The sequence below is a fragment of the Syngnathus leptorhynchus genome, chromosome 7 (genome assembly GCF_054491065.1).
Source record: "Syngnathus leptorhynchus isolate UIUO chromosome 7, UIUO_Slep, whole genome shotgun sequence".
In the NCBI taxonomy this organism is placed as follows: Eukaryota; Metazoa; Chordata; class Actinopteri; order Syngnathiformes; family Syngnathidae; genus Syngnathus; species Syngnathus leptorhynchus.
This window is the reverse complement of record NC_141201.1, coordinates 15,569,572-15,713,750: the sequence shown is the minus strand read 5'-3', so window position 1 is coordinate 15,713,750 and position 144,179 is coordinate 15,569,572. Positions and strand designations below refer to the sequence as shown.

The window sequence follows — 144,179 nt, the reverse complement described above, 5'->3', positions numbered from 1 at the left end:
ATCTATCGTCACCCCTAAACATTTTATCTCATTCACTCTTTCAGTACTAACCCTATCCAGCTGTATCTCTAGTTTCAAATAAGTTCTGTGATTACCGAAAAGTACTACTCTTGTTTTGTTCAGGTTTAAGAATAATTTATTGCTGTCCAACTATAACTTTAATTTGCTTAATTCATGATTTATTAGTCTTATTAAGGTGTTTAAATCACTGCCAGAACAAAAAATATTTGTGTCATCTGCAAACAAAACCATCTTCAAAATATGTGACACTTTGCATATATCATCGATATATAATATGAAAAGTTTAGGGCCCAACATTGACCCCTGAGGGACACCACAGGTAATGTCCAAAGACGCTGAACAACTGTCACCCAACTTCACAAACTGCTTCCTTTTTGTGAAATAGCTCTTCAGCCACTCTAATGGTTTCCCCCTGATGCCATACCGGTCTAGTTTATTGAATAATGATTTATTGTGTCAAATGCTTTTCTTAGATCTGTGAATATCCCAACTGTATATTGTTTTAGGTCTATTGTGTTAGTAATTTCCTCCACTGAGTCAATTAGTGCCAGTGATGTTGCTCTGTTGGATCTAAATCCATATTGACTTTCAGTGAGTAATTTATGTTTATCTATGAATTTGTCCAGTCGGTTGTTTAAAAGGTTTTCCAGTATTTTAGAGAATTGCGATAGTAATGATACAAGTCTGTAGTTTGTGAAATGGTGTTTGTTCCCAGTTTTATATAAAGGTATGACTTTTGCTATTTTCATTTTATCTGGAAATATACCGGTCTGAAATGATAGGTTACAGATGTATGTTAATGGTTTAGAAATTCCCTCAATAACTTGTTTTACAACAGTCATATCAATGTCTTCACAGTCTTTAGAGGTCTTGTTTGTGCATTGGGAACCCGTCTTTATAATTTCTTGCTCATCCGCTGCTGTAAGGAACATTGAACTCAGATTCCTGTCTATCAAACTATTACACTGCTCCTCACATGTTACTGGATCTGGGATTTGTTTGGCCAGATAAGGTCCCACACTTACAAAGAATTTCTTAAAGTTGTTAGCCACTTCTTGCATTTCATGCTTCTCAGTGTTATTGATAATAAAATATTTAGGATAATTTATTTCTTTAGAGCCATTTTTATTACAGTATTAATTATATTCCATTTTTTATGTTATTTTTATTATCATTTAATCTTTTATTATAGTATTCTTTCCTAGCAGTTCTTTTAATATTAGTCGGTTTGTTCTTATATTGTTTGTGTTTATTTTCTGATTCTTTAGTTCTCTGTCTTATAAAGTCTCTGTAAAGTGTATTTTTCTTTTTACAGGCATTTTGTAAACCCTTTGTGATCCAGGGATGATCTACATAATTTAGTTTCTCATTACTTATTTTTACAGGACAGTATTTGTCATATACCCTTTTGAAAATCTTTAAGAATTCCTCGTATGCACAGTTAATGTTATTTTCATTGAATATAGTATCCCAGTTTTGTGACATTAAACTATTTTTAAATGCATTTATTGTTTCTTCTGTTTTAATTCTTCTGTATTCCTGTTTTTTGGCCGGTTGAGTAATTTTATAGTATATGGTATAGTTTATAGTCATCAAAAACCATAAAAACTGGCAAATGGTCACTGATGTCACTGACTAATAACCCACTTATTGTGCTATTTATAATGTCATTGGTGAATATATTATCAATAAGAGTGGCGCAGTGAGAAGTTATTTTGGTTGGTCGAGTTATTTTTGGATACAAGTTCATGCTATATATTGTGTTAACAAACTCTTCAGTTAGTTTGTGGTTGTTTGATTGAGTAAATTAATATTGAAGTCTCCACAGATGAAAATCGTTTTGTAACTGATTTTTGAAAACACCTCCTTCATCCATTCTGTGAACAGTTCAATACTAGAACCTGGTGTCCGATATGTGCAGCTAATGATTACACTTTTACATTTTTCTTTGAGTATTTCAATTGTTATGCATTCCAATATGTTGTTAACATATCCTTTATCACCCTGACGTTTAATGTCTTTTCCACAAAGATCACAACTCCTCCTCCACCTTTGTTTTGTCGATCTAAGTGTATATAGTTCTATCCCTCCAGCTCAAAGTCCGCCATTTTAATGCGTTGATCCATGTTTCCGTTATTGCAATAATGTTGAATGGGCGAGTAAACTGATACAGATAATCCTTAATGTTTGTGAAGTTGGCATACAGACTCCTACTGTTAATATGTAGAATGGACAGTTTGCCATCTTTCTTGATTCGATTAAATTCTTCATCACTATAGTAACTGCAGTTATTGTTGATTGAGTTGAAGAAGTTATTATCCAGGTGTATATCATGTTCGATATACTGTGAACTGTGGCCAGTATATTTAAATGATTGGAGTTCTGGATTGTCATGTTCACTAATCCTCTGAGTTATGTTGCTATTGTCTTCAAATGTAGACGCGTGACTTCTTTCGGTGTGTGCCATGGTTGTGAGTAGAGTTTACCTTACAGTCCTGCATGATGATCATTGTTATCTGTTCAGCTCCTCGGTACTTCTTAACATCAGCACCTTTGCTTCCTCCGGTGTTCCATTGAGTTTGATAAATATTTTACAGTTTGTAGTACAGGTATGTTGATTTTTTTCTGCTTCTTCAGGTGGCGTGCTTTTTTGGGATATCAGCATTCCGCTTAGTCAGGTGCTCAATTAGTGATATGTATTACAGTTCTTTTAGGTGAACTGGATCTTTAGAATCAGTTCACTCAAAAAGATTCGTTCCAACGAATCGTTCAACGAATCCCCCCCCCCCCCCCCCCCCCCCGCACACACACAGACACGCACACACACACATACACACACACACACACCGATCCGTTTTTATTATTATTATTTTATTTTTTTACAGCATCCCGTGGAAACAACCCATACACATCAAACAATACAACTACACAACCACCACCACCCCTCCCAAATTATTTGATATATAATAATAATTGGCTCGGGTAATTAACACATTTATTTTCATAATACAACACTTACACAATGATCCGTTGGCAAGGGTCTCTCACCGACATTTGTTAATTTTGGGGACACCAACTCATATAACAACGTAAAACACACACATATTGTCATATAAAGCAGTTAACCAAATGTTTGATTTTTATGTTTTGATTGGCGAATATAAAAACAAGGGATAAAACACCAGACAAGTTATAACATCAATGTTTCTTGAAATAACAATAATAATAATAATAATAATAATAACAACAAAAATACATCTCAAACCAGCAATCTAATGTGAAACTGCAGTCGATATATTGGATAACAATATTTAGGCATATAGATGCAAACACGTTATTTAAAACCTACTATAAGTAAATCGTAAATCTACATTCTGGCTTACATAGTTCACGCCAGGAGACGCAACATATTCACTGACTGATCGTTGATGCACGGGAAGGCAGTTCACTCATTGACTCGTTTGCGAACGGGAAAGCCAGGATTCGTTCCCTCACTGATCCGTTCTCGCGGTGAACTGTAAATGGAACTCACTGAGTGATTCGTTCACTCACAGATTCGTTCGTTGGTGAACGGGAAATGCAAGTCACGACTCGTTCGTGAACGGGAAGTTACGTCATTGTCTTACGGGGATGTGGCACCAGTTTCAATGGGCATTACCGACACCTACTGTTTGAAGTTATATGAACGGAAAAAAAGAACGAATTACTTTAGGAGGTGATTTGTTACTCTCGTTCACTGAAAAGATTTGTTCTTTTTGAATGAATCGTTCACCCACGACCCAACATTACTGGTCAAGTTGGCCGGTTTTGAATGTGAAATAAATGTGCGTCAAAAAGTCCAATAACGGCCGTCTTTTCTCTTCCGCCGTAGCGGCCTTCCTCCTGTGGTATATTTTGCCGACATATGTCTCTGTATGAGGCCCAAGGACATCTGAGCCGACAGCGTGAGGAGGACCAGGGTTATTTGCGTTGAGCAATTGTGCTTGGTTTCAATAAGGTATGAATGACTAGATGAATGGGTTGACAGGTGTTTTGGGCCACAAAAACAACCAAGTTGAGGGCCTTGTATGGGCAGAGAGCCAGGATGCACGAGGGTCTCAAAGAGTAGTTACTATTCAAAGCGATGAGCTCATGAGTCTCGCCAGGTATAAGAAAGGCGTTGCCTGGCAGACGGGGGGCTTCCGGACATCGTGTCTGTGGGACGTGAGAGAACATCGGCTGAATAAAATCTTTCTCCAACCAGCCGTGTGTCCCTGAAGCATTTCCTTTTTTAAAGCCAGCATTTTTCATCAAGTGTTTTGAGAAGACCAGCGAAGCCACGAAGACAATTCACCACACTCCTCCAGCCTTTGCTCCCACATGCTCGTCCGTCCCTCGGACTGTGTCCATAATGAATAAAATTTAAACCATGTCACAATCTGGGCTACAAAAACTACATTGAACTGTAGAAATAGTTTTGTTAGACAGCTGTTGACTGATGGTGCCGGGGTCAGGGGTAACAAACTCACTGTGAAAAAGTTCAATGTAGAGCATGAAGATATTTCTTGGGTGTGCATAAAAATGCTTCTAAACTTGCTCTGTATTGAGACATGAGCTGGGAACCATTGGTATGAGTTATGCTTGAATAGGAATAGTTTAATTAATATGTTAGACACTAGAGTAAGTAAATGCATATATTTTGGGATCGAATAAATACATATATTAATACAAAATGAAGCAAAAAAATCCCCCAATTGTTTCACATACCCGTGTAGTTTTTCCCAAGTGAAAACACAGTAGTTTGCATTGAGAGTGTCGGTTATTTTGATGGTGTCAGGATACACTTGACTGACTTGTATGCAGGCAGAATAAGATTTGTTCCCACTCAGTTTTGGATAAAAACTATCGTTCAAGGTGTAGTCCGCCATTCGCCCATAGTAAGCTAGGATCGGTGACAGCACCTCCTGAACAGGATAAACTACATCTATCACGGCTGCTGTGCTCTGATGTTTATCCATCACCACCCGGCTGGTTGGTCTAGTTTGTCAATCTGGATCTTGGTCTGCTTGTTCTCAACCAAAAGTGAAGTATTAAAAATGAATGTCGGATACATTTCTGTATTGTGCTGTTCAATCAAGATTCCAAACAAGTGAAGGTGTGAGTTAATACACAGTGCCACAATAATTGACAATATATTTACAAATGTAATTGAAAATAAAGTAAAAACTGGAATGATAATAAACGATTAGAGCGACCACCTGCCAGTGTTTGCAGTGATCCAGAACTGCACAAAGAAAAAAAAAGGATGCGATAACTTTTAAAATGTGTAGAATGAACTCTGGTAATTCAGTTAACTCATTTAAAAATGATCTTTTAAAACAAGACTGGAAAAAGGTATATGTGGGTGATGTAAATGAAGCTTCTAACACATTCATGGCCATTGTATCCAAACTTTATGATAAAAACTGTCCTCTTGTAAAGAAAGTGTTAAACAAAATTCTGTGGAAAAACCATGGTTGACAAAGGGAATCTTAAATGCGTGCAAGAAGAAAAATCTATTATCCAAAGATTTATTAAAGATAAGAACAAAGGAAGCTGAATTAAAATATAAGACCTACAAAAATAAATTGATTAAAATAATGAGAAACAGTAAAAGTAACTATTATAGCAAAATACTGGAGGAAAACAAGAAAACACAATAATTACATGGAAAGTGTTAAATGAGATTATTAAAAACAGAATATCCTACTTATTTTCTAAAAAGTAATAACATAACTATAAACGACCTTACTATGATTGCAGAAGAGTTTAATGACTACTATGTTGGTATTGGGCCTACTTTGGCAGAAGAAGTATAGCAAAAAAAGGTAGTACAAGTAAGCTAATTAAGGATGTACCCATAGCCGAAAGTATGGTTCTAAGGGGAACAAATGAGAAGGAAATAATAGAAATTGTTAGAGAATTTAAAGGTAAAAAGTCAACTGACTGTAATGGGATAGATATGTCACTTGTTAAAGATATTATTGTATGTGTGGTGAAACCCCTAATACATATCCATCCATCCATTTTCCGAACCGCTTTGTCACCACTGGGGTCGCGGGCGTGCTGGAGCCTAATCCCAGCCGTCATCGGGCAGTAGGCGGGGGACACCCTGAACCGGTTGCCAGCCAATCGCAGGGCACACAGAGACGAACAACCATCCGCACTCGCACTCATACCTAGGGACAATTTAGAGACTTCAATGGGCCTACCAAGCATGTTTTTGGGATGTGGGAGGAAACCGGAGTGCCCGGAGAAAACCCACGCGGACACGGGGAGAACATGCAAACTCCACACAGGGAGGGCCGGAGGTGGACTCGAACCGCACCCTTCTAACTGTGAGGCGGACGTTCTACCCAGCGCACCACCGAGCTGCCCCCCCCCCTAATACATATCTGCAACCAATCTTTGACAAGTGGTGTTTTTCCGAGTGAAATGAAAACTGCTAAAATTATTCCAATATATAAAGCTGGGGACAAACACACAAATTACAGACCAATATCTCAACCCACACAATTCTCCAAAATATTAGAAAAAATATTTTATAAAAGGCTTGATGATTTTATTACAAAACAAAATATTCTATATGACCAACAGTATGGATTTAAAAAAAACAGGAACACCACACTAGCTGTGTTAGATTTTGTAGCTGAAATAACAACAGCTATTGAAAATAAACAATTTGTTGTCGATGTTTTTTTGGATATTAAGAAAGCTTTTGATACTGTAAATTATGAAATATTATTAACAAAACTTGAAAGATATGGGATACGAGGTATTTCACTCACTTGGTTAAACAGTTATTTATCCAACAGGAACCAATATGTGCAACGTATGGACTGTAAATCAAAACTAAAGCAGATAAAATGTGGGGTCCCTCAGGTCTCAATATTAGGCCCCTTGTTATTTATTTTGTATGTCAATGAAATGTGCAAGGTCTCCAGGTTACTCAAGGCCATAGTTTTTGCAGATGACACTAACCTGCTTTGCAGAGGGAATGACTTGGATCAACTACTGGATACTGTGGGTATTAAAATGAAAAAAAAATTACAGAGTTGGTTTGACACAATTAAACTTACACAAAATTTAAGTAAAACAAAGTATATTATATTTGGAAACCGTCCAACTTACATAGATAAAATTCTTACAATAAATAATATAGAAATAGAAAGAGTAAATGAAATTAAATTTCTTGGATTGCTTATAGATAATAAATTAAGTTGGAAACCACATATAATGTATATCAAATCAAAAATTTCAAAATCATTAGCAGTATTATATAAAGTAAAAGACCTTATAAATCAGTAATCATTATATACCTTGTACTGCTCCTTCATACTCCCATACATTATTTACTATGTGGAGGTGTGGGGCAATACATATAAAACAAATACAGATCCAATCTTTATTCTTAAAAAAAAAGCAATACGACTTGTAAATAATGCTGATTATAGAGAACCAACTAACCCTCTCTTTATTAAACTGAACTCACTGAAATACAACGGCCTGGTCGACTTTAAAACCATCCAACTCATGTACAAAATAAAAAAATGATCAATTGCTAAATTGCCCCTAGGTGTGAGTGCGAGTGGGAATGGTTGTTCGTCTCTGTATGCCCTGCGATTGACTGGCAACCAGTTCAGGGTGTCCCCCACCTGCTGCCCGATGACAGCTGGGATAGGCTCCAGCACGCCCGCGACGCCCGTGGGGACAAAACGGTTCAGAAAATGGATGGATGGATGAATTGCTAAACAGTATCCAGAGGTTGTTTGAGTGGAGGGAAGGTACCTATTATTTAAGAGGAACACTTAAGTATAAAAGAGTTTTGGTAAGAACAAACTTAAAGTTACATTGTATAACAGTTAAAGGTGTGGAATTATGGAACACCAGCAGTGAAGAACTGAAGAACTGTAGTACCTTACCTAAGTTTGACAAAATGTATAAGGACAAAATATTGACGGGATATCGTAATGTGCTGTGAAGTTGTTTAAGTTGCTTTTGTATTTATTTATTTATTTATTTATTTATTTATTTATATATATTTGACTCTGGTCAAATTTTGAAAGAATTAAAGAGAAACATATGTAGTTACATGGGGTAAAGTCAGATAAGCTTAGGCTTCCTTCTACTCCCTTTCGAACAGATATGAATGTATTATAAAGGGAAAATTATAATGCGATATCATTCTTATTTATGTTCTATTGTACTATGGAGTTATCATTTTCTGTATTTTTACTTTTATCTTGTATTTCTTTTAAAATGTTCAAAATAAACAAACAAACAAACAAACAAACAAACAAACAAATATCAATTACAAAATGGTACAATTTAAAAAGGCATTGACATTTTTTCCTTTGTTAGCACTCTTCAGAACCTTTTACGCGAGGGATTCAATTCCAAAGGATATTAGGAGAAAAACAGGTTGCCATCGGTTTTAACAACTTGCTGTAAAGATGCAGTTGTACATAGCGAAATAAAGATTTTTGCTCGCTAATAATTTACTGTAAGAGACTTCTTATGGAAGACACCCATCATTATAAAACTCCTCTGCCAAGAGAAGTTAAACCTGTTAGACTGTACTCCTCCAATCAATGTTGATAACATGGAATCTCCCGTCAGTCCGACGGATGAGTAGACTAGCAATTATTTCTGCAAGTCTTACTAGCACAAAGACTGTTTTAGGTGTCAAGTGGCCGTGCCATCCCATTGTCACCCTCTCACCTTCAGAGGATCGTTTTCCCAGCAGGTGCAGGTACTGCCACATGCAGGGCGGCCCAAGAAAGCGCAGCTTTACAGCATCCCCAATCCCCCCCAAAAATATATAAATAGCTTTTGTTGTTACTTTGTGAATTATTGTTTGGTAACTCCCTCGCAGTTATTAATGTCATATTTCCATCTCATTTTACTGTTTTGAGGGATTCTGTAGTCATAGTTCATTGTATCCAATTTTACATTTGAGCCTCTTAGCCCATATAAGATTCTTTTTTTTTTGTTATTTGTACAACTTGAATGAGATTCCTGGAAACATCTGAGTGACACAGGTCTTTTATCCTATACCATTTGAAAAGTAGGCGGAATGTCTCTTTGCTTTAGCCAACGGGCAACCATGTGCTTACACTCAGAGAAGATCAATTAAAGTGTTTGTTCTTGTTGCCCTATTGGCTGTGTTCTTATCACGCTCTGGCATGCAGTATGATTTACAATGTTTTTATGTAACTGTAGCTCAGGTATGAATGGTATGAATCTGTCTCTGTGTCAGCCCCATGCTTGACTTATGATCAGCCCTGGGTGTCCCTTCAATAGTATACCTTCAAGTGGATAGACTCAATAAAGGCATGTCGCTGTCACTGGATTGCAGTGTGCTCTTTTACAATTTTACAGCATTGTTGGAGTCACTTCTCTGCATTGGGTCTTTGTGGCAGATTTATGCTTTAAACCTTTGAAAGCTGACCAACACAGATAGCAGTTGTAAAGGTCTAAAATAATTCAGCAGATACAATTTGACGTGCACTACGGCCTACATCATAACTAGCTCTTTATTGGTGACTCGGTTTACAATGGAAGAAACTTAAGTACCGTAATTTTTGGACTATAAGTCACATTTCTTTTCATAGTTTGGTGGGGGAGTGACTTATAGTCAGGAGCGACTTATATGTGATTTTTTTCACTAATTTTCAAAGTTCAAAAATCCGCGATGTAGGGAAACCGCGATAAACGAACCGCGATGTAGCAAGGGATCACTGTCATTTGAACTGCAAGTGACGTCACCGGTTGTTGACATAAAGAACGAGGAATTTGATCGATGGATTTAATGATTTGGAGTGACACAGATGGTTTGATAATGTTGTTGTAATATGATAGTTATTTGAAATATACTTTATATATCGTTATATGGGTTTGTGGAATAATTAGAAATGCAATTTACAACGGGTCCGACGTCGGTATATGCGGCGCATACATGCGGATGATCAGTGGATTTAATGAATTGGAGTGACACAGATGGTTTGATAAACGTGTTATTTATGTAATACTTATCTGAATAACTCTGAATGTTACTCAGGCTCGTTCTTAACTCCTCGTTTGTGTATTTGTCACGTTAGCATACCGTATCCTTTACCCTGTTGTTGCTGGTTCATGTCTGTTTTTGGTGTTGGATTTTGACAAATAAATTTGCCCCAAAAGTGCGACTTATACTCCGGTGCGACTTATGTTTTTTTTTTTTCACTTTATTGTGCATTTTAGGGTGGTACAATTTATACTCCGGAGCGATTTATAGTCCGAAAATTACGGGAATTCACACAAGCAAGTGAAAAGAGTTTATGTTTCTTCATTATACTTTTACTCAAACATAGCATTAAACCTCCAAACCATATGAGATGGGGTAGAGAATCATCAATGGGCAACAGCCACTCAGAGCCAGAGAAGTTTAACCAGTAACTCAGTTAAAAAGTTACTGGAATTGCGTGCCGAATCTATTTATATACTCTCTACTATCTATATATCTACTCTTGCGCTATATTCTGACTGTCTGCTGTATGCACACTTGCTCCATTTTTGCTCCTCTTATTTATTTATTTATTTATTTATTTATTTATTTATTTATTTATTTATTTATTTATTTATTATTCATCACTTTTGTTTATTCATTGTATGTGGCTTCTTGTTTTTACTTTTTGTGTTGTATTCTTGGATGTTTTGTAATATATCTTGTCACCGTGGGATAGTGGGAAACGCAATTTCGATTTCTTTGTGTGTCTTGGCATTTGAAGAAATTGACAATAAAGCAGACTTATATTGCAAGAGAACTGACTGGATGTCACGTTTTTCATGAGAGTCTATCGGCAATGTTCTGCACAGCCAAATCTGTATCTGTATACTATCCATCCTAGGTATCTACATACTAATCTACAAGAATTGCAGGCATGCTAGAGCATATCCCGCAGTTGACTTTGTCTGAGATGTGGAGTACAGTGGTTGTCATCCAATTGCAGATTTCTTGATTTCTAAAATCTTTGTTTTAACTTGATTTGAACCATCAATGAGGTAGAGCCACTTTAATTGTATCAATTTGATATTGATACCTTTATTTGATTTAAAAAAAAAAAGAGAGAAAGGACAATTTAGAGGCCCTTTTTTCTGTAATGCCTTGTCAAGGTATTGGATCGAGACTTAATCGATCGAGGCTGATACTTAAAACAAATGGACACACATGTGTGCTATTAAATGTGATCGGGACAGCTTTCCTGCATGCCCTTTTGCAAATTGCAGTTGTGTTAGTTTCAAATTTTTGACCAGTGTGTTTTTTTTTCCTTTATATTCAACAGAAGGGTATCAATATTTTTTTCCTGCCATACTGTATGTAAGAGCTATATCAAAAGTAGTCTACAAAGAAGTTTGTAATGGACACATATAGAATGGTGTTAATTTAATGTAACCATTCACACCTTTGGACAATAAACAATTGGACTGACACAATTAGAGTCTTTAACCACCGAAAGAGCTTGTTTTTGGAATGCGGAAGGAAAATGTTGTTCTTCCAAAATGTCTTACCCATGTGAAACGCCCTACTGGAGGCTAATTTGACAGCCAAAGTACTGCAGTGCGCTTTCAGATTGTTTTGTTTAAATGCATACAGGTAGAACATTCTTTAATATCACATGTGAATGCAAACAGGTAGGACATCCTGACAATTGAAATAACCTATGAGTATAGCCATTGTATTCCTTTGTTCAGACAAATCGAAGGAATACAATGGCTATCATCAATGGTGACATAATAAACACAATTATACCTATGAATATACTTGTGCATAAATGTAAGTGTTGGGAGCATGCCTCCGCAAGCGCACTGGGCATAGGTACGACGTCTTCACAGTTAGGAAGGAATTTCAGAACACCGGACTATAAAGAGAAAAACAACATAAGTACAGGGAGGACATGAGAACTCCACACAGCATTGGTGTTCATTCATACGTTTGTTCGCGTCCCCGGAGCCTCCTACCAGTGGGACATGCCGGAACTACCACATCAAGGAGGCGTCCAGGAGAGATCCTAATCAGATGCCCAAGCCACTTCATCTGGCTCATCTAAATGCGGAAGAGCAGCAGCTCGTCTCCAAGACCTTCCTGTTCGGCTGAGCTTCTCACTCTATCTCTAAGGGAAAGCCCGGACACCCAGCGGAAAAACTCATTTGGGCCACTTGTATCTGGGATCTTGTTCGTTTGGTCACAACTCCCAGCTCAAGACCACCAGCATAAGAATGTAGATCGACTGGTAAATTGAGAGCATTGCCTTTCAACTCAGCTCTTTCTTTACCACGGCAGAACAGTACAGAGTCCACAGTATGTATGTATGTATGTATGTATGTATGTATGTATGTATGTATGTATGTATGTATGTATGTATGTACTGTATGTACTGTATGTACTGTATGTAGGCACATCTAGATGTATCTATTTATTTATTTATTTATTTATTTATTTGTTTGTTTGTTTGTTTGTTTGTTTGTTTGTTTGTTTGTTTGTTTGTTTGTTTTGCTGTAGTCTACTATATACTGTAAATGTGGAAGGAATTTGATAGTCTGGTTAATGTGTGGTGTTTAAATAACATTTTAATTAAGTGATTTTGTGTGTCTGCATGTCGCTATAGCTCTGTAGATAGTTTTTTTTAAATTGTATTTTTTAATTTAAACAATGAGTATGAATTTCAATCTAATCATTGTTCAGATTATGTAAACGAATGCGCAATGGTGGAGGGCGTGATTAGTGTCAGGTTACCAGGGAGGTTGGTCTGCTTGTCAACAAACTGTCAAGCCGAGCTGGAATGCCAGGTTTGGGGACTCAAGTCAATTGCGTCTAGTCGCACGGAGTTTGTGTTGGTATTTAGCGGAAAGTTTAATTTCTCCCAGTTTGTTATTGATAGTATTGAAGTGTTCGGTTTTAATAGTTGCGCAAGATGAGAGGACGTTATAAAAGACTGGAGGGCAAGGCGCGAGTGCACGGAAGACTCTACAGCGGCGCTCATCCAATGTCTGAGGCGCAGGGAGCTGAGGCACACACAGCCCCATCGGATGCACCTTGCTTCGGGGAGCGTGTTCACGAGGGGGGCGACTGTGAAACAGGTACAATGACTTGAAACCTTTAATGAACCCGAAGGAGTTGTCAAATTCAGTATTTTACAATTCCAAGATACTATTTCATCAATATTGGTATACACCAGTCAGAAGTGAATGAGATTTCACTTCAGTTTTTCACAAGTAAACCATCTGCCTGGCATAAATTCCCTCCTTTCACACAAGACCTTCTGTTAACCTAATTGTACGTGTGTGTTGTCATTGTATTATGATACCACATCTTGCTTAATCTTCTAGCTCCAAAGCACTGCAATGACGATGGCAAGAAGGTCTACCTTGGAGTACGTGTTAAGATGCCTGTCAAGGATATGCTTCGGAACATCCGTATAGCACAGGGCAGAGACCCCCAAGATCTTCAGGTAACCTTTTACCTTTTCTGCTAAAGCTTATTTCTGTCTTTTTATATGACAGGGTTCTCCCCAACGTGTATTTCACAACCCCAAATCACTGTATATTTAAATATCAACACTCTTAAAACTACTATTGTTAAAAATCACCCAATCTGGGGTCACTTAAGCAAGCAGAGTAACAACAAAGCCCACCTCATTATGACAACATCTGTTTATCTGGGTTCTATTACACTCAGTTGTTCGATGGTGTTGCTATATAGTATCTGTCTGTTTTTAATCTTTCTATCACTCTACCTTTTCATCTGTCTGACAGTCATTGTGTCTGTCAGATGCAATGTATCTGTCTGTATCTTGAAAAGTTATGTCAAGGGTTATCCAAAGAACACATATAACGTGGCGATATGTAGTTTCATCTAAGGACAACTTGTTTAACATTAAGTTATCCACCCCACAATATTCAGTTTGTACCCTGAGTAGCTGTATTTACTTTTACAAGATCTTTAATATTAAGTTCTGGTAGAGAAGGCATATTGTTTTAGTTGTCATTGTATGCTGGAAAGAAAAAGGAATAATCAAATGGAGCAAAATACAAATTATACAAAAAAATTGAAAATTATTTTCCACACCGAATGTGCAGGAACATTTTTGACTTTCTTATCAAAATTGATCTAATATATTTATTAGTACTTTGGCATAAAGCAAATCTCATGTTACTTTTTTTTACTTTTGCCAAGCAGAGCCCGAACAGCAAAAGAGCCAAAGGTAAAAACACATTTTGATAAACGTTTTTGTTGACAATTCCTAAATCCGGCTTTATGTCAACATGAAAGGTCATACTTGTCTTTTTTTCAGGGGAAAAGAAGCTATCTAAAAGTCGCACAGGAAATAGAACAAGCAAGGTCGGTGAACGAGATCACGCCTCATATGCAATAATGTTAAGAATTAGGAAACATTCAAAGGACCGCAAATACCTGGGCTGTCTTTCACTCACAGAGAAAAAGCCCCGCCAATAGCCTAGAGGAGCTGGCAATCATTGTTGAGGTGCTGGAGGAAGATCTGAGAACAGGCACCACAAACAGTTTTCCTATCCAAATGTGCTCTCCCACCTCACCAGTTTCACCTGAGTACAATTTTGACCCAAATGGTAATTTACTAGCAGCACTCGCATTACCAACATTTACTAAAACAAATTATCAATTGCATCAACTAAATTTCTACCTAAAAATTATTTTAAGGTACAGGTTACAACAGCGATGAGTCTGATGAAATCATCCCCAGCCCATCTTCCCATACGACCTACTCCCCCGGGACTGAAGAGTACCGCCAAAGTTCATCTCCTCCCGGCATTATGAGTACATGCTTTCAGCCCACGTGGACAGGAGACAGTTGGTTTGCTAACTGCGTGATGAGCGGCTCCGAGTTCTTTTTGGCACAGATGCAGAAGGAGGAACTCCAGCTGTGGGACATCTCTGACGAAGCACTGCTGGCCACTGATAGACAAGGCCGAACGTAAGTTGAAAATTCTTTAAGGAGCCATACTAAATTAACTTTATGGATCTTTTTGCTGTGTTAAAATGCAAATCCCACACCAAAAACATCCAAGAGTGGTGTTTCAGTCGCTCATTTAGCAGCATTCCTGTTCATTTCCCCTCTCTAAGTACCAGCCCAGCCCGGTCCAAGAAAACGACAGTGTCACTGTGTGACATCACAATGTGAGGAGCCACTCCCATACTGCCCCACTGAGTTGACATGCAGCTGTTCTGATTTTGGTGCATCAAATAAATAAGATGTTTCCACGTACCCCCTGCAATGCGAACATGTACTAGTCATAGCTGTTTGAAGAATGACTTTTATTCTATGTAAGTATGTCCTGCTTTGTGAACGGACACCGAACGTATGTCGAGTCTGCTGACAAACGAGTGTGAGTACAGTGTAATTGGAGTTTGTGTTAACCAGGCGTCTAACTTCCGGGTTAGAAAAATAGCCACCAAAATATCTCACATTTCATAAGAAATTAGATCGCCATTATGCCAGAGATAACTTTCATATATAGACCTATCATTAACGTATTTTTCGGACAAAAAGTCGCTCCGGAATATACGTCACATTAGCCATAAAATGCACAATAAAGTGAAAAAAAAACATATAAGTCGCACCGGAGTATAAGTCGCATATTTGGGGAGATTTATTCGACAAAATCCAACACCGAGAACAGACATGAACAAGCAACAACAGACTAAACGATACAGTATGCTAACGTGACTTAAACACAAACGAAGAGCTGAGATCGTCCTTTATGTCAACAATTTATGTCCGCGCTGGTGACGTCGGCTGCAGTACAAATTATCGAATAACTATTATATAAGCAACAATATTATCAAACCTTCTGTGTCGCTCCAAATCATTAAATCCATCGATCGTCCTTTATGTCAACAATGCCGGGTGTGGGCCGCGCCGCTGACGTCGGCTGCAGTTCAACTTATTCCACAGGCCCATATAACGATATATAAATTATATAGATTAAAGTAATCCCTTGCTACATCGCGGTTCGTTTATTGCTGTTTCACTATGTCGCAGATTTTTAAATTTTGAAGATTTGTGAGTAATTTCACATAAAAGTCACTACTGAGTATAAGCCCCCCCACCGAAACTATGAAAAAAAATGCGACCTTTAGTCCGAAAAATACGGTAAATTTGGAAAGTTTTAAATAGCATGATACAGCTGCTTTAATTGTAATTCAAGTGTGAAAAGAAGTTCAATGATAACCTATATGAATACAGCTTTACCTCAATTTTACGCGCTTTGATTCTACGTGACTTTTTGTCTAACGCAGTTTGGTCATGGACCCCACTGATTTTGAAGTATTTTTTTAAATGGACATTATAAAAACCATATGAAGCTACATGACTAGCGCGTAAACTTTAGCGGTAGTGATTAATATCCGTGACTCATTTAAAGGTGTTTGATAAGAGGACTTTGTGCAACCACAGAGACAGCGAATAGGATAGAACGTCCCGACATGATTGCTTCCCCGATGGGTAATATAATAATCGTCTTAATTTTCACCCAGAACAATGATGTTATTTCCCAAATGCAAACATATTTATCTTGGTATGCATTCCCTTACTGCAATTTCCCGATACACTTGTATGCATGGCTCTGATTTTATTACACTTCCAAGACTTTCTAAATAATGCGCTTTCTGGGTTTTTATTATTCTTATAATGAACTTATTTTCAATGTAAATAGGTGACAATACAATTCAAATCCTTTAGAACATTAAACGCATGTTTTTTTTCTGTGTAGATGAGGGATTGCCAATCGGTGGTTGGTGTGACGGTGTTGCAGGTGGTCCGCAAAATTAGAAAATAATTGTTGAAAATAAAATGAATTTATTATTTATTTGGATTTATTTTATTGTTAATTTTCTGAATCGGTTCCCCATCCAAATTACGTCAAATGTTGCTGAGATTCCCAAAATAGACAGAATAGAATACAGATGCAATAGAATAGAATACATATGCAAATAAATAGCCTGTAGCCTATCCTCCTTCGGTGCAAAATGAAATAATATTCCACCAAAGCAGTGGTCCCTGAGTTGTTTCTTGGTTATGATGGTGGTCCCTAGGACAAAAACAGTTGAAAACCCCTGGTGTAAAACATCTTAATGGTTGTCTGTCTCTCTCTTCCTCTGTACATCCCCACCCCAGAGCTCTCCATAGTGTGGCATGTGATGGCAGGAGGGCACTGGCCTACGCAATTGCAAAAAGGATGGCTTCCCTCAACAGCTTAGACCTAAAAGACTCGGATGGAATGGTACAGTATGAATTTGAAATAGTGGGTACATATAAGTATATCACATTTACTGACGGCAAAAAGTTTTATACTTATCTTCCGCGAAAGGTGTTAAGGGTAGTTCAGATACCAAGAAGTCAAAAACCCTTAACATACAGTTGCTGTTTTAATCTGCAAGACCTACTACTATTGGCTTTTTTGCATCCAACATTTTTTAAAACAAAATAAGAAAATGTTCCATGTTGATTTGTTTGTGAGTTGTCTTTTGTGTTTTTAGACTGCTCTCCTTCTCGCAGCCAAGCGCAACCATCCTCTGATAGTGGAGGATCTGATCAATTTAGGTTCTTGTGTCAACGAAAGAAATAACTTGGGAAAATCCTGCCTTCACCTCAGCGCGGAGAAAGGTTTCATCCGAGTGCTTGAGGTTGAAACCTTGCTTTTAGTAAAATATCATTATAAATGTGTGGTTCGTCATCTGGCCATGTACATTTTTCCTTAAGAATTTGGGCAATCACTAATAACAGGAATGAGTGCAACATTTACTGATTATGGATAACCAAACAACAAGTATTCGGTTTATACATACAGTAAATTATTTTTATAATTTTATGTCAAAACAACATTGTTACAAAGGAGTGAGCAGAAGATGCTTTTAATACGCATATATAGTCTCACCTGGTACATTTGATTGGTTTCATTATAAATGTTATCACATTTGCCTTGCTCAGATGTTGTCCTCCCTTTCCCTTTTTTTAATATAATATAAAATAGCAGTAGTTGGTACAATAATTACCTGTAACATTTACGATTGATTGCATTGCTCTACATTTGGAAAGGACAAATTGCTTTGAAGTAAGTCATTGGGGAAATTGAATTGGAAATTGACACAACTAAGGACACGTTTGGAAATTCGATCTGACTTCGTAACTACTCTGAGAGAGTGAGTGTTCCATTACATTCCAACAACGCATTAGGTTTTCCGAATGGGCTGGGCATGCAGCACAGGTTAACATTGCATTTTCAAATGCACACTTAATCTACAAATCAAATGGTCAAATGTTGTGTAATACCATGTATTGAAACGTCCGTATATCTTCTTAATTATCATGCAACTGTCAAATTACTGTCAGTACTGTATGTACACTTTCATATTTCTAATAGTTACCAGTCTAGGGTGTGTACTTGATATTTTAAATTTAGTCTTGACTCAGTCATGACTCTACGATGAACTCAACCACCTTACAGTAGTTTTTGAAAGCGAGAAACACAGATAACAAACAGCTTTCTCATGTGTACGCTTTCTTTTAGGTTATGAAACATGTTATGATGCAAGGTGTGTACATTGATGTCGAAGCCACCGATAAGTATGGTAAGTAACAATAATAATTGTTATTGTTATAATAATAATAATAATGGATTTTATTTATAACACTCTTTACATTTGGGAAACACATCTCAAAGTAGACAATCAAACAATAAAATAAAGAAAAAAGGGGGGAACAAAACCAGTCAATAAATGCAATTGCAAAAAATCAACCAGAAAAAGCTTTTTTCAAATTAATATATATATATATATATATATATATATATATATATATATATATATATATATATATATATATATGCATAAAGATGCATATGAAATAGGATAATAAGACTTTTTACAACAAAAAGATAAACAAGATAACATGGACATATTGACAGACTTGCATCTGATTTGAAGAAAATTTGATTAGTTTATATTAGTGTCCAATTTGATTGTTGTACTGTGCTTGTATTTCTTTTGTGTTCTTTAAAATTATAATCTTTTTTACATGTCTAGTCAGTCAACAATATATTTTGTGTGTTCATAGGGATGAGTGTTCTTCAATGTGCTTCAGTGGCCCTCAAGGTGACATTGCAGCGGTTGGAATTGAGCAAGAGCCTCAATCAGACAAAGCTCCACGTGATCCGCAAGGAACGGCTCCTAGAAACCCTAGAATGTCTGCTGCAAATGGCCAGCTACTCTCATGTCATGGTTCGTACTATACTAAGCAATATAGGAAGGAAAGAAGATGGTCAGACGTACATTTATGCATGTCCATACACTTAGTCAAACTGTACTATGATTTTGGTGTGTGTGTACAGCTCTACCAAATATACAAGGTTATTTCCAAAAACGTGTTACAAACATTGCCTCTAAATGGAAAGGAAGTGCATCTCTGAATGTATTTTGAGCTTACGAAGTTCAAATCGACTATCACCCTTGTCAATATTAGCATGAGCTAAAATGACGCTCCAGGTGTCTTTGACTTGCCTGGGAGATCTGGCATAGCAACATAAGGCTCCCCATTTGCAGTACAAAAATGTCATAACTCTGATTCAGATAAGACAGCTGAAAATAAGTGCTGTGCTTCTCTATGTATTTGAGGTTTATTTGACATTTTCTATCATTTTGGTTATGCTGACTGACTTCACATTGCTAGCAGAAGCTAACTGCCTAACAGGCAAACAAGGTGTGTTTTTGCATGTGCTGGCAACCAACATGCAGCAATATATTTTATCACCAATCTATTACAATACTTTTTTTCGTAGGAGCAGCTGTTGGCTCACGCTATGCTCATGCTATCCTTGTGCGGTTCTGTGGATACTCAACCTCTACAAATATGCACCTTTGTTTTATTTTTCATTAAGAATATTTACCTCAAATGAAAAGTCTGCAATTTACAGACACCTGGAGAAGACACAATGACGTATATTTATATTTTGCCAAAACATGACAAATAATAAAAGTTAGGCTAGTCAGACAGTATACCAATGTCAACAAGCACTTGCGTTATTCAACAACTAAATCAGGTTTTTCATCTCTTTGTACTGCATGTGTTTAATCTCCAGTTCCTTTTCCTCCTTCTGTTCTTCCATAGGGGACTTGGGGTATGAACGCCTAAGCCGCAGCACCTCAGTTCAGGAGAGACCCGACAGTAATGTTCTGAGTATGAACAGGCTTGGTTTGTGATAGAGTCCATAAAGTGGCTTCTCTCATGAATCTCGTCCTGTTATGTAAAGCATCTAAGGTTGTGAAAAATATAAAAAGCCTGATTTGTAATCAGGTTTTTTTTTTTAAATCTTCACAAAGTTTAGGTGCCCATTAGCTGGTTTCTGTGAAACTTCATTGTTTGTTACATCCAAGTAACAACTTGCCTTCAGTGTGGTCCAGTTGTATTCCAATAGAAAGGTACTTTTTCTATGCCATCGAGCATGATGGCACCGTATGTGTTGGTGGTGTATCAGGTCACAAATCCATGATTTGGATCTCTAAGCTCGACGAAAGGATTTGTTTGCTTATATAAACACCAATGTTAATCCATGCATATATCAAACAAACAAACAAACAAACAAACAAACAAACAAACAAACAAACAAACAAACAAACTCCTACATAAATGGTTGAGCTACATCACATTCAACAATTTGTCATCAGCAGACAATTAACTTACGTGAGTAAATAATTATAATTGAAGCTAGGACAGTTTGGACATTTTACATTAGTATCAAACAGTCCAACGTCATTGTCTGTTTGTGTATATTTCCAAGATTTGCATCTTGATACACAGTAACACTACTAGGTTTACAACAATAATACAAGATCAAAATCATACTTGTGTATGACAAGGCATTATATTCGTGTGTTGAAAAGTATGTTATTTTAGTTGTTTTTAAAAAGTGTGTTTACTTAGTGCCATATTCTCTTGTGTCTGTGGAGTCTGAAAATGTGCACAGCTGTGCACTTTCCGGCTGCGCGCATTCTTCTATCTTCTCAAATGTTTCATTTACTATTGCCATATACACACTTTGGAGAGGCAACCCTAAAATGTGGGCAATCCCTGTCAAATCTGGCCCTGTGCATATGTTGCATGAATTCCATGGACGTAAGCACTTTTCCTCTTCGCACTTCTGAGGCCATAGGAAGTCCAGCGCCTCTTCAAGGTGAAAACATGATCTTGGCGCCATGGAATGCTCCTGGAGCTTTTCCGCTTCTAACTTGCTGCTGGTAGCTTAGAGGTTCTATTTGGTTTTTTTTTTTTTGGTTTTTTGCATGGTTCCCAACATTATAACAATTACAGATATTATAATGACGTAATGGTGAGTTAAATCATTAATTCAAATATGCCCCCTCCCGGTCAAATACGGCCACGTGACTTGCCCGGCCATAACACCCACCTTCTTAGTGATGGACCTCAAAACATGCATTCAGTCATGAGCATGAATTTTGATTACAATACTGTGTTGAATTCGTTTCATACAGAATAAAAAATACAGTCTCTCCTTCAACGTGTTGTTAGACGGAGCAGTGAACATCTCCCACTCGCTGCTATGCGAGGTACAGCATATTTTCAAATATTGAGTCTCCGATATTTTTTTTTCAAATACCGTATTTTCCACACCATAAGGCACTTCGGGTTAAAAGGCGCAGACAAAATTTCGGAGGCTCGTCTGTACTTAATCCACTCATAGAGTACACCGCTTTATAGGGCGCATGCATGCCATGATTTACGGTAAGCAAAGACAAAAGGAAACGAGCAAGACAGTGAGTTCGGTTGCACTTTATTCTACGATTAAACCATGTACTGTACTGTAGTCACATTATTGTTCATCGATATTCATATGCAAAACTACCAAAGTCCTCATTGTCTGTATCCAAATTAAACAGGTGGGCAAGTTTGCCATTAATTATGACCAGTTTCCTCTCTGCATTTTCTCATCGTTACGTTGCTCTTCGGCAATGATCCCAGAAAGCTGTAATTGTGCCTTGTAAGCATGCCTCTTTGTTGATACCATTTTCGAGGGTCCTAATGTTGTTTGCTTTGCATAAACTGAATCGCGGTGGAGGTACGTGCTCTACATATTATGTATAGATCTCTGATTGGTTTACTGCCCCGGTCTACATATTCTACATACAAAGTGATATCCTCTGGTTGGTTCTTCAGGTCTACATGTTATGTCTACATGTTACATCCCTGTCACCACACACCATTTACAGATTTTGGAATTCGGTCCACACATAGCCGCATCTTCGGTTTTTGAGAAAATTAAAGGCTTTTAAGTGCAAAATACGAAAATACGGTACATTTGAATGACATTCACAAGTCTCAGGAAAACTCCATGCTACATAATTTCCTGACAATCTTAGACTTAAGGAACACCTCTTTGGTGGTAGCGCAACAATTTTTCAGGTCATGCACAGTGGATTAGTCAGAAGTCTGTATGGAAGAATGCGCAAGCCAGGCACGATAAAAATTAGTCTTGCGAGTGAATGGGAAAATATGGCAGATAGTAAATTGATCTCAATTGATGTCACTTTTTACCATTTAATCGGGAAGTGTTATTTGCTTATTTACAACTGTCAAACAGTTCAAGACTCACTTATGAATTATGAGCAAAACTTTTTTTTGTTCAACTACTTGTAAAGGGATCTTACATTGCAATTACTGTATCTAATCAAATATTTCATTACCCCTGTCCTATTAAGTCTGTCTCTTTTGTGGTATCGTTGTATTATTTCTTAGATTTTTTACCAAGTCAAATAATTGAGGAAATACTTTATGTATGTTTTGTGATTGCTCAGATGTTTCAAAGCAACATTTTGATAAAATGGAATTTAGAAATTAACTGTTGATGGTGTTTTTGTTATTAAATGGTAGAGCCAAGTTGGCAAGGCTCGTATATAGGTTTTATTGCGGTAGGTGTTAAAAACAGCATTGGGTCTTACATACACTATAATGTGCTTCCTGACTCTGTGTGGAGATGTGTAAATAAAACTGGATTGTCATTTCTGACAACTAAATAAAGACTACATATTATACAAGTCAGGAAATACTTTATGTATGTTTTGTGATTGATAAGATGTTTTAAAGCAACACTTTGATAAAATGGAGTTTAGAAATTAACTGTTGATGGTGTTATTAAATGGTAGAGCCAGGTTGGCAAGGCTAGTATATAGGTTTTATTGTAGTAGGTGTTAAAAACAGCATTGTGTCTTGCATGCACTATAATGTGATTCCTGACTCTGTGTGGTGATATGTAAATAAAACTGTGGATTGTCATTGCTGACAACTAAATAAAGACAACATATTATACAAAACGTATTATGGAAACGCCCCTTTTTTGCTTTTATATTCATGTTATTGTGTGCTTGGAGGCGGCTCGGTGGTGCACTGGTTAGCACGTCCGCCTCACAGTTCGGAGGGTGCGGGTTTGATTCCACCTCCGGCCCTCCCTGTGTGGAGTTTGCATGTTCTCCCCGAGCCCGCGTGGGTTTCCTCCCACATCCCAAAAAACATGCTTGCTAGGCCGATTGAAGACTCTAAATTGTCCCTAGGTATGAGTGCGAGTGCGGATGGTTGTTCGTCTCTGTGTGCCCTGCCATTGGCTGGCAACCGGTTCAGGGTGTCCCCCGCCTACTGCCCGATGACCACTGGGATAGGTTCCAGCACGCCCGCGACCCCCGTGGGGACAAAGCGGTACAGAAAATGGATGGATGAATGTTTGCTTAGAGTCTCCAAGTTTGTAGAGAAGTGTAATCTATCCCTCCAGGTGCTGCAGAGATATTTTTATGATCTGTATAGGGGTTATTTTTCACTCCGTTCAGTTTTCTCCGTTTTCTATAACGTATTTCTATCCATTACATCACATCTGTTGGGGCGGGACTACCAAACAAGGTAATGGGTGTGGCCAAACGGTAGTAGTCCAAACAACTCAAGGATGCCGAGGTGGAGAGATCAAATTCTTCCGTTGTTGGATGCATCAATCCACACAACTCATTGCACTGTCCCCCAGCATCACAACCTCAAAGAAGTGCCTGGTCAAATTTCATTTTTCAAGCAGTGTTCTCACATCTGTGGGCAAAGTCCTGCTTCAGTTCTCTCGGACAACAGAAAGACAGACAGGCAGGCGGGCGGGCGAGCGGACGGATAGATGGATAGATGGATAGATAATTATATTAGATAATTAATTAGTTCAGTACAGGCGGGGGATTACTGACTAGCACGTCCGCCTCACAGTTAGAAGGATGCGGATTCCACTCCACCTCCAGCCCTCCCTGTGCGGAGTTTGCATGTTCACCACGTGCCCGCCTGGGTTTTCTCCTGGCACTCCAGTTTCCTCCCACATCGCAAGAACATGCTTGGTACGCAGACTGAGCACTCCAAATTGCCCCAAGGTGTGAGTGTGAGTGCGAGTGCGGATGGTTGTTCGTCTCTGTGTGCCCTGCGATTGGCCGGCAACCGATTCAGGGTGTTCCTCATCTACAGCCCGATGACTGCTGGGATAGGCTCCAGCATGCCCGCGATCCCCGTGGGGACGAGCGGTGTAGAAAATGGATGGGTGGATGGATGCATGGATGGATAGTTGGGTACACAGTCTTAGCAATTCAAAATTTGTGCTAAGATCACTACTCCAAAAATGAACTTGTCCACCCCCGGAAAAAAAAACAACTTAAATCTGTTATACTAAATGTCAGATTTTCCGTCCTTCTAAATAAATTGTGGTTTCCTTATAAAATTCTTGAAAATTCTAGGAGGATTGAGGTTCCAAACTGCCACAAAATGGTGGCATTTGCCCCTCAAGTTTTAGACACCGACTACATTGACATGCTGTCAGTAACCCTTTTCAAGCCTGAATATTTGAAGAATATGCACACAAAAAAATCTGACATTTTTTTATAAAAGCCCGAGTAAGAGGCCCGGGTTACCGATTTTCTGAAGCAAACATTTGGTCGTATTAAAGGGTTACCTAAAAACAAACAATATATTGGATTATGTTCTGTACATGCTCTCGCTTTAGCCGCAAGAAATGTTGGTGACCGTCACACAGTTCTACCCGAACTGACATTTTTCTAGATTTCCTGATGGGCATCACACCCCTCCCAACACATATTTTTCGTCAATCCAAAAACTACCCCTCGTCAGGATTGGAAAAAGCACATTGGGACTTAGGGGGACATTTTAGTAGTTTAATTTATTTAATTTCACAAGACAATCGTTTATGTTGCTTTTTGTCTCATGTCCCTCAGGTGATGAAGACTCGTTGCTGAAGACATTTTGCCCTAATTTTCATTGACGAAAGCAATACTTCATCTGCTATTCCACGTTCAGCCACCATCGCAGCCCACTGATGATCAGGTCATGAAGTGATTGCATTCAGGACACTCACTCAAAAGATGTGTTATTTTGAATGAGCCGCTCTGACTCCTACTGCCCTGGAAAATAAAAGTGCAAAGTTCTTTGGTACACAAATAAGCAGTGATAAACATGTTAACAACTGATCATGTTATAATGCAAACGTCAGTCATAATTTTGGTTTGGGGTGACTCATGCTCTGTGCCAAAATTAAAACCCTGTTGAAAGTCTTAACCTTTAATTAGTGAAACTGTGGAGCCAAGAAAAAATACAGACAATAGACAAATGTTGTAGAGTATTCTAGTTACAATGACAATCAGGAATCATAGGGGAAGTGTGTTTTTATTGTGTAGCCCTTAATCATGATAGATATGCCAATTGAGAGCTAAACACCCCGTCCAGGCAAGAAAGAATTCCAGAAAACCAGTTTGATAAATGAGAAAGTAGTCCTTGAGATATGTTCACAGATGGAGGGATCCTCCTCAATCCATGCATTCATTGCAGCTTAAATTCAGATCAAGAAAATGCAGTCATTGAGACATGCTCCATAAATGTATTTATTTTTAGTACAAACTACAATCAAGTTAAACTGCATAGTTTATGTCTGAAGTGGGCAGTCTCAGACATTTTTTTGGACTTGTTCTACCGGTGTAGGCAGTGGATACACGTGTTTTTTGCTGGATCGCACATCACCAAGAAGACAGGAAGCTACAAAGAAGAGGGAAAGGTTGCAACAAATTCACAACAACTTGTGACCAACTTAACTGTAGCAGATACAGTGAAATAGCTACATCAAGAACAAACACAACAGTCAAATTAAAATTGGATATAAAGATCTGATCACCACACACCTTTATGAGTATCTAAAGAGGAACGGAAATTTGGCTTGATGCCGCATGGCTTCTACGAGTCGTCTAAAAAGGAAGAAGAGCAGCAAAGGGTACACGTAAGCTCTCGACTGATGACAACTACTTTAAAATCACGTTGGAAAGAACAATGAGGTAGGAGGCCGCTTGGCTTCCCTTGGACGCAGCTTGTTTCACCGCAATCATCGAATCATAATAATGGAGGAGCAGCACGGGGTACACACATTCTCTCAGTGTTATTTTGACCAACTGATGACAAGTACTTTGTAGCTTGTCCCTCTGAAAGTAGTAAATCCCATTGTCAGTTGCCTCTTTTCTGACATTTTACACGTCCTTCTATAACTGCCTTGAACTAAAAAGTCAAGTTAAAGTCCCAATGATCATCGTTTCACACACATCTGGGTGTGGTGAAGTTTGTCCTCTGCATTTAACCCATCCCTAAGTGATTTTGATTTATCCCCTGGGGGAGAGGGGAGCAGTGAGCAGCAGTGGTGCTGCGCTCGGGAATCATTTGGTGATCTAACCCCCCAATTCCAACCTCTTAATGCTGAGTGCCAAGCAGGGAGGCATTGGGTTCCATTTTGATAGTCTTTGGTATGACCCGGCCGGGGTTTGAACCCACAACCTTTCAGTCTCAGGGCGGACACTCTACCACTAGGCCACTGAGCTGAACTAGACCAATTACTTCCTGCAATGTGGATTTATTACAGTATACGGAGTTGATTGCATGCTCTGATCCAAATCACTGTAGACATCTGCTGGCATTTGCACCTCATTACAATCCTTCCCAAGCTTGATACTCTGTGACAAACTGCATTTATATTCTATAATTCCAATGCACTAAAAAACACAATTTCCGAGAGAACTCGTGGATGGCGCTCAACAATTAAATAATAGGAAACGATTTACCTCAAGTTTTGGCAATAAAAATGTGAAGGTCGATTATATCAAAGTCAAGGTCAAAGTCCGCTTTATTGTCAATTTCTTCACGTCAAGACACACAAAGAGATCGAAATTACGTTACCCACCGTCCCACGGTGACTAGACACAGTACACAACACTTACAATCAAATAGCACAAAGAGTAAAAACGAACAGACAAGAGCAATGCATAAGTAGTAAGCAAATAACCCAAATAAATAAACAATAAATAAATAAATAAACAAATAGAAGCAGCAAAATGAAGCAAGCGTGCTAATAGCAGACAGCCAGACCATAGCGCAAAAGAACAGGACGTTATGCAGCCGAGGGTGGAGGTAGGAGGGAATTCAGGATCCTGACAGCTTGGAGTATGAAGCTGTTTTTGAGTCTGGTGGTGCGGGAGCGCAGGCATCTGTACCTCTTCCCAGAAGGCAGAAGAGTGAGCGGGGTGACTCACATTGCACACAATCGCGGCCGCCTTGCGGGTGAGACGGGAGGCGTAAACGTCCTTCAGGGATAAGAGTGGAGCCCCAATAATCTTACTAGCAGTGTTCACTATGCGCTGCAGGGCTTTCATGTTGTACTCAGAGCAGCCACCGTTCTCAACGGTGCCACGGTAGAATGTGGTCATGATGGCGGGAGGAGCACTTGCTCGCCTGAGTTTCCGCAGAAAGTACAGGTGGCGCTGAGCTTTCTTCGCCAGCGACGCAGCGTTGGTGGTCCAGGAGAGGTCCTCACTGATGTGCACCCCCAGGAATCTGGTGCTGCTCACTCTCTCCACCACAGCACCGGCGACGGTCAGCGGCAGGTGGTGGGTGTGACCCTTCCGGAAGTCAATGATAATTTCCTTGGTCTTGTTGACGTTCAGCAGAAGGTTGTTGTCCCTGCACCATGCGGCCAAAAGGTCGACCTCCAATCTGTAGTGAGTCTCGTCGCCACCGGTGATCAGACCCACCACAGTCGTGTCGTCGGCATATTTCAGCACGCGGTTGTGCTGTAGGTCGCAGTGCAGTCATGCGTCAGCAGGGTGAAGAGCAGCGGACTGAGCACGCAGCCTTGAGGGGCCCCCGTGCTCAGCGTGATGCTGTTGGAGACAGACAGCGCCCAGACGCACTACTTGAGGCCTCTGACAGAGAAGATATATATATTCTTATATATTCTCATAAATAAAGAAATACTCCTATGAATGAATACTTTGCGTTGCCACTCTCGATGGTAAAAAAGGCTTTTATTTAAAGGCACACAAAAGCGATGATGGTCCATTTTTCATTAACTAGCCTAATTTATGAATTCTTTGATCAGGAAATTGAGAAAAGTAAGTAACTCGTCATCAATAAGAAAATGGATCAGTATATAGTATATAGTGGTGCACTATGTGAGGGTGTATTTCTCCAATCTACACAAAAAGCTATGTATTTTAAGAATTGAGCCTAGCCCTAGTTAGCTTTAGAGACTCCATACTTGGCCTGCTCTAGTATGAACTGTGCATTTATTTCCTCCTTATTGAATTGTAATTGGATGTCGAAGCAAGCCTTTTGCAGACTTTGGAAGACCTACACTAAATAGCTTCAAGTTTACTAAATAAGTAAACAAGGAACATTTTTAACTAAAAATTGTAATTCATGTTCAGTCTAATAGATGGTTTCGATTGCATCCCGTCACAATGGAAATGTCACATGTGCCCTTTATTTCTTATCTCATGATACACAGACTCATTTGTTTTATTTAATCCTCCAATATCAACAACCATTCACCCACCGTATACCACCCCCATCCATACAGCTGCTCATAATGAAACAAACCCCTTCTCGCTGGAGCAAACATAGCCTTCAAGCGCTGGAGGCCATTGTATACTCATCCACTGTCTGTTATGCTCCCCAGCACCACTGGATGTGTTTTGTAAATCCTCCCCAACCCACATAAACCCCCTTGTTTTCATTTCTTGCATCACATCCCAGTGCAATGCGCCTCCATCGTACTTTTGTTTTATATATATGTATGTGTGTGTGTGTGTGTGTGTGTGTGTGTGTGTGTGTGTGTGTGTGTGTGTGTGTGTGTGTATATATATATATATATATATATATATATATATATATATATATATATATATATATATATATATATATATATATATATATATATATATATATATATATATATAAAAATTACATATGTGGTGAATTAATTTGACTACACATAATGCGTGTGGTTTTAATAAGTTTTAGCCGGTGAACGCAGCTTCTCGTAACAACCTAACGGTTGCAAATTAGTGGCTTAGAGGGACACCTGGTGGTGGAGGATCCGCTTGGTCTTCTCGGAACGTCTTATCTTCTCAATGATGTTTTCTTCCATTGCAGTATCCTTGCAGTACAATGGCACGTGCCAATCAGGGGTCGTCGTAAAGATTTGGATCCCGGGAATAAACTGCTGTAAAGTGAAAATGCAGTATTTTAGCAGCCCCCTGAGAAAGGTCATCACTTTCCTCCCGTTCGAAATGTTGCTTTCTCAAACTGACACATTTTGCATCCCTCCATTATTAATTTCATACTCATGTGATAATCATTTGAATAGTATAACTATTGTAGTTTTTTTAATTTTCAAATTCATGTGATAATCATTTGAACAGTATTTGTATATTGTAGTTTTTAAAACTATTCATTCAATGACAATTATCCAATTCCAATCTTGATTTCATCTTAATTGATTTCTAAAATTAAATACGTTAAGTACTTCAATTGGGGACTTTATGACCACGTACAAAATTACACTCTTTAAAAATAAAATATTCTGCTGAATTACAAGAACCCGAGTGTGAATCAACACAGTGAATGTCATTGGATGTCAGCCCAGTTTTTTATTCTGATGGTTCAACTTGTATTTCTCGCCCCTTTATGAAAGTATTGTGTGATATTGCCTCATACACTTGAAAGGCCTTGAACTGCTGCAAGAGATACCAAGAGACTTCACACACACGCACACGCGCACACACACAAACATATACACGCACACACACACACACACACGCAGACACTCGGGCGCGCGTGCAGACACACACACACACACACACACACACACACACACACACACACAGACACTCGCGCGCGCGCGCACGCGCACACACACACACACACACACACACACACACACACACACACACACACACACACACACACAGCTGGCAGATGAGATAGTCAACGTCTGCAGTTTAAAAAAAAAAAAAAATGACGTTTTGTTGCACAATGAAAAGGCCATCAGTTGCCTTCCACACTGCCCCTAGTGACAAAGTGGAAATTAGTCCTACAATGCAGCCGCCAAGAGCAAGGCATGGTCATGCTACAAAAAGGTAGAACAACTTTGGATTCCATCTGTCCCAATGTTAGCGTACATTTTTTACAGGATTTTTATCCGATGCTGTTACATCCCTGTTTACCCTCACTAAGGTTGCAGTTGAACTGGAGCCTGTCCCAGCTGACTTTAGGCAATCACAGGGCACTAACAAGAATTTACGCTCGCATTCACACTTAGACAAGTAGAGGGGAAAAAAAATAAGAGTCAGAAATGAATGACACATGACTGCTTTATTTGGCTGCAATTCACCTGATGCATAATTTCCTGACATTGGCAATGATCAATAAAAGGCCCTGAATTCTCCAAAACATTAAATTGGTCAGTCAATAACAATTCCATAGAGTCAATGTTTATTGTTGTGATTGTTTTTTCGCAAAAATACAGTCAAAAAATATAAGACAGAGGAATAAGTTAAGGAATTTTGTTGGGACAATGAATTATTCAGCATCTCACTCTCAGTCAAAAATCAAAACCTAGGTATGACAAAGAAACACAAACCTTGACCAGATGAGGTGTAGAGCTGGAAATCATGCAGTAAACAGAATAATGCCTTCATATAACACTCACACATGCTTTTCTGAAAATCAAACATGCATGGGTTATTTCAGTCATAAATACACAATTGAGAAATACAAATCCTCTTCATGATTCTGATTATGAATAATTGTAGAGCATGTTTACACACCTTTTTAGCAATCCCTTTATTCATCTTGACGCAAATGGTAAATGAACATTATTAAGTAAAAATAAAATACAAAATAAATATATATGTGTGTGTATGTATATATATATATATATATATATATATATATATATTTATATATATATATATATATATATATATATATATATATATATATATATATAATTATTAATTAATTTTGTGTGGCTCTTCCTTGATGCCACCACTGTGTGTGTGTGTGTGTGTGTGTTACAAAAAACACACGTAATTCAATCACTAATTCAAGGACCTTTCTTTTCCAGCCGCAAACTCAAAAACTCAAAGCATTCACAAATGCTTGTGAGTTTAGTTGGGATCACAGTGGTCACGGACAAGTTCAGCATCTCCTCTGCAAGCCACCTCACTAAGGCTTTGTAGAGTTCCATACCCTTTTTAGGAAACCTCTTTGTTTTTCTTGATGAAATTGATTTTTCCACTCTCCTCTTGGAAGATTAGTAAATATATTTTTATATAAAATGACTAGCAAAACCATGCAACTACCAATCATTTTGACAAGATTTGAAACCTGTCTGTGCTCTCGATTCGTTGGGGGTGGGGGGGTGTTGGGAGTTCAGCGTGGGCGCTTTTTAGGCACTGCCATCTTGTTTGAGTCGCTGACTGCGGGCCTTGTAGACCTCGATAAGTAAATCTTTCACATACTGAATCTCTCGTTCCACCGATTCCGCCTTGTCACGAAGTTCCCTGTTCTGCCCTTCCAGTCCATGAAGCTCCTCTTCCAGAGAGTCCAACTCTGCCCTTTTCCGCAGCCTGTACCTGCAGAGGAAACGTTTGTTGGAGTTAATTTTGGTTGTCTAGAATCTTGAATCTTGATGAAATGAGTGTGGAACCTTTTGGGATGTCTGCTGAGATTTAACAGTGAGGACTGCAGACTCAACATCAATTTATCTGACATAGCGGCGAAAATGAGGCTACTTTGCTTATGCACCAAAGAAAGTCCATGACAACATTTGACATAGAATAGCCCAACTTTAACATTCAAAATTGACTCCGAAGGACTACACCACCATGATGAGAGTTGAAAAGCGAGGGAGAAAAATGTTTACCTGTGAGCAGCAGTTTTATTCTGGTCTCTCTTCTTCTGCTTTCTCTCCCCAGTGTTCAAATCCAAAGAAGCGGACCCAACCACAAGTGTCGATTTAATGGAACACGGCTCATCCTTTAGCCTCTGAGTCGGACGGTGGATGGGGGCGCCCAGCAGCGTCCCCTCGCTCTCACCTCTGGACAGACATTCGTAACTTTGGTCCGCAAGGCATTCTGGATAGAGGTAATGGCCGTGTTGGGGCTCTACGGCTTGCGACGGTTGGTCCAGTTCACCGATAAAGCTATGGTATGGTTCCGTGCTGGCCATGGATTGGTGGAAGTAGCTGTCGGCAGCCATCATTGTCTCTTGGGGAATACTTCCAGACAGTCCTCCATCTTTGCTGCAATGCAGGACCTCAAGCCCGGAGCTGTCGTAACTTACATTAACCTTCACATTGTGCATCAGCTGTCCCTCTCGCTTATGGTGGCCGTCGTAGGAGCTACCGAGGCAAAAACTTCGCGCAATCTCTTCGCTGCAAAACATTCCTTCGGAAAAACAATAGCTCTCCTCTTCCTTCAACGATAAAGCACATTCTCTCACCTTCTTGATGCCACCGAGGCTGTTCTTGCTCACCGTCTTCAGCGTGGAGTAGTGATTCACAGAAAACTCTGTGCTCCCTGAGTAACTTCCCCTGGAGCCCCATGTATCGAATCCGACGTCCTCCCCGACTTTCACTGCCTCACTGATGATTCTTCGCCCACTGTTGTGGTGATAACGGTGGTGGTAGTTGTATGGTGCAGGCCGTGCGATTTTGGATCTACCCATGGGACTGCCACAGAAGCTGGCCAGGTCCAGTTCCCCTGTTGCCAAGGTAACAACCACAGGGCTGGTGTCTGATTGGCTGGTCCCATACGAGCCGTAGGGTAACTGGTAATAAGACTGCGAGCCCATAGCTTGGGCACCTTTGTCACATTTCGAGGATTTCTCCGACTTGCTTGCCGTGGCTGTGGACTCAGAGCGGAAGTAGTCCTCCAGCTGAGCTAGCTCCTCCTGCAATAGAGAGGTCATGACCTCCAGGTCTGAGGGCACCTTGACATCTTGTTCTAACGGTGAGGGTGGAAGGGATGAGCTGGGAGACGACTCTGTAGTTGACACGAATGAAGACAAATCAACTTTTTCCGTCATCCAATCTGAGTGACCATCACCTAAAAGAAAAACATGAAAATGAATGAGTTCTTTTGTTTGTATTTAAAAGAATGTTGAAAAAAAACTCATATGCTGATTTAAAAAAAAAACACAAAATGTTGAAATAAACAATGTAAGAAACAAACGATGTTGTTAAAATCAACAAAAAACCTCTCAATAAAATTCAACAACTAACCGATCATCTGAAAATGATTGAACAGCATCGTCTGCATTCGATAAAAATCCACTTAGCTGTACTCACTGAACGACATTAGTCCCGTGCTGCACTGCGGCTCCGACCTCGGGATGTGGAAAAATAAAAAGCATCTTGGAAAAACTCACCAATAAAGCGCTGCTTTTTCTCAAGCTCCGCCCCCACCGTGGGCCGCGATTGGCTGGGGCTAGCCTGTCGGAGAGGGAGAATGTGGAGCCCGCCTGTGGAAATGAGGTGAATTTTCCTGCGAAGGATCGATGCCGCCATTGTATCGTCTGCTGCGATTAAATTGTGAAATGGCACAAATAGTGCAATTGATGGACGAAAGGGTCACATAAATACTTGAAGATCTGAAAAAAGAAAAATAAATCCTTAGTAATATATTTTTGGGTTTTTCTTTCAAAGCCTACAAAGAAGAGAAACAGAATTGCAGAAAAACGAATTATTGAGATTAGGCGTTTGTAAAGTTGCAATTTATTACATTTGAAAATACGACATAAAAAAATGACATTAACACAGAAACAATGAAACATTCTAGAAAAATGTTTTTACATTCCATAACTGCAAAAAATTTAAATAACTTAAAAAAACAAAAAATAACTGCAAAACTGATGTAAACGTTGTTTAACGTGATGTTGCACAAATAAATTTTAATCATGGAAAATAAACTTTAAAATGTCATTCTAGAACCTCAACAATCTCAAATAAATAACTTAACAGTCAAGTTTGAGTGTAGATTTGGGGTTAAAGAGCAAAGAGTAGACAATCATTGCTACTAAGTCAGTCCCAAAAAGTTGTACTCACCCCATAATTCTGTGTGATGTCAAGTGCGTTGCGAAAGCAAAGCACACGAAGCTTAAAAAAGGACGACGGAGACGAAGCCACGCTTTTAAAAAGCCATATCCTTCCTTTTAGGAAGTCAGCAATGAAGCGATATTGGCGGCAAGAACACTTGAAGACACAAAGTTTTTAAATCGGTTACTTCTCCAACTCCAGACGCCCCGACCGGATTACATTTCATGAAATCACTCCGCACTTTCCAGAGTTGAGCACCCTGTTACGTCATCAACTAGACGGGACTTTCCCGCTACCAAGAGACTTCGACTTTGCCATATTTGTTTCTTTTGCCTTTCGGTCTTTACGTTTACATTACATTACACCCGGTAATTAATAAATAGTGGCCAAGAAAAATGACTTCACAGCGGGAGAGCGTACCACCCCCACACACAGACGCACACACAAAATAAAGGAGTAAACTCACTGATTTCTTAAAGGAACAAATATCCAACGTACGTAATTGTTTGTCTTAAATGTTTATTTTAAAGTTAGACTCAAAGGTAAATTGAAATTAAGAGCATGTTGAAGTTAAATGTATGTGGCTCAGACAGCGGCACTAGTTTTCAGTGCGCCTCGGCGGAAGGACACAGAATTGCATCGTGAAGGTGTAACTTTAGTTGCAGCCCTGTTGCATCAGATGCGCAGAGGGACTCAACACCGTGGTCTTCACCATTGGCTTACACTGGGAACTTGTTTTTTTTTTTTTTTTTTTCCTATTGGCTTCCCATCATTCTTACACTGATTGCTAATCATTTCACATTAGCACCAACCAGGGAGAAGCGTGTCACTGAGCTCCAGAAATGGTATTACACATTAGATCAGATTCATAACATAGTTAAACTGCTATTGCACTTAAGATCATTAAAAGACTATTAATCTTTATGGGCTCATTTCTAATTAATGATCAGAGTACAATTATTAAGCAAGCAGCAACTGCGAATCGGATACTATAATAATTTCATCTATGCATCCATTATCTGCGCCGCTTGTCCCCAAATGATTTCAATTAATGTTTTCAATGATTTTAAATTTCAATTCAGTTAAATTGATTTATTCCTGATTATTGTGCTTTCTTCACAGGTTTTCTTGGTTCATCAATGTGACATTATTGCATATAGCAGAATATAGCCCAAAAACGAAAAGGTAGAAAAAAGATAAAAAGATAAAAAAAAGATTACTAGCAAGAGTACCCTTATATCAAGCATTTAAATGTTAACTACATTGTAAATAATAATATCAGGAAACACTTGTAATGCATTATTAAACAGTTAGAGTTTTCACCATCAAGTACATACCTCACTGCTTAGGCCTGTTTAGGCAATTGCCAAACTTAAACGCATACAGTACATAGAAACACTTATTTGTGCACATTAAGGGGGTTACACAATTTGCTTCTTATAGCATTTTCAAATAGTCTGCAATTTTACAAAATGTACATTAAAAATTCAATCCATCTCATGTGAAGCTTTAAACTTTTGAATCATCAACAAGTACTCAAATTCCCTTTGATGGCTGTCGTAACTGTGTGACTGGCTAGATGTAACTAAAGAAGGCATTGATACAGTATCACACAGTCGTAAGGTCTACTATACATTTTTGTTCTTAACTGTTTTTTATTTTCCTAATTTGTCACAGAGTAATGGATTTTAGTTTTATTTCCATATATTCTCTGTGTGAATATTTAATTTTTCAGCCACAGTCTGAAAAAAAGTATATAATCAATAAAATTTGCATCAAAGGGCAAATTTGACTCCAAACAGCACTGTAAGCTATGTACAATCATAAGCTGCAATGACAAGTAATGGTGCCCCTGATTCACACGAGTGCTGTATTTTGTATTTTGTTGTCCATTGAGTAATGATTGATTGAAGATGCTCACTCATGTCAAAGTTGAGTTGTTTGAAGGCAAAATTTGCTTCTGTTCTATATTTTAACTGTTTTGGCACAGGCAGAATCTTTTTGCAAACAAATGTGTCATTTTGACCACTGTGGCACTGTTCAGGCCTCTGCGTTAATTGTTTTGAAAATGTGGATTTTCAGTTGACGGCTACGTCAAAACAATCAATGAAAACTTCAGTAGGAAGCGCGATTTCTTAGTAGGAAGCATGTTTTCACCTCAAATGCCCTTTAATCCACAGGCTGGTCTGTAACTGTCAGAGGACGAGCGCTAGCAACAATACGACAGTTCCGGTGAATCACATCATCTCATTAAATGCAATATTTCAGTAATTATCTGCCACGTTTCACAAAGTACCAAGCATGATTGTAATTAGAGGGACCGTAACAACGATGAGAGAAAAGAGCAGTCCACCCTCATTTGGTTTACCAACTCTACAAAGGAGTAAATGCACTTACAGACACAGGGAGTCAGGAGAAATTTTAATGAGAATCACAGTACTTTAAGAACCTGACAAATGTTTAAGGTTTGACAAAGGGGGTGTTTGATTTCAAAAAAGGGTTTAAGCCACAAGAATGTGTTTAATAGAATTGGGTGTCGTGCCAAAAACTGTAAGCAAAGTACTTATCATGTCGGAATCTGAAAAACCTAATGTTTTACCATTGTGATTCCAACACCAACTCTGTCAATCACAAATTTAACAGTGCCAGTTTCCAGAATTTGAGAAATGTCTGAAGCCCTCCAAAACCTTATCACATGAGATTATTGTGAATAATTCCCCAATATAGAGTTTTCATAATCAGAACATGTGTTTGTGAATATTGGAATATAAACATTCAAATTAATCAACATAACAATAACAATAAACATTTTGAAATACAGTATGAACATATGAACATCATATCCGACCATTTACTTACTCACCAAACATATTTCAAACTTGAATTTAGTATATTGCAATCAAAGCTTTGTGATTACTAGACAGGAAATGTGTGCACAAGTGCTTATTGTAATGTAGTGTAAAAGGTCCCCCCCAAAAAAGTGTCCAGTCTGATGATGAAATATATTAAAATATGCAACATATGTTTGTGTGACAGTTCCACAAACTTTTCACTCCAACACTTCATTGCAATCAAATTATTTCTTTTCATGTCATCATATTGAACACGCTACATTGTAGAGATTAAGCATATTGTTTGTCAAGCAGCTGATGAATACTGTCCCCAAAAAGTCACTACAGCTGCGACAACTGCTTCTACCAAAACATGTTCATGAACCTGATTGGCTGTGTAGCCCAACTGACAATGTGGTGTTGCACAAAATACAACTGGCCAATCTTTTTTTAAATATGAACCAGAAAACACAAATGGAAGTCAAGTTATGAGGCAGTTTTTTTCATTTCATCAAATAACGTTTTGATATATAATAAAGCCAGGCAGGCAGGCCGACAGCTAGACGGCCAGCCAGCCAGATGGATGAACGGATGGATGGACGGACAGACATAAGGTTTCGAAGAACTTAACAAAGTTTGACTCCATCTTTTAAACGAGGTGGAAAATGATCCATCCATCTATTTTCTGAACCACTTAGTACTCACGGGGGTCGCGGGTGTGCCGGAACCTATCCCAGCCGTCATTGGGCAGTTGGCGGAGGACACCCTGAACCGGTTGCCTGCCAATCGCAGGGCACACAGAGACAAACAACCATTTGCACTCACACTCACGCCTAGGGACAATTTGGAGTACTCAATCGGCCTACCAAGCATGTTCTTGGGATGTGGGAGGAAACCGGAGTGCCCACACGGGCCCGGGGAGAACATGCAAACTCCACACAGCTTCAGTCAATTTACATTGACACTCAATTTTAACAATGTATCAGTGTTGGACTACACAAGCTATTTTTACTGAGGAGTGCTAATGCAAATGTTTTTAACACTGTACATGCACTTTTAACACTGGCCAATTTTCAGTGGACCAGGTTGATGCAATAAGTAAATTACAATAACAGAAATTTAAGCCTCCATTTATTAACAATTATGGTTATCAAATAATGATTATGTCTTATCTTTTTTGGTGACTGCAATATTATTGTCTCTTGGTAATATTTTTTCTAGTCTTCAAAAAATTGAAATGTATGGAAGGTGTGTGAATTTCTATAGGTTGGCAGCTCTGGAACTGTTACTCCTATGCATCCAGACTGCAAGTGAATCGCACTTGTGTGGCGCTGCCATTTGTCAGACAGAAATTGTCCACACGCCCGCACACAATTACATGCATGGCTGGCGAAAACCAGTCAGATTTTTTTTTTTCTTTAACATTCATCGTTACCCATTTGTAAAATCATAAAAGAACAGATTGGAAGATTTTGTTTTGGTCCAAGAAAACAAAGACTGAGATTTTGGGCTACAATTCCAGGCGTTTGTTTCTTATCTTATACAACCACACCATACCTAGAGTCAACCATGTTGGTGGCAAATTATGCTTTGGGGCTTTTATTCCTCTGGTGGAATTGGCCCCTTCAAAATGGAGGCAGTTATGATCAGTTCCAATCTTCAGGCCTGCTAGTAAGCAACAACAAATACATTTAAAAGGTCATGATCACAACATCTCAGATTTATTTGGGGCTAATCAGAAGCAATTTAATGGTGAAGTTTTGTCTGCTGACTCCTGTTTTTACATTTGATGTCAAAATTCAGTTTTTAGGATATTTTTACACAATAAAAATATTCAAATAGAGTCATCCCATTTGTAAGTGACCATGATGACAAATGTTTTGATATATCTCTGACTATTTAAAGCACACTTAAAAACTGGTATTCGAACACAGGTTTGTAGACTAAATTTTATTGTGTAAAGCTATTGCTAGTGTTAGTAAAGATATGTTTCAAAGCTTGGAGATTCAAGATTCAAGAAGAATTTATTTGCCATGTTTGAGCGTGCCAAACAAGGAATTTGACTTCGTTACATCACAGTCTCTGTTCAACATTTAGGTGACTAACAACACTCAGGACATGTGACAAATGACAATATTCTCAGCCATCCCCTGATTTTAAACTCCCATGAGGGCAAGGAATAACTCTAATCTCCGACTAGGGGAAGTGGGAAACCTTGAGAAGAGACCACAGATGGGAGGGTCCTGCTTCCAGGATGACTAGGCTGCAATGGATGCAGAGAAGACACATAGTGCAAACAGTGTAGACAATCCAAAAAGGTGTGGAGAGATGTTATAGCACAGCAATGACTCTGAGACTCTAAGAATGGTGTGAGTTCATCAGAGCAACAGCCTGGGGGAAGAAGCTGTCTCTGTGTCTGCTGGTTTTGGCGTACAGAGCTCTATCGCCATTCGGAGGGGAGTAGTTCAAACAGACTGTAACCTGGGTGAGAAGGGTCTGTAGAGATGTTGTTTGCGCGTTTCCTGGTCCTGGACGGGTACAAGTCTTGGATAGATGGGAGGTTGATTCCAATGATCTTTTCTGCAGTCCTGATTGTCCGTTGCAGTCTGTGCTTGTCTTGTTTGGAGGCTGATGCAAACCAGACAGTGATGGAGGTGCAGAGGACAGACTGGATGATGGCAGTGTAGAAGGTCTTCAGCAGCTCCCGCGGCAGGTTGAACTTCTTGAGCAGTCTCAGGAAGTACAGCCTCTGCTGGGCCTTCTTCTGGACAGAGTCTATGTGGCCGGTCCATTTCAGGTCCCGTGAGATTGTGGTACCCAGCAACTTGAAGATGTCTGAGGAGAGTATGGTATTACTGCGGATAGTGAGGGGTGAAAGTGGTGAAGGATCTCGCCTGAAATCCACTGTCATCTCCACGGTCTTGAGCGGGTTCAGCTCCAGGTGATTTTGGCTGCACCAGTGGACCAGCCCGCTCCACCTCCTGTCTGTACGCAGTCTCATCACCGTCCCGAATCAGTCTGATGAGTCGTGTCGTCTGCATACTTCAGGAGCTTCACAGGAGAGTCACCTGAGGAGAAATCGTTGGTTTAGAGAGAGAAGAGCAGTGGGGAGAGGATGATAGAAATGCGGAAATAAGAATTGCTCACTTCACTCTCATCTTGGTTATTTTCTTTAAACTTTAAACAGCTTTAATGGTTCAAACACTTCTTAACCTAACTGTGTATGGTGTTCATTGTGAGCAACGGTTACAATTAAAATGACACACACACACACATACTTACAAGCACAAAATAAATAAAATGCATATAAAAGTGAAACCAAGCTAATAGAAATGCATGTGTACTCTTCCCACCCCCTAAAGAGCTGCTAGTTGTCAGCTCTGTCTCCGCGTCTTGTGACCCTCGGGCGGCTCAAGGGCATTGGGAGCAGTGTGACAGGAAGGACAGGTTGACGTCGTACAGAAAGGCTGAGGCCAAACAAGTCTCACTCCGCTCATTAGTAAAACCGGGATAGCACAGCATGCTCCCTGGTTCCATTTTCACTGCCTATCCTCCGATTCCCCCACAAACCAAAAGCCGATTGAAGCAGCCTAGTCTTCCTGTTGCTATAGTAATAGGCAACACTGGTTCACCCCTCTCAAAAACATGTTTTTGGCATTGGCTTTCGCGGCGTCCCCCTCCGAGCTCTTACACCCCCATTGTTTACAATGTGTGTCTTGCTATTTTTGCAGACAGTGCACTTTTTTTTTATTATGCATGATGCGCCTCTTTAGTCTCGCATTAATTCGTAATCATACCGGGTCTCGGAGAAAAAGAACTGGGTGCTATGAGCAATACCCCTGCAAGAAATTTGCATCCCATCTGCTCAAGAAACTTTAACACAATCTTTATGATGCTAAAGAATGAAACCAACCACAGAGAAATGTATAATTATAATAAATAAATAAATAAATAAATATATATATATATATATATATATATATATATATATATATATATATATATATATATATATATATATATATATATATATATATATATATGTGCGCGTGTCTGTGTGTTCGTGCGTATGTGTGTGTATATTCAAAATTAAATGTTTATTACTAAAAATTAAGTATATGAGTCAAGTTGAAACATGATTCAGGGAAGTCTTAATAATCTAAAAATTACCTGTTCTTCAAAGTCAACACTTTTTCCCAAAAAATTTTAACTCCAAGTTCTATTTTATTTTCAGAACGATTGCCCGCATTTTGTGCAATATTGCCTCCTTCTGTTAGGTTGTACTGTACAAGTGTACAGGAGCCCTCTCCAGCGGTGCATCGTGGGAAGGAAAAAGCCTCCTTCAAAGCCGCAGATGGCCATGCACTAGCTCCTCTACTCTGGCACATTGGCATCAGTTACACCATAATTTCATCACCAGCTGCTCCTTGTGAATCCTGCTTTACATTAACTTTTTACAAGGATTGGCAACACAAAGGCAGGGGTGCACAGCGGTGCCAGCCCTCCAACCCATTTTGCCTCCAATATACAAGAGTTTGTTTCAACATTTTTGTTGCTTAAGCGCTGTGTATGTTGAATGAAATGAGTTGAACAGAATCCCTCAATAAGAGCAGGATGAAAAGGGTGAGAGAAAAAGATAGAGAAAAAACAATAAGGCTTATAAAAAAACAAGTGCAAGGGGAATAATGAAATTGTTTAAATGTGCAAGGCTGTGTTTGAATGATGCCTGGCTTATTGTTTTGATAAGTGTTCCCTGAGGAGATTGAGTCACTTTATCCTTGTGTCTTTGTGATGGGAAACTTGTCAAAACAAGTCATCATAATAATTCAAGCGTTCATTCTGAAAAGCTGCAGAACGGCAAGCTGGCTCACACTCACGCAGGAGTGCTCACACACAAACACACACACACTAAATTCAAATTAATTAAACATGAAGCCAAATGAGCATGTTAGATACTGAGATGGTGATAATTACGTTGGCACTTAGGGAGTGTGGAAGAATATCAAATATAGAGTCTGATCCCGTTGACAGACATTTCACATCTTCTCCCCGTGATATTATCATTGACTGCCTGTGATAGTTGAGCGAGACAAAATGTTAAATACAGTGTAAATTTACATATTTGTTATTAAAGTGGAAGAGTAATTAACATAAATTTTAATTGCAAAAAAACATGAATCAATTAATCAATTTAAGTATGACTTGAAGATCTCTAGCCTGATTGAATATTTGTACAGTATCAAGAAACAATCTCTTTTATTGTAATAGTTTTACTTAAACTAAATTTTGCATGCAGAATCTCTAAAATGTATTATCACATAGACATTCAGCCTTTGCATTCACTGGGCTTCTACAGCTTTAGTTAATTTGATAAAGTGAGTAGTTGATATTTTAATTGTATGCATTTTCATTTTTGGCATTTAGGCTTGTATTGTATATCTTAATACAATATAAAAAAAAAAAACGCACCTCACAGATGGCATCGCAAATATATTTCAAAATGATTTTCACCGTAAAATTAAACCCTAACAAACAAAAATCCCTGCAATGTTCTTTGACCACACTTATCACAATCCGGATCACTGATTTGCCACCACCATTTTTTTAAACAAATCAATACTGTATATATGCACTGTAGTGCCCACCAGAAACACATCTACTGTATTTATGATTTATTGTATTGTTGCGTGTTGTTTGAGATGTCCGTTGTTGAGCAAAGAAAACAAATATGTGGCGTAACAGTTGGTTCTGTATTGGTAAGATCTTGGGTTGTTTAATGGCGGCCAGTTCACGAGGCAGGGCAGCAGATGAAACAACAACCCCCATTTCCAGGTCAGAAGGTTTTATACTGTCCGGAAAAGGCGGGAGAGCGTCACCTGACCATTTAGTACCTATGTATGAGTGTGTGTGCGTTTGTCTGTTGTGTGTGTGTGTGTGTGTGTGTGTGTGTGTGTGTGTGTGTGTGTGTGTGTGTGTGTGTGTGTGTGTGTGTTGTGTCCGCCATCTGTACCCATGTGTATTGGGAGGCCACAAAGCTCTGGGTGTTGTATCCTTGTTATGATTGAGCAGTTATGTTTATAGAAAAAAATAAGAGGATTTACACATATATGAACATGAAAAGGTATGTGAGTTTGTCTAACCTAACAGAATATGTACACATTGCTATTTCTCCCACTTCAGTATCTAGGTAAGGCACTGAAATTATTACACTGTACTTGCCACTAAAAACAATTCCACAACAATGTGAAGTAATTGTAAGGAAGTAGATGTGCAGTATGAAATTAGTTGGGTATGTGAGAAAAGTAACCTTAATAGCGCAAGAGTATTTGTAAATAAAAAAAGAAAGAAAGAAAAACTGTTCAAATTGCTTACATTTATGTGTGGTGCCAACAAATTGTGAATAAATAAACATAAACAGGCACTGTGTCTGCAGGGAACGAAAACTTCGTCCTATCCTATTTTCCTGGAGTGGTTTCATTTGACGCTATATTCAAACATTGTTGCAGAAAAAAAATATGAAGTGTGATTGCTCGTGTGACACAAATCTTAGTTGTCCTTCAATGAACATGACTGATATTCATGAGATTCACGCTGACTGAAAGGCTGCCTGTGATATGTGAGAATTCAACCAGGATTGCCTAGAGAAACCTAAAGAGTCAACGAGTTTTTCAGCTGGAGAAACCCATATTACTCGATTACTGTTGTCTTTCCACCACAGTCTTTCATAATAACATTGCAATTTCAGGGAACCAAGCTGTCCCAGCATTGGTCTCATTACAGCCGATTGTTGGTAATTGAGTTCCTTTGATCTTGGAGCTGATGGGAACTGTGTTTTGCTGTAGTTCAAACATTGTTCTCTCTGCTCCCTCAGCACCTTCTGAGAGCCCCATGGTATACAGTAGATGGAGCTAGTGCATGCCATTGCCTGTTTGAGAGAGAGAGAGAGAGAGGAAGAGAGAGAGAGAGAGAGAGAGAGAGAGAGAGAGAGAGAGAGAGAGAGAGAGAGAGAGAGAGGAGGGAGGGAGAGAGAGAGAGAGAGAGAAGAGAGAGAGAGAGAAAGAGGAGAGAGAGAGGAGAGAGAGAGGAGAGAGAGAGAGAGAGAGAGGGAGAGAGAGAGGAGAGAGAGAGAGAGAGAGAGAGAGAGAGAGGAGAGAGAGAGAGAGGAGAGAGGCATTTCAGTTCATGCATTGCTTCACGGTAGACGTCCTCTAAAAAGAAACACACTAAAGATCATAACAACACAAAATGTCATGATATACACTAATTTACCCATGTTTTGTCGATGAAAACCAAACAGCTCTATTTATGCTATCTGATGAGCATATGACCGATGGACAAGGTTTAAATGCTTTGAAACAAAGCCATAGAAAAATATAAAACTAACAGCAACAGAAACTTGTAATACCCTTGATTCCTTTAGAAATAACCACAAAGGTATATAGGAAACCACGGGCACTCAATCTCTAATCTAATTCGCTACCCTAAACACAACATATCCCTGCTTTTGCACTGTGGACATCCCTCCCCCACACACACAAAATCCAAGGATTGTTTCTACAAGTGAGGGATCAGAGGCAGGTAGTAAGCTACATTCATGACATTACATTTACATACAAGTAAAATTTGGGTGTAATTGTACTTTATATTTTTAACACAACTTTTTTATCGTACCATATTTTTCGGACTAAAAGTCGCTCCGGAGTATAAGTCGCACCAGCCATAAAACGCACAATAAAGTGAAAAAAACCCATATATGAGTCGCACCGGAGGATAAGTCGCATTTTTCAGGCAAATTTATGTGTCAAAATCCTAGATATATTAAGTATATATCAAATAACTATCATATAAACAACAATATTATCAAACCATCTGTGTCACTCCAAATCATTCCATCCATCGATCAAATGCCTCGTCCTTTATGTCAACAACGCTGCGCGTCCGCCGCACAGATCTAGTATATAACTATATTGCAGCGTAAACAAAGTACCAGGAAAGACGTGGGTTTGGTAAACAAGAGTTTAACGAGCCAACAACTACTTAACTGTAACGATAAAAACATATACAAGGTGCTACACAAAATAAAATATCTCAAATAACTATAACATAAATAACAAGTTTTTCAAACCTTGTGTCACTCCAAATCATTAAATCCTTCAAACATGGGGCCCTTCATCATCTTCGTCTTCCTGTGATCGAATCCTTTGTCCTTTATGTAAACAACTGCCGCGCCGCTGACGTCACTTGCAGTTCAAATTACAAAAATCCCTTGCTACATCCCGGTTCGTTTATCGCGGTTTCACTACATCGCGGATTTTTGAATTTTGAAAATTTGTGAAAAAATTCACATATATATGTCGCTTCTGAGTATAAGTCGCCCTCCCCACCCAAACAATGAAATAAAACGCGACTTATAGTCCGAAAAATACGGTACTTATTTCATTAAACCTACCTTTAAACCTACCTACATACTTTTTGCCCAAAACCTTTTGTTTGCATATATTTACTGTTGATTTCAATCTATATTCTATTTAGAAAGACTTGACACATGACTCTCTTTCACCAATCCAGCGTACCTATTCGTGACATTTGGTGACTAGTGTAAGCAAATTAATGTTATTCAAAAGCATTTTATCTGGCTTTATTTGCTGAAGTTTTTACTTGACAAAAAATAAATATTTTAAACAATAATGTTGGGCAATATTTTTCATTGGAATACTCTTGTTTTTTATTTGTATTTTATTTTTCATACACTATTTAACGAGTAAAAGAAATCACTTGGTGCTTACTACGTACTCCGTAGTTGAGGTGATTTTTTGTGTAAATACTAACTTATGTAATTATCTGGATGGCTACTTTTAACATTTCCTTGAGTCATATTATTTGAGTGCAGGTCCACCGTCAGGACCAGGGGCCGAATGCCAAAGGTTCAAATTTCCACTGGCCCTTAGTCTCTGCAATAAAATGGTTAATGTGTTGACCACAGTATAAAAGGTACCTATTTAAAAGAATATATATTTCACTAGAGGATGGAGCAGACATGTAGTTGTGATTTTGGGCGCTTTTGGGCGATTTCGGAAATTTGCTCTGAGCACACTCTGACTCTCTGAACACACGACTCTCAAAGTCATGTTAGGTGCCAGACTGATCCCTTCACTGTATTGCACTTGTGTGGCCCTATCCAACTCTTTTAAAAATGGAGACTGTAACAAAGAAAAGGAAAGTTGACAAGTGGAAATTTGCATATTTCTTCATTGAAATACAAAACAACTGTCTGTCAAGTTCAGACTATTAAGAGACTGCTTTCTAGGGGTTCTATGTGTGTGTGTGTGTGTGTGTGTGTGTGGGGGGGGGGGGTCTGGCACTACCAGAAAAACCCTCTTCAGTTTTTAAAATAAAACTTACTTTACCCCCCTCCGTGAGTCGTCACCTTATCGTGGCGGAGGGGTTTGCGTGCCCCTATGATCCTAGGAGCCATGTTGTCTGGGACTTCATGCCCCTGGTCACCCATGGCAAAAGGGTCCTAGGTGAGGGGCCAGACAAAGCACGGCTCAGAAGACCCCTCATGATGAAAAAGACAAATAGACCTAGTTTTCCCTCGCCCGGACGCGGATCACCGGGGCCCCCCTCTGGAGCCAGGCCTGGAGGTGGGGCTCGAAGGCGAGCGCCTGGTGGCCGGGCCTTCGCCCATGGGGCCCGGCCGGGCATAGCCCAAATAGAAAACGTGGGTCCCCCTTCCCATGGGCTCACCACCTGTAGGAGGGGCCAAAGGGGTTGGGTGCAAAGTGAGCTGGGCGGCGGCCAAAAGCGAGGAGAACCTTGGCGGTCCGATCTTCAGCTGCAGAGGCTGGTTCTAGGGACGTGGAATGTCACCTCTCTGGCTGGAAAGGAGCCCGAGCGGGTGTGTGAGGCAGAAAAGTTCCGACTAGACATAGTCGGACTTGCCTCTACACATAATTTGGGCTCTGGTACAAGCCCTCTCAAGAGGGGCTGGACTCTCTTCCACTCTGGAGTTGCCTACGGTGAGAGGGGTCAGGCAGGTGTGGGCATACTTATTGCCCCCCGGCTGGGCGCCTGGGTACGTTGGGGTTCACCCCAATGAACAAGAGGGTAGCCTCCCTCCGCCTTCGGGTGGGGGGACGGGTCCTGACTGTTGTTTGTGTCTATGCACCAAATGGCAGCTCAGAGTACCCACCCTTCTTGGAGTCCCTGGAGGAAGTGCCGGAGAGCGCTCCTTCTGGGCTCCATCGTTTTACTGGGTGACTTCAATGCTCACGTGAGCAATGACAGTGAGACCTGGAGGGGCGTGATTGGTAGGAACGGCCCTCCTGATCTGAACCCAAGCAGTGTTCTATTGTTGGACTTCTGTGCTCAACACAGATTTTCTATAATGAACACCATGTTCAAGCACAAGGGTGTCCTTGTGTGCACTTGGCACCAGGACACCCTAGGCCGCGGTTCGATGATTGACTTTGTAGTCGTGTCATCGGATTTGCGGCCGCATGTTTTGGACACTCGGGTGAAGAGAGGGGCGGAACTGTCAACTGATCACCACCTGGTGGTGGGTTGGCTCCGATGGTTTGGGAAGCTGCCGGTCCGACCTGGCAGACCCAAACGCTCTGCGAGGGTCTGCTGGGAACGTCTGGCAGAATCCCCTATCAGAAAGAGCTTCAACTCCCACCTCCGGCAGAGTTTTTCCCACGTCCCGGGGGAGGCGGGGGACATTGAGTCCGAGTGGACCATGTTTTGCACCTCCATTGTTGAGGCAGCCGACCGGAGCTGTGGCCATAAGGTCATTGGGGCCTGTCGTGGCGGCAATCCCGAACCCGGTGGTGGGGGGATGCCGTCAAGCTGAAGAAGAAGTCCTATCGGGCCGTTTTGGCCTGCGGGACTCCGGAGGCAGCTGACAGGTACCGGATGGCCAAGCGGAACGCGGCTTCAGCGGTTGCTGAGGCAAAAACTCGGGCGTGGGAGGAGTTTGGCGAGGCCATGGAGACTGACTTCCGGACGGCTTCGAGGAAATTCTGGTCCACTATCCGGCGTCTCAGGAGGGGGAAGCAGTGCACGGTCAACACTGTTTACAGTGGAGATGGTGTGCTGCTGACCTCGACTCGGGATGTTGTGAGTCGGTGGGGGGAATACTTTGAAGACCTCTTCAATTCCACCGACACGCCTTCCATTGTGGAAGCAGGGCCTGAGGACTCTGAGGCGGACTCTCCAATCTCGGAGGTCGAAGTCACTGAGGTAGTTAAAAAACTCATTGGTGGCAAGGCCCCGGGGGTGGATGAGATCCGCCCGGAGTTCTTAAAGGCTGTGGATGTTGTGGGGCTGTCATGGCTGACACGCCTCTACAGCATTGCGTGGACATCGGGGACGGTGCCTCTGGATTGGCAGACTGGGGTGGCGGTTCCCCTCTTTAAGAATGGGGACCGGAGGGTGTGTCCCAATTACAGGGGAATCACACTCCTCAGCACTCAGGGGTGCTGGAGATGAGGGTCCGTCGGGGGGTCGAACCTCGGATTCAGAAGGAGCAGTGTGGCTTTCGTCCTGGCCGTGGAACAGTGGACCAGCTCTACACCCTCGGCAGGATCCTCGAGGGTGCATGGGAGTTCGCCCAACCTGTCCACATGTGTTTTGTGGACTTGGAGAAGGCGTTCGACCGTGTCCCTCGGGAGATTCTGTGGAGGGTGCTTCGGGGGTACGGGGTGCCAAGCCAACTTATAAACCGATGCCAGAGTTTGGTCCGCATTTCCGGCGGTAAATTGGATTCGTTCCCAGCCAGGGTTGGACTCCGCCAAAGCTGCCTTTTGTCACAGATTCTGTTCATAATTTTTATGGACAGAATTTCTAGGCGCAGCCGAGGCGTTGAAGGGGTCCGGTTTGGGGACCTCAGCATCGTGATGACGCGGTGCTGTTGGCTTCTTCAGGCCGCGATCTCCAGCTCTCACTGGAGCGGTTCGCAGCCGAGTGTGAAGCGGTCGGGATGAGGGTCAGCATCTCCAAATCCGAGTCCATGGTCCTCGGTCGGAAAAGGGTGGAATGCCCTCTCGGAATCGGGGATGAGATCCTGCCCCAAGTGGAAGAGTTCAAGTATCTTGGGGTCTTGTTCACGAGTGAAGGCAGGATCGAGCGCAAGATCGACAGGCGGATCGGTGCAGCGTCGGGAGTAATGCGGACTCTGTACCGGTCCGTCGTGGTGAAGAGAGAGCTGAGCCAAAAGGCAAAGCTCTCAATTTACCGGTCGATCTATGCTTCTACCCTAACCTATGGTCACGAGCTATGGGTCGTGACCGAAAGAACGAGATCCAGGATACAAGCGGCCGAAATGAGTTTCCTCCGCAGGGTGTCCGGGCTCTCCCTTAGAGACAGGGTGAGGAGCTCGGTCATCCAGGAGAGACTCGGAGTAGAGCCGCTGCTCCTCCACGTGGAGAGGAGCCAGATGAGGTGGCTCGGGAATCTCATCAGGATGCCTCCTGGACGCTTCCCTGGGCAGGTGTTCCGGGCATGTCCCACCGGTGGTAGAACCCGGGGACGACCCAGAATGCAGTCTCTCGGCTGGCCTGGGAACGCCTTGGGATCCCCCGGGATGAGATGGATGAAGTGGCTGGGGAGAGGGAAGTCTGCGAGTCCCTCCTAAAGCTGCTGCCCCCGCGACCCGATCCCGGATAAGCGGAAAAAAATGGATGGACTTACTTTACCCTCCAGGATTCCGCGCCATACCCTGGCCAGTGGTAGAGCCCAGGACGTTGTTTTCCAATTGGTCCCATTAAAACACATTACCATTGTTTTTTAATAGCTTTATCCAAGTTAGCGCGATTCTAATTCACCTCTCAAATGCGTCCAGCGACCACGTTTGAAAACTTTGTTGCAAGGATGGTGTGAGAGGCCAACAGCGGGGTGTTAAACAGCCAAATGTTTCCTTTGCTAGGGCGAAGTTAACAGGCCAAATATTCCCATCTAAACAAACAACCTTTTCCGGGTTTTCATGTATGTAGCTTCTGCGCATAATTCAGATTGATGAGTGCTAGTTTTTAATGACCAAATTTGCTACTTGATTCCAGTGAGCACCGTTTTGTCCAAAGTCACTCACCCATTGTCATTTGGGGTGTTCCAAGTAAGTCAGCAGGTCACACAAGCTTGTCTCATAGATGACACTGCCAGAATGGGCGGAGGAAATAAAAAAATTAATTGTGCTGTAGCTGAAGTGGGAGTCAGATCAACCCTACGAAAATATCAGCTGTTTCAGTCGTCTTTTCCTGACATAATGAAGTGTCTTTAAATGGTGGCAGGTTTGTGATAATTCCCATTTCACATAACATTGAATGTAATTGGATCATTTTGAAAACAGCCACATCTATTGTGCAACTTTTTTTTCTCCATTGTTGTCCTGCAGCCTCACCTCATCACCTCCACGCCCTCCCACTCTCCAATAATGACCTAAAGTCCCGCACCAAGTCACAAGTCTACTGGCCACCCTCCTCTGGTCCAACACTCCATCCTGCAACACCATCCAGCATCAGCCGGAGAACAGGCCTGCGACACCCTGAGCTTAGAGAGCTCTGACAGTATTGACACCAGCGTGTCCACAGGAAACAACTCCACCTGCTCACCTTATAAATTGTCCAGGTACCCACGACACCCTCACCAAGTCATAATAGACTGTTGCTTGTACTAATAACTGATGGCAGAAAATGGAAAGATTTTTGTAATAGACTGCGCATTTAAGGCATTTGAGAAAGTGCACAAAACAGCAATTAGGGGAGGGTTTCAGCAAGCACTGTAACAGTGCATAGGTTTAAAAAAAAAAAATGGAATTGGTGAATATTTGAGTAGTAAACCATTAATGCCATCAATATACAGTAACTCCCTCATGGGCAGTGCTATGTCAACACATTCATGAATAATGAGAGCGAAGCCTAGGATTCGGAATAATTCCATTTAACCATTTTATGACAAATTCTGTCAGGCACACAGACAAAAGCACCCACAGGCACCATTTCCCAGACTGCTCCCCACCATTTAAAGACATTATCTGTATGTTTTAATTTGGGGACCATCTGTTGGAAGCACATTTTGTACTGTGTCACTAAAGTGTTCACTGCAGGATGCTCCCAAATGAAACTCACAAGACAAAACCGTACTGGTAAAATATTTTAAATAACTTTAGGAGCATTTGTGCACTAATTAAAAGTGCAAATTGGAGAACAAATGTCAAAGTCAAGTCAGCCCTTATTCTAAGCTAGTTTTTGACACACCCACCGTTTCATACACCATATGATGCATTAACAAGTCCAGTTCATCACGTTCCAAGTAATTCCAATTTTTCTTATGTTAAAGGTTTTCCTACTGTATGTAGGGCAGCTAAAATGTTCATATTTCCAACCTCAGGCTGCATCACTGAAAATGTGACCTGCCCAAGTGAACTTACAAATTCTTGTGTACAAACCTGAATGTATTGAAATCAGACACTCAAATAACCCCAAATATCTTCAAACCAATTTGAATGCAGATGCTGTGTTTTTGTTTCCACCTTTAGTGTTGCAGGAACGGAGGCTCAGAAGATTGAAGAGATGGAGAAAGCCAGACTTATTGAGTTTCGGGTAAGTGCCATTACAACACGGGCATTATGCGATTGTGCATGTGATTGTTTGGATCAGATGTTGGTGATTGATGACATTTTGTAGTGATGCTATCAATAAGGCAGAATGATTCATAATTGCAATTTAGTTCTTTCATTCATTTTTATTGGCCTTTTTATCGATTTTGTCACTGTGCCTTGAATATGCTGATACAGTGTTGAAATACCTGTCAAAATGAATAGCTATTATGCAAATAGTGTTTTGACAAGTACAAGGGCAACAGACTCGAGAAGTATATATTGAATTATTTTCAAAGTGTAGTCTAGTCAAGAGTATTGAATGAAATAGCTCTCTTTCAGGAACAGGAGAGCTTCGCTCGCCATCAGATGGGGAAGCAGAGGAAAATCTGCAAGATGAACTCTCCACCCACCGCAGCTGGGGGAGAAGGAACTTACGTTTGAGGACCAACAACTTCTCTCAGGTCAGTAAAAGGAGATGTAATTGGAATTAAGTGGTGTGAAATGGCCTGGCCTCCAAACTGATAGCTGAGCTTTACAGACATGGACTTCTGACGGAGTCTGGAATGAAATCTCTGCTGCTTGATGTCTTGCACACTTAAAAAAAAAAAAAATACATCTGGTGTTTTTCAAATTTAATGTGTGTTTGTAAGGGTTTTAAGACAATATCATCGGTAATTGAAACCCATATTGGTAGTATAGGAGTATATGTATATATATATCCATCCATCCATTTTCTGAACCGCTTAGTCCCCACGGGGGTCGCGGGCGTGCTGGAGTCTATCCCAGCCGTCATCGGGCAGTAGGCGGGGGACACCCTGAACTGGTTGCCAACCAATCGCAGGGCACACAGAGACGAACAACCATTCGCACTCGCACTCATAGCTAGGGACAATTTGGAGTGCTCAATCGGCCTATCAAGCATGTTTTTGGGATGTGGGAGGAAACCGGAGTGCCCGGAGAAAACCCACGCGGGTTCGGGGAGAACATGCAAACTCCACACAGGGAGGGCCGGAGGTGGAATCGAACCCGTACCCTCCTAACTGTGAGGCGGACGTGCTACCCAGTGCGCCACCGAGCCGCATATATATATATATATATATATATATATATATATATATATATATATATATATATATATATATATATATATATATATATATATATATATATATATATATATATATATATATATATAGCCCCACTTTAGAGAAGGGTCAATACATTTCTTCTGCGGCTTTTTACCATATACAGGAAGATGTTTATGATATTCATCATAGCTAAAAACAGTCTGATAAGAATGATGATGACAAATAGCCTGCCTGCCTGCCTGCCTGCCTGCCCGCCCGCCCGCCCGCCCGCCCATGTTTTTGGTATGTGGGAGGAAACCGGAGTGCCCGGAGAATACCCATGCAGGCATGGGGAGAATATGCAAACTCCACACAGGGAGGGCCGGAGGTGGAATCGAACCCGTAACATCTGAACTGAGAGGCGGACGTACTAACTAGTGCGACACCGTGCTACCCGGCCGTCAGCTTTGTGTGATACTAGTAAATAGGATAAAGGGGACGACATTTTTTGGACTAAATTGGTGGTACACTTGTGTTAAAGACTTAAAAAAACGTCAAGCTTGAGCACTATAATTATTTTTGTAAATGTATCATTTTGGGTCTAACAGATTCGTGTTTCCCAATTTTATCGTCACCTTCCCCAGAAATGTTACAGGTATATGATATTAGATCTTAAATATTAGATATATTGTATATTAGATTCCACATTTTCTTGACAGAGCTTAGTCATACAGTTACATGTTTTTACAAGTAATTATTACAATGTATATAGAGCGGACTGTGATTGTACCAGAGGACATAATGTAGCCGATTGGTGTGGTATATGGAATTTCCAGTGTTTTCCCTGAACAAGAATATGTGAAATAATTTAAACTTTGTATGATTATGTTCCCCCAGTACTGAATCTAACTGTGAACTAAAGGCCAGAAGAAATGAATTAATATAATATTGCACACTGGATGCAGGAGAATTGCAACATAAAACAGAGATGAGCATTTATACAGCATATTGCTTTCCATCACATCTTCTGGGAAGGACAGGGTGTAAAAGGCCTTCAAATATAAATGATAAACTTAAAAAGGTGTGTCAGACTCAGACATGTACGTGGCAGTCAGTTTTCTCCAAAATGATGAACATGTATGCTCAATCCAAACCGTCAGCTTGTGGCGCAGTGACTGATGTGCCAACGTGAGCTTTGGGACACTTGTTCACTTTCAGCCCTTTGAAGTCTTCTGAAGGTTCTGCTTAAAGCCTCTTAAAGTGCACCTAGTTTCAAGTGAGGAGACGTGTTGAGATGACTCGCGCTGTCATTAAAATGCGCGAGGCGGTGTCGCTCTAGGAGGAGGCTGATTGAGATGCAACACTTGCCCTTGTCTCTTGACCTTGAACAATAAGTAACGGGAAGTGACACGCCCACATTATGAAGGCTGTTAATTCCTGCTGATCTTCCCTTACCGCAACGTAGCATTTCGGTCTCAATCAAATGAGATGCAGACGAAAGGCTATTTGAATGCTAAACAGGTCATTAGCAGATAATAGCGGTATATTAAAGTATTCCTCGAAATGAATTAGTGCATCTCTACGTACTACTCTTTAAGTTGGCTTGTGGAGTGTTTGTGCCTGGAGGTAGAACTGGGGTGTTGAGTTCCCCACCGGTTCCTTACTGCACTTCTGCAGTGGCTGATGAAACAAAGTGCAATCGTGTACCAGTGTAGCGCAAGAAGCCAGTCAAAACCAAACATACAATAAGAGCAGATTTTGCTTAGAAAAGAGAGGGCCAGAAGTGCTGTGCTTGTCATTTTTTATCCATCAACGCAAACACGCTCGTCATCAAACTTGGAAAAGATGTGGAGCGAGTCATGATATAGTCAAGGTGTGACTGACTCCAACTGAAAACTCAATTGTGTTGGTTTGTTTTTTTAGCTTTTGCTCCTTTAGACAAGCACAAGACCAAACTGAAGGGTGTAATATACATCTTAAGCTATCAAAGAGGTCTATTACAATCACCACCGCAACGCCACTGTCATGCCATTGTCTTGGTTTTTGTTGCTTGGGTTTTGATTAGATTTTATTTTGTCATGTTTTTCATGCCTGTTGGTTTTTCTGTCCACCTGTGCTCATCTCCTCAACCAATCGGCTTTCTCTGCCTCGTTTAGGTGTCTTTTCATTTTTCTTATATTTAATTACCTGGGGCCTCATATAGAGGCCTGGCTTTCATACAAAATACAATACACTCAATACATACAAAAACAGCTCACTCAAGAAAATGCCAAACACACCAAAAAATGGCATGAATCTGTGCGTACACATGAAAGTGAGCACATTCCTTTCCTCCTCAATCAATGCAGACATTTTGGCGTACCTGACTCCTCCCTCACCACACCCCTGTAGAAACACAAAGTAGTATAAACAGTGGCTTCCACTGGGACTAATCGCTCTCCCCTGGTTCCTCTCAATCCTAGTCGGTTCATTGTTTGTTTGCTGAGTCAAGTCTGATAAATCCTGTCTTGTTTGCTGTCGCTGGAAATGTATCCCCGATTTTGCTTTGTTACGTTTATATTTTTGTTGGACTATTCCACAGTGCTTTGTTTTCCTTTTTTGTTTCTTTAATTACATATTTTTGAGAGGACACAAGCTTTGCTGCCCTGCATTTGGGTCCTCATTGATACATACCGTGACAAGCACAAAGCTATGTGCTGTTATTTGCAATCCAACTTCATTCCCTCATGTTTCTTTGCAGTTGTTCTTTCAGTTTGACTTGTTCTCTCACACACCATTCTTCGCTTTTTTTCCTTCTATTTTGGCACGTTTGATTCGGCCGGCAACTCTCACATCTGAGGGACTTTTTTCAACTTGAATCCGACAAGTGCATTTATCCACCACGCTGCCCGTTCACCTGTCTAGTTGTACGCATACCCGTAGTTGGAAAGCTGCCAGTGAATGAGAATGACTGAAACCTGAAATCGTCAAGTTGGATTTACGTGCCAGTGTGTTTTGTTTGATCTGCTAATTGTACTTGTTCCCTCTGCCCTCCCCCTTTTTTTCCGGACCCCAGCTGAATGTCGTGTAGAATACGGTTTATCTTTTATATAAAACACAGGATTGACCCTTATATTTATGAAAGGAGATATTTGTCTAGTTTTACTTTTCTAGGGAAAGTTACAGTACTGTTCAAAAGTCTAAAGCATCATTCTATTTGATTTGATCATAATTGTATTCTGTATGATTACAATAAACACTGCCCTTCAAAATAATTTTTTTGTCACAGAGTATTAAAAATGTGTTCAACATAAGATGAATATGAAACAATTTTTTTCAGGTAATTGTTTGTGTATTTGATCAAGGATGGTGTTTTTTATTTTACTCATTTTTTATTTATCAGTATAGAACATGTGACTGATGGAGGTTTTGATGCATCTTGTGACATCCATTATTCAAATAATTACTTTTCGTCGTTTTTGGGGTAGATGTTACACTTTGTTATGAATAAAAGATAGCTGTTTTGTAAAGCTAAAAGAAGTAACAAGAGGCGAGCAAAGGGGAAAAAACAGCAGTTGGTGAGATGAGAGAAACAAGCTCCACATGGCAAGATGAAGGCATGACGGAAAACAACATATGGATTAACATTACAGCCCACAGTCATAGACATTTACGTATATGAAAGGACTAACAATTGGCCCCTCACAGCTGAAGCCAGAGGGCAGCCATTTTACGTTGCCACTGTGACTGCAAACGTCTGTTATTTTTAGGTGTGTATTTCAGGCTAGTATCTCCGTATGGGACCCTCTCAAAGAACAAAGTTTGCAATTTACATCAAACATTCTGAAGAAACCATCTCTGAATCCTGACTTTCAGAGGTTAGGTTTACCGTTTGCACCATTTTTTTTTCCTGGTGGTCTTATTTTTATTTAAATAGGAATAATGTTTTCAAGTTAGGGGTGGGTTCAGTTCTCGCTACAGTGAGTAAGTAGTCATAGGGTGCCCAGTAGAATCATGAGGAGTAAAGCAAAACAGCTGTGTAGTATCATAATGTTGACATTATGTGAATACAAAACACGCACCCCTCACACGCACTCACGCACGCACTCACGCACGCACGCACGTACGCACGCACGCACGCACGCACGCACGCACGCACGCACGCACGCACGCACGCACGCACGCACGCACGCACGCACGCACGATCATTAGCTCTAACCACATGTTAAAGACAGGCAGGTCCCTTGCCATATTACTGTTCACCTTTCACGGCCTTGCGGCTTCACAGATTTTTTTCACAATGCATTGCGTTATGGATACAGAAGAAAAAGACACTACAGATTGGAGTCAGGCCGCAGCGGCACAGTCAGAGGTGCAGTGAAATAAGCGTGAGTCACAATTTGTCCTACCGTATTGGCCCGAATATAAGACGATGTTTTTTTGCATTAAAATAAGACTGAAAAAGTGGGGGTCGTCATACATTCTGGGTCCCGACATTTTACCCATTCACAACGCTAGAGGGCGCCAGATATCTTTAAAGCAAACGCTGAACTTAACTCCCCAGGTCAAAACGAACCCGTCACGAAGATTCTTCGTCGAAGAAGAAAGCCAGCGGAGCCAGAGGATGGGAGTGAGGACAGTGACACTGAGCACAACGAGGCAGAGGATGCTTGTGTTTTGACATGACAGATCTCAGCGACTCTCAAGTTTAAACCAGTTTGCATTATTTTATTGCAATGTTTTTCCTTATTTAGATTTGTTTCAAGACTACAGTTACACTTTATTTTGATGGTTAATGCAGTTATTGCAATTTTGTTGTTTTATCACAGTAGATTGGTTTATTTACATTTCAAAAACCAGAAGCCATTCATTTCCAAATGTGATTGCACTTTAGTTTACATCTTTAAATGTTCCGATATGAAGGTGTGATATACAGTTTTTGCATGATTTGAATGAGGCAAAATAACATGCTTTTTCTCTTGAATATATTGTTATAATCCTGAACTCTCTCCCCCCTCCACCCTCGGCTGCATAACGTCCTGGCCTTGCACTGCTCCTGTACTTTTGCGCTATATTCTGACTGTCTGCTGTATGCATGCTTGCTTCATTTTTGCTCCTCTAATTAATTAATTATGGAATTAATTAATTATTATTAATTATAATACTAATTATTATTATTAATTAATTATATTTATTAATTATATAATTATTATATGTCTTGTCACCGTGGGATAGTAGGAAACAAAATTTCGATCTCATGTGAATAAATTGACAATAAAGCAGACTTTGACTTTAGAATCATTTGTTTCAAATGTACTGTAATTATTTTCTGTATAAAAATTAAATTGGTGGTGTTTTTTTTCAAACTTCCATCTATCCATCTTAGTGAATTAGAATCGCGCTAACTTGGATAAGGCTATTAAAAAACAATGGTAATGTGTTTTAATGGGACCAATGGGAAAACAACGTCCTGGGCTCTACCACTGGCCAGGGTACAGCGCGGAATCCTGGAGGGGAAAGTAAGTCCATCCATCCATCTTTTTCCGCTTATCCGGGGTTGGGTCGCGGGGACAGCAGCTTTAGGAGGGACTCCCAGACTTCCCTCTCCCCAGCCGCTTCATCCAGCTCATCCTGAAGGATCCCAAGGCGTTCCCAGGCCAGCCTAGAGACATAGTCTCTCCAGCGCGTCCTGGGTCGTCCCCGGGGTCTCCTACCAGTGGGACATGCCCGGAACACCTCCCCAGGGAGGCTTCCAGGAGGCATCCAGATGAGGTGTCCGAGCCACCTCATCTGGCTCCTCTCAACGTGGAGGGACAGCGGCTCTACTCCGAGTCTCTCCCAGATGACCGAGCTTCTCACCCTATCTCTAAGGGGGAGCCCAGACACCCTGCGGAGGAAACTCATTTCGGCCGTTTGTATCCCGGATCTCACTCTTTCGGTCATGACCCATAGCTCGTGACCGTAGGTGAGGGTAGGAGCGTAGATCGACGGGTAAATCAAGAGCTTTGCCATTTGGCTCAGCTCTCTCTTCACCACGACGGACCGGTACAGAGTCCGCATTACTGCCGACGCTGCACGATCCGCCTGTCGATCTCGCGCTCCGTCCTGCCCTCACTCGTGAACAAGACCCCAAGATACTTGAACTCCTCCACTTGGGGCAGGATCTCATCCCCGATCCGGAGAGAGCATTCCACCCTTTTCTGACCGAGGACCATGGACTCGGATTTGGAGGTGCTGACCCTCATCCCGACCGCTTCACACTCGGCTGCGAACCGCTCCAGTGAGAGTTGGAGATCACGGCCTGAAGAAGCCAACAGCACCACGTCATCTGCAAAAAGCAGAGACACGATGCTGAGGTCCCCAAACCGGACCCCCTCAACGCCTCGGCTGCACCTAGAAATTCTGTCCATAAAAATTATGAACAGAATCGGTGACAAAGGGCAGCCTTGGCGGAGTCCAACCCTCACTGGGAACGAATCCGACTTACTGCCGGAAATGCGGACCAAACTCTGGCATCGGTGATACAGGGACCGAACCGCCCTTATCAGTTGGCTCGGCACCCCGTACTCCCGAAGCACCCTCCAGAGAACCTCCCGAGGGACACGGTCGAACGCCTTCTCCAAGTCCACAAAGCACATGTGGACTGGTTGGGCGAACTCCCATGCACCCTCGAGGATCCTGCCGAGGGTGTAGAGCTGGTCCACTGTTCCATGGCCAGGACGAAAGCCACACTGCTCCTCCTGAATCCGAGGTTCGACCTCCCGACGGATCCTCCTCTCCAGCACCCCTGAATAGACCTTACCAGGGAGGCTGAGGAGTGTGATTCCCTGTAATTGGAACACACCCTCCGGTCCCCATTCTTAAAGAGGGGAACCGCCACCCCAGTCTGCCAATCCAGAGGCACCGTCCCCGATGTCCACGCAATGCTGTAGAGGTGTGTCAGCCATGACAGCCCCACAACATCCAGAGGCTTTAAAAACTCCGGGCGGATCTCATCCACCCCCGTAGCCTTGCCACCGAGGTGTTTTTTAACTACCTCAGTGACTTCGACCCCAGAGATTGGAGAGTCCGCCTCAGAGTCTCCAGGCCCTGCTTCCACAATGGAAGGCGTGTCGGTGGAATTGAGGAGGTCTTCGAAGTATTCTCCCCACCGACTCACGACGTCCCGAGTCGAGGTCAGCAGCACGCCATCTCCACTGTAAACAGTGTTGACTGTGCACTGCTTCCTCCTGCTGAGACACCGGATGGTGGACCAGAATTTCCTCGAAGCCGTCCAGAAGTCATTCTCCATGGCCTCACCAAACTCCTCCCATGCCCGGAATTTTGCCTCAGCAACCGCCGTAGCCACGTTCCGCTTGGCCATCCGGTACCTGTCAGCTGCCTCCAGAGTCCCGCAGGCCAAAACGGCTCGATAGGACTCCTTCTTCAGTTTGACAGCATCCCTTACCGCCGGTGTCCACCAGCGGGTCCGGGGATTGCCGCCACAACAGGCACCAACGACCTTATGGCCACAGCTCCGATCGGCTGCCTCAACAATGGAGGCGCAGAACATGGTCCTCTCGGACTCAATGTCCCCCGCCTCCCCCTGGACGTGGGAAAAACTCTGCCGGAGGTGGGAGTTGAAGCTCTTCCTGACACGAGATTCTGCCAGACTATTTGCATTGCGGCTTCTGTAGCACAAAATGTGTTCCTTAGACAAGAGGGCAAATGCTTGCAGAGCCGCATCATTGAAGGACACGGCAGCCTCTATATCGCCCACCTCCAGGGCAGCCCAAGGGGTTGCTGACATGACCAGCATGTTCACCAGCAGGACTGTGTAGGAAGGTCGTTAATCACCAGACATTGATGATGAGGTCACCACGGAGTGCAAGGTGCCTGAATGGAAGTATGCTCCCAAACAAAACAAATGCCATTGTTTATTTTATTGTCCATTTTATTTCATGACTGTTATAGTTGTGTATGGTACTGTATTGATGAATGTAATCTACTTTAAAAATGAAAGGTACAGAAATATTAAAACACCCATACATCCACGAACACATAACGCTGTTTTTTTGTTTTGTATTGTCTACTGATTGTTTTTCTTTTTATACAGTTGTTGGTACCTTGTATGTATCATCCTCCACTTTGAGTTAAAAACTGAAATTTGTCAATCCTATTGAAAGTGTTACAGAGCACGGTCTGATTTTCATGGTTCCAGTAGGTTAAAAGAGTTTAAAAAAAAAAAGATTTCCAGTGTTGAGGTGCGGCAGCAAGATCTAATAAGTGAATTCAGATTTTTAAATTAAAGGAACACAGAGAGGCAAAGAACATTGTTTGCAATCGCAAGGTTCCCATTAAAATCAAAACATCAATGTAAGTAAAAGTAAGTAAAGACATCTCCCAAGTTTGAGGAACATCTTATCTTCCAGATATTGATCTGAGTTGTCTCCTCTGTTCATTTAAAGGTTGTTGATAACGTCACCTGGAACGCAAAAATAATTTCCATTATTCTTTGTTCCTATGTATGGTCAGGCAGTATATGTTGCAGAGCGTAATCAAAATGAATGATCATCTTTTAATAATTATTACCATTTAATTTGAGTGAAATTCAATTTTAAGCATGGAAGCTTGACATCAAACATTTTTTATAGATCCCATCCATCCATCCATCCATCCCTCCCTCCCTCCCTCCCTCCCTCCCTCCCTCCCTCCCTCCCTCCCTCCCTCCCTCCCTCCCTCCCTCCATCCATCCATCCATCCATCCATCCATCCATCCATCCATCCATGAAAAAGCAGGAGTTGTAGTGACAAAATTACAAATTTTACATTAAATCCATGTGATGCGAGTCTGTATCGGAATCAGCTCATTACAGTCATGAGTAGACTCGGCAGCTTAACCCCTTACCATTCCTGTTTCATGTGTTTGCACTGTCTGATTTAAGTGCTCGCTGAGCGTGCGGATATGATTGTATTTTAAAACGGTGGACATTATTCAAATCTCCAGGAACTGACAGCCTGAGGTTATTCTGAATGAAATGCATTTGCTGCGGCCTAGAACATTTTTTTCTAGTTGTTTGACTTTGGGGTTTCAATTTCTACTACAGTATACGATAAACAAGATCCATGTGACTTACTCTCTGCACAGGGGGATGTGTACTCTGTCACAGCTACATCACCTGCAAAAAATGTTAAGACAATCATAAGTGATCCAGAGAGAGGCAATTCAAGTTTTATCGCAGAACAAGGCAAGGCAGCACACACACATAAGGATAAATGTTATAAAACTATGCCCTATAAAATTACATTAAGAAATAGGACAGACAATGTAACAGAAGAGGCTCTTACTTGTCTGGTAGTAGTCGTACACCTTCACCACAGCTGCTTTTAAGTTCCTGACCGGCACGTCCTGCTCCAGTGTCATGGTGTAAACCACCGTCTCACCTTTCTTTAGCTGCAAACAAAACCACACTCCACTGAAGGGGTTTGCGCTTCTATTATGGTGCTATGTGGCTATTGTAGTGACAGAAATAGACTCAATGGGGTCCATGCATGACATTGACCGATAAACTGCTTAATGTAGTGCATGTGACGTGGGTAGTTAGAGACCACCTTTTCCTCCAGAGTGTGTGCCCGTGTATGCCCCCCCGTCAAAATGACGGGAGTGCTATTAAGATATTTTTAAGATGAAAATGATTCTCCACGCCATCCAACCATCCATTTTATGAATCGGTTTATGCTCACAAGGGTTGCAGGCGTGCTGGAGCCTATCTTAGTTGTCTTTTGAGCAGTAGGTGGGATAAGCCCTTAACTGGTTGCCAGCCAACTGCAGGCCACATAGAGACGACCAATAATTCTCACGCTACGCCACACCCATGGGCAATTGGGAGCCCTTTATCAGCCTCCCATGCATGTCTTTGGAATGTGGGAGTAAACTACAACACGAAGGAAACTCACGCATACACAGGGAGAACATGCAAACGCCACACAGGAGGGCCGGATCCAGAGTCGAACCCACAACCTCATTCCATAAATGTATTTCTATACAACCATTCAGAAGGATTGTCCCAGGCTGGTGCTTCACAACACCCGTGCCATAAACAAATTTTCAGAAGAGCCAGGGAGCACGGCAGGAACATGCAATAAGGCATAGTGTCTACCAAATACACTACCTCGCAGTAGACAATTGCCCCACCATGAAAATGTGCCCATCTTTACGCTGACCCCAGTTTACGTTCTACGTTACCGACTTGTCAGATGAGTCACAGGCGAGGCAACTCCATGCGTCAGAATGCACAGAGGGCCGCGATACGACTCTACTCTTTACAGGTGAACTTAATTTGACTTTTATTCTAAACTCTTTAATGCACTTTCCAATTTTCAATTCTTTTTGCACAGCTTGCTCTTCTCTACCAAGGGTTTGAACCGCAAAATGTATGACACATAAATGGATCAATACATCTGCTGGTTCCAATAAAATTAATATTTAAAAAACAAAATTTATATGATACATAAATAGACAGGGCGGCTCGGTGGGGCAGTGGGTAGCACGTCCGCCTCACAGTTAGGAGGGTGCGGGTTCGATTCCACCTCCGGCCCTCCCTGTGTGGAGTTTGCATGTTCTCCCCGAGCCCGCGTGGGTTTTCTCCGGGTGCTCCGGTTTCCTCCCACATCCCAAAAACATGCTTGGTAGGCTGATTGAAGACTCTAAATTGTCCCTAGGTATGAGTGCGAGTGCGGATGGTTGTTCGTCTCTGTGTGCCCTGCGATTGGCTGGCAACCGGTTCAGGGTGTCCCCCGCCTACTGCCCGATGACGGCTGGGATAGGCTCCAGCACGCCCGCGACCCCCGTGGGGACAAAGCGGTTCAGAAAATGAATGAATGAATGAATAAATAGACTAATAGTTTTCCATGTTCAATTATTATTAATAAACAATTGAGACGGTGATCGACTGGTTAGCGCGTCCACCTCACAATGCAGAGGTTCCAGGTTTGATTCCAACTCCCGCCTTCCTGTGTGTTTACATGTTCTCCCTGTGCATGGGTGGGTTTCCTCTGGGTACTCCAATTTCCTCCCATATCCCCAAAACATGCATGGTAGGACAATTTCGGAGTCTAAATTTCCTCCCACATCCCAAAAACGTTTGGTAGGCTGATTGAGCATTCCAAATTGCCCCGAGGTGTGAGTGCGAGTGCAGATGGTTGTTTGTCTACATGTGCCCTGCGATTTTGACTGGCAACCACTTAAGGGTGTCCCCCGTCTACTGCCCTAAGTCAGCTGGCACGAGCATGCCTGTGACCCTTGTGAGGATAGGCATTTCAGAAAATCGATTGATGGACGGACAACAATTTTTCAGAAGTACTATTCCATTGCAAACAGGCTTCAAACAGGATATTTTTACAGGGGAGTGACCACCGAGCGTAGTGTGTCACAGAGCGTCATCAGCAGGTTGTAATAGAAATGCCATCATTCGAAATTGTCATGGATCACATGCCTGTTGTAAACTTTGGTGCCCACATCCGACTTTGGCAGAGAGCAAGGGCTTTGCTGCAATGATTACACATTATCGTGTGTTTCAGTTTGAAATGGTTTTTGACATTTTCTCTATTTTTTCCCCTCACATTTTCCTTCTCTATTCACCGTCTCCCTATTTCCGCGCCATTAACTAAATAGCTTTGCTTTTGCGTCCAACTTGCCGCGTGCAAATTGTGACGAAAGTGTGTTGTGGCACGTAACAGGCTCCAGTTGCAGTTTTAATTTTCAATGTGTTTGTATGCGGTGCAAAATGTGAACGTTGACCCACAAATTGGGATGCAATTTATTTATTTCAAGCATTGGTAGTGCAGAGGTACTTAAGTTATGAAGTTCCACTTTGCTTTCAGATGAGTACATTTAATAGATGAAAAAAACAACAACGTTCTTACCCCGTCCAAGTAGATGTTGATGTAACCTTCCTCCAGGTCTACACGCTTCACTGAGCGGTCACTCTTTAACTAGAGCATCACACAGGAGACTGCTCTCAGTGTAATTCAAATAATAACAGGTGATACAGATATTTGATTGTTGAAGGAAACAAAAAAGAACTCACTGACTCCACAGAGCTTTTTTCCAAAATGTGTCCAGACAGGAGTTTGATGTTAACGATGACCATGTTCGTCTCCTCTCTCCTGCCTTGGTAACTGCAAACACATTTTTTACTCTTCAGATCTTGATTTTATGGTTGATTTTATAATGTGTCTTAAAGGACACAGCATACACTAATTACAGACAATTCGGCGCAAAATGCTTTCAAGGGCTTTTGTATGCATATGATTATTGAACAAAATGTTAAATGACTAATCTGTTGAAACAGAAGACATGCAGACACTTACCTGGCATGGACAAAGAGGATGAGCTGCGGCTTGCTAGAGTTGCACTTTGACATGGTGTTAGCGGAGATGTTGAACGCGGAAAAGTCGGGAGGAGGGGGGATGTTGTAATGCATGGAAATCTGGAAGGTGACAGGATCAATATGCTCTTAAAAAACACCATTATCTCATAAATGCACAAAGTTGAAAAAAGACTATCAAAAATCAGGGGTGTAGTAGGAATCAAATCACTACATGGACTTCAATGTTCAATCTGTTCTAAATAAGCCTAATTATTTAGCTTTAATAAGGGTTAATTAATAAACCCTAAGAAAGTCATTTGTTCAGTGCTTTTTGCAGGGCCTTTCTAAGCAAACCCTTTTTTTGTATGTACTTACATATTTACTATACGGTACTGTATATGCAACTAACAATTCATTTAATGATAAATTAATGCCCATTTCCAATTAAAAAAGGGCCAATATTTCAAATTGACAGTACACAAACAGTAAATTATTATGATTCAGTTCCTGGTTTGGTCCATAATATGAGAAAATAGGGATCAACCGATCGTTGTTTTCCATAGGCAAAGCATTTTTTTTCAATTCAACGCAATTTAGTCCTATTTCGAGTACTGAAGAAATTGGATAATATTTACTGTTGAGTATGTATAGTGCGCTATAATTTTGTTTTTTAATGGTATCATTACTACATAGTAATGAAGTAATCAAGAGATGGTCTCTTATGTCAGTCCTTGAGTATCCGGGCTTAATTTTGGAACCACGATCAGGCATGGCTAACATTAGGTAACGAACACATAGTTCTTGAGTATTAACCTAATATTCAACTGCTGGGATATGTACAATTACAGATGCAAAGCAACTGGTAATTATTTGTGAACAGAAGAGGTGATGTAATACCTGTGCCAGAACACAGCTCCGTCCCTCGGCTTTAATGGTATATTCCCCGGGAACATCGCTCAACTTCTCCTCCTGGTACAGGAGCCGATTGCTCTGGTCCACTATGAACTCCTTGTTCAGACCTCCTAATGACGTCACCGTCACTACAGTCCTGCCCTCAACGCTGTAAATTGCAGCACCGTATTTCGCCAGCGCCTGGAGGGCCACCACAGTGTCCTGAGGTGTACAGGAAGACAGAGTCAAGAGGTCTGCCCAGATGGTAGAAAACTCTCCCCATCCTGCTCGCAGCTTTGCCAACCTGTGTGGAAGAGAAGCCCCCGTATGGATTTTGCTGCTTTGTGAGCCAGCGCACAATTCCAGCGCTATAGTCCAAACCAAAATCTGGCAGTGTAGGCCCGGAGAGGAGTGCCAGCAGGACATAGGAGGTGATCTCCACTTCCAGAGAATCCAGTCCTGTCCCAGAGGCCCCTGCTCGCTTCCAGTGGCGGGTTCCCCCTGTCACAAGAACATTAGTACCGTAATTTTCAGACTATAAGTCGCTCCGGAGTATAAGTCGCACCAGCGATAAAATGCACAATAAAGTGACAAAAACCATATATAAGTCGCACCGGAGTATAAGTCGCACTTTTGGGGCAAATTTATTTGTCAAAATCCAACACCAAAAACAGACATGAACGAGCAACAACAGGCTAAACGATACGGTATGCTAACGTGATATACACAAACGAGGAGCTGAGAACGGGCCTGACGTAACATGCAGAGTTATTCAAGTAAGTATTACATAAATAACACGTTTATCAAACCAACTGTGTCACTCCAATTCATTAAATCCATCGATCGTGCTTTATGTAAACAATGCCGCGTATGCGCCGCATATGTTGACGTTGGACCCGTTGTAAGTTGCATTTCTAATTATTCTACAGACCCATATAACGATATATAAAGTATATTTCAAATAACTATCATATTACAACAATATTATCAAACCATCTGTGTCACTCCAAATCATTACATCCATCGATCAAATTCCTCGTTCTTTATGTCAACAACGCCGCGCGTGCGCTGCAGAGATCTAGTATCTAACTATATTGTAGCGTTGACAAAGTACCAGGAAAGACATGGGTTTGGTAAACGGCTCTTTATTTAACAAAACAAGAGTTCAACGAGCCAACAACTACTGGACTTCCAGCCACGAAGGTGGAAGAGAGCTCCATAAAATAGGACTGGGCGTGCATAAAAGCCATGTCCGAGCCCCATCCACCGTCCCCAGACAGCCACCCGGCCGAGCGCCGGCCCCAGACCTCCATCCACAGAGGTGAAAGAGAGCTCCCATCAAGAAGGACCGGGCGTGCGTAAAAGCCATAATAGTTTTTTAAACCTTGTGTGTCACTCCAAATAATTAAATCCTTCAAACTCTTCGTCCTCCGTGTCACTTACAAACAAAGCCGCTAATGATGCCGGTAGTACGTGGGGCCCTTCGTCATCTTCGTCATCCCGTTATCGAATCCTTTGCACTTTATGTAAACAACCGCCGCGCGGCACGAGTGACGTCACTTGCAGTCCAAATGACAGTAATCCCTTGCTACATCGCGGTTCGTTTATCGCTGTTTCACGATATCGCAGATTTTGGGATTTTGAAAATTTGTGAAAAAAATAACATATAAGTCACTCCTGAGTACAAGTCGCCCCCCCCCAAACTATGACAAAAACCGCGACTTATCGTCCGAAAATTACGGTAATCAAAATGTATCACATGGGGTAGCCAACAAACAATTCAATAATGAAGCCAACTGCAATAGAAACTATAGAATAGGGCGGTGTAAAAATTGCAATACTAGCCAACTAGGCTTTGAATGATATTTTTGGAGCTACACTTGTGTTAATAGCTGTAAATTTAGCCATGTACATACGTATAGCTGTTTCCATGCAACAAAAATTAAACGAGATTTGAAAGTGATCCTCTGAGTAATGACGTTAGGTACCCATTGTACTGGACTGCTGGTGCAAGTAAGTGATGAGTTTCTTCCTCATCTCTTCTTCCCGAGCCAGGGTGAAGGTGTAGGACATCAGCGCTGTGGTGTACAAGTTGTCCAGTTGGTCGGTTGCCTCTTTCAGACAGCCCAGACAATTCTCGATCACAGGGTCCTGTCACAAAACAAACAGAAAGCTAGGGTCTCAACGGTGGACTCACAAAATGATGGCTAGATGGATCTTTTTGAGTGAGACCACCTGAATCTGAACGGCTTGTCTGCAAATAGTTTGGGCAACTTACAAAAACAGAATACTTGTATATAAAGATTATAGGTGGGCAGCATTATATATTACAATCACTTTATATTTGCAACTAGGAATGGGGATAATAAGTGAATGAATTGACTGCTAAGAATTTGGTTGAATGTATGAAATTGATTATCGAAAACATGCTATTGAAATTGTTCATGACCTTCTATGAGCCTGTGCATCAATTACATCTCAAATTATACAACTAAGTAAATCACTTTGATTGATTTTTTGCTGCCTCCACAAATGAAAATACAAGCTATGCTGTCTCTGGCGATTGTGGGTCGCATAGACTATGGGCTCGAAAAGCCTATTTATCTTCCATTATAGATGGGTTATTGGTGGCTATTTGCTCAAGAAAGTGAACTGATAAATTTAAAGTTGTAAAGTCACTGTAATGTGTGATATTGGAGTATTTTGACAACAGCTTGTCACCAACCTGTTGGTAATTTGGAGAAAAATAATGCTTAGAAGTTGAAAAGAAATCAACTGGCTAACTTAGATGTAACCAGCAGAGACACTGTTGAACAAATAAAAACCAAACCCGAAAAAATACGACGTTTCCCCAATTTTATCAAATGCCAATCCCTGTTGCAGTGAGTGCAAACCAAGCAATGATATCGCTTTTAAAATTTACAAACATGAGCATCTTGCGTTATTCTGTATGAAAGTTTGAAGAGGCTCTGAGAGAATCATGGCCAGTAGGGCGTACAGCTAAAACCACAGCAGGAAAGGTGTGATCAACACAAAAATACGCACCTATGTTGCCACATTGAAAACGAAGACCCAGTAAAAGACAACACAGGAGGTTTGCTGTCAACTGTTTGCAAAATAGGAGTGACGTCTGACTCACTTTAATGTCGGTGTCCAGTTCCAACAGGGAGGCAACAACATAAGCCGTCAGGGACACGTCGTCACTCACTCCTCCCTGAAGGGATATTGAAACATGCATCCATTCATTCATTTCCAGGGTTGAGAGGGTTACTATTAAAATGCATTCTGGTACTGTTACTAGCTAGTTACCTATTAAATAATGTAGGACGTAAATTAATGTAAGTACCATCATATTAATATAATATAACTTGCATAATTTTAATTACTTTTGGATTCCTCTAATACCATCCATCCATCCTTTTTCTGTACCGCTTTGTCCCCACAGGGGTCGCGGGCGTGCTGGAGCCTATCCCAGCGGTCATCGGGCAGTAGGCGGGAGACACCCTGAACCGGTTGCCAGCCAATCGCAGGGCACACAGAGACGAACAACCATCCGCACTCACACTCACACCTAGGGGCATGCAAACTCCACACAGGGAGGGTTGGAGGTGGAATCGAACCGGCATCCAACTAACTGTGAAGCGGACATGCTAACCAGTGCGCCTTCCTCTAATACCAAAAATACAAATTAAGCCAAAATAAAAATAAATATTTCATCTGTATAACATACAACAGGTAACTGATGACTTAATTTCAGTTTGTTTTCAGTTCAGCCTAAAGACAGGCTCACGATGAGAGCCAGATTTTATAACCCTGACCGGTTATAAGCTGGCGTCATCACCTTCATGCCATTGTGGAAAAGTTTCCCCACAGATCTGATGCAGCCATCACGCCCCTGCTGAATGTACAACCACTTTTTGGCATCCAAGATGTGCTTGGGATCAACAAAGATGTAAGGCCTTGCTCCACCAAATGACTTCATCACAAAGGAGGTCAGCCTAGACAGAGACACACACACTTTTAAAAACAAATCAGAGCAGAGTGCCTGTGGCGATAGCCCCAAAATAAACCCAGCCATAGGACATTTACGCAACGATCTTGTGTGTAATATGAAGCCTCTGGTCTACAAGAGAGTTCAGCTGAATCAGACAGAGGGGCGGCAACATCTTTGAGTACAAACAAAATTATTCACAAAATCAGTTAAACATCGTAATGTGACACTCCAATATTGTTATGATTGCAGAAAATATTCAAAGAGAAATTAACAGAAATAGTACTTGAAATCAGTGTTAGCTTTAAGGGTAGATCGGTTTTTGCACAGTGTTAGTAAATGTAGAGGGAGACCATGAGGCAATAAAAGACAAGAAAAATCCTCCTTATTTTTACGCATGCTTGGTCCCTTGAAAGGTGCCATGTAAATGTAACGTTATGTTATTGTGATTAGTTGTTCAAATAAAACCCTTGTAAACCTGTCTGACGTGATGAGCGCAGTCAAAGTTGTTTTGCCCACATTACATTGGCTTCTTCATGCAAGCTGTTTTCTCCAATCTTTTGTGGTAAATATTAATGTAATTGGACACTTGAGTCCTTGTTCCCAATAACAACCACCCCCATACATACTCACCAAGTGCTAAACTGCCCAGCATTCTTTTAGGAAAACCAAAGCATTTGTTTAATCCCCCCAGGCGATGTGCGTTAAGCCCATTAAGAGCAAATATTAACATTTTCTGGCAGCAGCCTCGTGAAGTAAATGGCTAAAATGTTTTCTGGTGCCCAAAAAAGAAAGATGTGCGTGCATTATGCCTTCCTTGGCTGCCATTTCTGGTTTCGTATCAAATTAAGCATGAACTTTAAGCTGAATAAAGTCACCGTCAAACAAAGCACTAAGTACTAAAAATGTTCTGTAACATCTGATGCAACTGCACCGTATTGTGTGTTACATCATTTATTCTGGTATTTTTGGTCTTTTCAGATCATCATCAACATTGATTGTGACATCAGTGAGATATACAAATACAAATACTCAAATACACCAAATATTATTGTGACAGAAAATAAAAGTGAACTACTGGCAAAGGAATTAATCAGACTTTTCAATTATCCACAATGTAGTAGCAGTCATCTCTGAGCAATTTATATTAAAAACACGTTGATAAACATTCCATAGACACATGAAGTAAATTTCATACATGGTGGAAAACGCAAGGGTGAAATCATGCACGACTTTATTTCTTTTTGAATGAGTGATACCATCACAAGAGAACCAATGTTGAATAGTCAAATATTTATACTTCGTGTGTTCCTACATTTCATTAAGACTTGAAGTGTGCTTAGTTAATTGTTGATTCACATTTTTCCAAAATATCCCTCAACATTCTATTTTGTATTAAAAATAATTATATGTTGTATTGTTTTTTTTTAACTGTTTCATGCTTTTCACCGTCCAGGTGCTCGAAAACTGTTTCCACAACTGAGACAGTATTTATTATTTTTCGTCCCCCAAATACCAGTCATTTTACGTAAATTGCTGAGACAAAACACCTTCCACCCTGCTTGCCAACTTACCAGGTGTTGCCAGACGCGTCGCTCTTCCCAAAGGCGCTGTAAGAGCCATCGTCATGCTTGTAGGTAAGCTCCCTTTGGTATCCTAGAACACACTCGTCACATTCTCTATGGCAGCCATGCACATATATGCCCTAACCGATTTGTGGTTAACCGATTTGAGCTTCATTCATGCAAATTAATGTTTGACGCACAAATCTAATCTTTGTAGGCTACGAGAATTTGTGCATAAAAGTTAAATACAACTAGTAGGTTAAAACTACCTTCTGTTATTTTATCAGTTTTGTCTGAAAAATCTAAGTGGCATTTTACTGTTCCATTTTACTATCCATTTTTGATAGTCTTGTTTTACGAACCCCTCTTCAGTGCTGGGAATGTTGACTCACCGCTCTTGAGGAAGTGTGTTGCCTTGTCTTGAATCTCAGTCGTCAGTTGCCCTGTGCTTTTCAGATAGTTGAGAATGTAGATGTTGGGCGCAAAGAGCAACATGTTCTGCTCCCCACAGCCATATGGCATTGTCAGGAGTTGGTCCAGGTTCTTAATGGCTCGGCCCATCAGGTCACCTTCGGTCAAATAATCTCATTAGGGCGGTTTCTATGAAGAGTAGTGCTATGAACATGCAGTCCGACTCTGAGAGTGTAAACAACAGATTATTTTTACCAAGTACTGAGACGGTGGCGCTGGCAGATCCCGCAACAAACAACTCTGGCATCAGAAGAGAGATTTTCTTTTCCACTGGTCCCTCTGCCAACAAAAATGAGTATCATCATTTAAATACATATTACCCATTTGTGCTTTAATAGCCTATTAAATACCTACAAGAACCCATCTCCAACGTGAGATCTACCAATTGACATACCGTTTTGGCCCGAATATCAGACGATGTTTTTTGCATTGAAATAAGATCGTCTTATATTCGGGGTCTAGACATTATATCTATTTTCACTTGTGCGCAGCGGTAAGTTAAAGGTTGCTGGTATCGACTGAGTATGTTGCTGTGATCGTGTGCGTCTTTGACAAAAAGTGAGTATATACATTTTATTGTCACTACTGTCCACTGTTGTGCCGTTTGTCCGATCGCGGTTTGCTTCGTATGCGCGCCGTTTGATTGACAGCTCCGGCACGCTCATAATCGACTGAGTATGTTGCTGTGATCGTGTGCGTCTTTGACACAAAGTGAGTACAGTAATTTTCGGACTATAAGTCGCTCCGGAGTATAAGTCGCACCAGCCATAAAATGCACAATAAAGTGAAAAAAACGTATATAAGTCGCACCAGAGTATAAGTCGCACTTTTGGGGTAAATGTATTTGTCAAAATCCAACACCAAAAACAGACATGAACCAGCAAAAACAGGCTAAACGATACGGTATGCTAACGTGACATATACACAAACGAGGAGCTGAGAACGGGCCTGACGTAACATTCAGAGTTATCCAAGTAAGTATTACATAAATAACACGTTTATCAAACATCCAAGTCATTCCAATTCATTAAATCCATCGATCGTGCTTTATGTAAACATTGCCGCGTATGCGCCGCATATGCTGACGTTGGACCCGTTGTAAATTGCATTTCTAATTATTCCACAGACCCATATAACGATATATAAAGTATATTTCAAATAACTATCATATTAAAACAATATTATCAAACCATCTGTGTCACTCCAAATCATTAAATCCATCGATCAAATTCCTCGTTCTTTATGTCAACAACGCAGAGCGTGCGCTGCACAGATCTAGTATATAACTATATTGTAGCGTTAACAAAGTACCAGGAAAGACGTGGGTTTATATAACAACGTTATCAAACCATCTGTGTCACTCATAATCATTAAATCCATCGATCAAATTCCTCCTCCTTCATGTCAACAACGCCGCGCACACGCGCCACACAGATCTAGTATATATAACTATATTGTAGCGTTAACAAAGTACCAGGAAAGACATGGGTTTGGTAAACGGCTCTTTATTTAACAAAACAAGAGTTCAACGAGCCAACAACTACTGAACGTCCAGCCACGGAGGTGGAAGAGAGCTCCATAAATAGGACCGGGCGTGCGTAAAAGCCATGTCCGAGCCCCATCCACCGTCCCCGGACAGCCACCCGGCCGAGCGCCGGCCCCCGACTTCCATCCACGGAGGTGAAAGAAAGCTCCGTAGAGCGTGACCGGGCATGCGTAAATCCATGTCCGAGCCCCATCCACCGTCCCTGGACAGCCACCCGGGTGAGCGCCGGCCCCCGACTTCCATCCACGGAGGTGAAAGAGAGCTCCCGTCGAGAAGGATCGGGCGTACGTAAAAGCCATAATAGTTTTTCAAACCTTCTGTGTCACTCCAAATCATTAAATCCTTCAAACTTTTCCTCCTCCGTGTCACAAACAAAGCCGCAAATGATGCCGGTAGTGCATGGGGCCCTTCGTCATCTTCGTCATCCCGTGATCGAATCCTTTGGCCTTTATGTAAACAACCGCTGTGCGGCACGGATGACGTCACTTGCAGTTCAAATGACAACTACTTAACTGTAACAATCAAAACATATACAAGGTGCTACACGAAATAAAATATCTCAAATAACTATAACATAAATAACAAGTTTTTCAAACCTTGTGTCACTCCAAATCATTAAATCCTTCAAACATGGGGCCCTTCGTCATCTTCGTCTTCCTGTGATCGAATCCTTTGTCCTTTATGTAAACAACTGCCGCGCCGCTGACGTCACTTGCAGTTCAAATGACAGTAATCCCTTGCTACATCGCGATTCGTTTTTCGCGGTTTCACTACATCGCGGATTTTTTAATTTAAAAAATCACATATAAGTCGCTCTTGAGTATAAGTCCCCCCCCCCCCCCCCCAAACTATGACAAAAACCGCGACTTATAGTCCGAAAATTACGGTATATACATTTCATTGTTACTACTGTGGGGCAGCTCGGTGGGGCACTGGTTAGCACGTCCGCCTCACAGTTAGGAAGGTACGGGTTCGATTCCACCTCCGGTCCCTGTGTGGAGTTTGCATGTTCTCCCCAGGCCCGCGTGGGTATTCTCCGGGCACTTTGGTTTCCTCCCACATACCAAAAACATGCTTGGTAGGCCAATTGCATAGAGATGACAAGATGGCGGCGCGTGCGCACGCAGCGGCCTCTCTCCGTCCCAACCGATCGGTGTTTTGTTTATTTAATAAGTGTTTGTCAGACAGTTTTGTGTGTTTATCTGATCTTGCTACGTTGTGCTACAAGTACAGCAGGCAGGTTCTGCTCGACATCGGCGAAAGCGAGTTTTGCGGCGTTTTGGACTTTGATACGGGGACATTAAAGTCACTGGGACTACTCCGGCCTGAATCAACGCCGGACTCGTCTGCTACTCCTTCCCCGGACAAGCAGCGTCGGAAGCGGTGTGCGAGGAGGCAGAAGAGGGGAAAGCGCGGAGGCGTCCGGGCCAGGCTAGCGGCGAACCCAACTCGCCCGGCTGTGCCTTCCATTCTTCTGGCGAACGTCCGGTCGCTGGACAACAAAATGGATTACATTCGTCTGCTGAGATCCACAAACCGGGCAGTGAGTAACTGCTGAGTGCTCGTGTTCACTGAAACTTGGCTGAATGTCAACATTCCGGACTCTGCTGTGCAACTGGAGCGGCTAGCGTGCTATCGAGCGGACCGGGCCATTGAAAAAGGAGGAAAATCGCGTGAAGGAGGTATATGTGTCTACATCCGCGACGAATGGTGCCGGGACTCTGTAGTGGTATGCAGACACTGGTCGCCACTGGCGGAGTTTTTGATCGTTAAGTGCCGTCCTTTTTACCTACCAAGGGAGTTTACTCTACATCCCGCCTTCCAACGTTGGAAGTGGCAGGATCACGGCCCTTAATGAACTGTATCAGGCTGTCAGTGATCAGCAGACGGCGCACCCTGACGGTCTCATCATCTTCGCTGGTGATTTTAATCATGCTGACCTGAATCTTTCCAAAGCTTCACCAGCATGTTACTTTTCCAACGCGTGGTGGCAGCTTCCTGGACTTGGTCTACACTGCACATAAAGGAGCTTTCAAGGCCACCCCCCTCCCCAACATCGGACTTTCTGACTACGTCACCGTTCTGCTTACCCCCGCGTACAGACAGAGAGTGAGAACTTCCAGGCCGGTTCGCAAACGAGTTAGTGTGGCCTGAGGGGGCCTCTGATGTTCTTCGGGACTGCTTTGGCACTACAGACTGGGAAATGTTTAAGCAGGCAGTCACTTGCGACAATCGGACAGACATTGCGGAGTATGCTGACTCTGTGACCTCTTACATCGCTAAGTGCATTGATGATGTGACCCTCACAAAGTACGTCGTCACTCGGGCTAACTGGAAGGCATGGCTGACAGGGGCTGTCCTCGGGCTGCTGAAGGCCAGAGACAAAGCCTACAGGGCTGGGGATGAAGCAGGCGTGAGATCAGCTAGGGCGAAACTGTCCCGGGGCATCAGAGATGCGAAAAAGGCGTTCTCTTCCAAGATTACTGCTCACTTCAAGGACAGCGGGGATGCTCGGGGCCTGTGGCGAGGCATTCAGACCATCACGGACTACAAGCCCGCGCCGCAGAGATGTGAGGACGACGTCCCTCTGCTCAACGACCTGAACCGCTTCTTTGCTCGCTTCGACGCACAGAACGACACTTGCCCGCTGAAGACCCCTCCCCGTCCGGATGAGCAGCCTCTGTGCCTCTCTGCCGTTAGCGTGAGGAGGACGCTTGCTGCTATCAACACCCATAAGGCGGCGGGCCCGAAAAACATACCGGGACGGGCGCTGAAGGACTGCGCTGAGGAGCTGATGGATGTCTTCACGGACATCTTTAACATTTCCCTGCAGCAGGCCGTCGTCCCGTCATGCTTCAAGGCTGCCACCATCATACCTGTGCCGAAAGATCCTGCTCCTTCCTGCTTCAATGACTACCGCCCTGTGGCACTGACCCCCATCGTCATGAAGTGCTTTGAGAGGCTTGCCTTGGCGCACGTCAGATCTGTTCTTCCCCCCACCGTGGACCCCTTTGCCTTCCGACCCAATCGCTGTATCGCTGTGTGGGGTGGTGGGTGCTCTGAGTACAACATGAAGGCCCTGCAGCGAATAGTGACCACTGCGAGTAAAATCATCGGGCTCTACTCTTATCCCTGAAGGAAGTTTACGCCTCCCGTCTCACCCGCAAAGCGGCCGCGATTGTGTGTGATGTGAGTCACCCCGCTCACTCTTTGTTTGTACTTCTGCCCTCTAGGAAGAGGTACAGATGCCTGCGCTCCCGCACCACCAGACTCAGAGACATCTTCGTACTCCAAGCTGTCCGGATCCTGAATTCCCTCCCACCTCCATCCTGTGCTACATGACGTCCTGTTCTTTTGCGCTATGATCTGGCTGTCTGCTATTAGCGCGCTTGGTCCATTTTGCTGCTCTTATTTGTCTATTTATTTATTGTTTATTTATTTGGGTTATTTGCTTATTACTTATTCGTTGCTCTTGTCTGTTCGTTTTTACTCTTTGTGCTATTTGATGTGAGTGTTGTATACTGTGTCTAGTCACCGTGGGACGGTGGAAAACGTAATTTTGATCTCTTTGTGTGCCTTAACGTGAAGAAATTGACAATAAAGCGGACTTTGACTTTGAATTGAACACTCCAGATTGCCCCTGGGTGTGATTGCGACTGCGGATGGTTGTTCGTCTCTGTGTGCCCTGCGATTGGCAGGCAACCAGTTCAGGGTGTCTCCCGCCCACTGCCCGATGACCGCTGGGAAAGGCTCCAGCACGCCCGCGACCCCCGTGGGGACAAAGCGGTACAGAAAATGGTTGGATGGATGGATGGATGGATGGATGGATGGATGGATGGATGGATGGATGGATGGATGGATGGATGGATGGAGGGATGTTTGTCCGATCGCGGTTTGCTTCGTGTGCGCGCCGTTTAATTGACAGCTCCGGCGCGCTCATAATCGACTATGTTGCTGTGATCATGTGCGTCTTCAACACAAAGTGAGTATAAACATTTCATTGCTACTTCTGTCCACTGTTGTGCCGTTTGTCCGATTGCGGTTTGCTTCGTGTGCGCGCCGTTTGATTGACAGCTCCGGCGCGCTCCTTAAAGTTTGCCTCGCATCGTAGCCGTTACGCAGCTGCACGGCGACTAACTAATGTGTTTTGTTGTCTCGATCAATGACTTGAGTTTGGTGTGTTGCCAAGAGTATTTCATTTATGGTTATTTATTTATTTATTTATTTATTCATTTATTTATTTATTTACATACAATAATTCAGTAAAGCAATCAAAACTGAACCGTAGTTTTCCCAAGTTTGCTCTATACCTTTTTGCCAGTTTGCCTGTATGCCCCTATGAGCCACAGTGCCTGTTGCTTTTTTGCAAATAATTGTGTGAAGGCGCTTCCATTTTTCTTATTCCAAAAATTCTCAGATTCCGCAAAATTCCCAAATTTCCGACAAATTTTTCCCCATTCATTCTCAATGGCACATTCAACATTTCACATTCACGTCGTTCCAGTTTGAAATTCACACCATTCAGCACATTCACATCACATTGGGAAAGATTCTCAACATTCCCCAACTTCCCACTTCCCAAAAATTCCGCATTTTCAATTTTGAAATTCCACCAAATTCCCCAAAATTCCTAGTTTCCACATTTTTCAACCGATTCAACCCATTCCAGCTTTCAACTCTCCATATTCTTCCACGCTATTCCCCAAATTCCCACTTCCCAAAAATTCCACATTTTCAAATTTGAAATTCCACCAAATTCCACCAAATTTCCCAAAATTCCGTTTTTCACCTCTAAATTCCACATTTTTCAACCGATTCAACCCATTCCAGCTTTCAACTCTTCATATTCTTCCACGCTATTCCCCAAATTCCCACTTCCCCAAAATTCCGCATTTTCAATTTTGAAATTCCACCAAATTCCCCAAAATTCAGTTTTTCACCTCTAAATTCTACGTTTCTCGAGAAATTCAACTCATTCCAAAATCATTCCGCAATATTCCCCCCCAAAAAATATTCAGCTTCTTCGCCTTCACACGCAATTTCTCCAGAAATTGCAAATTCTAGTTCAGTAAAGCAACCACGTCTTCCCTCCTGTGTTCTGACCGACACCCGGGGGCGAAAAGCGCATCACCATCCGAGCCAACCCCCTATACAGTCCTCAGGCTCCCCAACAATAGCGGTAGCATTTTGCATTATTTTACTGCAGTGTTTTTCCTTATTCAGATTTGTTTCAAGACTGCAGTTAGACTTCACTCTGATGGATAATGCAGTTATTGCAATTGTGTTGTTTTATCACAGTAGATTGGTTTATTTACATTTCAAAAACCAGAAGCCATTCATTTACAAATGTGATTGCACTTTAGTTTACATATTTAAATGTTCAGATATTAAGATGTGATAGACAGTTTTTGGATGATTTGAATGAGGCAAAATAACATGCTTTTTCTCTCGAATATATTATTATTATTCATTTGTTTCAGAAGTCATTATTTTCTGTATAAAAATTAAATTTGGTGTTCAAAAAGTCTTTTTTCAAACTTTTTATTGTTTGTTTATTGAAAAAGAGGGGGTCGTCTTATAATCGGGGTTGTCTTATATTCGGGCCAATACGGTATTTATGTCCATCCATCCATCCATCCATCCATCCATCCATCCATCCATCCATCCATCCATCCATCCATTTTGTATACCGCTTGTCCTCACGGGGGTCAAGGTTTGGAGCCTATCTCAGCAGTCATCGGGGAGTCAGTGGGGGGACACCCTGAGTGGTTTGCCAGCCAATCGCAGGGCACACAGAGACAAACAACCATCCGCACTTGCACTCACACCTAGGGGCAATTTGGAGTGCTCAATCAGCCTACCAAGCATGTTTTGGGATGTGGGAGTAAACCGGAGAGCCCGGAGAAAACCCATGTGGGCACGGGGAGAACATGCAAACTCCACACAGGGAGGGCAGGAGCTGGAATCAAACCCACACCCTCCTAACTGTGAGGCTGACATGCTAATTATTTGTTGCTAATTGCTAATTGACATGCTGATTGTTTTATTTCTTTGTATTGTGTGTTACCCACAAATAAATTACTACAGTAAATAATAACAGTGAATTTCAAGAAGAATCTCCACAATCTAAGATTTGGAAAGTTTCATTAAGAAATAATTTCCTCTGGATTCAATAGGACAAATTAATTTGATGTGATGAGATCATAATAGGATTCTCCATATTAAATTAATACAGCAGCTACTTTGCCAAAGCAAATTGACTCATCAGTGATATGAGCATCTGAAGAGGTTTAACAGTATCGATTGTTTTCCCTTTTTGTTTTTCTTTATTGTGAGGATTCTCTTGATTATTTGATGTGAAGACATGATTAAATATCAAGTACAACCAAAGTTACAAGTTTGTCAAAGTTAACCAAAAATTTTAGAAATGATCTTGAGAAAATACAAACCTTGACCATGACAATATTTACTTTTGATATGTAGTGGGGAAAAAAATGACAGCAACAAAATAATAGCAAACTCTTATGTTAGTAAAACAAAAAGCTCCTAAACAGTGTACTGCAAGACTTTCTGGACAATTTCTAGATGTGAAACGTACCTGCAGGACAGAGGAAGGCATTGTGACTGACTGACTGAGGTGTTCCTTCAGCCTACAAAAGCAACAAACATGGAAAATGTTCAACTCAAATGATTTAGACAACACAGCATGCCAAATTCAACACACAACATGGTTCAAGGTTCCATAAAAGGCTGATGCTTCTCCCCTGACCTCCTTTGTAGTCTGTCTGTGTTCAATGCAATGAACGGATTCAGGTACAACACTGGTAACATGTGACCAGTACTGACCTCCACCAACAGGCTGCGGATAACAGTGTCAATACGGCCCACTTCAGGGACAGAAGCCACTTCGTTGCCACACAGCATGTTTGTCTTCAGGGCCTCAGCGCTCACCTTCACATCGATCTTGCCTGTATACAAACAAACAGTCGTATTCTGAGGTCAGGTAAGGAAGGCTTTGACAAATTTACCGTGAACAGCTTTCCAGACTAATTTATTTTTAGCTTTTATCCCCCACACCACCTCAGAATTCTGCTTTTCTCGCCCAGATTCCGGTCTTATTTGCTGTCATTAATCCCCATTTGTTTTCTCATAATACACGCTCTGCCCATACCAAATTATCTCCCACCCCCTCCCGTGTCTTTCAGAGCCCCAAATTGTTCTCACTGAGGCCAAGTACAGATTAGCCCCTGAGGGAGTGGTTTCCAAGTGTTTCATCAGTGATGCTACCTGACGTGTTCGTACAAGTGATTGTCAGCACGCCTCGAAGAGGAGATGGAGCAGCACGATTTGACACTCAACAAAGCCTCGTCGCTGCTTGATAGAAGCAATTAAAATTACTTAGCTTTCATGCCAGCTAGTGTTCTAAAAACAGTGTTTGTACCATAATCCATCTAATTTTGGTTTCGCATTGTCATTCCATTTCATTTCACTAAGTTTAAAACACATTTTACTGTCTTCCCAGGGGTAAAGCTGAAAATACTGTAAACATTGCATGGATGACATTTATTCATTTACATTTTTTCAATGGATCAACTCAATGGGAAATATTTTAAATGTAACATCTTATTTAAAGTCTTTACCGTAATTTTCAAACTATAAGACACTACTTTTTGCACTGTGGCTTAGCTATAGTCCAGTGTGTCTTATCTACGAATCTTTCAGATTTTTATGATATTGTATGAGGATTTGTACTACAGGTAATAAAAATGAGGACATTTCATTTCAAACACCTGTGGCTATAAATGAACAAAACAGGATTTCCCCCTATTGTGTGGCTACACAGGGACGTAATATGTAGATGTGATATGTAGACCTGAAAAAAACAATCAGAGGATTTTACGTTTTACATCAAACACGTAGGGGCGGTAAACCAATCAGAGAAGTGTACATAATGCGTAGAGTACGTACCCCCGCTGCAAATAATGAATAAATACTATCGGTCTCTGCAAAGAATACAGCATTAAGACCCTCTAAAATGGCATCGACAAAGAGACATGCTTACGAGGCACAATTCAAGCTTTCTGGAAACCCGGAATCAAGAGCAAACGTGACAACAACGAGACAATGACAAGAGGGAACTTGGCATATTTAATGGCGAACTTGCCCTACTATTTCATTCAGATACAGAGAATGAGGACTTTCACTGATTTGCGTATGAAGGTTGATTAACAATAAGGTCAGTACAGTAGAGTACGCGGTTAAATCCTAGAATAAAGTACAACCGAACTCACGTTCTTGCTCCCGTGACATTTTTTTTCTTACAGAAAAGCCCCCGCAACTAAGTTTGCACCTATTCATTGGAAGTGCCTTATGGTGCGAAAAATACGGTAATCCACTTTTGTGTTATTTGGAGTCATTGTGCATTCTGGCTCTATAAATGTACTTTTCCTCAGTTATACTATTGTATAATAATTTGGAGACTGCCCACAACTTCTTAATCTTCTGTCTCATATTGCATCTGCATTTTTTTCATATTCTTCCTTGTTTTCAAATAGTTATTCATTCATTAAATTGTTAGATAATTGGAAGCTAATGCATGCATACATATTCAGTCAGATAGAATGAAGTAACACATAACAGTATTAAGAAACCAGTAGTTAAATGTTTTTAAGTGAGGTAATCATTCTTACCAAGGGTAGTTGGGGTGACAATCCAAGAGAAGGTTCTGGTGTCCTCACTGCATAGACATATGCTGTATTGACAGTCGTCACAATTTCTGAAGGTATACGTGTCAGACTGGGCCAGTGTAACTTTCACCTGTAGATCCACACAAAAACAAATTGTAAGCAAATCATTACAGAATATATCACTTTTTTTTCAGAAGGATAAAACTGTAAGTGGGGGAAGAAAGCAGTTATAATACAAATTTACACCATTAATACCAAATCTGTCACTATTGAATAGTATTGTTTTTAATCAATTACTCTATTGATTATTATTTACGATAATAATATATTATCGTAAAATATCGTATACGATATAAAGTATCGTATAATAATTATACCAATACGGTATGCTACCGTGACATAAACACAAACGAAGAGCTGAGAACGGGCCTGACGTAACATCGACAGTTATCCAAATAACTGTAACATAAATAACACCTTTATCAAACCATCTGATTCACTCCAAATCATTAAATCCATCGATCGTCCTTTATGTCAACAATGCCGGGTTACGAGCCGCTGACGGCGGTTGCACTTCAAATTATTCCACAGGCCCATACAACAATATATAAATTATATATCAAATAACTTTTATATAAGCAATAACATTATCAAACCATTTGTGTCACTCCAAATCATTAAATCCATCGATTGTCCTTTGTGTCAACAACGCCAGGTGCGCGCCGCTGACGGCGGTTGCACTTCAAATTATTCCACGTATATAAATTACATATAAAATAACTATCATATAAGCAATAATAGAGGCGGCTCGGTGGCGCACTGGGTAGCACGTCCACCTCACAGTTAGGAGGGTGTGGGTTCGATTCTACCTCCGGCTCTCCCTGTGCGGAGTTTGCATGTTCTCCCCGTGTCCGCGTGGGTTTTCTCCGGGCACTCCGGTTTCCTCCCACATTCCAAAAACATGCTTGCCGATTGAGCACTCCAAATTGTCCCTAGGTGTGAGTGCGAATGGTTGTTCGTCTCTGTGTACCCTGCTATTGGCTGGCAACCAGTTCAGAGTGTCCCCCGCCTACTGCCCGATGACGGCTGGGATAGGCTCCAGCACGCCCGCGACCCCCGTGGGGACTAAGCGGTTCAGAAAATGAATGAATGAATGAATATATGTGCAATGCGCAAACCAAATGAGATATCTGCGCTGTTCTCCCAATGCAACTTTTGAATACAAAAGTACGTGATCAGGACAGACATGCCAGTCCTGAGTAAAAGCGCCCCCCTCACCCAAACTATGGAAAAAACGCGATTTATAGTCCGGAAAATACGGTAAATAAATATATTAATTAATTCAAATTATATGTGCAATGCACAAACCACGAGATATCTGGGCTGTTCTCCCAATGCAACTTTTGACTACAAAAGTACGTGATCAGGACAGACATGCCAGTTTCCATACAAACATTCATTCGTCCTCTGAACCGCTTCTCTTCACGAGGGTCGCAGGTGTGCTGGAGCCTATCTAAGCTGTCATCGGGCAGTAGGTGTGGGACATCTTGTACGGATCGCCAGGCAATCGCAAGACACACATCGACGAACAACCATTCGCACTAACAACCACACCTACGGGCAATTTGGAGTGGTCAATTGGCCTATCATGCATGTTTTGGGAATGTGGGAGGAAACGGGAGTCCCCGAAGACATGGAAACTCCACACAGGCAGACTGGAGCGGGACTCGAACCCTGCACTTCTGAACTGTGAGGCGGGCGTGCTTAACAGAGCACCACCATACAAACAACCAAATTTAATTTTTTTCTATTCAGAAAACAACTGGTAACAACCAGGTGTTACATGATAGTATTTCGTTAACAAGTCATTTACCATGATGCATTTAGAGAGATAGTTGAAGACAGTGGCTTTTAGAATAAACACTTCCCCACGGATGACAGAGTAGGGCAGTGTCAGACTGACAAAGAAGGGCTGGAATGCTGTCAGCGCAGTGGTGGGCGCCACACCGAAGCCCACAGAGGAGACGCAGAAAGCTCCAGCGGCCCACTTGGTGATGGAGTCTGGGACCGTCTTCTCCACATTCACGGCACCCTTGTCTCTATACACACGCACGCCAGGACAATTAACAGGTTGCTTTGAGCTCAAACAACACTGGGATGTTTAGTATTTTAAACTAAGTTTTGAATATCTGCCCTCTGAACATATTTACCCAACAGAAACTAAGTCCCAGATCCATGTTTCTGGGAAGAAAGTCCTAATGGTCTCTTTCTTCTTGTTCTCTATAGTTCTCTCCTGAGTTGTCTCGACAATATCAGAGACCCGCATCACATTAAAGGCCAGGGAAATCGGAGAATCTACGACATCTGCTGCGAAGACATAAAACATTTCTTTAACATGAATCAGCTGCAGGAACACACTCACTGTCATTATGTGTGGATGAACAAAGAACCATATTGGTGTAAATTAGGGCCACATTTTCACTGTCAGAGAAATGAATCACTCCCCTTACACAGAAAACCAGAGTGCTCCCGAAGAATAAAATTCATTAAATTTAAAACAAGGTAGACTTCAGGTGCCATACTATGTTATGGAAATCACGAACAAAGAATATGTGTTCCAATGAGCAGCGGCTTGTGCAAGAAGATCACGAAATTGTGCGAGATAAACTGTAGTAAACATACCATCATAATAATACGCAAAATTTTTTCGTAGGCAGTTTTGGGGTTTCTTCACATCAGAATTTGTCACAAGCTTGACTCCAATCTCCTGAAATAGAGAGAAATATTTGTCAAGCCACAAAACATGAACAACAAAACTACTGCTTCTACTACGAATTCTTCGTCTATACCAAGAACATCTTCCTCGTCAAAGCAAGCTCGAGGGAAACAAATTAGAATTATATTTTGTTAGAAGATGACATAAAAGTTGTTTTTTCTTTTTTAAATTTCTAATTTTTAAAATAAAATCTTGGCTCTTCCAGTTTGCTGGAGTTCCTCCCACAGATGTGAAAGTTTGAAATCTATGTGTGTGAAACTGTGTGGCATTTGTTTCAAAACTAAATAAGTGTCCCACAAGCTCTCTCAACTATAATGCCATGCTTGATGACACATGCCTTAAAAATAAAGCAGATCAATGTCAATAGTACAACATGTCGCCTTACTTTAAAGATGCTAAAAACATCATCCTTCTGGTTGGTTGGTCCAAAGTAAAGTGAGCGCTTGCTCCTCCCTTCCTCTACATCCACCAAAATCTCAGGCTCTGGCATAAGCTCAGGGAAGCAGGGATATGGCTCATAGTCTTCAATCTCATGCGAGTAGCCCGACAGCTTCTGCAGAGGCAGCTGATTGTACACCTACACAGAGTTAACCACAATATTATCAACAAGGTTCAAAATATATTTTTTTCATCACCAGCCAATGCACATAGAAGGTGACCAGCAACATAGAGTAGAAAGGTTTGGGCATCCTTTGAATTTGAATCATTCCAGTTCCTTGTTTTCATTCAGAGCCCAAACAATTCTCAATTTCGATTCATTTTGCGGAATCCAAACGACGTCATTTTTAGTGGCTCACAGTACAGACTAAAAGAACGTCACGCCCGTCTCATTTTCCTACATTCTACTACTGGGGTCAAGTTAAGAACGTTCTCGTTGTGACCCTGTTAATCCGTAAGAAGACCAATCCTAACATTACACGCCAAAACAGTCAAACCAATTGCGATCTTGTGGGTGGTAAAAGGATAAACCCTCAGCCCACTGATAACATGGTGGAGAGGGCGCCCAGACCATTGAACATATCCTCAGAGAATGTGAATCAGAACACCCTATAATGGTTGGCTGCTTGGCGTGACAAGCTATGATGATTCTACTACTATACTTCTACTACTACTATACTTACTATACTTTACGATACTTATGACTACTATACTTACTACTACTGTGAAAGTTACTTACACTAACTTTCACATTGTGTGACGTGGCAAGAGAAGAGAAGTAAATTTTCATCTGTCACTTTTCAGTCAATCAGTCTAAAACCGATAAAGGCACTGGCTATTCCGAAAATTTGAAAAATCATAATGTTTTGTTTTATTACCTTGTTGCTTTTTCCAAAAATAGAGTATCCATACAAATATATAATACACATCCTTAAAAATTACGCATTAGAAATAACCCAATTTGAGTAAAAAAAAAAAAAATTTGCACCAACCCAATTTGTTGTGTCAAATTGACCCAACTTTCTGGGTCTGTCCAATTTTTAAACCAGCAATTATAAGGGTTTATATTATAGCTTCACATATTTTATGTGCACTGATGTGAAAGCACCCCTTGCCTCCTTTGATTGTCCATATGTGGGCCTTCAGTGTTGGGACAATCCGACTAACCAATTTTGGATGACCTCACCTCAACTAGTCTACAAATGCACTTGAATTAATGTTGTAATCCCTTATTTAATTTATTTTACTATGAATTTCTCATTTAGTTATTTTTAACCAATTTTAATAATGAAGTTGAATTAAAAATTAAGATTGTTTTGACTTTTACAAGAGCTTTATTTTTGAAAACCCCATGAAAATAAAGTCACAGCAGTGTGTAAATGATATGTGTGTGTGCTCTCAGACAATCCACATGCATGTGCCTCATGCATCACTGGCAAAAGCGATGAGTATGTTTTTATCAGCATTCGCCATTCGAAATTCATTTGTCAGGTTGGTGGTTGTTAACTAACAACCCAGATTATCAATACTCAGCAGAAGATTGAAGACGCACGTGAAAAAATGTTTACATCTCAGGTAGAGTGGTACACAAATGACGTAATTAATGATGCCACAAAAATACTTTGTTTGTGTAAATACAATTTTGTGTTCACAGCATTTAAATTTCATATAGAAAGGCCGCAGCAAACAGATTTCGAGCCTGAAATTTCTTGTTCAACTGTACCACTTTAAATAAAATTCAAATACCGTAATTTTCGGAGTATAAATCGCGTTTTTTTCAGTTTGGGTGGGGGGGGCGACATATATGTGAAATTATTCACAAATTTTAAAAATTAAAAAATCTGTGATGTAGTGAAACCGCGATAAACGAACCGCGATGAAGTGAGGGATTACACACAAATTTGAACTGTAACTGACTACGTCAGCGGCGCGGCGCACACGTGCCGTTGTTTACATAAAGGACAAAGAATTCGATCAATGGATTTAATGATTTGGAGTGACACAGATGGTTCGATAATATTGTTGTTTATATAATAGTTATTTGATGTATCGTTATATGGGCCTGTGGAATAATTGTAACAACAACTGACGACGAGTCCAACATGCGGTGTTGTTTACATAAAGGACGAAGAATTTGATCGATGGATTTAATGATTTGGAGTGAAACAGATGGTTTGATAAAGGTGTTATATGTTATAGTTATTTGGATAACTGTTAATGTTACGTCAGGCCCGTTCTCAGCCCCTCGTTTGTGTTTATGTCACGTTAACATACCATATCGTTTAGCCTGTTGTTGCTGGTTCATGTCTGTTCTTGGTGTTGGATTTTATTAAATAAATTTCCCCCAAAATGAGACTTAAACGCCGGTGCAACTTACATATGTTTTTTTCCTCTTTATTGTGCATTTTATGGCTGATGCAACTTGTATTCCAGAGCAACTTTTAGTCCGAAAAATACGGTAGTTTTTTTGTTTTATTTTAGAAATTAGTATATACAACGGATGAGGGATAGTGTTAGTTAACTTACATAACCAACGGTGAGTTCCCTCTCTGATTGCAGCAATAAGATGCTTTGGTCAATGGCTCGAACGGAGCACAAAGAGCCAGGCTGAGCCTGCAATTTCAATGTGGTTTTCTCTGCTGGAAGCTCTTGGAGGGACGGGAACCTAAGAGAAACCTGCACAGAAAACAACAGGGAGTCAGAGGTGATTAATATAGTTCTCAAATGATCTTTTGTTTGACACCATTTACTATATCAATTGCATTCAGACTCAATTATTGTTTTTTTTGCCTATAGTATTTAAACACAGGAAGTACCTTATTTTTGAGACAGAGCTGGATGGGGAAGTCGTGGCTGTCTGCCACAGCCTCACCACCAGGCAAGACAGTGTAAACTACAACCTGTGCGAAGGGTGCCAGGTCAATCACTTGATGGAGGGGTATGGTCAGCTCTCCTTTGTTCACTGACAGAGAGAGGAAAAATTCATCATATGTTGAAATGAATAATGTTTCAAGATGGAAATTACCGTAATTTTCGGACCATAAGCCGCGTTTTTTGTCATAGTTTGGGTGGGGGGGGGCGACTTTTACTCAGGAGTGACTTATATGTGATTTTTTTGACAAATTTTCAAAATTCAAAATTCCGCGATGTAGTGAAACCACGATAAAGGAACCGCGATGTAGCAAGGGATTACTGTCATTTGAACTGCAAGTGACGTCGCCCGTGCCGCGCAGCGGTTGTTTACATAAAGGATTCGATCACAGGATGACAAAGATGACAAAGGGCCCCACGTACTACCGGCATCATTAGCGGCTTTGTTTGTAAGTGACACGGAGGACGAAGAGTTTGAAGGATTTAATGATTTGGAGTGACACAGAAGGTTTGAAAAACTATTATGGCTTTTACGCACGCCCGGTCCTTCTTGACGGGAGCTCTCTTTCACCTCCGTGGATGGAAGTCGGGGGCCGGCGCTCGGCCGGGTGGCTGTCCGGGGACGGTGGAAGGGGCTCGGACATGGCTTTTACGCACGCCCGCTCATAATCTACGGAGCTTTCTTTCACCTCCGTGGATGGAAGTCGGGGGCCGGCGCTCGGCCGGGTGGCTGTCCGGGGACGGTGAATGGGGCTCGAACATGGCTTTTACGCACGCCCGGTCCTATTTATGGAGCTCTCTTCCACCTCCGTGGCTGGAAGTTCAGTAGTTGTTGGCTCGTTGAACTCTTGTTTTGTTAAATAAAGAGCCGTTTACCAAACCCACGTCTTTCCTGGTACTTTGTTAACGCTCCAATATAGTTACATACTAGATCTGTGCGGCGCGCGTGCGCGGCATTGTTGACATGAAGGAGGAGGAATTTGATTGATGGATTTAATGATTTGGAGTGACACAGATGGTTTGATAATATTGTTGTTATATAAACCCACGTCTTTCCTGGTACTTTGTTACCGCTACAATATAGTTATATACTAGATCTCTGCAGCACACGCTCTACGTTGTTGACATAAAGAACGAGGAATTTGATTGATGGATTTAATGATTTGGAGTGACACAGATGGTTTGATAATATTGTTGTAATATGATAGTTATTTGAAATACACGTTATATATCGTTATATGGGTCTGTGGAATAATTAGAAATGCAACTTACAACGGGTCCGACATCAGCATATGCGGCGCATACGCGGCATTGTTTACATAAAGTAAGATCGATGGATTTAATGAATTGGAGTGACACAGATGGTTTTATAAACGTGTTATTTATGTAATACTTACTTGAATAACTCTGAATGTTACGTCAGGCCGTTCTCAGCTCCTTGTTTTTGTATATGTCACGTTAGCATACCGTATCGTTTAGCCTGTTGTTGCTGGTTCATGTCTGTTTTTGGTGTTGGATTTTGACAAATAAATTTGCCCCAAAAGTGCGACTTATACTCCGGTGTGACTTATATATGTTTTTTTTTTCACTTTATTGTGCATTTTATGGTTGGTGCGACTTATACTCCGGAGCGACTTTATTCCGAAAATTACGGTAAGTAGTGAGTATTTTTTGTTTTGATTTGATGGAATTACATCAGAAAGTAAGGTGGCAGGGTGGCACACTAATTAGTACGTCTGCCTCACTTGCTCTGGCCCTCCCTGTGTGGGGTTAGCATGTTCTTCCTACTACATCCCAAAAACATGCATAGTAGGTTGATTGACCACTCCAAATGACCCAGTTTGGATGGTTGTCAAGTGGGATAGAGGGCTGTGCACCATTCCCCCAGACAATTTGATTTATAGCCTTTAACAGAAAACTGTTATGTACAGTCAGTGTTATGTTCTGTATTTTGTGGGTTTTGGTTTAGCTAGATCCAATCTTTACCACGTCACACTTAGATTGCCACACTGGGTCTTGCATTGTGTAGTGACGTCATGGACAGTCAAAACAGATTTGATTGTTTGAAGCTGTTACGACTCTCCATATCCGATTTTGAAACGACCTCCCGATTGTGGGTTCAATCTGTCTCGCACAAATTAGATTTGTAATTTATCATCAATTGCCTTGTGACTGTTCAGACAACACAGCAGCCATCAAGTTTGAATCAATCTGGATGGGTTGATAATCAGATTTCTGGCATTCTGAACACATCTTTAGCTCCCTGCCTTCTTTCATTCCTTGTTGGTTCTCCTACTCATGTCTTGTTCCCAGATGGGTTGTTAGCTGAGTGTCATCAATTCTTCTTCCTCCTACTTCAATCCCTGTTTCAGCCAAATGGTTAGAAATAAGGTTAATTTACAGAGACTTAATGTGCACACCAAACCACCTGCTGGGCCATGTGCATAATCACAAGCAGATGTATCTTAACCACACAATGTGTACATAGGTGATTTTCATGTCCGTTTCGACTCTTGGAAATTACTAAGAATTACAAAAATTGTATGATGAAACAATTTCTTAAAGTATATTGGCCTACTAAAATATATTTTATGTTTCACAGGGTAACAAAATAAATGGGATTCTGTATTTTTTGTTTCCCTTCCCAGTGAATTGTTGTTATTGTACTCAATTTTGTTGGAACATAAACATTTCATTATTGCATAAAATAAAACTGTTAAATTAAGAACAAAAAAAACAACAACCTAATGCGTCCAAAACGATATATCCAACCCAATACAGCCTGAGGCTCAAACCCGCACGTCTATTGTCCAGTAATTTGAAAGTCGCTGTGCTGAATCGCCTTGCACAGGGTTCTGCCGATATCTTCATTTGCAAGGATTCCCAGGACTGTGTGTATAGATTTGCACAGCTACACTCTAACTAAATTAAACACTACTATAACACCTTCAAACTGCAGTTTCCAAACTACAATATCCAAATCATGAGCTGGCTCTGAGTCTTATTTAAAATAAAATAAAAAAACATAAGTAATCGACCCACTGCCTGAGGGGTTTATATTGCTGTCAAATGTTGCGGAACAATCTGAAGTGTTTTCCGATACAGTCACAAAGTACAACAGCCAGCGAGGCTTTGGGCATCACCATTATTGGCTCCTCCACTAAATAGAGCAACCATAGTAAATAGTACATTTAAGTTGAATAATTTCAAGGTGACCCTTGCATCCTTTGATTTTCTTGTTTGCGGACCTTAGAGGAAAACTACCACACCTATTTTCAAGGTGGGAGGAATCCTCATGTCAACCAACAAAAGCACAAATAAACAAAGAAAAATTACCTGCACCCACAGTAACAGCCACCGGGAGACTGCCATGCTGCACAATTGATCCTTTGGACATCACCTAAAAAGTATGCATACAATCAGCAAAGTCAAGATTTTTTGTTCATCCATCCCTGCTCTCTGTTGTTTCTTTGACTTATTGTATATAAAAATTCTGGGCCAGATTTACTAAAAATGAAATGAATAGCGCCTTCAATTGATCTTTAATTGTACTCGCTCTTTGCTCTCTCAACGTCTTATTCACAAAGGATTTTCACATTCAGCTTGTTTTTGACAGCTTCAAGATGCCTGTTCCGTTCCTGCTCCAGCAGCGCATGTCCTCTTTCAATTGTCCCTCTGACAGTAGAGCACGACCTGAGGTTGTCACCCCTTCCTCTTTTGGCAACGCATGACCTGCGGCTGTCTACAGTCCCTGTTAAGGTAGCACACGTTTCGCGGCGGCCTCCCAACCCTGCTCTGGAAGCGAGAGCTCTGCGGTGTGACCACTCTCTTTCAAGTGTGGCCTCCTGAATGACTATTCAAAGATCTTTTTGCTCGCTGATTGATTAGGTATGGTCTGTTGTCATCCAGTGACAAGTTCAACAACGAATCATGCCTTCTGCATCCTGCGCCACTCTCTCTTGTGACTTGGTATTTTTTATCTAGCCCTGTTCTTTGTTGTTACTTTGTATTTTTGTATATCAGAGCTCTCTGAGGTTTTTCCACTTCCGTGTCCTGCCTGCTTCTGGGCCCAACTTATGCTGCTCAAGTCACACACAGACTTTTGAAACTTGCACATTCAGTGTTTGTCTTTCACACAGCGATACATTTCTCGTACTAACTCAAGTTGCCAATACTGAAATACGATACTGAAAAGACCTGGGCTCACCAAGAAGAAAAAGTCTAAAGTCTCTTGTCCCTTCTTGAGTTCTTGTCCCTGGATAATGTACTGAGCTCGTACTGTGGCATCTTTGTCACAGGAGATCCTTCCATGGACCTGCATCAGCTTCAAAAAACTACTACTCTTTGAATAGAAGGCATTAACGTCATGATAGGCTGCCCTGTACTCTGGTTTCCGCAAATCTGGAACATACTGCTCATCATCATCGACCAGTTTGGACTTGGCCTGTAAACAGAAAAACAAGAGAATGGTGGAATTCAGAGCTCCTTGTGACATTAAATTTAGGATCAGTTGAGTCAACCTACATAACCTCTGATAATTTCTTTCTAGTACAGATTTCAATTTTGATGTATTCAAATACGACAAAGGTAACTGAGTGGCTGCGTTCTCACTGAGGGGCGTGATGATTCAGATTTCTGATTTCTGATCTGATCTTTTCATGGAGTCGTTCACATCACATAAACAAATGTGGCTTCTAATATGAATACGTGTGATGTGACACGCATGCCCATAAAGCATAAAGTCAAGTGATATACACGGAAAAAAACGACATCCCGTGGCACAATGATTCTGTGTAGAAATAATTTAATGGTGTCATCAACATCAATGTTCATCGATGATGGAGACTAAATAAGACGTCACATCATTGCCGTGCATCAAAAACGGACTTTCACCTCAAATGCCCACTCTATTCCCTTCCTGCAACAATGAAATGTTGGTCTTTTGATGATGTGTAGTTCAGACATATACAGATGAGTGTTCATACTGCAGATACATTGCTTACATATTTGATTTATATCCACAAACGAAAAGGGTCCAGCTGGCATTTGGAAAAATTGAAATTCTACATGAAAAAAAAAATGTGTCGCATATGGACATCCACATCCATTATCTGTAGCGCTCGTCCCCACAGGGATCGCGCTGGAGCCTAACCCAGAAGCCATCGGGGAGTAGGCGGGCTAATCGTAGGACACATATAGACAAACAACCATCCGGATACGCACTCACAGGCAATTTGAAGCACTACATTGGCCTACCATGCATGGTTTGGGGAAGTGGGTGGAAACCAGAGAAACCCACGCAGGCACGGGGAGAACATGCAAATGCCACACAGGATTCGCAACCTCTGAACAGCGAGGCGGACGTGGTAACCCTATCTCATATGGATAAAAACAATCAGAATTGCACTGCGGTGTGAACCTAGTCGTTTGTAGATGGGCTTAGATCACATACGTATCCAGTATTTTGCAGTGCAATTTCAGTCTGAATGACCTGAGTGTATATATAAGTTGTTTTGAGTAACGGTACTCACTTCATATTTGATTTTAGTTGAATCCAACTTGAAACATTGGGCAGAAAGTGGACATTGTTGGTGACAATACACGACCATAAAGACAGTTCATTTGTAACATGCAGCAATTATGTCACATGACCTTTAGTAGAGATTGAAAAGCCTCTCTCAATTCAGATATATTATACCTCCTCTTGCGTGGCTCCTCTGTAGATATGAGATTATAAAAAGATGAACCCCTACACGCTGGATATCTATGTTGTGAGTAGAGGTGCACCAATCAATTGATTTATCTAATTTTGTTTCTCTATGCATTGGATGTGTTAAATGTGTATCCAGTAAGTTTTAATAATAACATTTGACAACTGACAACAGAGTTCAATTCTGAGCACAAATCAAAAGGTTTTGGTGTGAAAGTTTGGTTTTGCAAGAAGAGTCTGGAGTTTTGTGAACACATGTGGAAAGTAGCTTGAAAATTGGATTTTGTGTTCACACTTGAGAGAAAGGGAGAACAGCTTCTGAGAAATGTGTCGTGGCAATTGAGAAAAACTGTGAACATTTTTGTAGCCCAGATCGAAAGGTGATATAGATTTATGACCAAACATCGCTTTCAGTGAAGTGTACATAATTGAGTTGACATTACAGGCTATAGAGGCAAATGTAGGTGTTTTTATGCGCACAATTCAAACTGTTGGAGAAAGACATTGGAAAAATGACACAAATCAAGATGTAGTTTACTTTCCACATAGACAGTGTCTCCACAATATGTCACAAATTAGCATCCACAATTTTAGTCTAAAACAACTAAGCTTGTTGTCCTCCAACAATTTTAGCTTGGCTGACATTTTGCTTGTAACCTTCGGGAGCTCACTCCATGACTTTTGGGAAGCACTTTCAATCAATGCCTTTTTGTGGACCTCTTCAAGATGTTTCAAGAAGTCATGCAGTTTCTTGATGTCCTCAGAGGGAGTGGTTGGGTGCTGTTCCATTTCTTCTGATCTGAAGTCTTAAGCATATTAGAGGACACGTGAAGTCCAATCCATTTCAATTAACTTTGAAAACTGCTCCGCATTTATCCTCAAGGCCTCATGTTGTTGACGTAATCCTTCTTGCAAAATCTTTGACACACTTAAGAGTGAATGTTACAGTTTCAGTGCCGTTGCTGGAGTACCAAATCTGTTAATGGCGTTGTCAAATCCAGTCATGGTTTTAACCGCCTCCAGAAGTGAATATAACTTCACAAGATTTATCAGGTCCCTCAAAACGTTTATGTTGTGGTCAATTTTCTTGGCTGATATAACTAGTCTGACAAGCTCCCTCATTTTATTTTTCATGTCAGAATGGTGTCGTGCTACTTCTCCATTTTGCATCTTCTCACCTAAGGAAATTATGACTTGAGTGACAATATCGTAAATCATGCCTTCCAAAATCTTTATCAGTTGATCAGTAATTGGCTACATGAGGGAAGCAGTGGATAGGATCTTTCTTTTCACTGAGCCAACCTTGGTCACTTTGAATTTGCAACGTTTGTGATGTCTCTAGAGGTCTGTCCTTACATACATTGCAAAACAGAACTTGCAAGGCAAGTGGTCTGCTTAAATGGACGGGTGAAGTGCTTGTCGTTTGGGTACAATTCCAGAGAAAAGAACTGAGCAATTGTGGTGGTACTTTCTCATATTAATCCATTAGCTGAGAAGAATGTTCCGTGAAGATGTCCCTTGGTTGTGTGCAAGTGCCTCCGCCACTTCAGAGTGTACACTTCTCAGTGTGCTTCTGCTCACAGTAAAGGCCGTAATTCTTCTTATCATAGACTCCCTGAGATGATGTGTTTGAGGACATTTTTACCTCAATACAACCTTGTGGTTTGCTTTTATCAGGTAAGTGGGTGGCTGGTTTCCATGCAACTTCTTCTATTTTCTCTTCTTTTACTTTTTTTTCCATTTCTTGGTTTACTTTATTCTCCTCAGACATTTCACGAAAAAAAGAAACCTGTTGGTTAGAGAAGTTTGGAATCAGATTTTTTTTTATAGCTGTTTTCCTTGAAAAACATGACTACTTGTTAACATCGACAACAGAATAGGATTATTTCCAAAGAGAATATACCTACCATAATTGAATAGCTCTCTTCAGGAAGAGAGCATGATTGTATCAGGTCACTCATCACCTCTGAATTCAGAGATGTCCATCTTTAATGGTATGTTATGATGTTTGTTTTGTTGGTCTTAGTCTGTAACACAAAAAATACAAATTAATCGAAGAAGTGAAAGAAACATGTATCATATTATCATTATTTGCCTTAAAAAGTAACATATTGAATTGTTTAGTCGTGGTTAACTGTGATTTAACAGACAATCCCTTTTCATATTGAATATGAGTAAAACGACAAATGTTTAAAACAAATTAAAGTGATCAAAGCACCTGATCAAAACATTCAGGGATGTCCATCTTCTCTGATGTTTTGTGGACAACTGTGTGATGTATTGCTCTTATCCCGCAATGCGAAGAAAACAAAATCATTCAAGAAGTGACAGAGACACATTTATCACATTATCATGAAAAGCTATGCATTGTAAAACACTTCAGGTTGTGTCATGTGGTTAATTGTCTTTTAACAATTTTATTTAACAATACCTTTTCATGTGGAATATGAGTAAAACCATGAATGTTTAAAATAATATGCTTCTCCTTTAGAACCAGCGTTGAGTTCACCCATATTCAAGCAAGAATTCTCCTGCTTGGATGGCAAATATTCCATAACCCTGGTTAAAAAAAAAAGCGAGAAACTGTCTCTTATCAAATCATTGCGGATCATATTGCAACATATAATAAAAGCAAAAACGCAATACCCTCTCAAAAAGTGTTAAAATCAACTCTGTTTTTGCTTTGTATAGAAAATAAATAATGATTACCGTAATTTTCGAACTATAAGTAATAATACTTATTCAAGTAAGTATTAAATAAATAACACATTTATCCAACCATCTGTGTCAATCCAATTCATTAAATCCATCGAACGTGCTTTATGTAAACAATGCCGCGTATGCGCCGCATATGCTGACGTCGGACCCGTTGTAAATTGCATTTCTAATCATTCCACATACCCATAAAACGATATATAAAGTACATTTCAAATAACTATAATATTTCAACAATATTATCAAACCATCTGTGGCACTCCAAATCATTAAATCCATCGATCAAATTCCTCGTTCTTTATGTCAACGTGCGCTGCAGAGATCTAGTATATATCTATATTGTAGCATTAACAAAGTACCAGGAAAGACGTGGGGTTGGTAAACGGCTCTTTATTTAACAAAACAAGAGTTCAACGAGCCAACAACTACTGAACTTCCAGCCACCGAGGTGGAAGAGAGCTCCATAAATAGGACCGGGCGTGCGTAAAAGCCATGTCCAAGCCCCATCCACCGTCACCGGACAGCCACCCGGCCGAGCGCCGGCCCTCGACTTCCATCCACGGAGGTGAAAGAGAGCTCCCGTCAAGAAGGACCGGGTGTGCGTAAAAGCCATAATAGTTTTACAAACCTTCTGCGTCACTCCAAATCATTAAATCCTTCAAAATCTTCGCCTTCTGTGTCACTTAAAAACAAAGCCGCTAATGATGCCGGTAGTACGTGGGGCCCTTCGTCATCTTCGTCATCCCGTGATCGAATCCTTTGCCTTTTATGTAAACAACCGACGCGCGGCACGGGTGACGTCACTTGCAGTTCAAATGACAGTAATCCCTTGCTACATCGCGGTTCGTTTATCGCGGTTTCACTACATCGCGAATTTTTGAATTTTGAAAATTTGTGAAAAAAATCACATATAAGTCGCTCCTGAGTATAAGTCGCCCCCCCCCACCCAAACTATGACAAAAAAACCGTGACTTATAGTCCGAAAATTACGGTACATGAAAACTGAATCTAAAGTGGTTTATTGTACAACCTTGTCTATAACCTTCGGAATGGATTGGAGAGCCCCATTTCAGCTTTTTCAATACATTACCTTTTTCAGTCATGATGAATCTTTTCTGAAATGTGTGTTTGTCTTTGCCAGAAGCAATGAAGTCCTTTCATGGGCAAACTCTTTTAGGTCTGATTTTTCTGCAAAACAGTCTTAAGATTAACTTGACATGAACCTGTGGCGTTGTGAAATCAAAAATATTTTCACTATTGCTCGTGTCCAGAACAATGACTTGGGCTACCTGATACAGTTTTTTTCTGATTACCTAGGCACATTCTTTGTAATAGTTGGCTATTTTTGCAAAACTCTTCACACAAATAAGAAAACCTTTTCCAAAATTTCAAAAACATTTTACGACATGTTTCTTGCAAAAGCAAATAAATCTCACTTAACTCTTCAAACTTTCATAAAAATGGGTTGTTTTGTATCAAACAATGAACACAAGACATCTAATTAGCCAGGAAACAATGTGCCAACTACACACTGTTAGCAAGAATGAATAACAAATCTGTATTTTCTTTGTACAAATAAGGAATTTACCTGTAGATGTATCTCTTGGAGTCGTACAATAGAAACAAATTTGAAGGTCAGTCTTTAGGTCAATAAATATACCAAAAATATCTTCTTGAGGTAGATGGTAGTAAATAAGTGAAAAAAAATAGTGCTAGAAATATTTTCCTGCAAAGCAATGAGTTAGCTAGAGTTATTGTGTTTTGTAAACAGCCGTATGGAATACTAGTTGGTTGCACAAAGCAAGGACCCAGACTTTATATAGTTCATCTCCATCATGTGTCTGGAAATTGATCTCCAAGTCAGTATTGCATATGAATGCTTTCAGTCATGCAAATGTTTAACTCTGAAACATCAGGACAGACTAAATAAAAACTGTGAGTGTAGCCACCTCTGTTTTGTAGATTAAGCACGTTAATTGCTTGACTCATTGTTTTTCAAAGTTTTTTCAAAGAGTCTAGTGCATATTTAAGTGGTCTTGTCCAAAACTGACTTGTTTTCATTTTTGCATATGATTTTACTTTTTTAAATTTTCAAATGTTTTATTGTGGAACCCTGTGTACTTAGTACTCTGTGAATAAAAAAAAAAAAAAACGTGTTTGTTATATATACATAGATTGTTTGCATGGTAGTATTTCATGTTTTATCAATACATCTGCTTTCATAACTGGTGCACAAGTGTACACACAATTGCTGGCGCCAACTACAGACCTTAGATATTTGAAAACATGCATGTTACATGAAAAAGCCCTATTCCCCCCATGACTTAGTTTGACCCGCTGAAAATCTGAATGTGTTGTGTAACACATCTCAAGCATGCAAAGTTGAAAGAGGGTGTTTTGAGTCACAGATATAAAGTTTACATTCACCTACTGTACCCATTTTGACCATAATTGTTTGCATGGTAGTATTTTATGTTTTATCAATACATCTGCTTTCATAACTGGTGCACAAGTGTACACACAATTGCTGGCGCCAACTACAGACCTTAGATATTTGAAGACATGCATGTTACATGAAAAAGCCCTATTCCCCCCATGACTTAGTTTGACCCGCTGAAAATCTGAATGTGTTGTGTAACACATCTCAAGCATGCAAAGTTGAAAGATGGTGTTTTGAGTCACAGAAATAAAGTTTACATTCACCTACTGTACCCATTTTGACCATAATTGTCAATGAATACAGAAAATCCTGGTTATAAAAATGAATAAATTTAAGAATACACAAAGATACATGCAAAAATTAAAAGCATGCCAAATTGAAGGGTGTGAACTGTGGAATTGTAAAAAGGCAGAATTGTTACCACAAACGACTTCTGACATCATTGTCATGGCAACAGCCACTCACTGGAGGCCCACGCATGCTCCTTGGCCCAGTCAAGACTGAACAACAACCTACTCAATTTTGTCTTGGGTCACATATTATAATTCACTTGGCCATTTTTTTCATGTGACAGCAACTGATTGTTACATATATATTTAGCAAGGAATTTAATTTGAAATCACAACTTATGGCAGATTGTGACATAATAATTAGTTTATGGCGTCACCGTGGACCACTGGTTGCCACGTCGCCTCACAGTTCAGAGGTTCAGGGTTTGAGCCTTCCTGTGTGTAGTTTGCATGTTATCCCAGAACATCTGTTTCCTTACTCTGGTTTTCTCCCACATTCCAAGGGCCAATTGACCACTGAGTGTGAATGCTTGTCTAGAGTGATGTGCAATTGACTGCCAACCAGTTCAGGGTGTCCTGAGGAAGCTATTTGATGTCCTGTAAAATCCAAAATAAGGCAATAGTCTCAGAGGTTTAAGTGGTCATAAGGGGTTCCAAAACTACAGCCTGCGGGCCAGAAATTGTTCATCATTGGCGTTCATTGCCTTTGGCGCTTGTTGTTGTCGCCATCTGCACTTGCTATTTTGCCATCCCCACCTTGTGTGCGCCTGTACAGCTGCCATTTGGAGATCAAAGAGCCAATGGATGTCAAGCACTGATGGCATCTTTAGGGTTTTTTTCAGTTTGGCCACGTGATCGAGACAAGTACACGTATAGTACGTTACACTTTATTCCACCCTTCTGCAGTCTCTTTTTTCTATGACAAACGAGGAGGATTATTTGGTTACTGATTCAGGGTGTCCCCCGCTTCCTGCCCGATTACTGCTGGGATAGGCTCCATGGGGACAAACAGTATAGAATATGGATGGATGGATAATAATAATAGTACAACCAACCTGACAACAATTACAAAAAACAATGTCATTGTGTGTGTGGATTTCTCTGGGGGAGGGACTTGTGTGCAATTCTGTTTTTGTATGTCTTAGTGTGATTTTGTTGGGTTGCCATGTTTTTTCGGTAAATCTTTTAATGTTGATTTGATAGTAGTTCAATTTTCTTTTTCATTTTATATATGTAAAGATGGTGTTTGCAGTACACCAGATTCCAAAAAGATTATGTTTAACCATCGTAGGTATTGGAGGTTCCCTCGTAGATAGGTAGACGTCACTCAAGCCTTGAAGTCCCCTCTTGGAAAATTCCATCATAAAATAGAAAATCAATATTTGAAGTAATATTGTGTTTTAGACATGAAAAGGCAACCCTTTGTTGGTATTGATTTACGTATTTTCAAAATAACCAGAAAGAGGAGGCCACTGTTAGCCAGTGTAGTATGATAGTGCCCTCTTAGTCAGGTATGTGTGTGTGTATGTATGTACGCGCACGCACGCACACGCACACACACACAAACACACACACACACAAAAACAGACTTTACCCAAAAATTTAGAATGGGCATTAAAAAAATGCAGTGTAAATCTAGATTGATGATTGTGTCCAGGAGACCATGTGACATGCGGGAAAAATAATCAGAGCAACTGTTGTGTCTGCAATATAGTTACAAATTGTATTTCAGTTGCATAGCTCCTTAATTAATCACTAATTAATTTCATGGTGCCTGGTATTTAAACCACATCAGAGCATAGAGTACGGTTATTTGACGCTCCAACGAATGTTTGCATATAAAAACACCAATAAGTACTAACTGCACCTAAAAATTTTATTTACAAAATATTTTAATGAATGAGGACCTCTGCTTTACAATTGCAACCAAACCAACCAACCAACCAACCAACCTAACCCTATCTCTTTATCTAACTAATAATTTGGTGTTAAGCCTTGCACATTTTTTGAAAAATTCGAGTGTGGTTCTGCAGTGACCTAAAAACAACATATTTGTCACAAACCTTAAGATTCACATTGTTCCTCCAGTTGCTGGTGTCCAGTGAGAACGAGGCCACACCTTTTGTGTTTGTGATGAGTGTTAAGTTGACCGAGTCTGGGGCAAATAAGTACACAGGCTCATTGGCCACAGGTTTTTTGTCTGGACCAGTCATTTGGACCTGCAAACAAAATGCATGAGGACAAAATGTTCAGTCATTTAAGATTTTATGAATTTTACAGCTGTACGAATATTAAACCTTAGTCAGTCAGTCAAACCATGGTTATTTAAATTGCCTATAAAATGTCCACACCATCCCTGTTTATGAAGTGATTTTAGAGGTGTGGTCAAGTATGCTTTGGCCTGAGTCGTGGCATCTTGGGTGGCTTACTGGATGCTGATTAGCAGGAGACCTTGATGAACTACTAAAAAGTGACGACAGTGTCATTGTCTTCTAACAATAATGTATGTGACAAGTACCGTATTTTCAAGACAAAAAGGTGCACCGGATTATAAGGCGCACCTTCAATGAACGGCCCATTTTAAAACTTTGTCCATATATAAGGCGCACCGGATTATAAGGCGCATAAAATGGAAGCTATACTGCAACCAACTGCGGGTAACTAAGGTTGCGATATGCATCCACTAGCCAATAACCAATGAGCCCTCTGTAAACAATCGCGTTTCTCAAACTATCCTATAAAATGATCAGAACCGACTAAAGTTTGATCTAACACCTTGGTACTGCTTACCTATGTTTCCCTTCCATATCGATCCGTAAATTTACTCGAAACATTAACAGAGCAGCCGATTTTGACATGAAATAGCCTTGTGCGTATAGCAGCTATCACTATAGCATTAGCCACCCGCAAACTCCCATGAGCCTCAGCAAAGTGTAAACAATCGCGTTTCTCAAACGAGGGCTTAAAAAATGATCAGATCTGACTAAAGTTCGATCTAACACCTTGGTACTGCTTACCTATGTTACCCTTCCGTATCGATCCGTAAATGTATTCGAAACATTAACAGAGCAGCCTATTTTGACATGAAATAGCCTCGTGCGTATAGCAGCTATCACTATAGTATTAGCCACCCGCAAACTCCCATGAGCCTCAGCTCGCAGACTCCCATGAGCCTCAGCAAAGTGTAAACAATCGCGTTTCTCAAACAAGGGCTTAAAAAATGATTGGAACTGACTAAAGTTTGATCTAAAACCTTGGTACTGCTTACCTATGTTTTCCTTCCATATCGATCCGTACATTTACTCGAAACATTAACAGAGCAGCCTATTTTGACATGAAATAGCCTCACGGGTACAACAGCTATTCAGTGACGCCCCCTGACCACGGTTGCCGTAATGCTGGTAAGCGATGCGACCTTGTAACTTACTAGTTGTACTAAAACGTACTAAAAATGTTGGCAGAGCACTGTGTACAACCAGTATGGATCAACAAATTCATAAATTGATCCATATATAAGGCACGCCGGACTATAAGACGCACTGTCGGCTTTTGAATTTTTTTTAGGTTTTTAGCTGCGCCTTATAGTCCGGAAAATACGGTAAACAGATTTTGCAAAATTACCTCAATAGACAAAACTCAAAATCTAAGGAAAAAAATCATCATTCAAATCCATTTAGCTCCTATCCCACTGAGCCGCTGACAAAGTTTTTTGAAGGCAGCAAATGTTACACAGAGTTTGTCTGGTTTCATTCAAGGTTGCAAATGTTCGTAAAACGTTCAACAGACATTCGCCAAATGTTTTAGTGATTTTTCTTGTTGCAAAGTTTATTTTGAACATGTACAATATATCCTGCGACAAGAAAATGACAGCTAATGACAGTCTGTCAGATTCTGGCAACCGTTTGTGCGACCTTGAACAAACACTGCCGAGAGTGCAATGATTGGCTGCCTTCAAAACCACTTGCGATTGTTCGCCCCTCAGTGGGCTTTACAGTGGTGTATTGATGAAATACACAGTCCAAACATCACTGGACATGACTGTACTTCAACTGCTTCCTTTGAATCATTGATTGGACATGGTTTTATGTGGACTTTTATAACACTTAAAAGAGACTACCTTTCCCTCAAATGGGATCCCAGGCTTGTACGCTTGAGATACGTCTTCAAAAGTGACTGTTCTGATACGGGCACTGAAAGTTGTCCGCCCTGTACCTATCAGGATCACTCCTAAGTAGGAAATATGACTAGAAGTTACAAACAGGCTTCAGGTTGCATGGGTAGTAAAACATTTCACCATCTTACCTGTGCCATGCTCCTCCATTTCAGCATCCACCACGAAACTATCGTCATATGTATTCTTGTTGAGTGCAAAATCTGCCATGCCCACCATTTCTGTAGCACAGCCACTGTCAGCGGTCTGGAAGAGACAAGGTTCGACAATTAAGCCTTTTCAGGTAGTGGCCCTTCGGGGTACCAAGAGCCAAATTGCAATCGCACTGCCAGAACCAGCACTGGCCCTGGTGTCTCCGGGAAAGTGAACTTGGAGGTACAAAGATTAGGCTTGATTCCAGCGATTCATGATACAATAAATTCCAATTATTTTTGTCTTCGAGAAGATATTACTTCTGTCTAGTTTATTGTCTGAAGGTTTAGTTTAGGTGGCAGGGCATCTACCATAATTTCCGAACTATAATCAGCTACTTTTTGTCCAAGTTTTTAACCCTGTGGCTTGTCGTCCGGTGCGGCGTATCTATGGATTTTTCATTATTTTTGTGATGACTTGATCACTTTTATACACTTGTAAAAAGGCTGTGGACCGATGTTCTGCGGCACCACTTTGCTGGGCGGAGGGATATGTGACCAGACACACGGTCACTGGGGAGAAGAGTGGTGTGTTGATTGCATGTCCATCCGCCAGGCAAATAGTGCCAGATAATTCACACAAAGAGACAGAACGAGATCAAGACGGACATGACTGAAGAAAGGAAGCTTTTATACACAAACCCTCATTATGGGGGACAAAAGAAATGTATATGATGCCACTTTTAAGTTAAAGTCAGTCGATTTGGCACTTAACTAAGGTACTAGAGCCGCTCATGCACTGTAGAGGTTTCCTTCGGTCACTAGGGGGCACTGGGCTATTGTTGATGACATCTTGTTGCGTCACTCTTTTCTCATTTCCCGGTTACGTCCGTTCTGGAGCCATATGTGTAGCTCGCTATTTAAATGTAACTTAGCGCTTTGTGCATGAATAAAATTAGCAAGAATATCATGGAAAATGCTACAAGAAATGCATAAAAGCGACAACAAAAGAGAGACTGAGAAAGTGTGTGGCGAAGTATATCTGACGCTATTCCAATACAACACTGAGAAGGAAGACTCCGATGTTTCAGTGCACAGAAGAAAGATGAAGACGGCCATTTTACTGGCGCTTTTTTTACCTTTACTGGTATGTTTTTTCAACCAGCCCTGTTAGTGCTGTGCTACCATGTTACTGCTGTGGTACCGCCGCGTCTCAGTGACTTTTACCGGTATGTGTTTTTTAATCCAGCCCTTTAGTGCTGTGTTACTTCCGTGTTGCTGCGGTATTACTGTCGCGTCACAGGCAGTGTTTGGAAAGAAATGTCAAGGTATGTTATTAAAATTTTAAAAAGGCTTTCTGTGTATCGTCTTTTATTGTAAATAACTCGCGTGCACACTTCCATGTTGCTGCGGTATTACTGCCACGTCACAGGCAGCATTTAGAAAGACATGTTAAAGAATGTTATTAAAACTTTGATAAGGCTTTCTGTGTACCGTCTTTCTTTGTAAATAACTTAAATTTCTTTGTGCACATGCGGCTTATAGTACGGTGCGGCTTAATTATGAAAAAAAACAAAATTTTCCATGATTTTTTGCTGGTGCGACTTATAATCAGGTGCGGCTAATAGTCCAGAAATTACGGTAATTAATTTGTTGGGCCCTAAAAAGTTGAACTAGTGCTGCGGTTAGGCCGCCACTAGTGACCTTAAGATAGCCCTAGTCATGTGGTGGCACGCAGCACATTGGGCCTCTGTTAATGTCAAAACCTGAAAAGCAATTCAAGGTTTACAACATGAAGCAATTCAAGGTTTACAACATGAAGAAACTGACATTAGTAATTGTACTACTCACTGTCAGTTTATATGTCTTGCAGATGTTTGTCTTCGCCAAGGAATGCCAGTAAAAGCGAACAGCATTCCTACAAAACACCGCTTTGACTGAACCAACAACTGGTTTTCCGTAAGTGTATCTGCGGGAAGAAGCAAAAGTATATTTCATACAGACATTTTTATCTTTGTGATTTGTAACTCGCAGCAATGACAATTGCTATTTGCCGAAATGAAAATAATTATTACACTAAAATTGCATTAGTTTCCGACGAGTTACAAGATACTTTATGAAAAACATTATATTTGTGTAGCTTTTTTCTTTTTACAAAAAGTGAGGATAAAAAAAGTCAGATGAAAACACTTACTTTCCACATATTTTAAGGGTGACCTGCTTATCGAGGATTGAAATCACACTCGGGAGGTGAACAGTGACCTCAAATTTGGGTAAAACTAAATGAATAAAGGAAACCAAATGAAGATTAACAAAAAAGCATAGGTTAAGATAGCACCGTATTTACATATATTATGTTATAGCAGACCATATTGCTTGATGTCAAAGCTGTGGGAAATTTTCTCTCCTTTGTCGGTGGTGGCAGTAATTACATAAGTTCCTTCTGCTGCCTCTGGAATCATGGCATGGGAAAGATCAAGGATTCCAGCGGTAACAAATTTACCCAACCACTGAGCAATTCGATTGGAATTAGGATCCTAAATGAAGAAGACAGAAGACAGAAGTGTGCTTATAATGTACTTGCAAGTGATCCATCACCACACAACCTGACGAGGGCGTCACATGAGCAATAAGAGTTCCTGATTTAATGAAAGTCTCATTTAGACAGAAATCTTACATTGGCTTCCCACTGTGTGTTGGTTAAATTGCCCAAAGCATATGCAGCCATCATTTTCCTGAGATTCCTACCAATGATCCAGTGAAGTCCCTCTTGAAGCAACACACTGACAATTTCATGTTTCAAATGTTACAAAACTGTGACTCTAAGCCATTCAATCAAGTGAAGATAATTTGTCATTGTGACTCAAAATGGGATTCTTACCTGGAGCTCCACAACTTTGTACTGAAAAAGAACAAATAAGCCAAAATCCTTAGGTGCTTGTAAAAACAACATAACAGTCATTTAAAAATCCCATGCAAAGGTACGGTGATGCGGCGACATCAGAGTAATCCTATTCGACACATAACCATTTGTAGGTCTTAAAGAAACAAACAATGGAGAGCCAGAAATGGGCACACATAATTTTAGTAACAAGCAGCAAAATAATCTACCCCTTCTGGTGTTTCAGGGCAAAAAATGCGTTTATAATTTATATAGAGTCCTGACTAAAATTATTCATACCACATGAATAATTTCAAGCTTAAATGTAAACTAGTCTATTTGCAATAGGGAGAAGTCTACAGTCAAGACCAAAATTATTCATACCCCTGAGGTATGAATAAGTTCGAGCTTGACCTTTATGTGAAATATAAAACTTTAGCTGTTGAAATTAAGCCTGTATGTATGTATATCTTCAGCCAGAAATTTATGAAAAGCGTGTGAATAAATGATTGCCATATTACGGTACTTAGAAGTTGACAAGAGTGTTGCACAATCTCAAAGCAGGATTAACATATCAATATGGTAGATCATACTGCACATAGCTGTTCCTTACGTTCCGTCTCGTAACCTAGCAAAACGCAAGTCTTTTAGTGACCCCGAGGGCCAAAAAATTTCTGCAAGGTCCAGAGCATTTCTATATTCGGGCTCCAGAGCTTTGGAATGCCCTACCAATGGATATTAGAACTGCTACCTCAGTAGAAACATTTAAGACACGTTTAAAGACACATTTCTATGATATGGTCTTTAATTAACCTGTAGTGGCCGATTCGGATGGAGTTTGTGTTTTCGCTCTCTCCCCGATCCCCTCCCCCCCTGCAGCGGATTACCCTCCTCGAAGACACTGCCAGGGCAATCGAGGGCATCTCCGGCAGCTCTTCGCTTTGACTTGGACATCCACTTTTTTATTAATTTTTTTATATCATGGATTTTATGTGCCAAAGTACCAGGAAAGACTTGGGTTTGGTAAACGGCTCTTTATTTCACAAAACAAGAGTTCAACGAACCAACAACTACTGAACTTCCAGCCACGGAGGTGGAAGAGAGCTCCATAAATAGGACCGGGCGTGCGTAAAAGCCATGTCCGAGCCCCAGCCACCGTCCCCAGACAGCCACCCGGCCGAGCGCCGGTCCCCGACTTCCATCCACGGAGGCGAAAGAGAGCTCCCGTCGAGAACGACCGGGCGTGCGTAAAAGCCCTAATAGTTTTTCAAACCTTCTGTGTCACTCCAAATCATTAAATCCTTCAAACTCTTCGTCCCCCGTGTCACTTAAAAACAAAGCCGCTAATGATGCTGGTAGTCATGGGGCCCTTCGTCCTCTTCGTCATCCCGTGATCAAATCCTTTGCCTTTTATGTAAACAACCGCCGCGCGGAACGGGTGACGTCACTTGCAGTTCAAATGACTACATCGCGGTTCGTTTATCGCGGATTCATTACATCGCAGATTTTAGAATTTTTAAAATTTGTGAAATAAATCACATATAAGTCGCTCCTGAGTATAAGTCGGCCCCCCACCCAAACTATGACAAAAACCGCAACTTATAGTCCGAAAATTACGGTATATACTAGATCTCTGCAGCGCACGCGCGGCGTTGTTGACATAAAGAACCAGGAATTTGATCGATGGATTTAATGATTTGGAGTGACACAGATGGTTTGATAATATTGTTGTAATATGATAGTTATTTGAAAAATACTTTATATATCGTTATATGGGTCTGTGGAATAATTAGAAATGCAACTTACAACGGGTCCGACGTGAGCATATGCGGCGCATACGCGGCAATGTTCACATAAAACACGATCGATGGATTTAATGAATTGGAGTGACACAGATGGTTTGATAAACGTGTTATTTATGTAATACTTACTTGAATAACTCTGAATGTTACGTCAGGCCCGTTCTCAGCTCCTCGTTTGTGTATATGTCACGTTAGTATACCGTATCGTTTAGCCTGTTGTTGCTGGTTCATGTCTGTTTTTGGTGTTGGATTTTAACAAATAAATTTGCCCCAAAAGTGCAACTTATACTCCGGTGCGACATATATGGGGGGTTTTTTTCACTTTATTGTGCATTTTATGGCTGGTGCGACTTGTACTCCGGAGCGACTTAAAGTCCGAAAATTACGGTACTCTAAAGTAAGTAACTGCAGTAGCTGCTTTCCATTTTGTGACACACAAGCGGGCTGCTCTTAAATGCACATTGTTATTGGCTATTCCACCAACTATTGTCACCACTTTCCTGTCATCTAAACTCAGCAATAGTATTTGTTATGGAGCCGGTTTGGCAATGGTTTCTTAAAGCCAATGAACAGTTAAGATATGAATGGATGTGAATTTTAGTTCACAAAAGGTCTCTGTTCCTATTCTGATGGGTTAGCTGGGGCTCTGTAAGGGGGCGGGGGGCAGGGGGATGACAATTCCAAAGTCCCAAAGGTAGTGGAAGGTAGTATTTTCAATTTGTATCATTGAATTGACATGGCCCAAATTAAAAAAAAAATTCACAGGACCATCTTTGTTTACTGTCATTTGCACATGTGGTTGAAGTTAAATAAGCATTTGATTTTTAAGTCCGTATTTTCCGGACTATAAGTCACTGTTTTTTTTCATGGTTTGGCCGGGGATCCAATTTATAATCAGAAGCGACTTATATGTGAAATTCTTAACACATTAACACTGATATATGTGAAATTATTAACACATTAACATTGATCATTAACACATTACTTACTACTTACAACTTATTAGTATAGTTTATCTTACTAGTATAGTTTATCACTCACAAGTTATTTTTACTTTAAACTGCGTGAGAGCACTCTAAGCCTGTGGAATAATTGGAACTGAAACTGACGATGGGTCTGACGTAAGCCACATAGTAGAGGTACGCGCGGCATCTACTTCCAGAGTCAGTGGAGTTTTTGACACAGATTGTTGTGTTATCGTTATTTGATATATAGTTTATATATAGTTATATAGGCCTGTGGAATAATTGGAACCGCAACTGACGATGAGTCCGCATGTACTTCCGGAGTCAGCAGCGGTGTTTTTTTTAAGTGACACAGAGGACAAAGATTTCGATGGATTTAATAATTTGGAGTTACACGGATGGTTCGCCAAAAAAAAGTGGTATTTATTTTATAGTTATTTGATATTAAGTTTATATCGTTATATAGGCCTGTGGAATAATTGGAACCGCAACTAATCTCTGTAGCTGCTGTGCCAGAGCACACAAAACATCCAGCAATCCCTCCAAAGGACCTACATGTTACCACATTGATCTTAAGAGACACGAAAGAAAGACTTTACACGCTCTCCCAGTTACAACAAAAATATTGGATACCCTCGACCAACTCAATCGTGAGAACGTTTCTGTCAAAGTGTGTGGTCTGCCTTAAACCTTTAAAACAGAAGATGACATATTTGCCAGAAGACAGACTTCTGCCTGAGAACCCTCCCTTCTCTAACGTGGGTGTTGACTTCTTTGGCCCATTTGAAATAAGACAAGGCCTAAGTTCAGTTAAAAGCCACAGTGTATTGTTTACCTGTCTTACAACAAAAGCAGTGCTCATAGAAATTCACACACATTTCACACAGATTCTTGTCTGAATGCCACCAGACGTTTTGTGTGCAGAAGAGGACAGGTGTCAATCATGCGCTCAGATAATGGCATAAACCTAGTGGCCGTTGACCGTGAGCTCCGACCTCCATCAAGGAGAGGCCAAATTTTCGCCCTTTGGGTCCGGCCGCAGAACCAGCCCGGCCCGTACGGTTCGTTAGACATCCACCGCTGACACTTAGAAAATATTCCCAAATTTTGAACGACCAACCACAAAGAAGAGGCCGACATTTGAGTCCGACCGGATAACGATTAGAAAGTGGAACCAGTCCAAGATGTCAGATTCCCTGACACAAAGAGGAATTCAGTTGCCATCCAATCCACCCTCTGGTTCTCACTTTGGGGAAATTTGGAAAAGGCAGATCAGATCTGTCAGAAAGGTTCCCCGGTCTGTGCTCAAGTAACAGTGATGACAGTCAGAGATGAATGCTTGCTGACACAGATGTCAGTGTTGAATAACAGACCACTAACTTACAATGACAGACGATCCAAGAGATTCTAAGCTGTTAACCCCTACCCACTTGCTACTAATGAAGAAGCAACCAGTTCTTCCCCTTGGACTGTTCCACAAGGAGGAGCCTTATTCTTGCCATTGATGGAGGCAAGTGCAATACCGTATTGGCCCGAATATAAGATGATGTTTTTTGCATTGAAATAATACTGAAAAAGTGGGGGTCGTCTTACATTCGGGGTCTAGACATTATACCCATTCACTTGTGCGCAGCGGTAAGTTAAAGGTTGCTTGTATCGACTGAGTATGTTGCTGTGATCGTGTGCATCTTTGACACAAAGTGAGTATATACATTTCATTGTTACTACTGTCCACTGTTGTGCCGTTTGTCCGATTGCGGTTTACTTCGTGTGCGCGCCGTTTGATTGACAGCTCCGGCGCGTTCCTTTAAGTTTGCCTCGCATCGTACGAGTAGCCGTTACGCAGCGGCACGGCAACTAACGGTCGCCAGCAAATGTATTTTGATGTCTCGATGACTTATGTTAGACTTCCAGCATGCACATAACTCCTTGTGCAGACTAGAGCGTCACAGTTTGAACAGTGCTACAGTACACATGAACACACTTTCTACTGAGGTGGCAGACAAATCCAATCGCTCCACCCCGACCGGTATAGCTGATGATATGGTGCCTGTTTCAGATAATATTACGTGTGTACCAAATATCTACTATCAAATTCCTACGGTCTTATCGTCCCACCGCGCTAATAAACAATTGAGAGGTGATGTCAGGCCTAGAGAACACAATCTTACTTTCATTTCGTTTAAAAATCCTTTGATAAATACAAACCCTGATCAACCGACTACACTTAAACTTGGTTTTATGAATATTAGATCGCTTCATACGAAAGCAGTTCTCATTAATGACCTCATCACGGAACATAATCTAAATATATTTGGTCTTTGCGAGACCTGGTTAAAACCTAATGAACTGCTACCGCTTAATGAGGCCTCGCCTCCAAATTTTGTAAGCTCGCATGTGGCGCGTCCTCGAAAAAAAGGTGGGGGTGTTGCCCTCATCTCAAATTCCGATCTTAGATTTACGCCTCGTTCGATTAACGTATTTAAAACATTTGAAGTTCTCACTGTCCGATCCACCGCTTTACCGTCATTTTATCTTGCTGTTATTTACCGTCCACCTGGGGCTTACGCTGGCTTCCTGGATGAATTTTCAGAATTCGTGGCTGATCTAGTGACAAATGCGGATAATATAATAATTATGGGCAATTTTAACATCCACATGAATTTACCATCAGAGCCACTTCGGCGTTTTAGACTTTAATTGATACGTTTGGTTTTACGCAAGCCGCACAGGTAGCAACGCATAAGAATGGTAATACCTTAGATTTGGTATTATCCCGAGGACTGGCAACCTCTAATATAACAGTACTGCCATACACTACTGTTTTGTCTGATCACTACTTAATAAAATTTGAAATTTTAGTTCTTAGTCAAAGTCAAGAGAGCAGTCAAAATGATAGCAGCCGTAATATTAACTCCATGACTGCGACTGCGCTATCTGAGCTACTGCCACCAGCAACTGCCGTATTTCCCTCATATACCGGCTCTATTGATAATCTTACAAATGAATTCAATGCTACATTGTTAAATGCCATTGACTCTGTGGCGCCGCTACGTCTGAAAACTCGCCGTAGATTGCCTACTCCGTGGTTCACAGATGAAACACGTTCGCTTTTAGAAATTAAGTAGAAAGCATGAGCGCAAATGGCGTTTAACCAAACTTGAGGTTTTCCATCTGGCATGGCGCGACAGCCTCCTGAAATATAAAGCTGCGCTTAACTTAGCAAAAACTCGTTATTTTTTGCAGGTCATTCATCTCAATAAGAACAATCCTAAATACCTATTTGATACAGTGGGAAAGCCAACACTACGCCAGCCGACCCCCGATAGCTCCTTTCACACGGCTGACGAGTTGATGAAATTCTTTGCTCAAAAGATTGAATCCATTAGGGATGACGATCATGCAATAACCCTCTCAAATTTTAAAAGCGTGTCCCTCGAAAGGCTTACACAATTAGTTAGTGCGGCTAAACAAACAACATGTTTACTCCACCCGCTTCCAGCCAAACTATTTAAAGAATTATTTCAAATCTTAGGACCGTCCGTTTTAAATATAAATAATCTGTCTGTCTCCTCTGGGATAGTGCCAACAGCCTTTAAAACCGCTATCATTAAACCGCTACTTAAGCGACCAAATCTTGACCCGGACTGTCTCAGTAACTATAGGCCAGTTTCAAATCTCCCATTCATAGCAAAACTTCTTGAAAAGGTAGTAGCGCAGCAGCTTATTGATTACATGGTCGCTAATAATCGATATGAATCTTTTCAGTCTGGTTTTAGAGCTAATCATTCCACTGAGACAGCACTTGCTAAAGTGACTAATGATCTCCTCATAGCTATGGATTCAAACACTTCATCGGTATTGTTACTACTCGATCTTAGTGCTGCCTTCGACACTGTAGACTTTGATATTTTATTAGAGCGTCTTAAAGGTTGTGTTGGTATTTCGGGGTCAGCACTAAGCTGGTTTCATTCGTATCTATCAGACAGGACGCACCGAGTGGTCCATGGCAATGCGTCCTCTGATCTCTATAAAGTTACGTGTGGTGTCCCACAGGGATCGGTACTAGGACCAATTCTATTTAATATTTATATGATTCCGCTTGGGGACATAATACGTAAATATAATATTAGTTTTCAATGTTACGCGGATGACACCCAATTATATATGCCGTTATCAATGACAGATCCGCGGGACTGTTGTAATCTTGACGCAAGCAATGGATGTCTCTCAACTTCCTTCGTCTGAACCCAGATAAAACTGAGATGTTGATAATTGGTCCAGCTCGTTATCAACATTTATTTAAGGAAACCACTATAACTATAGATAATCGTACTATCACTCAGAGTGATACTTTAACTAATCTCGGGGTAATATTTGACCAAATGCTTTCCTTTCAAAAGCACATTAAGAATATAACCAGAATAGCATTTTTTCACCTTCGTAATATTGATAAGATTCACCCAATCCTCTCGACCGGTGATGCGGAAATTATTATACATGCATTTATCACATCGCGCCTGGACTACTGTAATGCATTATTCTCTGGTCTTCCCAAAACCATTATCAAAAGTCTACAGTTAGTACAAAATGCTGCTGCAAGGCTGCTCTCACGGACAAGAAAATTTGATCACATTACCCCAATATTAGCTAATTTACACTGGCTCCCGGTCCATTTCTTTCTTAGACTTCAAGGTTCTTCTATTAATCTATAAATCATTGCATGGCTTAGCGCCTTCATATCTCGTCGACTTAGTTGTTCCTTATGTTGCGTCTCGTAACCTTTGTTCGCAAAACGCTAGTCTTTTAGTGACACCGAGGGGCAATAAAATGTCTGCAGGGGCTAGAGCATTTTCTATTCGGGCTCCAGAGCTCTGGAATGCCCTACCAATGGATATTAGAACTGCTACCTCAGTAGAAACATTTAAGACACGTTTAAAGACATATTTCTATGATATGGCCTTTAATTAACCTGTAGTTGCCGATTCGGCTGGAGTTTGTTTTTGCTCCCTCGCCCCGACCCCACTCCCCCCACCCCTCCCCGGCTGGGGAGGTGGTTAGGTGACACCCAAGATGACGGCGGCTATCTAGATTCTCGTGGACCAATTCAGCATGAGGGAACTGCAGCGGATGACCCTCCTGAGGACACTGCCAGGGCAATCGAAGGCACCTCCGACAGCTCTTCGCTTTGGCCTGGACATCCAGTTTTTGATTTCCATATTATGTATTTTATGTGCCCTCTTTGCATTCATTGCAGCCTGGTGATCCTGAAAGGGGGATCCTTCCATCTGTGGTCCCTTCTCAAGGTTTCTCATTTTTCCCCTGGTAGGGTTTTTTTGAGTTTTTCCTTGCCCTTTTGGGAGCCCAAGATCAGGGGATGCTTTGAGAATAATTGTCACTTGATTGTCTATGTGAAGCCCTTTGAGATTGCTTGTGATTTAGGGCTATACAAATAAACTTGACCTGACTGGACTTATGTTTGGTGTGTTACAGAGAGTATTTCATTTATTGTTATTCAGTATTGCGGAACCGTTACGCGCAGTTAGTTATGTAATGTGTGCCGTCTACTAGTGTTGTGTGACATCAGAAGTTGAGCGTTGACTTATGTGTTGTATTTCCGTCTGTTGCAGAACCACAACCACACACATCACACATACACACACACACCCCACACACCCTTCACTTGCTTCATACAATAGTCACACACAAGAATCACATTCACACACCCAAAGACTCACCCATGTACACTACACGCACCTCTCACATCCTTATGACCAAACGTGTGCCTATACTAGGGATGGGCAAACTTTTTGACTGGCGGGCTGAATTGGGTTCTAAATTTTGACCGGGGGACCGAACCAGGAGCAGATGTATGTCGTGTTTGTGTGAAGTAATAGAAATGACATGTAAAGGTCATTGCACAAAAGGTTTTTACTTTTAATAGGTAGAAAAGCATGGATATTCAAAAAAGGTTTTTGAAAACAAATGCATTTATTCACAGCATCAAAAAAAATATTTCACCAAAAAACTACGATCAATGATTCTCATAAAATACGACACTGTTATTATGAATAATAGTTTCCATCACTTCAACGCCTGCAGGTCAGATATAATGAAATATGTTAATCTAATGAGGCGAAACCACATCAAACGGCAAACATTCTGACCAAATACATAATCTTGAAGAATCAGTGAAAGAATACATCTAAATAAAGTAATAAGGAAATCAATAATGATGTTGGTCTCCCTTTATTGCTAATGCATCATGGTCTGGAGTAAAATGTGGTGGTAATTCTTAGGATAGAGCCGAGGTGTCGGTCCGTTAACCTCGATCTGTTGACGTTCATGTGGCTGAACGTCTGCTCACACACGTAGGTCGAGCCAAATTGTCCACTCCTTTTTTAAACACTCGCCACTCAGTGTCCACCTTTCTTTTCCTCGGGCCACTCGTTTAATGGAAGGATTCCAGGGGAAGGTTTGTGAGTGGCATTAGTGTAAAACTGTAACTGAAAGCTCAGCGCGCGAATTATGAGAATGCTGACGTCACAGCCCACACTCAAAATTCGGGACTGATGGAAATAGAGCGCGAAGTGCGCCGGGTCCGTACTACTTATTACGTACACGCACTTGTGAGTGTGCACCGAGCTTTCTGACAGGGCTTCGGGGAGTAAATGCGTGGGCGGGCGCTTCCCCATCTATTGGGGAAACATAGTAATTGCAGGGAAAATTACCCAAATTTTTTTTATTCAGGTTTGGCGGGCCAGATTAAATGGCCCCGTGGGCCGGATGTGGCCCGCGGGCCGTAGTTTTCCCAAGTTTGCTCTATACCCTTTTGCCAGTTTGCCTGTATGCCCCTATGAGCCACAGTGCCTGTTGCTTTTTAGCCAATAATTCAGTAAAGCAACCACATCTTCCCTCCTGTGTTCTGACCGACACCCAGGGGCGAAAAGAGCATAACCATCCGACCCAACCCCCTAAACAGTCCTCAGGCTCCCCAACAATAACGGTAGCAGTTTGCATTATTTTATTGCAATGTTTTTCCTTCTTCAGATTTGTTTCAAGACTACAGTTACAGTTAGACTTCAATTTGATGGTGAATGCAGTTATTGCAATTTTGGTGTTTTATCACAATTTGTTTTTTTACATTTCAAAAACCAGAAGCCATTAATTTACAAATGTGATTTCATTTTAGTTTACATATTTAAATGTTCAGATATTAAGATGTGATAGACAGTTTTTGCATGATTTGAATGAGGCAAAATAACTTGCTTTTTCTCGCTAATATATTGTTATAATCATTTGTTTCAGATGTAATAATTTTCTGTATAAAAATTAAATTTGGTGTTCAAAAAGTCTTTTTTCAAAGTTGCATCTTGAAAAAGTGGGGGTCGTCTTATAATCAGGGTTGTCTTGTATTCGGGCCAATACGGTATCTGACCTCTTTTAGAAACGGTGGGTGCGTAAATATCTACCCATGCTGCAAGAGCGACAGTAATGGACCAGCGTCAAGAACAACTTTAGTGCTGGGGACATTGTCATGATCGCCGGTGACACTGCACCACGAAGGTCCTGGGTACTAGGGAGAGTCAAATGGGTGATGTGGTCATCAAGACAAAGACCCGACACCTTAGAAAGACCCGTTGACAAACTCTGCCTTATTTGCAAAACGAACACGTGAAAAGAAAGAAAGAAACAAAGAAAGAAACAAAGAAAGAAACAAAGAGGTAAAGAATATAAAAGAAACCGAAACTTGAACCGAACCGTGGGTATGGTGAACCATTACACCCCTAGTATTAAGGAAACAGCAGCACGTCTGGTATTTGAAGGTTCTAGTGTTTCGGGAGTTACTATTTTAGTGGATGGGAGAGAGTTGTTAAGGTGATATTAAATAAGGACTATAAATGTAACTTGATTGCCTAGTACATTTTTTAAAATGAAAAAGCATTTTTTACGTAATAACAGAAATCTTACAGATTTGTATCAGATCTTCACAGCCTAAAACTTGTATTTATTGTACATTGAATTGACTTTTTTAGGAAATGAAAACAGTGTGTTATCGTTAATATGATACTGTCAGCACTTTGACACTGAGCCAAAATGTCAAAAAAAATGAAAATGTGTTGGAAATCTTTCCCCTAGAAGTTGTGGAGAGTGTAGGTTTGACATCGGAGTGTTCAGACAAATGTCTGCTGCATACTTCACTGCAGAATTGTTTATTTTAATGCCCATGACCTGACCTAGTAAAAATTATATCAGGTAAGTGTTAAGGCTGGGAATGTTACAGTGCATGCCATTCTTACTGCACATTTTGTTCTCAGATTGAGTTTAATAAGCAATGACGTTGAAGTCACTCATTATTCAGTATTGTTTTTAGCAACATAAGAATTTAAAACATGAAAATAATCCATCAAAATGGCCCAATTTTACGTAAGGCCTGAAAGAGTAATGTTTGAGCTACCTTTAATACTTTAACAAAATATCACACTGGCTCTTAGCTGGCCTGTTTTCACACAAACAAAAGAAAAACCAATACTGATCCGGTAGACATATTCAGCATGGGGTGAACAGGTAAGGGGGAATACAACGTGGTGCAGTATTCTTAATTCCTTTTGTCAGATGTTAATCATGCATGGCAGATTGTTTCCCCACTAACAGAAAAGACCTTGAGCCAGTATTGATTCAGATGTTTGGGTCAAATGCAGTGTGAGGCAAATGAACTCTGACAGCATGTTTATCACAGTACTCCACACAGCGCATCACACCCACGCTGGCTACATAACCCGCAAAAACAGCCCTCCCTTTACCACCTCCCACTCTCCTGAATCAAAATAGAGGCCTGTTCTTAACATTTACACAAAATCACACCAGGCAAAGTTCAGATTTGTATCTAGTTTAAAAATCTTCAGAAGACAGAAATTAATTGGCAACTTACCAGCCGGTCCACAGGTATAAAACTAGAATCCATTGAGACAATGCGGAACTGCACTGCAAAAAAAATGCAAAAGGTCTTCAAGTCCTCTCTCACACTAACCTTTATATACACAGGTAGAATATCAGAATAAAACAAACAGCAAACAAGACATTGTTTTCAGTGTTAGGCTTCAAATCATGGTTCTTAAAGTAGAAACTAATATGAAAAACACATTTGCAAGACAAATAGGATGCCGATACAAATGTGCCAGAGGAGCAAAAAACACAACAATAAAGTAGATGGACCAGTGTGTTACATGTTTCAAAACATTTATTTATCATGACGTGAAAGTAATGAATACAAGTACAGTATACGCAACAATTAAAAGTGGATGGTTGGACTCAAAGAGGGAGCGGTATTAGGCATTAGCGAGGCTGTGATCAGGTCTTCTGTCTCAAAAATTATTCACTACTGTAAATGTTTTGTTTTATAGTGCGAAGATACTGGTTATGCATCAACGAGCAATTCTACCCGAAAAACATTCCTATGTCAACTCAAAATTTTGTCTGGTGATACTTACCAGTCTGTCCAGGTTTGTAGATAGGTTTATCAGTTTGAAAAATGTGGATGAAAGCCGGAGGGACAATGAGGATTTTGGTTTTCTTGTTCATTGTGCCACTCTCGCCTTTCACAGTGACATTAATGGTTGCCACAGTACTAGTGCGCACTGCCGGGACCTAGGGTGCCAAGAAACACACACACCGAAGACAACACATTGTGAAATGAGGGAGCGGTGGAATGAGAAACAGATGGAAGGGCTTCTTGTACAAATATGATGATTTGTAGATTGCCATTCTCATGGCAAGAGGTTCTGTGTTGCAACAGGAAACCACTTTGCATTCATCTATGAAATCACTCCGTACTTGCAAGCATATGTTTTCACTTGTTTTTAGAATGCAAATAGAGCTATTATTACATAATAAGGGACAGCGACTGCTTCTAAAATTTATAAGGGGGTGTTTCCTCTCCATGTGTGTATGTTTGCGCGTGTGTGTGTTGAGGGTCGAAGGGTTGAGGGGAGGGATCGTTTTCCAGAGGAATGCAGGTACATTGCTGGCCTCCAGTAGAAAGCAGTCTTTGTTGAGCTGCAGGTCAAGAAATGCCAGACCAATTCTGACACGGCTAGGGTTAAACTCGGGGGAACCGAGTGAAATCAAAAGCTATTATCACAGACTGATTGGGGTCACTTGGGCGGTCATTGAAAAGGAGCAAGTCCTATTTGGTTGCATAACAACTCACTGTGGTGAGACAGTTCAGAACAGTTATTTACTTAAGACTCACACTGATAGCTGGCGCCAGCTACATTGTTTGGTACATAATCATGGGTTGACAAATGGATAGATGGATAAACAGTCAATAGAAAACTGACCTGAAAGTTGAGGCACTGGTAAAAGTCCTGTTTGACTGCCTCCTCCAAGACGACGGCGCTGTCAGAGTCCGTGTCCAGGGTTATACTCAAAGCGACGGGCTCCGTGGGCCCGTGGATGAGTGCGCATAGTGTTTCTTGCGACCCTCCTTTAACTTGGGAGCTCACAGTCACAGCAAAGATGCTGCATGGAAAGAGAGAAACACAAGCATTGCACTGGGAAACAAGTCAAGAGTCACATGACTGGAATTTTGTTTTGTTTCTTTTTTTATGATCTTAATTCCTCTGTAGAAACAACCATGTCAACATATGTTTGCGATACACATTATAGACACATTATGGACACACACACCATATACATACACACACACACACACACACACACACACACACACACACACACACACACACACACACACACACACACACACACACACATATATATATACACAGCCCAATTTTCACATAAGTGTTTCCCCAAAAATTCCAAAAAGATGTATTTCTTCATCTCTCTGTGGCAGCAATATAAAGTAACAGGCAAACCAATTAGATGTAATGTAATTAAATGTAATGTAAAATAAGTGCCTTTGCTCAATAATGGTTGTAAAATCACTGCAAATGTTTACGTGTAATGTGCAAATGATGAGACCTGAGTCAGCAACTAGCAAACATGAACGAAGGAGTTTTGGGACATAAGTTATTTCTCATGTTTTCCTCCCCCAACTGCATTTGTACCTTAGTGACAAATACTTGCACCGTGTAATCGAAGAAATAAAGCAGGATATGTTCCGACTTAATACAAACATCTTGCAGACAGCAAACTTTCTTTGATTCTATTTATCAGCCGGAGCGAGATTGGCTCTACTTACGTGTCATTGAGATGAGCTGATGACGCACTTTGCAAAAAGACAAGTAGGACCGCTAAAGTGCGGAGGACAGGTGCCATGTTTGCGCTGCACACAGCACGTTGTTCCGACAGGACTCTGAGGCTTTCTCTACGGGAGCACTCTGATACTGATGAACTAGGTGCAAATCTTTTGGGCTTTGCTTTTTTATACTCTAGTAACGATTGACTGACTTCATGAACACTCCCCCCATCCCAGTCTCTACTCTGCATCCAAATACGTTTCACTTCCCAAATGTTCGAGCCGGACTGGCCTGCTGCCAGTTGTCCACAAATTATGAGGAATTTGAGAATTGTGGGTGGGTGAAAGGCCAATATGGGCTTTTCTTTTTCTTCTTCTTCTTCTCAGCTACAATATTACAGAAAAGGACTGACAATAGGGCTAGTGAAAGGGGAAAAGTGTTTGTAGGATTCTGACTGAATTCTCAGAATTCTGATTTTGAAGTGACAATTCTCATTCAAGAATTCTAACTCTCTTGTTATCAGTTTAAAGTCAGAATTAAATTTATCACTTTAAAGTCGGAATTCTGACTTGCTCACCGTCTGCCTTTAAAGTCAGAATTCTGACTTGAAAGTGGGAATTCACGTCAGAATTGTAAATTTCCCACTGTCTGACTGACTTAAAGGTGCACTAGGAAACCTAAAAGTCAGAATTCTGACTTTAATGGAGAATAAAGAATTCTGCTGACCTCTTTTTCTTCATTGGCCCTAATCCTATTTATCAAAAGTGAACAATCGCATACGTCAGCTGGTCTTGGTGTCACCAAATACCAGCAGTGCAACAATAGCATGTTAGTATTACTGGATGGCTGCAGCTCAATTCGTCGAGCTGGTAGCCCAGTGAATAGAAGTTCCACTGTTAGAATCTTCATTGTTTTATTTTATTCTTGCTACTGATGCTGTTTCTTACTAACTTGGGACACCAGCAAGACCAGCACGAAAACACAACAAAACCGCACTACCCTGCCACTCATGGTCAACTTCTTCAGCCCCCTGGTAATAGATCTCATGTAATGTCCTATTACGCATCATCCATTATATGGAACAGGGAGGTGTGGTCGTGAGCCCGATGTTTACATCCTCTCCGCTTCCAAGTGAAAAAAAATACTCAGTTGGATTGAGAAACTCCATTCCATGAACATTTATCAAATGTTCCAAACAATTCACCGCTTACCATTATCGGCACCCATGAAGTTAAAGTACATAATGTGTGTAGCCCTGATGAATATTTTATATTTTGATGTATAGATTTTTTGCGGCATAATTTGGAGTGCTTCATTCATTACGATGGTTTTCTGTGTCCTTGCAGCTGATTGGCTTAGCAGTTCTAACCCCATTTTATCTTAGACTCCCCCACCGTATCCACTCCGTTCGCGTCAACATATCGGCAGCACCTTGGGATTGCGGTTTATTACAGAAGTTTTTTGTTTACTTTGTCATTTTTAGTAAAGTCCTACGACAATGCCACGAAAATGCCTCGCACCTTCTACGCCTTCTGGAGACAGCAAGCATAAGTGGAAGATGCTTACAATAGCAGAGAAGGTGAAACTCCTTGACATGCTTAAGGAAGGGAGAAGTTACGCGGAAGTAGACCGCCATATTCAGTTGACTGTGCGTTATATTAAGAAGGACGCGAAGAATAAAGAATATACATTTGACTGCAAATATTACCTTTAATAAGCAAGTCCATGCAATAAGGTCATGGAGTCGGCATGAGACCTTTGGGTAAATTTCTGCAGAAAGAAGAACATTCCTTTGGATACGAAAAGTATTCGCGAAAAGGCCAGGCGGCTGTACAGCCAACTTGCAGATGATGATGATACCAACCCTGACGACCCTCAACCTTCAACTTCACAGGCACCTACCAGTCAACACATTCCTTTCACTGCTAGCAATGGTTGGTTTGAGAAGTCCACAAAGAGATTCAACCTCGAGTGTTTGGTTCCATAGAGAAGCAGCCTCTGCAGACAAACGTGGCACAGAGTTGTATAAAAATTAGACTTTTAAGTCCGTCATTGAAGTAGGGGGCTATTTGACTGAACAGGTGTTCAAGATGGACGAGACTGGCCTGTTTTGGAAGAGGATCCCATCAAGAATGTTCATCATGAAGGAAGAGAGCAAAGCGCTTGGGTTTAAGGCAGGGGTGGGCAAACCTTTTGACTTGCGGGCCGAATTGGGTTCTAAATTTTGACTACGGGGGGCCGAACCAGGAGCAGATGGATGTAGTGTTTGTGTGAAGTAATATAAATGACATGTAAAGGTTATTGCATAAAAGGTTTTGGCCTTTAGTAGGTAGCAAAGCGTGGATATTCAAAAAACCTTTAAAAAAACAAATGCATTTATGAACAGTATGAAAAAAAATATTTCACCAAAAAACTACTATCAGTGATTCTCATTAAAAACGACACTGTTATTATGAATAACAGTTCCCAGCACTTCAGCGGCTGCAGGTCAGAATTATGAAAGATGTTTATTTATCTTATGAGGCGAAATCACATCAAGCGGCAAATATTCTGACCAAATACATCATCTTGAAGAATCAGTGAAAGAATACGTCTAAATAAAGTCATAAAGAAATAAAAACGACAACACGGTGACGGATATCTGAAAATCAGAGCAGAGCTTTAACTTACAAACACCTGGTGACAGAGGTGAGGAAACGGGAAACACTTCCTTCAAGTTGGCCTTAAAACCTTTAAAAGTTAAGATTAGTCACAAACAGGTGGTGCATCAATGTCCTTGAGCATTCTGCATTGTTTGATAATGAGAATGGTCGCTAGTTTCAATCCCTGCTATTTGTAAAAATTATTTTCAAAATGCATTTTTTTTACAACAAACTAGAGAAACTCTTCATTTTCAGTAGGAATAGTGTTGTTGGTCTCCCTTTTTTTGCAAAAAAAACCTCGAGTGTTTGGTTCCATAGAGAAGCAGCCTCTGCTGACAAACGTGGCACAGAGTTGTATAAAAATGAGACTTTTAAGTCCGTCATTGAAGTAGGGGGCTATTTGCCTGAACAGGTGTTCAAGATGGACTTTTTTTTTTTTAGTCTGGAGTCAAATTTGTTGTGGCAATTCTTAGGATAGAGCCGAGGTGTTGGTCCGTTAACCTACATCTGTGACGGGGCTTTGTTGATGTTCACGTGGCTGAACGTCTGCTCACACACGTCGGTCGAGCCAAATTGTCCACTCTTTTTTAAACACTTGGCACTCAGTGTCCGCCTTTCTTTTCCTCATTTTAATGGAAGGATTCCAGGGAAGGTTTGTGGGTGGCATTAGTGTAAAACTGTAACTGAAAGCTCAGCGCGCGAATTATGAGAATGCTGACGTCACAGCCCACACTCGAAAATCGGCACTGATGGAAATAGACCGCGAAGTGCGCCAGGTCCGTACTACTTAGTACGTAGACACACTTGTGAGTCTGCTCCGAGCTTTCTGACACGGCTTCCGGGAGTAAATGTGCGAGCGGGCGTTTCCTGATCTACTGGACAAACTCAGTCATTGCAGGGAAAATGATCAAAAAAATGTTTAATAATATAATTTATTCAGGTTTCACGGGCCGGATTAAACGGTCCCGTGAGCGGGTGTGGCCCGCGGGCCGTAAATTGCCCATGTTTGCTGTAGAGTCTCGGATATGTGATTCACCTTTTACACTTTATACTTTTTTGTACAAACAAATTGGAAAGAATGATTAAAGATGGGAGGCTCGGTGCCGCAGTGGGTAGCACGTCTGCCTCACAGTTAGGAGGGTGTGGGTTCGATTCCACCTCCGGCCCTCCCTGTGTGGAGTATGCATGTTCTCCCCGTGTCCGCGTGGGTTTTCTTCGGGCACTCCGGTTTCCTCCCAGATCACAAAAACATGCTTGATAGGCTGATTGAGCACTCCAAATTGTCCCTAGGTGTGAGTGCGAGTGCGAATGGTTGTTCGTCTCTGTGTGCCCTGCGATTGGTTGGCAACCAGTTCAGGGTGTCCCCCGCCTACTGCCCGATGACGGCTGGGATAGGCTCCAGCACGCCCGCGACCCCCGTGGGGACTAAGCGGTTCAGAAAATGGATGGATGGATTTTTAAAGATGAACTGATTTGATTTTGGTGCTCATAGCCTGGTCTTCTTGATTGCCTCGTGTTGGAATTTTGTGACCACAATCATTCAAAAAGAATTGGTATTGGTAAGTATTGCATTAAAAAAAAAATAGGGCAACCTCCTAACTATCTTTAATTCTGTGTCCTCAGTGAAGTCATGTGGTTTGTTTTCTAGAGTGGTTTACCCACTTTTAAAGGACATCTACGACAAGTCCTATCTTGCTGTAAAAATGACACATCCAATGATGATAAAATGGGTAATGTATACTGTTTCTCCTGTTTCTAGTTTTATGTAATTCCCCTTTGATGCAGTGTGAGATTTAACCTGGTCCACTGTGTCTAATGCCTGTTCTCCCACAGTTGGGCCTCACACTTGTGCTCCTGCATGCTGGTATGATCCTTTTTAAGAAATGCAACCTTGACCTTCACAATATTGCAGGTCATCTTAATAGATGCAAGCAAATGAACATATTTCTTTTGGACTTCCTTTCTAGGGGTTCATGTGCAAGCCAGCAATGATGGTAAGAAAGCGACTCGGTTTCTTTTATCCTTCATATACGTCATATTTTCCTTCAATTTAAGGAATAACTATCATTGTTCAAGCTAAATCTAAATAAAGCACATGGAATCAAAAACTTCTTTTTGATCGTGCGTACCACTCCGTTTGAAAAGACATGCTCCGAGGTCCCGTTGTCTGAATCAAACCTTTTAACTCCGGAGTTGGTCTTCCTTTACTGATGACCTCCTGCTTTGACTGAAAAAAAAAAAAAAAACGGATGTAAAACGAAATAAATGGACAACTTCTCCTCATTTGTTTACTAAATTTGAACTGGAGACCTCTTATTCTACAGGTAGGCGCATGAAGCATCCCGGGATCACTAGCACCCTCTGCCATAAGGCAGGAGAACCTTTTTTTGCGTAGCCTCCGTAAGGTCTCTTTTCAAAGCCGTTTTGTTCATCTAAAGAAACACGATGTTACAGACAGATGATAAAAAACACTAGATATTATATACATCATCTTAACTATGGAAATTAGTTAATATAGCCACAGTGTTTGAACGATTAAACAGCGACATAAAGACAGAGGGCAGTTCAGTCTAACTGCATAGCCTGTCAACATCGGCAGCCGTGTGATTATGCAATCCTCAGAGGAGGCTAGGCAGGAAGTTGGCTCCTCCGAGTGAATCGTCTTCAGTTTTAAAATAGCTACATAAATTCAGCCATGTTGGTTCAAAATGATACAAAACTATTGAAATTAAAAGGAAAATGACTTTATAATAAAAACAAGTGAATTTGTTTTTCCTCTTTTCATGATGGCAGGGGAGGCGCGGCCTCTCTCTCTCTCTCTCTCTCTCTCTCTCTCTCTCTCTCTCTCTTCTCTCTCTCTCTCTCTCTCTCTCTCTCTCTCTCTCTCTCTCTCTCTCTCTCTCTCTCTCTCTCTCTCTCTCTCCTGTAAAGGATGTCATTACAATCATTCAATGAAAACAAAATGATGTAACCAAAAACCATCTTTCTCGCTCAAGTTAACACTCTCATCCATTAAAATTGAAACCCATGGATCATTTTTGCCTGTATTTCATTTGAGGATGCCAAAATTGCCTCCCTAGTTGCTGTTTGGCGGTATATTGGCACCTATCCTCATTAATTTTCCTTTTAATGATGCTCAGAGATTTAATCTTACTTTAAACCCACAGCAGTCACAAATAATTATCATTATTTGACATCTTTCATTGGTATTTTTAATCATGGCGAACACTAATAGATAGGACTTATACCTAAAACAACACAAACTGGCACATGCGGAATGGAGCAGGGTGACCAAATGCAGCTTGGACCAGGGTTGATTGAAGGGACAAGGGTGGTGGAGGAGAGGATGAGGGGAACAAGCAGGCAGGACAACATGGTAGGACTAACAGGGAGGCAAACAAGCAGTAACAGGCAGTAAAACAGGAACTAACAGGACAAACCGAGCAAACAGGACAACAGGCAGGAACAAACAGGACAGGCTTGCTTATAGTTGTCCATCAAATCCGATGATGACGTCCACTTATGCCGTTAACGGTGTGTTCTCTGATGGCTATAGTCCAATCCTAGATCCACAGACTTTGTTGCAGATTGGGCATGTGTAGGTTGCAGTGGTACTGGCATTTCTGGTTATGGATGTGTTCCTCCTGTATCTCCGCTGTTCACTCCTGGCAGTCCTGTCCTCTTCCAGCTCACGAATTCCAGCTTGGCAGTACTGCCGACTGAGGCTACGGTCAGCAGCAACGCTCTCAAGGTCATCTGACTTGATGTTACACTTCCTCATTGAGTTCCTCAGTAGGTCCTTGTACTTCTTCTATGGCCCTCCAGCCAAATGACACCCACAGTGTAGATGGCCATACAGCACTCTGCGGAGGAGCCTGTCTTGGGGCATTTGGACTACATAGCCAAGCCATCGAAGCTGGCGCTGGGTGATCGTGGTGACCTCTGGCCCTCCCGGTGTGGAGTTGGCATGTTTTCCCCATGCCTGCGTGGGTTTTCTCCGGGCACTCCGGTTTCCTCCCACATCCCAAAAACATGCTTGGTAGGTCGGTTAAGCATTCCAAATTCCCCATGGGTGTGAGTGTGAGTGCGGATGGGTGTTCGTCTCTGTGTGCCCTGTGATTGGCTGGCAACCGGTTCAGGATGTCCCCCGCCTATTGTCCGCGACCCCTGTAGAGACAAGCGGTACAGATAATGGATGGATGTTTTACATTACCCTATAGCTATACTTTATAATGACTTCCATTCCTTTTCATTGTACTCCTTCACTTCCTTTTCGAGTGTCCAAATTAGGGATCGTTATGGGTTTTGCTATAACCGATATTTAGAGGTCAGGGTCAACTGATGACCAATATGAGCAGCCGATATTTTTGGCCGATTGATAGGGCTGATATCTCGAAGTTGTTGTGCTTTATTTGCGGGCTAAAATGTCACTCTCATAATAATTGGGTACATAACATTTCTGAACTGATCATCATACCTACTGAGTGACTACGCCTGCTCACTGCCAGCCCTGACCAACTGCCCGACCATGATTGTACAATGCCAGTCCTACTGCCCAACCACGACCACGTCTTCGCTCGCCTCTTGAACCACATTGTGCCTGATCTCCATTTCCCCTCTTCCCCGAAAGACCAATAAAACAGTGTTACCCACCTGGTCGTCATGTTTGCTTCGTGTGACAGAAAGTACTGACCACATCCACGTACAGCGTACACTGTGTGGCACGATGGATCGACTCGTACCCATGGAGGAGCGACTCAAAGGACTCTCGGAGGAGGTCAAGAACCTTGCTCAATGTTCCACCAGTTCCTTCAGGGCGCCAGGGCCACCACTCCGCCATCCACTTCCATCCAACCAGCTCAACTCCATTCCCCAGCTGAGAATTCGACTCCTAACGCACCGCTGATGGCACCACTGAATGATCCGGAGCCCAAGGTGGGACACCTCGAGTGGTTGGACAGCAATCCCCGATGAATCCGGCCTTTTCTATTAAGCTGCTGGATTCAATTCGCCCTCCACCCACGGACCTTCGCCTATGACATCACGAAGGACAAAAAGATCACCCCACGTCTAACTGTCGGGCTGCTGGGTGAGAGGCCTGGTGCTGAGGTCCGCCATATGATTATAATTCTTTATTATGGAAAACAAAAATCAAATATGAACCACCCTGAGGCTGACCAGCATCACAGAACACAGAAACAATGAAAACGTTAGATGAATTCACACCCAAACCAGACCAATTACAATGGTTAATAATTTGCTTTCTTTTTGTCACTTCTTTACATTGATATCCTCATTCCATACTGTCGTTTCAGAGTGGTCCCCTCAATGTCTTATTTTCATATTTGCAACAGAATATGCTTCTTTTAGCGCCTTGTCTCCCCGAGAGTGTCTTCTGTTTGGTCTTATACCCTTTCATGTTTTTGCCCTTCTCCTCCCCGAGCACCCACGGCAATTCCCCATCTGTGTACTTTTCATCAGACCTGTTACAGTCCTTTGTAAGCGTACAGCTGAACACTTTTGTGAAATGCTCTGCAATTTCATGTACATTGTGCATCCAGAGCAGACAGAGTGTGTATAACAACGTCTTGTTTTCATACATCTCCAGGCAGATTTACTTTTGCTATCTTGCTATCTCTTAAACAAATCCCACTCGTGATCAGGCCCTCTTCCTTGGGGGGTTCACCATGTTGAGTTCCCAGTGGAGGAACAATCAGATGAACATGACAAAAATCTTTTTGTTTAAACTTATAACAGTGCTTCTACTATCCCACCCCGAACCTTCTTTTCCCTTGGTCGTGCACACATGCATCAAAGTCAGACAGGCAGCCTCTCTAGTGGCAGTCAAACCCTCTGGATGTTAAGTTGCTGGTCTGCCATAAAGATGCCACTGGCACTAATGTCAGGATAAAACCATGTAGCTGTTGCTCCCAGTGTGGCGGCTGCCATTAAAACAGCTGAAACCTCCCATTCGACTGAGATTGAAGCCCTTAAATGGAATCTTGCTTCCAGTCCCCTTGTCACACACGTTAGACCACATGAAGGATCAAAGAAAATGATTAAAGGCTGTAATGGAATTTTATATTTTTTCATTCCCGAAACATGTCTTTGTAAATATATGCAGGCTTACTGCTTGATTACTGTTCAGGGGCTTCAGTTAGAAGTTTGTAATATGTGCATTCAGTTGCATCAGCTCGTGAGTCAAATAATTTGCTGTAATAATAAAATAATAAGACTAACTAATAATATCCACATGTTAGAAGCAAGTGCTAAAAAACTGTGTAGACCAGCATGAATTTGTATCCCTGCTGGTCTTTCTGGTATCATCAGCTACACCCAAATCTTGATTGTACGCTGACTTTGGGGTGCAGAATTTGGAAATCACGTTAACCCCGAAAGCGCGTTGTATAGAAAGTCTTGTTTTTTGAGAAAGCCATGTTTTTTGTCCTTTGTTACGTTAATTTACGTCAGGCATGTTGTTAGGCAGCTGAAAGGCTCAATTAGCCATCCATCACCCACACACATCAAAGTCTGTTGACTGAAAGAGAAGCAATACGGAAATGACAAAATCAGGCAGATCGAGTAAGTCGTTTCAATGCGATGCGATTTGGATGGAAGAGAGAATAAAGAGAGAGAATATAGCAGCCACTTATTCTACTACTGTGTCTGGCCACACTCTTTGACTTGTTAGTGACTTTCCCCTATCTGAATAAAAAACAATCGTAGCTATCCAATTCAATTTGGGTTAAAGGTTTGCCCTACGAAGTGGGGTCAAATACTTCCTGCTGAATTTCTTTTTTTTTTTTTTACAAACCAAACCAACAAATTGGGTTATTTTTTTGCAAAACAACCCAAGGTTGAGTCATATAGTATACCCAACTTCCTGGGTCAGTAGTAGTTTTAAGGGCATTTAAGCATTAATTCAGACCAGGCCCAATGTTAAGTATAATAGCAGCTGCAACTGCTATGACCAGATTTAAATACCACATGTAAGTTGTTATGTCCCTGTCTATGGGACAGAGACATAAAGAATTAGGGAATGCAATTTCTGAAGAAATTGCGTGTGAAGGCTGAGAGGCTGAATAAAAACTTGTGGAATGATATTGAATGATGTGAAATGACATTGAATGTCAAACAATGATTGGGAATGAGCTGAACATGCTGAAATTGGAGTGGTTAGAATCGGTCAAAAAATGTAGAAATTCTGTTAAACAAATGAAAAGATAATGTATTTTTTGTGGGTGTTGTAATGGAACAAATGTTTACTTTTGGTGACAAGGAATTTTTGGGAATCAGTAGGTAAACGCCAAAAAGTTTAAAGTTAGAATGGTTTGAATCAGTCAATGCAGACAGTAGAGAAGAAGAATTTATTTTTTATTTTTTGTGGGGTTTTTAATCGGGGAAATGTAAAAAATTTTTTACAAATTATTTTTTATACTTTTGGTATAAACTACACTATACAACTAAAATGAAGAACACTCAAATTTATTTTTATAATATGTAACAAAAATATTTGAATTCTGTGAACATGTTAGGATTTACAATGTAGAAATTTTTTAGTTTGTCAGTTCAACAGGGCAGTACAGGTTGGACCATTTAGTGATAACCGAAATGGAATTTGTCATAATATGTCATAGTAAATGCGTGTCACTATTACATTCTGATGCACTAAAAACATATTGAATGGCATTGAAATTATAATTGTTCAATAGGAAAATAACATTTTAGTGTTTAGTGTACATGAACGGTAGTATTCAGTTAGACCATTATAAGTTGAATATTTCCATTTACCATTCTTGTTTTATGTGCTTGCACATGTCTGATTTAAATCCATTATTATTAGTCATAGCGTTGGAGAGGCCCTTTAATTCAAGAAGCAGGTAGTATTCTGTCACATTCTTTGTATTGTCACAAAATAATACTTGTAATGTCTTTGTTACAGTTTTAGAATATGCATTATGATACACGGAACATTTTAGTCAATGACAAATTATTCTGAATATTGACTTATTTTGATTTAGCTGTAGCAATGCCACAGGGGCGAGTGTGTGAACTGGTATATAATCCCCTCTAGTGGAGAGTTTTCCAAACAGCAGCTGGGAGTCACTCCAATACTTCCGTAGTCATTCCAAACACAAAAGTGAAATTCCAACTCATAATGACAAAACTGGATAATAACTGATAACCCCTACAAAAGTGAATTCTACTCTTAATCTGATTTGTTTTAAACAAGTCCAAACATATTTGAAAATGTCATTTTACCGCCACAAATAAGTTTTGGCATACATACTTTGAAGAGGCAGGAGTTAAAAGTTGAAAAAGGGGCACAAGGATTCTTTTTTTTTATTTTTTTTAATCATTGTAGAAACAGAGTGACATGTATACAAAATGCTTACTTGTGGCCAAATACAAATGAAGAGCTCCTTTGATGGAAAAAGCAATTTATAAGTACAATCTTGTAGAGAATAACAATATTTCCAATAAAAATTTGTCAGAGAGAAAATGATAAAACTAAGTAACAAACAGAAAAAACACAATAGGTCACCTTGACCAGTAAGTAATGTATGAACACTAATGACTGTAAAAATGGTAGATGGAACCACTGCAAAACAAAGACGGCAATCAACAAATTAAATACATATGTACATACATTAGCTATATAACTAGATAAGGGTAGACACGCTAGCCAACAGAAATCACAATAGTTACTTTATTTCATCAACTTTCAAACAGTTTTTAATTAATCAACATTTGAACAAGCGATAAACATAACCCACGAAGAAACAATAAATCCAAGGAACAAGCAACAATACTAAATAATGGGAAAGACAATGGATAAAATAGTAAAAACTGCTACACAAAACCCTGCTGATTGTCATAATTAGCAGGTGCAAGAAAGCTCAACAATAAGACTTGAGAAGTAAAACAAAAAAGCAGAACATATCGGGAAAGAAACTGAAACATTGACAGATTGACATTTTTGGTGCGTTGGCTGTTTGTTAAAAGTTCAAGATTCAAGAATTTTTATTTGCCATGTTTGAGCATGCCAATCAAGGAATTTATCTTCGGTACATCTCAGCCTCTGTTCAACATTTAGGTGACTAACACTCAGGACATGTGCAAAAATTGACAAATATTCTCAAACATCCCCTGGTCTTAAACTACCAGGAGGGCAAGGAAAAACTCAAAACTCCGACAAGGGGAAATGAGAAACCTTGAGAAGAGACCACAGATGGGAGGATCCCTCTTCCAGGATGACCAGGCTGCAATGGATGCAGAGAGGACACAGTACAAACAGTGTAGACAATTCACAAAAGGTGTGGAGAGCAGGATGTTATTGCACAGCAATGACTCTGAGACTCTAAGAGTGGTGTGAGTTCATCAGAGCGACAGCCTGGGGCAAGAAGCTCTCTCTGTGTCTGCTGGTTTTGGTGTACAGAGCTCTGTAACGCCATCCGGAGGGGAGTAGTTTGAACAGACTGCAACCTGGGCGAGAAGAGTCTGTAGAGATGTTACTTGCACGTTTCCTGGTCCTGGACAGGTACAAGTCCTGGATAGATGGGAAGTTGGTTCCAATTATATTTTCCGCAGTCCTGATTGTCCGTTGCAGTCTGTGCTTGTCTTGTTTGGTGGCCGATCCAAACCCGACAGTGATGGAGGTGCATAGGATAGACTGGATGATAGCAGTATAGAAGGTCTTCAGCTGCTCCTGTGGCAGGTTGAATTTCCTGAGTAGTCTCAGAAAGTACAGCCTCTGCTGGGCCTTCTCCGGACAGAGTCTATGTGGCTGGTCCATTTCAGGTCCTGAGAGATTGTGGATCCCAAGAATTGAAGGTGTCGGTGGAGAGAATAGTTATTACTGCAGATAGTGAGGGGTGAGAGTGGTGAAGGGTCTCGCCTGAAGTCCACTGTCATCTCCATGGTCTTGAGCGGGTTCAGCTCCAGGTGGTTTTGGGTGGACCAGTGGACCAGCCGCTCCACCTCCTGTCTGTACGCAGTCTCGTCACTGTCTCGGATCAGTCCGATGAGAGTGGTGTATGCATTCTTCAGGAGCTTCACAGAAGAGTCGCCTGAGGAGCAATCGTTAGTATAGAGAGAGAAGAGCAGTGGGGAGAGGACACACCCCTGGGGGGCACCAGTATTGGTGGTCCAGGAGTCAGATGTGATGGTCCTCAGCCTTACACGCTGTCTCCTGTTGGTCAGGAAGCTGGTGATCTACTGACAGGTGGAGGCAGGCACCGCGAGCTGCATGAGCTTCTGGTGAAGGATGTCAGGAGTGATGGTGTTGAACGCCGAGCTGAGGTCCACAAACAGGATCCTGGCGTACGTGCCTGGGGTATCCAGGTGGTGCAGGATGTAGTGCAGTCCCATGTTGACCGCATCATCCACCGACCTGTAAACTGCAGGGGGTCAAGCAGGGGGGCCGTGACGTCCTTCAGGAGGTTCAACACTAACCTCTCGAAAGATTTCATGATCATTATTGTCAGGGCGACAGGTCTATAGTCATTTAAACCTGTGATGGCGGGCTTCTTGGCCACCAGTACGATGGTGGAGCTCTTGAATCACGCGGGCACCTCACACAGCTCACACAGTTGATTGTGGTTTGTTTTCTTCAATTTTTGTTATTCCTGTTGACACACAGTTTTTTCGGAAGAGGATTAGGGGCAGTGAAGAAAAAAAAACGAGGGGTGACAGTATTCTGACTTTTTTTCTTAGAATTTCTGACTTTAAACTCAGAATTCTGACTTTATCCGACTTTGACTTTATGGCGTGGTTTTGACCAGAGAGGACATTTTGTCGTCAACGAGTGACTTTTTGCGTGCCAGAGGATTGCCGGAGGACATCATTTCACTCTTGGAGGAGCAGGGGGTGAGTAAATAACGCATTGTGTTCATTTTGGTGACTGTTGCATATATAACTGGCTCCGTGTAGCATGTAGCTCCGTTGCCAATTGATAGCTCTTGACGGGATGCGCCGCATTTACACGTAAAGAAGCATTATGCGTATTTTTGTTCATTCAGTAGTCAGTTTCATTCAACCGATGACGTAATATACCGCGCCTCGCGGCATAAACTATGCCTTGCTGATTGTGGCCGGCTGCAATTTCATTGAACCTTAAATTTAACTCAATACACTGATCACACTGTTGTTTAAGAGTAGTGATTCTACGTGCCACAATTCAAGGTTACATCATTTCAAGTATAATCATGCACACCTTTATTTACTCACTGGATGAGACTTGTTTAGTGAAGTTACACCTGACATCGTACCAGGAGTGAGAACATTATTATTTAAAACAACTTTGTACAATAAGCATACTGTCATAAAGTCATGTTTCCAAAATGCCCACTGTTGTGTTTGACAAATTGTAATTGTTTTTACTTTGTTGTGCAGATAAAATGACTGATGGAGGGTGCAACTCAACCAGTGCCTGAAAAGCCGGATTTGGATGACTTAATCAAGCTATGCTTTAGACTTGCATTCAGCAACAAGGAAATACTTGCCGTTTTAGCACATAATGCTCAGACTATTATAAGTATTCGGAGTCTGAAGACAACTTGTAAAAGACTTGGTCTGTTCCGAAGAAAGAATCAGTCGGACCTGGAAGATGTGTTGGCTTTTTTGCAGCATGAAATCCTGACTTGTGGCCAGATGCAAGGTTATCGTTGGCTTCATCTACGTGCGATTCAAAAAGGATTTGTTGTCTCACAAGATATATATATATAATAAGACAAATTATAAAATTGGTTGACCCAGTCGGCGTGGAATTAAGAAGAGCACGATGCCTTAGAAGACGCCAGTACAGCTGCCGAGGCCCAAATGCTCTTTGGCACATGGATGGCTATGATAAATTAAAACCCTATGGGATTTGCATCACTGGTTGTATTGATGGGTTTAGCCGGTATGTGTTATGGGCAGAGGCCTATACCACAAACAATGATCCCAAGGTGATTGCAAGTTATTTTATCAAAACAGTTTCGCGCATTGGTGGATGTCCAGAGAGGATCCGTGCAGACAGGGGCACAGAAAATGGTTGTGTTGAACAGATGCAAGTGTTTTTGTGACAAAACCACTCTGACAATTTTGCTGGGGAGAAAAGTTTAATTTACGGGAGAAGTACTGCCAATCAGCGCATTGAAGCGTGGTGGTCCATCCTTCCCAAACAGAGCGCACAGTTCTGGATTAATGTATTAATTTTAACTCTTCAGGAGGATGGTCACTACACAGGAGATTTTCTGGATAAAAGTCTTATCCAGTTCTGCTTTCTTAATCTTGTGCAGGTAAAATATTTTGTCTCCCCGTCATGTTTTTGAAGTTGAAATGAATAAATGAGTAGTAAAAAATAACAATGTACTTAAATACTTAACTATGCTGCTCTTGTGCAGGATGAGCTGGATGAAGTTGTGAACACATGGAACTCACACAAAATAAGACCAAGGTCGAATGGTTATACAGCTTCAGGCCGGCCAGTCGTCATGTATTCATTCCCTGCCATGCACAGTGCCGAGGATCAACTGAAACCCACTGGAATGCAAGATATCACTGCATGTATGGAAGAGTGCACTCCAAAATGCCAGTTTCCTTGCGATGAAACTGTATTTGAACTGTGTTGTCTGCTAATGGAGGAAAATGAATGGCACGCTCCATCAGATCCATTGCATGCAAGTGACTTGTATTTTATGTTGAGAAAGGAATTACTGAAGATTGTTTGACAAGCGTATTGATGTAATGAACATATAAACTCCTCAGAAAATATTTTTTTCAGATTTTTTAAAATTAATACTCTGTATACTTAGTTACTATGTTTCTTTAGTCTTACAATGCCTTCTTGACCTTTAAACATTCCTTAATGACCCAAATTATCCAGAATAATTCATTGCAAAATTGATTTTTTTTTTAACTATGCTTACCTGATCTATGGTTATTCTTTTCCATTTGTGACTAACAAAAACAAAGATGTTACATTTTGCTTGAAATGTCCTGAAATTGACTGCTTAAATATGTATTAAGTATTGATGTATTACTTGTATATTAAAAATTGTGTCTTTCCATAGAAGTCATCTGTACAACATTATAATACTTTATTTTTATATACCAACATTCAGGTGCAGTCAGGAAATACATAGTGGATGAAGAGTGAGTTTATTGAATGCAATAAAATATTACTACTGTTTATTACAGAAGAATTCAGTTAATACTATGTAGCTGCTGAAAACAACCATACAATGGTTATGCATAACATCTTGGGTTGTTTTAATAAATGCAAGCTGTTTCTATAAAATTCTAAAAACAGTGAAGGAACGAATACAAAGTTTGTTTCTATTTGACCAATAAGATCAGTGAACAAAATATGTAGTGTTGATGCAGCTTACAACGGATAATTAACGGAGTTATGGTTATTGACAGAATTAAACAATATCCATGACCCAGATATTGCTTTCGAGAAGGGCATTGAATTCTGATCGGAAGTCTGGGAAACTTTCATAGCTGTCAGCAATGTACAAAACCTTTCCACACGTGTGCCCCACTGGTCTTCTACTAAACTTAATTTGTTGAAACTCCACAAGGATGGTGTCGGTGACAATAAGATCAGATCCAGTGCAAAAGCGGAGAAATTTCTGAAACTTGAGTTCATCCAACTCTCTGATGAACCTTCACAGATGATTTACCACTTCCTTCTGCGTTGAGGTTAAATCATTTGGAAATTTCAGCAGTTGGCAGACCTTTTTGGAAGTAGGTTGCAAGTCAGAGCACAACTTGTTAAGTGCGTCAGGACTTATGAAGTCATGGTGAAAAGTAACCTCCCTCCAGCAGTCAATAACAAACATGGGCTTTTGGACAAGCTCTTTGTGCGCTATTTCCTGCAGTATTGTGGGAAAGGTTTCAGGTGTGATTCTCTTTCTACACCCATAGCTATCAAGAACTTCCACAAGATCATCTTGGTCCACTTCTGAAAAGTGATTCATTGCGTCCATCAAAACGTCACACTCCTGGCTGCTCACAAACTGCAGAAAGTGGGCCCTTGGATCACTGTAAACACAGTTGAAAAGCACTTGCTCGAGGAAAGGAAACGCAAGTTTGTTTGGGAAATAGCAAGAATCTTGGTAACCTTTTATAAGTATTCTCCCAACTGCTTTCCACTTTGCTGCAGAAAAATCACGACAGATAAATGGCACTTTAATTGATGTACCAAGGGTGCATCGGTCATAGAATTCCTGCCAGAAACAGCTGAGAACATCTCTCAGTACTCCAGACCCAACAACTGCTTCTTCTGTATCATCTGGAAGTATGCTTTCACACTGAGTGGTTTGTTCAATATTTCTTCTTTACAGAATGCTCTTATCATATCATTCAATGTGTCAGTGGAGTGGACAGTTATAGTCAACACATCCTGTGGATCAGGTGGATTGAGGGGCATAGCAGGACCATCGTAGATCATTGTGACTTCTGTATCTTCCTTTGTGTCATATGTGGGACCAAAGGTAATTTCTGAATCAACAGAAATGTTGAATGGCTGGTAGACTTCATTTGAATAAACAGAGACCTCGTCACTTTCTGCGGCATTGTATTCACTGCCATTGACTGACGTAACTTCCTCGTGTGTGGACATCATCTTGGTTGTCTTTTGGTCTTGTTGCAATGTAAAAACGCAACAATGTTAGCTTTGCAGCCTCGTACATATAGCCGATGGAATGGCAGGTGTCATCAGTGAGGCAGCTTTGTTTGAAATCCCAAACCTCAAATTCAAAGTCCAATTGTGATCCTTTGGGAGAAAGTCCATCTGGGAAAAATAGTTTTTTTCCTTCCTTGAGAATGTCTTTCAACCCAGCTTCTGTGGACATTTGAAGTTTTCTGGTACCCCCTCCCTGCTTCTCCCTTTACCTGTTTGGTCATCTATCCATCACTGTGTATCCAACCGATTGCAATATTTCTTGTTGTTTTCTGCTTCTTTGTCTCTTGTGGTTGTGTCTTTGAGGTGGTGTCCTCTTTGTCAAGTCAGGTTTATTTGTATAGCCCTAAATCACAAGCAGTCTCAAAGGGCTTCACATAAACAATCAATTGACAATTATTCTCAAAGCATCCCCTGATATTGGGCTCCCAAAAGGGCAAGGAAAAACTCAAAAACTCCTACCTTGGCAAAAATGAGAAACCTCGAGAAGGGTGCTGAATTGGTCCAAGAGAATCTAGATAGCCGTCGTCAGCTTGGGTGTCACCTAACCACCTCCCCAGCCGGGGAGGGGTGGGGGTAGTGGGGTCGGGGAGAGGGAGCAAAACCAAACTCCAGCCAAATCGGCTACTACAGGTTAATTAAAGGCCATATCATAGAAATACGTCTTTAAACGTGTCTTAAATGTTTCTACTGAGGTAGCAGTTCTAATATCCATGGGTAGGGCATTCCAGAGCTCTGGAGCCCGAATAGAAAATGCTCTAGCCCCTGCAGACATTTTCTTGGCACTCGGTGTCACTAAAAGACTAGTGTTTTGCGAACAAAGGTTACGAGACGCAACATAAGGAACAACTAAGTCGACGAGATATGAAGGCGCTAAGCCATGCAATGATTTATAGATTAATAGAACCTTGAAGTCACATCTTAAATGGACCGGGAGCCAGTGTAAATTGGCTAATATTGGGGTAATGTGATCAAATTTTCTTGTCCGTGAGAGCAGCCTTGCAGCAGCATTTTGTACTAACTGTAGACTTTTGATGCTGGACTTGGGAAGACCAGAGAATAATGCATTACAGTAGTCCAGGGGCGACGTGATAAATGCATGTGTAATAATTTCCGCATCACCGGTCGAGAGGATTGGGCAAATCTTAGCAATATTACGAAGGTGAAAAAATGCTATTCTGGTTATATTCTTAATGTGCTTTTGAAAGGAGAGCGTTTGGTCAAATATTACCCCGAGATTAGTTACAGTATCACTCTGAGTGATAGTACGGTTATCTAGAGTTATAGTGGTTTCCTTAAATAAATGTTGATAACGAGCTGGACCAATTATCAACATCTCAGTTTTATCTGGTTCAGACGAAGGAAGTTGAGAGACATCCATTGCTTGATCTCCGCAAGGCATGCCTCAAGATTACAACAGTCCCGCGGATCTGTGATTGATAACGGCATATATAATTGGGTGTCATCCGCGTAACATTGAAAACTAATATTATATTTACGTATTATGTCCCCAAGCGGAGTCATATAAATATTAAATAGAATTGGTCCTAGTACCGATCCCTGTGGGACACCACACGTAACTTTATAGAGCTCAGAGGACGCATTGCCATGGACCACTCGGTGCGTCTTGTCTGATAGATACGAATGAAACCAGCCTAGTGCTGACCCCGAAATAACAACACAACCTTTAAGACGCTCTAATAAAATATCAAAGTCAACAGTGTCGAAGGCAGCACTAAGATCGAGTAGTAACAATACCGATGAAGTGTTTGAATCCATAGCTATGAGGAGATCATTAGTCACTTTAGCAAGTGCTGTCTCAGTGGAATGATTAGCTCTAAAACCAGACTGAAAAGATTCATATCGATTATTAGCGACCATGTAATCAATAAGCTGCTGCGCTACTACCTTTTCAAGCAGTTTTGCTATGAATGGGAGATTTGAAACTGGCCTATAGTTACTGAGACAGTACGGGGTCAAAATTTGGTCGCTTAAGTAGCGGTTTAATGATAGCGGTTTTAAAGGCTGTTGGCACTATCCCAGAGGAGACAGACAGATTAATTATATTTAAAACGGACGGTCCTAAGATTTGAAATAATTCTTTAAATAGTTTGGCTGGAAGCGGGTCAAGTAAACATGTTGTTTGTTTAGCCGCACTAACTAATTGTGTAAGCCTTTCGAGGGACACGCTTTTAAAATTTGAAAGGGTTATTGCATGATCGTCAGCGCCGGTAATCGGCGGTCCCGACTGAGCGATCGGAATGGTCATCTTGATCTCATCCCTAATGGATTCAATCTTTCGAGCAAAGAATTTCATGAACTCGTCAGCCGAGTGAAAGGAGCTATCGGGGGTCGGCTGGCGTAGTGTTAGCTTTGCCACTGTATCAAATAGGTATTTAGGATTGTTCTTATTGAGATTAATGACCTGCGAAAAATAACGAGTTTTTGCTAAGATAAGCGCATCTTTATATTTCAGGAGGCTGTCGCGCCATGCCTGATGGAAAACCTCAAGTTTGGTTAAACGCCATTTGCGCTCATGCTTTCTACTTAATTGCTTAAGCGAACGTGTTTCATCTGTGAACCACGGAGTAGGCAATCTACGGCGAGTTTTCAGACGTAGCGACGCCACAGAGTCAATGGCATTTAACAATGTAGCATTGAATTCATTTGTAAGATTATCAATAGAGCCGGTATATGAGGGAAATACGGCAGTTGCTGGTGGCAGTAGCCCAGATAGCGCAGTCGCAGTCATGGAGTTAATATTACGGCTGCTATCATTTTGACTGCTCTCTTGACTTTGACTAAGAACTAAAATTTCAAATTTTATTAAGTAGTGATCAGACAAAACAGTAGTGTATGGCAGTACTGTTATATTAGAGGTTGCCAGTCCTCGGGATAATACCAAATCTAAGGTATTACCATTCTTATGCGTTGCTACCTGTACGACTTGCGTAAAACCAAACATATTTTGAGACTGCTTGTGATTTAGGGCTATACAAATAAACTTGACTTGACTTGTATAAATTAGAGTCTGAAACGCCGAAGTAAGTGGCTCTGAGGGTAAATTTATGTGGACGTGAAAATCGCCCATGATTATTATATTATCCGCATTTGTCACTAGATCAGCCACGAATTCTGAAAATTCATCCAGGAAGCCAGAGTAAGCCCCAGGTGGACGGTAAATAACAGCAAGATAAAATGACGGTCTAGCGGTGGATCGGACAGTGAGAACTTCAAATGTTTTACATATGTTAATCGAACGAGGCGTAAATCTAAGATCGGAATTTGAGATGAGGGCAACACCCCCACCTTTTTTTCGAGGACGCGCCACATGCGAGCTCACAAAATTTGGAGGCGAGGCCCCATTAAGCGATAGCAGTTCATTAGGTTTTAACCAGGTCTCGCAAATACCAAATATATTTAGATTATGTTCCGTGATGAGGTCATTAACGAGAACTGCTTTCGTATGAAGCGATCTAATATTCATAAAACCAAGTTTAAGTGTAATCGGTTGATCAGGGTTTGTATTTATCAAAGGATTTTTAAACGAAATGCAAGTAAGATTGTGTTCTCTAGGCCTGACATCACCTCTGAATTGTTTATTCGCGCGGTGGGACGATATGACCGTCGGAATTTGATAGTAAATATTTGGTACACACGTAATATTATCTGAAACAGGCACCATATCATCAGCTATACCGGTCGGGGTGGAACGATTGGATTTGTCTGCCACCTCAGTAGAAAGTGTGTTCATGTGTACTGTAGCACTATTCAAACTGTGACGCTCTAGTCTACACAAGGAGCTATGTGCATGCTGGAAGTCTAGCCTAGCGCTAGTTAACTTTAACTTAACTGACTCCAAACTCATCCTGACAGGTGGTCTAGCCACCTGTGCTCCGGCCTGCTCTGAGGTGACCTGTCATGAGTGGCTCAAACAGTAATCTATATTCCTAGAAAGAGTGAAGGTGCCTTCACGGTTAGGATAAAGGCCGTCCTTCCTCAGCAGGTCGGGGCGGCCCCAGAAGGAGGACCAGTTATCTAAGAAATACAGTCCCTGCTTTTAACAGAACCAAGCCATCCATCGATTAAGGGAGACTAATCTACTAAACCTCTCATCAGAGCCTCTCCCAGGCAGGGGAACAGAGACAAATACTTGATGCAGACTCATCTTTCTGGCGAGATCACAAGTCCTCGCTATGTTTCTCTTTGTGATCTCAGATTGCCTCATCCTAACATCATTGGCGCCGACGTGTATCACTATATCCGAGTAGCTAGTGTTGTTGAAACTACCCTGTTGACTAGTCCTATTGCGAGTCAGCTCCCTAAGATTAGCTTCTATGTCGGGTGCTCTGCCCCCAGGAATACACATTACCGTGGCTCGTCAAACATGTTGCAACTGTTTAATCTTTAAGAATGTATATATATATATATATATATATATATATATATATATATATATATATATATATATATATATATATATATATATATATATATATATATAATCGTACATGACGTCATTATACACACACACACACACACACATATACACGTATACACATATATATATATATATATATATATATATATATATATATATATATATATATATATATATATATATATACACACATTTATAATCGTACATTACGTCATCGGTTGAATGAAACTGACTACTGAATGAACAAAAATACGCATAATGCTTCTTGACGTGTAAATGCGGCGCATCCCGTCAAGAGCTATCAATTGGCAACGGAGCCAGTTATATACGCAACAGTCACCAAATGAACACAATGCTTTATTTACTCACCCGCTGCTCTGGCACTCAAAAAGTTACTCGTTGACGACATAATGTCCTCTCTACGGAATAAGATGCGGGCCAGTGAAGAAAAAAAAACGAGGGGTGACTTTAAAGTCGGAATTCTGACTTTATTCTCAGAATTCCTTTAAAGTCAGAATTCTGAGAAAAAAGTCAAGAGAAAAATACGGAAGAGTGCGGAACGAGGGGTGACAGGATTCTGATTTACGGAAGAGGATTAGGGCCAGTGAAGAAAAAAAAACGAGGGGTGACAGGATTCTGACTTTTTTTTCTCAGAATTCTGACTTTATTCTCAGAATTCTGACTTTAAAGTACATAAAGTCAGAATTCTGAGAAAAAAAGTCAGCAGTTTCCATTGAACAGTGATGATAGACTTTCATTTTCTTTTAAAGTTGTAATATTCCCACTTTTTCTTATAACTCATCAACGCATCAGTCTCATTGCTCTCTGATCGTTTAATCTGGTTCTTCCATTTTTTTCTGGCGGTAGATGGCGATTCCAAAAGGGACACAATTTCCATTACTGTTACCCTGTGTTACCTCGTGTTTAGTCATTCAAAAATAAAGTGGAAACATTTCAAATTATAGCCATGGTCTCAGATAAATGTTTTTGAGTTCTTGTCAAGGAGTGGAAAGATCTTCCCCAGTGTGACATCAATGTGCTCTTGAATTCCAGCCTGTCAACTATTAACCAAAACCTCTATGTCATAGAGTCTATGGCAATTATGAAGATGAGTGCCTCAGGTGTATTGGACAGAGGTTTCCATTTATATGGGTTTATAATGGACCAAGATGCACCAGTGGACTTCTTTTATCTTTTAACATCTCTGGCCTTTGATCATGTCTGCTACTATGATCAATCAATTATTTCTTCACATCTTTCAATGAAACAAATTATATATATATATATATATATATATATATATATATATATATATATATATATATATATATATATATATATATATATATATATATATATATATATATATATATATATATAATCATATACCGTATTGGCCCGAATATAAGACGATCCCCTCTTTTTCTCAAGTTTGAAAAAATACTTTTTGAACTCTAAATTGAATTTTTATACAGAAAATAATTATTGTACATC

General features: G+C 41.1%; 3 protein-coding genes, 1 long non-coding RNA gene and 3 pseudogenes across 11 annotated transcripts; 2 read left to right on the top strand and 5 right to left on the bottom strand.

Annotated features, from left to right (window-relative positions):
* Window positions 1-304: 304 nt before the first annotated feature.
* On the bottom strand, window positions 305-2,488 carry LOC147054882 (uncharacterized; annotated as a pseudogene).
* A 9,902-nt stretch (window positions 2,489-12,390) lies between these two features.
* On the top strand, window positions 12,391-23,418 carry LOC147054881 (uncharacterized). 3 transcript variants are annotated; one of them, XM_085916986.1, is made up of 12 exons: window positions 12,391-13,158; window positions 13,408-13,529; window positions 14,258-14,282; window positions 14,373-14,419; window positions 14,514-14,664; window positions 14,762-15,029; window positions 15,179-15,232; window positions 17,232-17,337; window positions 17,594-17,740; window positions 18,625-18,685; window positions 19,170-19,333; window positions 20,220-23,418. In XM_085916986.1, the coding sequence occupies exons 1-12, from the start codon at window positions 12,993-12,995 to the stop codon at window positions 20,241-20,243; spliced, it is 1,335 nt and encodes a 444-aa protein (XP_085773112.1). In that variant the 5' UTR covers window positions 12,391-12,992; the 3' UTR covers window positions 20,244-23,418. The 3 variants fall into 3 exon arrangements, with proteins under 3 accessions (XP_085773112.1, XP_085773115.1, XP_085773113.1); XM_085916989.1 differs by lacking the exon at window positions 15,179-15,232 and having other exon boundaries at window positions 12,392-13,158; XM_085916987.1 differs by lacking the exon at window positions 15,179-15,232 and having other exon boundaries at window positions 12,393-13,158; window positions 14,756-15,029.
* Window positions 23,419-30,817: 7,399 nt separating this feature from the next.
* atf5b (activating transcription factor 5b) lies at window positions 30,818-34,832 on the bottom strand. Its single transcript, XM_085917263.1, has 4 exons — window positions 34,573-34,832; window positions 33,897-34,118; window positions 32,392-33,574; window positions 30,818-32,101 (listed from the first exon to the last, which is right to left on the bottom strand). Exons 2-4 carry the CDS (start codon window positions 34,033-34,035, stop codon window positions 31,915-31,917), a joined length of 1,509 nt encoding a protein of 502 aa, XP_085773389.1. The 5' UTR covers window positions 34,036-34,118; window positions 34,573-34,832; the 3' UTR covers window positions 30,818-31,914.
* A 26,111-nt stretch (window positions 34,833-60,943) lies between these two features.
* Window positions 60,944-121,227, bottom strand: LOC147054879 (alpha-2-macroglobulin-like protein 1). 4 transcript variants are annotated; one of them, XM_085915530.1, is made up of 36 exons: window positions 120,934-121,224; window positions 120,068-120,248; window positions 119,219-119,375; window positions 118,660-118,712; window positions 106,961-106,981; window positions 106,448-106,616; window positions 106,274-106,358; window positions 105,931-106,048; window positions 104,080-104,194; window positions 103,895-104,004; window positions 101,841-101,996; window positions 92,830-93,066; window positions 91,959-92,022; window positions 88,568-88,713; window positions 88,278-88,427; window positions 85,699-85,890; window positions 85,220-85,304; window positions 84,748-84,904; window positions 84,411-84,636; window positions 82,541-82,667; window positions 80,697-80,818; window positions 80,449-80,500; window positions 72,500-72,583; window positions 72,226-72,402; window positions 71,843-71,924; window positions 70,119-70,275; window positions 69,417-69,491; window positions 68,266-68,428; window positions 66,582-66,778; window positions 66,284-66,499; window positions 65,388-65,506; window positions 65,105-65,195; window positions 64,941-65,009; window positions 62,364-62,469; window positions 62,153-62,194; window positions 60,944-61,500 (listed from the first exon to the last, which is right to left on the bottom strand). In XM_085915530.1, the coding sequence occupies exons 1-36, from the start codon at window positions 121,179-121,181 to the stop codon at window positions 61,478-61,480; spliced, it is 4,572 nt and encodes a 1,523-aa protein (XP_085771656.1). In that variant the 5' UTR covers window positions 121,182-121,224; the 3' UTR covers window positions 60,944-61,477. The 4 variants fall into 4 exon arrangements, 3 of the variants coding, with proteins under 3 accessions (XP_085771656.1, XP_085771657.1, XP_085771658.1); XM_085915531.1 differs by having other exon boundaries at window positions 84,748-84,901; XR_015066595.1 differs by lacking the exons at window positions 60,944-61,500; window positions 62,153-62,194 and having other exon boundaries at window positions 62,417-62,469; window positions 64,941-65,029; window positions 120,934-121,227.
* A 10,713-nt stretch (window positions 121,228-131,940) lies between these two features.
* Window positions 131,941-143,272, bottom strand: LOC147054876 (uncharacterized). Its single transcript, XR_015066762.1, has 4 exons — window positions 143,055-143,272; window positions 134,029-134,201; window positions 133,756-133,966; window positions 131,941-133,643 (listed from the first exon to the last, which is right to left on the bottom strand). It is a non-coding gene; the product is annotated as an uncharacterized LOC147054876 (long non-coding RNA).
* Window positions 134,603-140,631, bottom strand: LOC147054877 (uncharacterized; annotated as a pseudogene). The gene is made up of 2 exons (XR_015066761.1): window positions 138,707-140,631; window positions 134,603-138,590 (listed from the first exon to the last, which is right to left on the bottom strand). The product of XR_015066761.1 is annotated as an uncharacterized LOC147054877 (transcript).
* LOC147054878 (uncharacterized) lies at window positions 134,980-136,286 on the top strand (annotated as a pseudogene). Its single transcript, XR_015066675.1, has 3 exons — window positions 134,980-134,986; window positions 135,226-135,854; window positions 135,960-136,286. The product of XR_015066675.1 is annotated as an uncharacterized LOC147054878 (transcript).
* Window positions 143,273-144,179: the final 907 nt, after the last annotated feature.

Excerpts from the sequence above, each read along its gene's own strand:
- LOC147054879 (XM_085915530.1), bottom strand. The coding sequence starts at position 121,181 with ATGCAGAGTAGAGACTGGGATGGGGGGAGTGTTCATGAAGTCAGTCAA. Across the intron at positions 85,891-88,277 it reads GGGAACTCACCGTTGGTTAT|GTGTACAATCAGCTGCCTCT; the intron begins GTAAGTTAACTA and ends AACTCTGTGTAG. Across the intron at positions 62,470-64,940 it reads TCAACATCTACTTGGACGGG|CTAAAGAAAGGTGAGACGGT; the intron begins GTAAGAACGTTG and ends TTTTGTTTGCAG.
- atf5b (XM_085917263.1), bottom strand. The coding sequence starts at position 34,035 with ATGGCGGCATCGATCCTTCGCAGGAAAATTCACCTCATTTCCACAGGC. Across the intron at positions 33,575-33,896 it reads GAAAAAGCAGCGCTTTATTG|GTGATGGTCACTCAGATTGG; the intron begins GTGAGTTTTTCC and ends TTTTTCTTTTAG. Across the intron at positions 32,102-32,391 it reads AATAAAACTGCTGCTCACAG|GTACAGGCTGCGGAAAAGGG; the intron begins GTAAACATTTTT and ends TTTCCTCTGCAG.
- LOC147054881 (XM_085916986.1), top strand. The coding sequence starts at position 12,993 with ATGAGAGGACGTTATAAAAGACTGGAGGGCAAGGCGCGAGTGCACGGA. Across the intron at positions 14,283-14,372 it reads GAACAGCAAAAGAGCCAAAG|GGGAAAAGAAGCTATCTAAA; the intron begins GTAAAAACACAT and ends TCTTTTTTTCAG. Across the intron at positions 19,334-20,219 it reads CCAGCTACTCTCATGTCATG|GGGACTTGGGGTATGAACGC; the intron begins GTTCGTACTATA and ends GTTCTTCCATAG.